Source organism: Oreochromis aureus, linkage group 11, assembly GCF_013358895.1.
Source record: "Oreochromis aureus strain Israel breed Guangdong linkage group 11, ZZ_aureus, whole genome shotgun sequence".
Lineage (NCBI taxonomy): Eukaryota > Metazoa > Chordata > Actinopteri > Cichliformes > Cichlidae > Oreochromis > Oreochromis aureus.
In genome coordinates this window covers 37,295,707-37,437,043 of record NC_052952.1, presented here as the reverse complement: position 1 = coordinate 37,437,043, position 141,337 = coordinate 37,295,707, and the positions used below count along the sequence as shown (strand labels likewise).

General features: G+C 44.3%; 7 protein-coding genes across 17 annotated transcripts; 5 read left to right on the top strand and 2 right to left on the bottom strand.

Annotated features, from left to right (window-relative positions):
• Positions 1-7,742: 7,742 nt before the first annotated feature.
• dcst2 (DC-STAMP domain containing 2) lies at positions 7,743-25,934 on the bottom strand. Its single transcript, XM_031726927.2, has 18 exons — positions 25,861-25,934; positions 25,566-25,705; positions 24,778-24,832; positions 24,576-24,699; positions 23,344-23,514; positions 23,031-23,132; positions 22,028-22,222; positions 21,650-21,715; positions 21,363-21,576; positions 18,229-18,386; positions 17,925-18,089; positions 17,679-17,846; positions 14,692-14,792; positions 11,851-12,005; positions 10,803-10,930; positions 9,728-9,821; positions 8,727-8,897; positions 7,743-8,583 (listed from the first exon to the last, which is right to left on the bottom strand). The coding sequence occupies exons 2-18, from the start codon at positions 25,664-25,666 to the stop codon at positions 8,397-8,399; spliced, it is 2,355 nt and encodes a 784-aa protein (XP_031582787.1). The 5' UTR covers positions 25,667-25,705; positions 25,861-25,934; the 3' UTR covers positions 7,743-8,396.
• Positions 25,704-35,077, top strand: dcst1 (DC-STAMP domain containing 1). Of its 3 annotated transcripts, XM_031726930.2 has the most exons (16): positions 25,705-25,834; positions 25,943-26,068; positions 26,524-26,598; positions 26,680-26,808; positions 27,975-28,114; positions 28,233-28,401; positions 28,587-28,730; positions 29,350-29,471; positions 29,558-29,712; positions 29,786-29,885; positions 29,966-30,061; positions 30,666-30,792; positions 31,340-31,456; positions 32,546-32,688; positions 34,485-34,583; positions 34,875-35,077. In XM_031726930.2, the coding sequence occupies exons 1-16, from the start codon at positions 25,804-25,806 to the stop codon at positions 34,971-34,973; spliced, it is 1,872 nt and encodes a 623-aa protein (XP_031582790.1). In that variant the 5' UTR covers positions 25,705-25,803; the 3' UTR covers positions 34,974-35,077. The 3 variants fall into 3 exon arrangements, with proteins under 3 accessions (XP_031582788.1, XP_031582790.1, XP_039474947.1); XM_031726928.2 differs by having other exon boundaries at positions 25,704-26,068; XM_039619013.1 differs by lacking the exons at positions 25,705-25,834; positions 25,943-26,068 and adding an exon at positions 26,087-26,189.
• A 3,533-nt stretch (positions 35,078-38,610) lies between these two features.
• Positions 38,611-70,259, top strand: adam15 (ADAM metallopeptidase domain 15). 3 transcript variants are annotated; one of them, XM_039619782.1, is made up of 25 exons: positions 38,613-39,215; positions 41,326-41,417; positions 50,174-50,250; positions 50,759-50,837; positions 50,930-51,006; positions 52,529-52,811; positions 53,768-53,833; positions 54,388-54,459; positions 54,545-54,714; positions 54,791-54,875; positions 55,054-55,202; positions 55,553-55,730; positions 55,918-56,010; positions 56,103-56,298; positions 56,708-56,816; positions 57,023-57,218; positions 57,584-57,661; positions 62,633-62,744; positions 62,831-62,984; positions 64,338-64,446; positions 65,250-65,318; positions 66,267-66,335; positions 67,219-67,284; positions 67,702-67,853; positions 68,483-70,259. In XM_039619782.1, exons 1-25 carry the CDS (start codon positions 39,053-39,055, stop codon positions 68,547-68,549), a joined length of 2,961 nt encoding a protein of 986 aa, XP_039475716.1. In that variant the 5' UTR covers positions 38,613-39,052; the 3' UTR covers positions 68,550-70,259. The 3 variants fall into 3 exon arrangements, with proteins under 3 accessions (XP_039475718.1, XP_039475716.1, XP_039475717.1); XM_039619783.1 differs by lacking the exons at positions 65,250-65,318; positions 66,267-66,335; positions 67,219-67,284 and having other exon boundaries at positions 38,614-39,215; positions 54,997-55,202; XM_039619784.1 differs by lacking the exons at positions 62,633-62,744; positions 62,831-62,984; positions 65,250-65,318; positions 66,267-66,335; positions 67,219-67,284 and having other exon boundaries at positions 38,611-39,215; positions 54,997-55,202.
• Positions 70,260-73,905: 3,646 nt separating this feature from the next.
• On the top strand, positions 73,906-95,076 carry LOC116310184 (semaphorin-4B). Its single transcript, XM_031726916.2, has 14 exons — positions 73,906-74,167; positions 85,339-85,499; positions 85,603-85,665; positions 86,032-86,130; positions 86,269-86,359; positions 87,461-87,583; positions 89,543-89,670; positions 89,758-89,939; positions 90,339-90,477; positions 90,762-90,951; positions 91,142-91,257; positions 91,526-91,689; positions 92,469-92,539; positions 92,667-95,076. Exons 1-14 carry the CDS (start codon positions 74,080-74,082, stop codon positions 93,377-93,379), a joined length of 2,328 nt encoding a protein of 775 aa, XP_031582776.1. The 5' UTR covers positions 73,906-74,079; the 3' UTR covers positions 93,380-95,076.
• A 5,532-nt stretch (positions 95,077-100,608) lies between these two features.
• On the top strand, positions 100,609-105,454 carry si:dkey-7j14.6 (uncharacterized protein LOC556585 homolog). Of its 5 annotated transcripts, none has more exons than XM_031726918.2 (7): positions 100,609-100,723; positions 101,875-102,117; positions 102,443-102,544; positions 102,635-102,691; positions 103,016-103,201; positions 103,335-103,457; positions 105,163-105,454. In XM_031726918.2, exons 2-7 carry the CDS (start codon positions 101,914-101,916, stop codon positions 105,208-105,210), a joined length of 720 nt encoding a protein of 239 aa, XP_031582778.1. In that variant the 5' UTR covers positions 100,609-100,723; positions 101,875-101,913; the 3' UTR covers positions 105,211-105,454. The 5 variants fall into 5 exon arrangements, with proteins under 5 accessions (XP_031582778.1, XP_031582779.1, XP_031582781.1 ...); XM_031726919.2 differs by having other exon boundaries at positions 100,637-100,756; XM_031726921.2 differs by having other exon boundaries at positions 100,656-100,689.
• Positions 105,455-106,573: 1,119 nt separating this feature from the next.
• On the top strand, positions 106,574-112,306 carry nudt17 (nudix (nucleoside diphosphate linked moiety X)-type motif 17). Of its 2 annotated transcripts, XR_005614723.1 has the most exons (10): positions 106,574-106,707; positions 109,441-109,545; positions 109,630-109,746; positions 109,876-110,059; positions 110,195-110,220; positions 110,349-110,441; positions 110,553-110,651; positions 110,965-111,098; positions 111,471-111,804; positions 111,842-112,306. XR_005614723.1 is itself a non-coding variant. In XM_031726922.2 (9 exons), the coding sequence occupies exons 2-9, from the start codon at positions 109,450-109,452 to the stop codon at positions 111,634-111,636; spliced, it is 915 nt and encodes a 304-aa protein (XP_031582782.1). In that variant the 5' UTR covers positions 106,574-106,707; positions 109,441-109,449; the 3' UTR covers positions 111,637-112,306. The 2 variants fall into 2 exon arrangements, 1 of the variants encoding a protein (XP_031582782.1); XM_031726922.2 differs by having other exon boundaries at positions 111,471-112,306.
• Positions 112,307-131,509: 19,203 nt separating this feature from the next.
• LOC120442777 (putative protein TPRXL) lies at positions 131,510-137,969 on the bottom strand. 2 transcript variants are annotated; one of them, XM_039620021.1, is made up of 4 exons: positions 137,704-137,969; positions 136,251-136,906; positions 134,430-134,558; positions 131,510-132,875 (listed from the first exon to the last, which is right to left on the bottom strand). In XM_039620021.1, the coding sequence occupies exons 1-4, from the start codon at positions 137,750-137,752 to the stop codon at positions 132,846-132,848; spliced, it is 864 nt and encodes a 287-aa protein (XP_039475955.1). In that variant the 5' UTR covers positions 137,753-137,969; the 3' UTR covers positions 131,510-132,845. The 2 variants fall into 2 exon arrangements, with proteins under 2 accessions (XP_039475955.1, XP_039475954.1); XM_039620020.1 differs by lacking the exon at positions 131,510-132,875 and adding an exon at positions 133,658-133,719.
• Between the last annotated feature and the right edge of the window lie 3,368 nt (positions 137,970-141,337).

Here is a 141,337-nt window from a genome sequence, read left to right as displayed (position 1 = left end):
CTGCAGGCTCTAACTCGTCTTTAATGCGAACAAAGTTTGAATATCACCGATGGAACTCTTCTTTTTTTGTGTCTTCATGTCCCACTGTTACCCTGCAGCGCCCCCCTGTGGTCTCCACAGAGAAACCCGGCAGGTGTGGTGTTTCCGGGCTCAGGTGTGGTGGCATTTTGGCTTCAGGGCTCACTGCAGCAGGCAGGTGCACTTGGTGCCTTTCTCTTTGTGCATGGTGCCGAACAGCTGAAGGGCCTGGTTGTTGATCAGCTTCCAGAAGTTCTCGAAGGAGATGCTCTGGCCACTCTGCACGCCCATCTGCTCCAGGACCTTACCCAGGCCTTCTTCATTCTCCACCGTCTGCAGGCAGGAAACAGCAAATCAGTCAGCACTGCTGGAAACACTTAGTGGAAACTCAGGGGAGCGTGATCTCAGGCACAAAGCACTCCAACAACTCTGGTCCAGAATATCAGAGAGGAGGATGTGACCTGCTTCATTACTGTTAGCGTGAAGGAGTTTTATTTTTTATTTTTTCGCTTTTCTTGTATGCTTAAGCACCCATCCATCCACCCACCCATCCATCCATCCATCCACCCATCCACCCATCCTCTTCCCCTTATCCTTTTTCAGGATCGTGGGGCGCTATCCCAGCTGTCTTAGGGTGAGAGGCCTGTGGGCAATTTAGAGTTTCCAATGAACCTATCCCCACTAACTGCATGACTTTGGACTGTGGAGGAAGCCGGAGTACCCACAGAGAACCCACGCAAACACGGGGAGAAGATGCAAACTCCACACAGATAGATGCTTAAGCATCACTGTACATCATGATATTTGTTTAAGCCATCGAACAACTCAAGCTGCTTTATCCATCAGTGACAAACACACAAGACAACGAATAATGAACAAAAAACTGTAAAATGTAAATGTAACACAAAAATGAGATATTAAAAAAATGCATTACAGATATTTAATTATAAATTACATTTTAATGTTAATTCAATATTTTTAATATAATACTGAATCTAATTTAATCGACGAGCCCATAATTAAATCACCTCTGCAGCGCCCTCTGCTGTGCAGATGACTGCATTTACAGCTTGTTTCCAGGTGATGCAACAAAAAGCAGAATTCTTTATTACAACTTTCAGAAATATCATCAGTTGCTTTGTCATTTCTAATAAAAGCATGTTGGAGGATCAGCATGAAATCTAGTTTGGTTGTAGACATGAAGGATTTTTTATTTTAGGAATGATTTGATTTGTACTATTAAAACAAAGTCTGTTGCTCAGTTGAAGCTCTCAGCGTGGACTCTGGTGGATAAATAAGTGACATAAAATCAGAGTTTTGCTGACTTTGCTCCAAATAAGGTTTTGAACCCAAAACAGAACAAAAGCAGTTAAATTTCTACCATCTGTGCAGATTTCCCTTCAGGACTTTCTGAGGACTGTCTCCGTCATAACGTCTGTGATCTGCAGTGAGCATTCCCGAACATGTCAGACGTCACCGAGAACGCAAGTTATTCCAGCCCCCACGTCTAATTAACAAGGAACAGACGAATGTTCTCCTGCAGTCTGCTTACCTGGTTAAACAGCCTTTGTTTGGAAACTAAGTTAAATGATTTGTGATTGGAAGATGAGCTGTGATGTCATCAGTACCTTGGTGATTGCCGGCATCTGATTGGAGATCATGGTCTGGAACTGGGTGGTGTTCATGGTCGGTCCGTTGTCTGCAGCTTTGTGAAACTCGGTGACCAATGTGTTGAGGGCCAACTCCAGCTCTGAGTACTGAAACAGGAGCAAAACAGCTGCTGGTATCAATACTGTTATTAATCATCAGTAATCAATAATCAGTGAGAGACTGACAAAAGCTCTGGACCACCAATTTTTAACTAAGTTCTCTGTTCTTAGGTATTAGAGGTGATTCTTAATAAAAGGCAAAGATTACGTCTGAACCAGAGTCACATTGTTTCACATTCATGGACACTTTGTTTCTAAATGTAAAAATCCATGTGTGTAAATACTCTCGCCTGTCTTGTTATTTTTGAGCTTCTTCCTTATTGGAAACGTCCGGCGTGTACACAACTTTTGACTGATCTGATGTCAAACATGAACACTTTTACACTTTATTGACTGTAACAACAACCAAACTGCAATCTGAAACCATCTTTGTAATAATAAAGAAGCCTCTGCGTGTCTGTCTGCTCTGTGTTGGTCCAGTGTTTCTGATCCTGATGATTTGAACTTTACTTATTCAGCAGCAGATGTGAACATTTCCACACACAGTTTGTCCTGCTGTGATTTTAAAGACGGGCTTCATCCCCGATGTTAGCGACAGCTTACAGATATAAAACAGATAAAAAACACTCGCTCTACCGCTCCACTCTGACGCCCTTCACCTGTCCTTTCTCCTCACCTGGATCTCATCCCTCAGTTGTCTGTGCATATATAACTGTGATGTTTCCCTAAACGTGTCGATTGGGACTTTGGGTCACTGGTCTGTTGAATAAACTCTGGTTTCCTGTTCCCTCCCATGACACATTCTCTGTTTCACCAACTCGTTATCCAGCGCACATCAAACATGGCAGGTATGTTTCTGGGCACTCAGGGGTTTTCCTGCTTTAGGTTGAAGTTTGCATCTGTTAGCGGTGTTTTCCCTGCAGTCACTGTGTCGGGAAGGGGCTCTTTGTGACGACCTTCACTGACTTCTTACACCCACAACCCCCACACTAACCCAAACTCTGACTTTAACACTAAAACTGAGTCTTAACAGCCAGAATCTGTCCTGATACTCACCCTCTGTGACTGCAGCATCTGATGCATTTAGGGAACATGTGTAAATTACAGCTACAAGTACACTAGTACTGTCAAATGAACTAAAACATGCAGAAGATTAGAAAGGTATTTCTTTTACTGGGTAACTACAGGGTGCAGCTAAATGACACACCGAGCTGGAATCTGAAGAATTTCTAGCATCACCGATCAGCGTCTCCAATCTGAGCTGGATGATGTTTTGTGTGATAAATGCAGCAGTGCTAACAGAACAGAGGCAGCAGGGAAAAGTGGCGAGGTCTCTCTCTGCACACGTTTAAAGAAACAGGATGACCCAGCCACAGCGTGTTTCCTCACAAGCACCGGGGTTTTATTCCACCTTCTCTTTACAGACTCATTGTGTCAACACTGGATCTCTGCAGTTACTCAGACGCGCCTCACCCCGTTACTAACAGGACAAAATCTGTCAGCCAATCACAATCTGGACTGATAAGGTGCTCGAGTTGATTTGAAATGTCCAATGTTCATATTGCAGTCGTTATGAAGCATTAATCATTTACTCCTGAGTGAGAGATCGGTCGTTACTCTGGAGTTCTAAGGAAGCTTTAATGGACAAAAATAAAACCATAAACTCACACACGCTTCGATTACTGCCCAAAATCATCAGTTACAATATTAAGTTTCACACTGTTGTGCGTCATTTCTTCCATCCTGGATTTTATTTGTTCATTACACAAAAATATTAACATCAGAATTTTCCTCCAAGCTGGAAACTGATTAACATTGGGTAGGATGACAAAAATGAGGGCAGTAATCTTTAAATTATGACGAAACATAACGAGGTCCCTGCAGTGTGAGGGGCTGGGCCTGAGCTGTTTGGCTTTGCTTTGCCTCGGGCCGAAGCAGACAGTGTAAAACAGCTGAATGAGATCAGACCGAGCGGCCCTCTGAGGGCTCGACTGCTGTTGTGAAAGAGGGCGGCGGCTGCAGAAGTCTGGCTGATCCCAAACCAGAAAAACAGTTTCTCCTGCTTTAACAGCCGAATTAAAGAGGAAAGATGACTGAACACGACCCGAGACTCAGAACGTGTCAACCAGCTTTTATGTGTTTTTTCTCAGAGGGTCCAAACTGCTTCAGCTCAGTCCAGAGATCCTCTGAAAACCCACTTCATGAGATTGTCCAGCCTCCTTCACCCAGTTCATGTGAGCTACTTGTACATGGTGGGTGTTTGGTGCCTGAAGCAGATGAGCACATAAAGGGTCTGCTGTCGACTCCACGTGTGTTTTTGCATTCTCGAGTTTAACCTGAGCTCAAATCTGCATCAGTGTTTGGTCCAAAGTAGAAGCTGCATGCAACACTGCCTCCCAGAGGCCAAATGCACCAACTACAGCTTTATTCAGGCAGATTTACAGCTTGTAATGGACTTCCTTACATCCATTTTATTTTGCAGAAACTGCTGTATACTGTGTGCGGAAAAACAATAGACAGAAAACTAACTGTACAATATGATATCAGCTTGAAAATGAATAACGTCAGCACAGTGTGGGAAAGCCCCACTCTTAGGGCATAAAGCCACTGCAGACGGGGCGTGGATGAACAAAGTCAAATCCAGGCCAAAGCCCGGTTGCAGCACCAGAGGTCAGTGCAAAAGTACCAAAACTCTGCTGGCTCCAAAAAAAAAGAGTCAGGCCAGGTTAAAACGTCCAACTTTAGAGCTGAAACAAAACAGTTTTAGTCTCTGTAGCTGATTTCCTCCTTCATCAGGCTCTAAATTAGGGGCGTGGCTTCTTTGGCTGACAGGAGTCACCACACAGCGGTCTGTTAGGCTTCACTGGACCTGTGGGCCGTGTTTTGGAGCATCTCTAATGCAGTTATCTGACCAATAATATGGCTGCTGTTTGGTTAGTTGTAATAACAGACTGAAGTCTGAGCTCCATTCTGATGAGAGAAATTCCAGCAGTTGGTTAGAACTTACCTGTGCTCATGTTTTGCACCTGTACAGTTTATGAAAGCAGCTGCTGACCCAAGCTAGCTACCTTTAGCTGATAACTCAGCGCTCCACCTAGTCGTCTACGGTCAGGTCTGTCCCCAGACCGCCAAAGGCAAACATCACGTACGCAACTCAAAGAGCCAAGAACCCAACGGGAGACCACTGCCATCTTTTACCTACAGTCTGCTTAAAACTAAACCGAATGGGGAAGGTTTGCTGATACCACCCAACTGACATTTATTTTATTCAAATTGAGCCAGGAAAGAAAAGTTTGACTAGACTTTCAGTGCGTCAGCTTCCAGTAACTGCCGTCCTTTATCTGCATGCAGCAGCTGGTTTCATTTTCAGGTCATCGGCCTCATTATTTCAGCCTTTAAGCTTATTTATAGAAAATAATCAGTCACACTGATGGAACATTAATTAGCCTTTAAGTTATTATAATTCTGACCTGGGCTATTCTCATAAATATTACTTTTACTGTTTTACTTTCAGAGAAATAAACTCCACAGAGATGTATCCAAACACGGGCAGAGGAGAGAGAACCTGCACCTCTCGCACCTTTTATGGAAAACTGGAAGTAAATCAGTGTTTCCGTTTGATTTGATCCGTTTCCTTCATCTCTGTCTCACACATCCTCATAAACTTTATCATTTCTCTCTCCAGCAGCTTCATCGCGCAGCTCTGGGCGCCCGATCACACCCAGCAGTCCTGCGCTCCACCCGCCGAGCCTGTCTCAGCCGGTCCCTCTGATCAACATGTGATCGACCAGCCGAGGAGTTCGATTATCTTACCTTGGTCGCCATCTCAGAAGTTCGGTCCGAAAAAAGGAGTTAAAAAAAACAAACCAACAACCAATAACTGAAAAACCACCGAAACCGAGGAGCACCGAGCGGAGAGTGACGGAGGATTTACACGTTTCCTGCTGAGAGTCACACAAAGTCCTCCCACTCACCACACACACACACACACACACACACACTGATACACACCGAACACACCCACTGAACACACACGGACAGTCGGAATGTGTGAGCCTTTCAGACCCTCTAAACTTTGTGTAACCTCTTTGTTTGTCAGCTCTGAGCTCTTATCAGCCCCACCTACACGCGCGCGCGCAAACGCACGCACGCACACACACAGAGGGACGTGACCAGTCCAAACTGACAACTAACAGCAGTGTAAGATGAGCTTTCTGGGACAATCTGCTTACGTTTATTCTCAAATTCTTATAATTGTTATTTAGTGCAGACACGTCATAAGTCCGGTTCGGTTCTGACCCTGCAGACCGGCCGGTGTGTGTCTGAGGGCCTGAATAAGTCGTTCTTATGTTTAGAGTAAAATCTGTTCTCTGACGCTGTTTCTGTTGGGACAGCGGTGACAAACAAGCGGCTCGGGGTCCAAATCCAGCCCGCCAAAGCTTCCGGTCCGCCCGGAACGTGTGGAAGCTGCAGTGACGTCAGTGACGTTGTTTGTGAAGATGACTGTGATTGCTTCACAGGAGACAAGATCCTGATTGGATCATTGAAGCTTTCATGCCTTAACACTGAGACATGTTTGTGAAATTCCACTCATCTTTCCGATTTCCTAGCTGCGTTTTTACAAAGATGACACATGAAAAATAGTTTCGGTTGTTGCCGTTACCTGTGCTCAGGTGAACACCTTCAGACTGTTTAGCTAAAGAAAAGAGATAATGAAGGTTGGCCCATGAACTCTCTGATCGAGGTGACAAATTAAAGGAAAAACTAACATAAAGTTTGTTAATGTCGTATATGGACCGCCTTAACATCGATTCTCCAAGTCTCTCAGTGTGGATAATCAGCCGTGAATTCTGCACGCGGTTGCTTTTCTGACTGCCAGGAGTCAGAACACCTTTCTTCCAAAAGTTAAGGTGGAGTGCACTGTTTTACAAAATCTCCCAGGTGGTTGTGAAGGGGATTGGCATCATACCTTCCTTGTGTCCTTTGACTGAAGGTGCTGACATCCTGGAAAAGACCCAGATTCCCAGAGCTTTATAAATAAACTTTATTCTGATCATTTTTGGATAAAACCAATGTTTAACTTTATTTATTGTCAGGAACAGGGCGAGCACAGTCCTGCTCTAAAAGATGATCTGAAGAAAAAAAAGTCTCTGCTGTGAAAAAAAGAGGAAGACACGTAATGAGCGCGGCAGCAAGAAGGAAGTAGTCAGTAAATGTGGTCAGGCCTCGACAGGTGAGGCTGGCAGTTACTTCCTCCTGCAGAGCAAAAGTTTCAATGAAACTAAGAACATTTCTTTCAGAAAATTCAAAGTGTAGATTTCACAGTAACTTATTACTCAGTGTGCTCAGCACGCCTCCAACACAAAAACACATTTTCACACCAATCATAATGTTATATTATCTGATGCTTCAGCAGTTTTCTACTCTCATACCAACAAAGGCCTTTTTAAAAATTAGAAACGTGTCTTTTAAAATCTGTCTGGGTCGTTTTGAGCCTGTGTAGTTTGTTCTCTCTTTTAGCTGTTTATTCTTTTTTCTGAGGTTTTCTATCTCCGCTGTCACTGAAACACTTTCATGTTCTGTGCTTTACTGTGGACGGATCTGAGGATCAGTGCAGCGTTGAGACATACATACATTCCTCTCATCACCTACAGCTGTCGGGTCGACAGGTGAGCTCGAAGGAAAAGGATCGCCGATACGAGCAGCAGATAAGATCTTCATCTGTAAGGTGAATGAGTTCAGAGTTGCTTGGTGGTGAAAGGTGTCAGCTGATGTCAGGTAATCTCACCTTGCAGGTATGTCTGTGAAGGTTCTCGGTCATCCAGGTCATCGTAGTCTCAGGAGCTTGGAAAGAAAAGCGTCTGGACTTCTTGAACCTTGGAGGTTTTCAGCGTTTATCCTACTGCAGGGACGTCAAACTCATTTTACACTGTGGGCCGGATCGGTGAAACTCTCAATTCTGTCAGTGTGAAGAAATTTAACTAAACATTCAAACCCTTAGATTTCTTATTATAAGAAAAACAAACTCCAACAGTGGGTCTCAGTTTAGTTTACATGATAAAGGAATCTGTTGGTGCAACTCTTTCGACTTAAAGTATAAGAAATAAACGTGTAAAATTACAGAAAAAGTTCTGGTAAATCTTTGCTCCGACTGTCTTGTAATAATATATTAATAATAGTATAATAATATTTTTCTAATCACATAATTTTTAAATGTGGCTCTACAGTAAAAACAAAAACACAAGAAAGTTGTAAAACTTCTGAAAATACAAAATTTATCGACTGCTCCACATTTTCCAAACCCAACAGGAGTCTTTGCCAGGCCCATTCTGGCCCTCGGGCCTTATGTTTGACACACCTGCCCTGCTGGGATGAGCGCTTTAGATCTCGGACGTTCTCCTGTGTCCCGCCTTTTTGGGGCGGTCTCAAAAACAGCAACCTGAGGCTTCAGGTGTGGGTTCACGATACAGTCTGTTGTCTACATGGTCCGTTAATGTGGAGCACATCTGGATTCTCAGTGAGACGAGACTCGGACTTCAGAATTTGGTCCATATTTTTGTCCCTCTGTGGAAAAAGTCGGTAAATGGAGCTAAAGTTTTGTCATCGGGTTTTTCACGTGTAAATTTGCTTTAATAACTTTAATGACAAAGTAGAACATCTGGCTGAGCTTCATGGTCCAGGGGACGGAGCCCGGAGAGAATCCGATGGTTCTGGAAGGTCCCGGAGGTTTTGAGCACGATCGGGTCCGTGAATGACGACTGAGACGAGGGTCTCATGTTCTGAGAGAGCAGAGTTGAAGGAGTCGCTGTCGGACTCGCCTGACCCGGGTTTGTCCTGGTACATCATGTCTGCTTCACTGACAGCACCCAGAGTGGGAAAACAGATGTTCAAGACTTTTAAACTTAGAGCAGGTCACATTTAAAACTATCTACATTCGGACACACGATCCTTTAAGTTTACCATCAGCTTCTATCAAGGCCTGTTTCTGATGTGTCCTACCTGAGTTCAGAGTCCAGGTAAACACTGTCATCACTGCTGGGGCTCTCTCCTGCTTCCCTACCCGAGCGGTCACTCGGACTTTCCTGCCTCGCTGTGGGGATCCTCCTCTTTATCTGCGTCTTTGCCTGGGGGGTCGACGACGAACTGGGCCGCTCATCATCAGTGGAGTCTCTGATGATGAACCAGACAGAGAGAGCATAGACCAGTGGTTTCAAACTGTGGGGCAGGCCCCTGTTAGGGGACACAGAGCTGCAAGAAGGGGGGCAACTTCTTCCCAGATTCTGAATCCGGGGCAGGGAAGAACATGTTTGACTGATTTAGAGGAAGCACTTCTGTGCTGGAACATCTGGATCACTCGTCTGCTTCTTCACTAAATTTATTTTGGAAAATATTTTTAGACGCAAATATTTGTTGAAGGCCCCCGGGCACAAGTCCAAAGAATTTTACATGTTTAATGCGACTTCGATCGAGGAGAACCGGTGCCGTTCTCAGCTGCTCCAACAGCTGGGAAACATTTATCTCTGAATTAAATTCAGAAACCTAGCTGCACGCTAGGTTTCAGTTAACAGTGATGAGTCTACAGGGAGGCGTGTGTAGAAACTAAACAACAAAAGCAGAGGCTGACAAATGTAGCTAATACAAAAACCGCAGTTCCTCTGATGGCCACTTGAGGCAGGCTGCAGCAGTGAGTTAGCCCGTGTGGGGGCGTGGCCTCAGCTGTCGCCACCAGCTGTTTGTTTTTAAACAGTGTCAGCAGGCATCTCCGTGGAAACCACTGTAATTCTGCCTCGTTACTGTTGTTTGAACCCGTCACCCTGAGTCTCTGTGACTTCCTGTCACTGGATAACGTCAGAACTCAAATCCACGTGGCTACAAGAAACTCCAAGTGCTGCTTCTCTGCTTTATAAATCACTTAAAGCAGATTCAAAGAGACACATGGTGTGGCTGTTACAGACACAGCTTCGGCTCGATTTTACAGCCCTTCTCTGGCGTTCACTCACAGCTCGTCCTCGCTGTCTTCCTGGAAGGTCAGAGGTCGTACGCAGGTGACACACGTGTTCCCCAAACTCTGGAAGCACGGCCGACAGTACACGCCTGCAAAAACAAGATGGCAGCTCATAAAAAGAGCTTTCATTTTCATTCATGACACAAACTCTGAAATGGAAAAAAAAGGAATTGGAAGGACAAAGAGTTACCCAGGCTATCACTGGGTGCAGTCTGATATAATGTTCTCCTGCTGGGTGGACTGATTCAATGTCACAGATAAAAGGTGTTTTTTTTATTAACCTGTTCAGGTAAAAAATGTAATTCTCTCTTCGGCCTTTTTAAAGGATTCAAACAGTCCAGATTTCCCGGCTCTGCAAAAGCTAAACAGAAGCTAAAGAGTTAAATCTGCTACAGTTACAGTTATCTCTCACTTCAGCTGAGTCAACAACAGTGAGTGCTGCAGGACACTCCCTCAGCGCACACGCACACACACAAACACACACACACACACACACACACACACACACACACACACACACACACACACACACACACACACACACACACACACACACACACACACACACACACTCTCTTGTATACACAACAAACCTCCAGTTTACGGCGTCACACTGCAGGAATTTGTCCTGGTGTGAGAAATGAATCAGTCTTTTGCTGTGTTTTAATGTAAAGTGTTGACTCACTGTTTAAATACAAGGACGCACCTCAGAGACTAAATCACATCACATTCATCATCAGGGAGTGAACATTTTATGCTTCGTCTGACAAACATTCAGACTTTTCCGATTCATGATTTCAGGGTTGATGCAGATATTCGGCACTTGGATCCCTGTGCTTAGTTTCTGTTACAAATGTGCAGAAAATCTGCACAGACTCTCGATGGGATCAGGTGCCACGTGGGGAGGTTAAAGGTTAATCCACCAAATAAAAACTAAAAACCTCAGGACAGTTTTATTCAGTGCAGCGGATCTCAGTGAGCGACACTGGGACAGCGAGTAACGCAGGACCGAAATGAAAGAGACGGATAGTGAAGCCACGATTACCAGGGGCGCGCCCTCGTGGGTTTACCTGAACAGTGCAGGGCATCACAGATGACTGCGCTCAGGTCATGCAGCCTCAGCACCTCTCCACAGACCACACAGGAGGCAGGTGTTGACAAGCCCAGCAGGTGAGACAGGTGACCTCCTCCAGGTAACCTGCCAGATTAATGAAAACACATCCTGACCTTCTGCAGGTTCTGGTCCCTTAGTTACCAACCCTGTGATTAACGTAACCACACAAAACGTTTTAACATTAAACAGATTAAAGGTGATCTACTCTGCTCATCACTGCCAGACCTGTTGGATCAAGAAACCCATTAATCAGAAGCTGTGAAAGTGAAGCAGGATAAAAGATCACCACATCACGCCGCGATCTAAAGACACAAAGTCAGTGACATCGATGAGTCTGAGAGGGTCACAGAGACTCCAGTGAACCACAGTGGGAGCCGTTATCCACACATGGACAAAACCTGGAACCTTCCCAGGAGCGACCGGCCAAACAAAATTCATCCAGGAGGTCACAGAAGAACCCAGACCTGCAGGCCTCAGTTAAGGTCAGAGGTCATGATTCAACAAAATGAGAGTGTGCAAAAATGGCCTCCGTGGGAGAGTCCGATGAAAACCACTGCAGACCAAAAAGATCGTCTCACATCTGCCAACAAACATCTGCATGATCCCAGAGACTTCTGGGAAATATTCTGTGGACTGACGAGGCAGAAGCTGAACGTTCTGGAAGGTTTGAGTCCCGATACACAAAGAACATCAACCTACCACCACTATAGACAGACACGGTGGTGGTGGTGTGATGTCTGGGCTGCTCTGAGGGAGCGATGAGTCCGCTCTCTACCCTGTGGGAGGATGTCGGCCCATCAGGACAGAAACACAGCAGCAAGTTTTTATTCATCATTTTATTCATCACTTAATAAAAACCTGAATCAGACTGAATTTGTGTTAAATTGTTTCTGCACTGAGAGAAATACAAACTGTTTTGGAAATGAGTAAAATATTTTTTCATTCCCACAGCACCTAAAGCGTGCATGTGTCTCTGGGAGATGACTTTAAGTCAGTCTTTGTACCGTATCAGCAGAGCATGGAGACGTCCTCGTCCTCCTCCTCCTCCTCTTCCTCCTCCTCTCTGGTCGGTTGTGCTCCTGCCCACAGACCTCCTCAGGGCTCTGCGCATCCCCCTCCTCTGATCCAGGATGTGCTGGCGGAGGAACCGGATCCTCCCCTGTCGAGCGCAACAAGAACAGCCCAGCTCATCACGTTCATGTCTCACTTTTCCCTCACACATCCAGAATGTCACGCTCTGTGATTAACATCCACCACAGCAGCCGCTGGCAGAGTTTCAGTGTTTGTCACGGAGAGCTAAAGCACGGCGCTCAGCGGCAGGGTGAGGGCAGGTTCGCTCTGTTAGCCGAGAAAAGCGATGCAGAGATAAACGGACATGTTGCAACGACGCACTGACGGCCGACAGACAAATGTGAACCTCAAACTGCGCTCTGCCTCGACAGCTTCTTACTCTTTGTGAGGAAACATTAACACATAAGCAGCACAATGAAACTGGAATCATTAAAAAATTCCACGTTAAAGAAATTAAGCATAGTTTCACATTCCAGTGACCCACTGGTGTCATGTTCCCGCTCAGATTCCCACTGTGAATTTGTCCATCTGCTTCTCCTGCAGCTCCTCGTGGGTTTGTTTTAACCTGCGGTGAACCACGGCTAACACACCGACAGCTGCAGAAGCCTCGAGGCCCAAACTGACAGTTTCCTATAAAAATGACTGAGAACGACATTAATGGCATCAGACATGTTTGGAATGTCGTTGATGAAGGAAACAGTGAGACGAACACAGAGTAACCAACTAACCATCCTTGTATAAAACATCACAGGGTCATAAATGAACCCACGCTGTCATGTTCCCGGCGGCCTGAAGGTTCAGAGGATTCAGATCTAATCTGTCGAGGCTCCGACTCCAAACTAGCAGAAACAAAACGAAGCCGCCCACGAGGCCAAACTCAGCCCAGCAGCATCTCTGCAGCTCTCCCAGTCATCTAACCGGAGCCCATGAGGCTGCGCTCAGCTCAGATTTTGCCGTGACACTATGTGGCGCCACGCAGGAGGACGCCGGGCCAGCCAATCGCACCTCGAGCAGGCACTCCTGCCAGTCAGAAAAGCAACCACGCGCATAACATGCAGCTGATTATATTTCACTACAAACAGAAGAAGAGGAGAAATCCACAAAGTAACATTGGTGTGATTTATTGTGTGAAAGCTGCATCCAGCCTGCAGAGCAAACAACATGTGCAGCGGACCGCAAACTAACGTGCAGACAGAGGAAAACCAAACACCAGCAAACTGAACTTTTTCTGAGTGGGTTATTTCCCAGAAATTTCACAACCACCACGACCAAAGCAAAGAAAACAGATGTGTTAACGGATACGCTTTCTCAACGTTTGCCACAGCAGTTTCTGATCAACATTAGAAACAGTCCCCGCCTCAGAGCCGTCGACCGGCCGGGCAGCACAGGATGCTCGGTTCCCCGCTCTGGTTCCTGTGACCCAAACAATGAGGGTCGCGCAGCAACGCGCTGCCAAAATACTTCAGCTTGAAGCGCCGAGCACCTCCACACCATTAAACCTGCGTCAGCTGTTGAGCAGCACGCCCGCCTTTAACGTTTTCAGCATGGATGCTGCACAGTCATGCGCAGTGTGTACGACCTCAGAGCTGCGTTCGCCACCAAACAAGAGCAGCAGCTATTTACATCGACGGCCTTTAGTGATGGTGTGAGTAAGTGCAGGCTGCAGCTGGGTCCTCACCCTGATTTCCAACATGTGGTGAACGTGGATCTATTTGAATCCCGACCATAATCCTTTCCTAAACCACAGGCTGGATTTACAAAAGATGGCACCGCCACCGTGACATCAGCCGCTACGTCTCATCCCCAGCGGCATGCTGGGAAATGTTTCTAATCTTCATTGTGCAAAGTGTTTTGGCAAAAGTCAAACGTTGGTGTGATTTGGTGGCTGTTTATTTATTTATTTCATTTTGTGGGGAATAATCTAAGACTGGGAAAGCTTTGGCCTTTAAATTGGAGCTGAGTGGATGTGATATGGTTGCCGGGCTGGTTTGTGGGAGCAGCGTGTTTTCCTGACTTTAGCTTCCGGAGGCCTCGCCCGGGTTCGGGTCGCTCTGGCTCAGGTCTCTGTGAGGAGTGCGGACCTGCCTCCTCCTTCCTCCTCTCATTCTTTCGTTCTGCAGATTCTTCAGATGCCTCTCTGCTCTGTGACCTTTCACCCACAGCAGCAGCTGTTCTTCCTCTTCACCCGTCTCACCAAAACAGCACACCTTCGCTTGCAGAGGAGTGGGCGGGGCATGCAGGTAAAATAAAAAATCCTGCCCTGGGGCACAGCTCTCCTGATCCTCGTGTTGTCAGAGGATCGGTTTACATCATCTCTGCGAGGCTGGCCGTCGTCCAAAATCCTCGAAGAAAATATGAGCCGAGGTTTGAAAAAATGCGAGCCACCCAGGAGCGGCTGCGTGCGCTGCCAGACAGTTTTGTTAGAGGGTTCAGAGCTGGTTTAATGTTCAAATCTGATTCTCCGTGTAAATCCACACCCCCGCAGTGGATTTGAAATCAAACAGTGACGATGGACGACTGAAGTGCAGACCGGTTTACACAAAAACGCTGCAATAACCTGCAACAAGACGCTTTTCTTTGCAAGCTCCTTTGACTACGATGACCTGGATGACTGAGAACCTTCATAGACAACCTGCAACAAGGTTTCCGCCCACCCACGAATTTTCTCCCATTTCTCCATTTCGGGGACGATGCCTCTCGCCCTGTGAAGCGGGGACAGGCTCCCGCTGTCACAGGGCGAGATCCAAATCATGTGACTCCGAGTGTGTGCGTACCTGCTCTCTCTCAGGATGATATGAAGCACAGATGAGGCGTCTGCAGCGCTGCATGAATCCGCTGGTCAGAGACAGAAGCAGAGCCAAACCCAACAGGAAGCCTGCAACACAGACCACAACCAGTACAACCAGTAAAACAGCTGATCTGATTGGTCAGTCAGATTAGTCCCTTTATGTCTGAATGTGGATAAAAATGAAAGGTAAATATATGTGTGGCTGAAACACTGACGTTATCTTCACAGTGTGATGACAATAACGCTACAACACAAAGATGTCAATTCAATTCAGTTTTATTTATTTAGCGCCAAATCGCAACAACAGTCGCCTCAAGGTGCTTTATATTGCACAGTAGATAAGCCTTATAATCAAATCAGCCGTCTGACAGGCTGATTTGATTAGAGGTTGTAATCAGACAAACATCACATTTCTTTCATGTATCTGCATGTAAATCTCTGTAACCTGTTATAAAGTGAACATATTTGTGTGGACAGACAGAATGAAGTGTCAGTGGGCTCTGACACTGGGCTCCGTGATGGCTGGGTTCAGGCCTTTGTATTTGTTTAGACTTCATGTTTTTCTGGGCGAGTTCTTATTGATATCAGTATTTTATGATTTCATTGTAAGGTTTGAAGAGCAGAGCTGATGCTGTGGTCTGAATAGTTGAGTGGAGCCTGTAAAGTGATGAAGGATGCTATGACTCCGTGTTGTCACATCATGTCTTCGTGTTAAAAATCCGACCGTCTGCTCTTTCAGTTTTAATGAAACTCAAATATTCCAAAAGCTTTGGAGGGATTAGTGACTGATGAGTCATCACTAAGTTCAAAACAACACGACCTCTTCCTCTGCTCGTCTTTGTGATGTTTGCCATCTGCAGGTCAAAGCTGGATTAAAGCTCCTGAGTTTAGGACGTGTTTGTCTCAGAGACGTCATCACAGCTTCTCTCAACAGTCACTCAAAGCATTGCTTCCAGTCATCTTCGTGTTCAGACTTGGTCTGCAAAACGACGCAGTCGCTCCGACACTCGGATTCCACATTCCTGGATAGTTTTTTTTTTAAAATCCTCTTCCTCTGCTACTACTGGCCCGTTTCCATTACAGGAAGTTTCTATGAACTCAGGAATTTGGCTTTTATTTTATTAAGACTTTGCTTCCAGCAACAAAATGAAACCACTGATGCCTGAGGTGAATAACGATTATCTCATTACAATCAACCTCTTGGTGTGGCTTTTTTAACACAACAGGTGAGCAGTCAGCTGTTCCAGGTGATGCCCTGTAGGCAGGTAAAAAGGCCAGTGAGGACCTGAGTGATTTGGGCAGGGGTCAAGCTGCACGCAGTGGTCCAAGGAAGGACAACAGGTGAAGCAGCCCGTGTGCTCAAATCCCACATAAAGGTTACTGCAGCACAAAGGAGCCAGATCACTCCACCTCCAAATGAGCACAGAGCCACACCAGTGGAAGGTGGTGTCCCGGTCTGATGAATTACATTTCCTTTTCCATTGTTTACCTGGAGAAGAGATGGCAGCAGGATGTACTACAGGAAGAAGGCGAGCCGGTGCAGGCAGTGTGTGTGTGTGTGTGTGTGTGGGGGGGGGGGAAATAGGGCCTCAGATTGAGACAACATTCGTCTTTCCCTTCATGGCGGCGTCCTCTTTTGTTCAGGGATCATTTGGGTGGATTGGGGACAGCTAACAGCTAAAGCTAGTAAGGTTATTCAAAAAGCTCCAGATGCATAAACTGGATCTTGTAATCAGTGCCGAGTAGCAGGCCCATCGATCTATTAGTACAAAATCATATTATTTGTTAGATGACTGCATTAAAACTGCTCAACAGCAAAAAGACGCTTCAGAGGTCCAGTTAAAGGAGCTGAAACCTAGCAGACGGCTAGCAGCTACAGCCACCTGTGTCAATGCAGCCACGCCCATAACTTTAAGCCTTCCCAGCATTCCCATAATGGGGTATAAAAACTATTAATCAGCCCCAGTACAGGGGAAAAGTTTGTTCTGTCAGCCGTTTGCTGTGAGGTATTTTCACGCAGGAGTCTGTGGGAGGAACTATGGGGTTTTTTTCAGTATTTCCTTCTTGTCTTCATTTTTCAGTCGGTTCAAACTGAATGTGGCAGCACTGATTTATTCGAAGCTTTACGTGGTTTATCCTTCTTTAAAGTTCAATTAGGCCAACATAGCAAAATTGGTATGGCCCGATCTGGCCCAATGTGTAAGCACAATGTGCTTACACATGGCCCACGTACCGCAAAGAATGACGGCCCTTTGGTGGCCCAGATCTGGTTTGCCAGAGGTGGCCCACACATGGGCCAGCACAAGGCCAGTTTCAGACACACTGGTGGTCCTGTGCTGGCCCAGAACAGTTTCAGCTCTGGCCCCAGATGTCAGCCTAATGTGTACCTTAATCAAGCCATGAAATAACAACATGTGCTGGAACATAATAGTAACATGACGAAACTCTGTTCAGACTGATTCTTATATAGTGCTTTTCTTCTCTCCCAGATTACTCAAAGTGCTCTACACAACATGTCACATTCACCCAATCACACACTTTCTCTTAACTGAGTGCTTCCTAACTACATTCATACACATTCACACTCTTGACATGCAGACTGGAGGAGCCAGAGATCGACCTTCGGATCAGTAGGTGACCTGCTCTACCTGCTGAGCTACAGCCACCCAGTGGTAAACATGAGTGAACCCTCACTAGGTTTTGGATAAAGTGTACACTCACAAACCTGTCAAACCTGCATTTGAAACATTGGCTACCATAGCAGTAGAGTATTGCAACATGGCATTTGGGTCTTCTAACTAAAATAGGAAAATAGGAACATAAATATTGCCGTCATTGCCAGACCTGGCCCGCATCTGGTTGACATACACCCTGCCATGACACCGGTCAGTCAGAAGTGCCAGCTTGATGCTGGATCCGGGCCAGACCGGCTTGCTATGTGGGTAGTGATTCACTTCCTGTGTGATGTCATACCGAGGATGAAGCACGTGTTGTAGTTTGGTTCTGACGGCTCCAGCAGGCACTTCTTGCTGATCACGGTGATGTTTCCCCGCTGCAGGATGTTGAACGAGGCCACCACGTCTCTGTAGATGTCGGAGGCGTAACCCGACCCGTTCACCTGGACCGCCACCGTGACAGGAACTACCGGGACAGAGCGTCACGCCGGTTACCGCTCACAGTGAAAACATAAGGCTGTTTTTGGCAGGTGTGCTGGCTCACCTCTGGCCACGATGTCCTCCGTCACCTGGTGGTGCACCTGATCCAGAATCCAGAACACCAGGAAGTCCAGCGTCACCAACAGGCTGCCTACGATCAGGTGTCTGAAGACCGAAACCAAGCCTGCCATCACCGCCCGCCGCTCTCTGTACGTCAGCTGAAACGACACTGCAGGACAGACGCCTCAGATCGCTTCAATGAACATCGCTGATGCACAAACCATGACATCATCCAGCACCTGCTATCACACACACACACACACACACACACACACACACACACACACACACACACACGATGTACTCACGTGGTGTGATGTAGGTCTTGGCCTCTCTGCGTGTGATTGGAAACACAGAGGCTCCGCCTACTGAGGTCACCCTTTGGTCAAGGTCTTTAAACTGAGCAGTGATGTAGATGTTATCAAATTTAATATCGTGGAGGTACCTGTGTCTGTACTGCACTGCCCTGCAGACACACAACCACACCAACACCCATCAGCAACAATCAGCATTGAGGTTGACGCAAAGCAACGCTCGTGGATGCAGAAGACAAAGTGAAGTTTGGAGTCTTCCTACACCCCCGTTCTCTGCGGCCTGCTGGAGCGGGGGGGCTGGGAGGAGGAGCTGGCCGTCCAATTGGGGTCTGGAATGTGGGGCCTCCCTGCTGCTGGCGAGTTGGGGCAGTCTCCTTCTCTCCACCCCAGGGAAAAGGGTAACACTACCTGGGTCTGGGTGCAGTTTCCCCCTCCAGGGGCAAGGGTACCTAGACTCGGGGCTTAGAGTACGCTTGAGGAGTGTGATTGTGTGTACAGCGTCTCTCTATGTCTGTCTCCACGTTGGTTGAGTGTGGAGTAATTGCATATGAGAGCATGAGGGTGGGAATGGATGTTTGTATCTGTGTGTGCCTGTATGTCTGTGTCTATATGTCAGGTTGGGTATCAGACGCCACCTCTCTGGGGACATCTCAGGCCCTCCAAGGTTTGGAGGCCTATCTCCCCCCACCACTTCCCCTGCCAGTGGCAGACGCCCTCAGACATCGGTGCGTTGGTGGTTCTTTGTGTCCGGGGGTGGGCGCCCAGGTACACACCAGCTCACTCCTGGTGGCTGCTTGTCGGGGCCTGGAGCTCACTCAGGCCACTTCGGAGGTGGGGTGCCCTCGGCCTCTCGGCCCGGGGCTCGGTCACTCAGGCACAGCTGGCTGCCGGCGGAGCTCACGGGCACGTCACTGCAACCCCCCCTGGCTTCTGCTCCGCGGCTGCTGAGTGACCCCTCATCTGGGACTCTCCTCAGCTCTTTCTGGGATAGTGGCGCGGCTGCCCCTCTGTTGGTCTTCCTTGGTCTCTTGTGTTCTGGGGGTCTCTGGATGTCTGGAGCCTGGATCTCCTCCATACCTGCTTCATGCCCTGGAGGACGGGGCTGTGGCCCCCCCACACCCTCTAGCAGATCATTACATGAAGGAACCTTTTAAATACAAGCACGTCCATGCTCACAGGTGTACACACGGGTGGTCACACACACAAACTACACCCTTTTTGGCTCCTATCTCAAAGCACACTGTGCGCTGTAAATCTTATGTGCTGCACAATAATGTTTAATATTTAGTATTTCCTGTTACATTCACAGAGATCATCGTGATGATGTTTATTATGTTGCTCTTTTTTTTCTTCTGCTTGTTTTCTCTTTTTTCTTTCTCAACAGGTGATTAATATATGTATTTTTTGTCTGCTTATTTTGTTGGTTTTTGTTTTTTGCCCTTTTCCCCGTCCCTCTTCCCGCTGTTTTTCTTTCCTCTTTCTTTCTCCCTTTCCTTCCCCAGTCAAGTCTGTCCCGTATTCAGCAAGTGAAAATAAAATAAACAATAAAAGGTGAATCAAATAGACCATTACGGCAAGGCTGGGATGGTCCATTTGGTAAAGTAAATCCATTGGGCATCTTTCTTCACCTTCAGACAATAATTCTGATGGCAAAAGAGCCAAACGGGACAGGTTAAAAAAACAAAAAGAAGACATAAAGTGAAGTGCAAAGTGTGAGACGAGGGGAAAAAGTCAAATAAGGAAGCTCAAGGAGTAAAAATCGAATTAAAAATGCCACAAAGAGCTGAATATAACAAGATAAAGTGGTTCAATGAAGCAAAATACCTCAATAAGCAACATGAAACAGAATAAAAACAGCGTGTTAACTGATTAAAAAAGGAAACAAACACAGTGATGTGAGAAGACGACGCAGGGCTGAAATAAAACTGCAGAGATGAGATTACAGATGATTCTCTGCTGCACAGATGTTCCTGCGTGAGCTATGAAAGACTTCCTGAATCCGTCCTTGTGTAGCTGAAGTAAACTGAAGCATGTGGTTTGCATTTGGCCAAAGTGACCTAAAGCATGCAGAGTGTGTGCAGATGTCATGAACAAACTGAACCGTGCAGCTCGTGAAGTGTGCAGAGAACTACGAATAAAACATTTTCCTGCTTATTTTATCCTTTGGCGCTCACACTTACAGATCATCAAACAGATTTTAACATTAGACAAAGACACAAACTGTAAACACTGTTTTTAAATGATGAGCTGGTTTACAGGGAGAAAGCTCTCCAAACACACCTGCTCTGTGTGAAGAAGTAACTGAACCCCAAACCTAACACCTGGCTGTGCGACCATAACTGATGCTGACCAATGAGTGCTTCACATCGCTGTGGAGGAAACTTGGCCTGAATTATTTAAATTCAGTCAAATTGGAGGGTTTTCCAGCAGCGTCTTCAAAGCCTCGCTCAGACCTTCATTTTGAAGGTCTGAGCGATTTTAGGTTCTGTGACCTCCTGGATGAGTCGTCGATGCGTTCCTGAAGCAATTTTGGTCGGCCAAAGTTTTACAGGCTTAGAGACGGCTCTGCAACTGTCTCCAGCCTGATGGATGTCAGTGACGTTGTGTCTCAGCTGCTTCTTTCGATCGAGGAATGATGTCCTGCTGTTTGGGATGTTTTGGCGTGCTTCGCTTTGTCAGACGAGCTTTGTTTAAGTCTGCAGCTTTTAGATGCATCCCTACTCCAACACAGCTGAATCAAATGGTTGGATCACGTCATCAGCATGCCATGAAGTTTGGCAAAGGCCGGATAGCAAGCCATTCATTTGATTGGAACAAGGATGCGTCTACAAGCTGCAGGACGGTAGCTCTCGAGGACCGGAGTTGGACGTCCCTGGCCTGATCAGGCCCGGGTGTGGCCCTTAAACTGAACTCGTGCTTTCCAAAAACTGTAGTTAATCACAGTTCATTCATGAGTTAAGGAGGGGACGGTTACTTGTGGTGTGATTGAATGATTTTAAAGTGTTGCATTGCATCCATCACTGTGTGTAGCAACTGAGGTGTATGATTCACAGAAACTGAAGTGTGCAGATGTTGTACAGTAGATAGATTCAGTGAACCAAGTGTGCAGATGTGAGAAGAGTCCTGACCTCAGGAAGGAGCAGGCGAGCAGGACGAGGCCGACGTATGCCAGCGGTCCACTCAGCTTCTGAAACACTTGAAGTTCTGATGAAATCTCCGCCATGATGCTTTGAGACATCTGGTGCAGAGACTGGCTGCTGTTAGCATCCAGGTCAAAGTTCAGTGAGGCGGAGATGTTGAACTCAAATTCACGCTTCATCTTCTGAAACACTGCGATGACAGCTGAAAGAGGCAGGAGTCAGACTGTGCGGAGGCCAACAGTAAACACTAAACAATAAAGACGACATGGACTCACGAGCCGCGAGGCGTTTCCTCAGGTGGTCGGCGATGTAGGAAGGGATGACGCAGAAGAACTCACCAGCTGAAAGACCAACAAGGAGACGATTAAAGACACGTAAAGATGAACATGAGAGCAAATACAGAGTTTGGAATCTTTGGATATTTCTGCTTTCAGTCAAATCCAAAAAGAGTTCGAATAAAATAACTGAAATAACTGAAACGTGCGTAACACTGTCCTGGATCTTGAACAGTAGATCTTGTCTGACACTCCTGTTCCAGGTTTTATTCTTTAAATCTCTGGAATTACATCCTGACCTTCTGTAACTTTGATATTTGTGTCCTGAATGCCTCTGAGGGTCAACGTCCACACAAGGACTGGGATACGTGGACGTACCGCGGGCCAGGTTGCAGAGCGGCAGGAAGCCGTCCACGATGTCGCACAGGAAGTTGAAGTCGCCCAGCAGCTCAGAGCAGTCGCTTCGAGCTTCCTCAAACAGTGACCGGCACTTCCTGTACGGAGTTCCCATCTTTTCGTTACAGATGTCCCCGATATCGGCCAGGAAGCGCAGGACGTTCCTCAGCGTGCGAGCTGCAGGGTCAGAGGTCAGAGGTGTAAGGTGAGTATCTGCAGTCATATGATAAACACGGTCGGTCAGACACATACGGTCTCCCATAAGGCCTCAGCCCGCCCACAGTGCCACACACCTCAGACCCAGCTCCTCCTTTCCTTTACCAAACACAGAAACTCAACTTAATATATGATGTCACCGACACCTGTTCTGTTGTGGGCGGGGCCTGCAGCTCTCTGAGAGTGTGGATTCCCAGGTAAGCTCATGGAAGGTGAGCAGTCAAATGTAAATTACTGTGGATGAAACCATCAGTCCTTTTTACTAAAGGGCTGTACTTGCTGCCCTCACAGTATGTTTAGGGTAAATTTCATTCATCTACACCAAATGTTGAGAATGTCTGAAGAGCCGATCTGAAATAAATACATGGATCAATAAATGTTTTTACAATCTTATGATCCTCTGAAGCATCTTTGATGTTTGTTAGCTCAGTAAAAAAGTTTCTAATTGGTCCATTTTGTTATGTCACAGTTGCAAAGCTTGCATTTATATCGCATCCACTCTTCATGCAGCACTTTACTCAGCACACTTCATCTGCTTCACAGTCACGACCACTTTAGAATCACTAACTAACAAACGTGCATGTCTTTGGGACAGAAATAAACATACAAACTGCACACAGAAATACCCCGGCTGGGATTTGAATCAGGAACCATCTCCCTGTGAGGTTCTGGTGCTGGCCACTGTAGCACCATGCACTGGCTACAGGTGGCTGTCTCTGCAGGAACTGCTGTCAGATATCAGCTGATAGTGTTAAAGAGGCTGACTTACCAACATGGCGGATGCTGTCTGTCATAGCGTAGATGAAGTTCTGGACTCTTCCCGCGACGGCGTACGCGTTTCTGCTGATCTCCCTGATGTGGTCCAACACGGCTGCAAACCAACAAACACACTGACGCTCACAGCTCGCCACATTCATCTGATTTGTGACTGGATCAGAAAGATTTATATTTCTATGAAACTGGAGAAAAATGGCAGCAACGGAAATAAATTCATATTTTGTTTAAAATTCTACTTAATTTCAATATAAAACATGAGTGGTATATTTTTAGGAGAGGCTGTAACAGCAGTGGGCGGGTCTTACAGAAAAGGGGCGTGGCTGCTTTCTGCATTAGTTCCTGCGTTTGATTGGCTGCCAGCTCAGCTCCACACAGCAGGCTGGAGGCGGCTCGCTCGGTGTTCTCCAACGTGTTGCTGAGCGGACCGGACACGAGCAGCGACACGAACATGAGGAGGAGGAAGTTCCTGCCATGACCTGAAACACGGGAGGACACAGCGTGGTCAGGGACCTGGTGTCTAAGTCGGAAGCTCTGATTATGACCCTACTGGGAACTCCATGTTTATTTGGGACCTCCACTTCAGAGCTCGAACTGTTTGGGAGGATGTCCAACTCTGAAGGTTCGGGAGTACGTAGTCTATGTGTTGCTTCAAATCTATCTGAGAACTCTATTTGTGCCATTGAAGGTTTCGTACCTGGAAAAGTGGAGAGTCACGTTTTTTCTGAATCAATTTGGAGCCTCTAGCTTGAATTGTGAGCTCCTGGCCTGGTTTATGAGCCCTAACTCATACTGAGACCTGAAACTGTAGCTCTAACTCCCTTTGAGAGCTAGGACTTCATTTAGAAACGATTCTCTGTTTTGGAAGCTCGTCTCACTCGAAGATATAAGAAGACGGTTTACTTTAAACTTGACTTCATGTCTAGATTTTGCACAAGAACAGCACGATGTATTTGTTCTTAATGTTGCTCCCTTTAACATAGCGAGTGACGTTGTGTGCAGTGGACAAAGATGTAGAGCTGCGTTATTCATGGGAGCGTGTAACGATGTCATTTTGATTGTTTCAAAGTAGAAGTTTTGAAACTGAATTGTGCACGAGCTCAGAAGTGTCTTATTTAGAGCTTTAAAGGAATGCCACAGCAGGAAGCTTGACCTCCCAGTTTTCACTGTGTTTGGGACCACTAGCTCAACTTTGGCCCTCAGTCTCTCAGAGCTCTGTATCTGACGGTGTCACCTGTGGGACGTAACTTTATTCAGGAGCGTTTTGAGAGCTCTGACTTCAGTTAGAAGCTCTGCCTGTGTTTCAGAGCATCTGGCTGGCTCGTCCTCTGTTTGGGGACTAAAAGAAGTTGTGCTGACGGGATCACTACCATCCTCATGTAGTAACACTAACGATGATGACTTATTAAAGTCTCTTCAGTACTGCCAGACACGATATTGTCAATTTTTGGATGTTTTTCTCTTCTACACCATGTCAGATTTATATCGATGAACAAAGAGAGGATCGGTATAAAACCTCGAAGGTGCGTCGCTGACAAACCTGAGCAGATGGAGGGCAGCATCACTATGATGCTGGCCCTGACTCTGACCGACAGCCCCATACCGAACGCTGCCAGACCGGCCAAACCCAGCGTGGTGTGGGCGCAGAACCACAGCGGCTGCTTCTGCAGGAGGAGAGTCATGAGTCCGTACAGAGACGCGATCAGCAGCCCCGATACAAACGCCACCATCCTCTGCCCCACCTCCACCACGTGAGCTCTGAGCTTCCTCCTGCTGAGGCGAGAGCGTCCCGCCGGTCTGTGGAAGGAAAAACTGTGAACAACATGTTCACTAACCTGCAGCATAAACCACATACACATGAAGCTACAGTGCTGCCACCTGCAGGCCGTGACATACACGAGGGTTCACAGTGGCTAGGATATTTATCAAAGATCAGTCTTTGTAGGACAAATTTAATAAAAATCTAATAAAAGTTTAAAACATCAGGACAAACAGAGACAACTATAACTGAGCTACAGACTTTAAAACTATCAAAATATCTGTGAGTCCTGAGTAAGAACAGCTACATGTCTCTGTTACACCATTTTAATATTGGATTCATAGAATAGAAACGATGAGTGTCAATGTCAGCTATGCAGTAAAGGTCGGCAGAGACACGGTGACGTCAGCGAGGTCTCATGCTGGGTGTGAAAGCAGAGCTGATAGGCCCGTCAGTTTATCCTCTCCTTTCACCCTGATGCAGGTTGTAACTTACAAAATAACATCCTGTTGTGTAAACTCGTCAGAGTTCACTCTGGGGCTATTTCCCCAAATAAAGTCAGTCTGAGGAGCCCCACCCCCACGGATTTGTCAGGTTCACTTTCAGACCCAGAACCTGCTTCCATCATTTATATACAGTAAAATAATTTGCAGGAAGTGAAAAGGTAAAATGTTCTGTGATGAGGCTGTAGAGTAGGTTAACATCCAGGTCACTGTATATGTGTTAGCTCAAAGCTAACAGTTAGCACTCAGGTGAATCTGGTTCCTCTACCTGCTCAGAGCTCCTCTGATGGTCTCTGTGACTCCGCCCCTCTTCACCTGGACTGAGATGTCACTTTTCATCAGGAGCTTTTTCCTTTCTTCACTCTTCATCTTCTCTCTTTTACACCAGGGGAAACGTTTCTGCGTTACCTGGAAACCAGAGACACATCACGTGACAGGCCGCAGCTAACAGAAGCGCCAACAGTCAAACGACAATACGTTTGTAAGCGGTGTGTGTAATGTAGTGAATGATGGCTGACACCGGGACACGTCACAGCCGTGAGTTCACCCACAACAACTCAAACCTCAGCGATGTGGAGCTGATCAGCCCTGAGGCTGCCGGCCGACGGTGGAAACCTGTTTCCAGGTGTTTGTGCTTCCTTACAGCTGCGCACAGGTGCGTTCAGACCATCCTGCCTCCAGGTGTCCACCGGTTCCTCTTCAGCCAATCAGAGGAGTTTCCGGTGGCTCGCCCGCTCTTCAGAGCGCTGTTTGGAGCAGCGACGGGTACAGGTAACATCTCCAGCGACACACCTGAGCGGTTAATCCCTGAGCTCAAGTCCCTCCATGATGGAAACCAGCACGGACATCAGAGCAAAAAGACGCTGCGGAGCTGCGCTCATTTTGGGGCTTTGTTCAGTCTGACACTTATTTGATTTTAACAATGATTCTTTTAGATTTCAGATGTTTTTGTCTTAAATCTACTGTTTTGTTATTATAACTGTTTCTCTGCATTATTGAAATTATTCTTTGAGTTCTAAAATTAAACAGTTAAATTTTAATTTATTATTATAAGCTCTAATATCGTTAGTACTCTACTCAAGTGTAACAATTTAAAAGTATTATGAAATACTATGAATGTTAAGCTCTTCTTTTACTTTCCAGCTCTTTTTATTATTATTCTAAAAGGTTATTAGAAAAAAGCTGAAGTGATGTTTGACCCCTGTTGTTGTTCATCTGACCATCAGTCCTGTTCCTGGGCATCGCCCACAACCTCCCGCTGACCTTTGACCTGAAGGTGGCAGTAGGATGTTTGTTTGTTGGTGAGGCGAGGTCGCACACTCGCATCTGTTCTTTGAAACATGTTTGAAACACGTGGAGATCTGACCGAGTGTGTGTTTCAGCCATGTGTGTCGCAGGCGGACTCCTGTCCTCGTCCTTCAGGTGTTCGGTCCTCCTCATGTTTCCCAGCATGCTCGGCTCCCGTGGCCGCTCCTACCTGATGTTGCTGACCCTGTCTGTGCTGTACGCAGGTAAACACACACACAAAGACCTTCGCGTGTGTGCACACGGTTCACAGTGTGGCTGTCACTGTCAGTGCCGTGATCTTTTTCATGGAGTCATATCAGAAACATTCTTGTGTCCAGTGAGTCCAAAGTTTCATGAATCTGCAGGAATCAGCACATATTTGACTTTTTAAATGAAATAACAAAAATAATGAGCTCAGAAGGAGATGGAGGGAGGATCCACTCCTCTCGTCTGTACCTTTGAAAGTACAGATGTCCATAGTGTCTTCAGTCTGCTCCCCTCGCTCGTGTGTTTGGTGAGACCAAATCATTGGTTCATCATTTAGGAAACAAACAGAAAACCCAGAAATAACATTTCTACAACCTCCACTGTTTCTTGTCAGCAAAATATTGATCAGCAGGACAGATTTAATAACACTCAGCTCAGCAAACATTAAACTAACACTGTTAAAAATAAAGTGCAGCAATCAAACCAGCAGAGGTCACTGCTGTCTAACCTGTTCCCGTGTGACTTTGGGATACACTGATGCACTGATCAGTGTGAAAGAGTTCAAACAACACCAACAATCAACATGTGCGTCGTCCCGAGGGCTCAGACTGAGGCCGGCTGCACTTCTTTTTGGTTTGTGAAGATGTTTCACTTAAGACGTCTTCAGTTCTGAAAATGAGAAGCTCCTTTGTTGACAGCTGAAATGTCTCGTCCTTATGAACCAAAAAGCTTCATTCAACCACTTAGGATGAACCAATAGTAAATACGTATGAATGAATGAAAGTAATTTGACAACAGTTAGAATGTCAAAGACTTCAAAGGACTTCTCATGTGATGGAGTGACATAAAAGTGAGTGTTTGAAAATGTTTCAAGAAGTGGTTTAAAGGACGTCACTGATCCTGTCAGCCTGCTCAGTAACATTTATGAGTCTGAGTGATGCAACATGCACTGAGACAGTCAGACAGCAGTCAGACATACTGGGTCCACAGGCCTCACTGGACCCAGTATGTCTGTGACTGATTGAACACTAAAGAACAAAGACAGGACCTGAAATCGAACCTTGTGGTACACCAGTGTTAATACAACATGCAGGTACGAGTGGTTATCTCTGCGGCTGAATGGGTCTGATTAACATGTCTTCAGGTGTGTTTTGTGTCATGTGATGCTGCGTTCCGTCTGCAGGTCCACTTTCAAACATCCAGCGTAATGTGGAGGCCGCCGCTGTGTCTGTGAGCTGCAACCTGGACCTGCAGGTCCGTCACAGCAAGCTACTGTGGAGAGAAGCCATCAAGCCATTTTTAATCATCACACAGGAGCTCATGGTGAGAGGACTATGTTTCAAAGCTCCTCTAATTTAACATAATAATAATTATCAACCTAACTACAGCCATGAACATGAAGCTGGAGGAGCCTCAGATCCATCTTTTGCTTCTCTTCCAGGATGATAAAGCAGGTTTTGAGTTGGAGGCTTTAAATGTCAGCAAGAAGTTTCAAGACATCAGAGACGAGATGGTCCTTCAGTACGGATACGACCGATTCGAAACTAAACAAGGCAGCGGTAACAGCACCCAGGAGGAGTTCACCGCCAAGACCCTAAAGCAGTGTGACAGTAAGTCAGAAACACCAGACATAAAGTTCAAAGGTTTCAGGCAGGAAACACGAAGGATAAATCCACAAATACGAGAAAACAATCGCTTTAAATGTCGTCACTAATGTGATTCACATGATTTCACACCTCTTCACAAACTTAGATTTCATTTAAAGATGAGAACCCGTGCGTGGTTTAATCCCCAGGTGTGGTGGCTCAGGGCGTGCAGCGGTGCGTCGATTGGTTCACCAACAGGTGGACGGCGTGTTTGGAGGCGATCCCCGTCCCCGTTATCAACTACATCCTCTGTGTTTCCATGAAGTTTCACTTCCTGTGTGACATCATGAAAGGTAAAACGTAGTAGGTACCATGGTGTTTTGAAATATCCACATCCAGCTGACCCGATGGCGTGCACTCATCAGAATTTAAACTATCACCAGAAAGTCTTTGCGTTAACAAATAAAACTGAAATTGAGCTCAGGGGTACTTTGGTGTAATACCACTTTGAGCCACAAGGTGACACTGAGTCAGTGCAGCATCCAATCAGAACGCAGCATGACATAATCCAACATTATTGTTGTTAGCTTGGTGTTAGTCTGACATTTGTACAGAATTCACATGGATGTAACATTTAGCGACTTGTTCTGAGAGCTCGAAGAGTTAAAAACTGAGCAGTTATATTTTTAAATATTTAAAAAACGACTACACTAAACCTTTCTGGTAAAACGCTGCCATCTTGTGGTGGAAGTTTTTATTAAATTTAGCTAAAGGTTTTACAAAAAGCACCTTTAAATTTGAAGGTGTGCAAACATTAGCTTCAGTGTTCTGAATGGTATAATCATGTTCAGAGGCAAAACTAGCAGGTCCCAGGTAACAAGTGTCCTCAAACGTAAACGGCAGATTATTCTTGATTTCATATTTCAGGGTTTATAATCTTGTGATCTTTAGTTCTTCTCCTCCTCCCGTCAGTCATGACTCCGTGGTGCAGGGAGAACATTCCCGTGGAGGGAAACTTTGGTCAGCTCTTCGACCGGCTGAATGTTTCCGTTGACCTGCTGTCCAGAGAGTTCAGCACCGAGCTCGCCGTAGAGGTTAGACCTGCACCACCCATCCTCCAACACCACCCACGGGAGGAACCCAGAGTCGGGTGAAATGTAACCTGCATGTCGTCTCACAGGAGGAGGAGCAGCCGGTGCTGAGCGAAGCTCTGCTGGACCAACAGTTCACCGACGCTGTCAAAACATCCTTCCAGAAACTGACGTCAACGACAGGACGGGTGCTGAACATCCTGCAGATACTCCTCTCCCTTACCTTCATCACCATCTTCACCCAGTAAGAGTCTCACCTTCACCTTCATCTCGTTAAGATTCACACCTTCATCTCCATCTTCTTTTCTCCTCTGCAGGGCGTTTGGGTACCTCGGGCAGTACAAGAGGGACATTTGTTTCGACAACGTCTACATCACCACCTACTTCAGACAGATCGATGCCCGCAGACGGAAAGCGGTATCATTCGCATCCTCATCATCCACACTTCAGTACAGTCCAAGGTCTGACCCTCCTGTCCTCTCCTGTGCTGCGTTTAGGGGAAGCGCTGCCTGCTGCCTCTGAGGAAATCAGAGAAAAACAAGCTGATCAACCCCTGCAGTCTGAAAATTTACCCCGAAGAGGTCAAACAAGTGGTGCGTTCAAGAGCAGTGCGAAGACTCTGGCAGTATTTATTTATGTAGGCTAGAGCGCTTCACAAAGTGCTTTACAGGAAATAATCCACTATAATAGCAGCAGTAACGCCGACTCCTCAGTTCTTCTCACTCACCTAAAGTTCAGCATATTTGTTAAAGGATCCTTAACCTAAACATTACTTTTCCAACTTTTTAGGTTTAAGTTATTTTTAAAAATAACATGTTTTGACGTGGTCCAATGAGAGTGCTGCACTCTCACAAACAGGCCTGCAGCAAAAGCACATTTCTGTCCCTACAGGTGCGCCTGTGCACCCATTATTGGACCTTTAGGTAACTATATGTAGATTTCTGTACAGTTCCTTCTAGATTCAAGGTGCAATTTCAGGACACCAAATACACCCAAAGGTGAAATATAACCTGCCCGGCAGGTTTTTGATTTACTTGCAGAATTTCCTGTCTTATTGCTGCTCTCACCACTTCCTGTTTCAACCCCTCAGTGATCCCACCCTTCACTCCTCACCTGTCTGTCTGTAGCAGAGCTCAGAGCCAAGACAGCAGACTAATTATAGTGTGTGTGTGTGTGTGTGTGTGTGTGTGTGTGCAGATGACTGGTGTGTTTCAGGTGCTGATGGTCTTTCTGCTCTCCGTCATCCTGCTGACTGTCGACTTCTCGCTGTCCCACGTGCTGGACATCATCAGCAGACACACCCTCACCCATTTCAACATCACCAGTAAACACACACACACACACACACACACACACACACACACACACACACACACACACACACAGACACTACTCTCCAGTCTTAAATCCCATGCATGGGTCACCTGTGTGCAGGGCAGGTGATTTGAACATCAGCTGTGAGTGACTTATATCAAGTTTGGAGTTGCTGTGGGTCAGTTCGATGTCGTGCTGAAGAACCAGCAGGATGATTGAAGTGAAAGAGGTTTACAACCTGTATTAAATAAAACTTATTCTAAGTGGAGCTGATAACAACACTCGTGTTTCAAACTCTGTGAAACACATAAACTGGACAGGATATATTCTGTTTTCGCCCTGCGTCAGGTTGGCGATCTGTCCTCTCGTCCTGTGGTAGCTCCAGCTCTCCAGCGACCCATAAATAATAAATGTTTTATTTTATCTTCATTAAACAGGTAGTCCCATAATAAATGTTACTCTGCTCCAATCTCATGTGTTTAGGTTTATTTAGCAGAAATGCTGCAGATTGAACCTGCTGACTGCAGGGAGTTTGTGACTCCGCCCCTTGTCTGCAGGTAGTCACCAGGTGGACATCAGAGTGGGAGGGGACACCATGATGGCCCGCCTCCTGAGGACATCAATTTCAGCCTTCAACAGCTCATCCACCCTCAATATCCAAAGTGACAACCAGGGTGGGTTGTAGGTTAAAGGTCACACAGGATTTGTTTAACACAGTGGTTCCCAAACTTTTTTTGCTGGGCCCCCCTTGTTTAACAAGAAAAATGTTCGCGCCCCCCCACCCCCGCGCGTGCACGCGCGCACGCACACGCACACGCACAAACACATCCTTCAACCACACACACCCATATTTTGCTCCATTGCGGTTTATTTCACACCTCAAACATTACTGTCCCTGCATTTAGAAAGGCAGAGGCATCACGGTGTAATTATTTTACATGTAGTTGGTTTTTTTTCCTGTGTAATAATGTTCAACATTGCTATCAATACATTTTTCAAAAAAACCCTCTACAAAATGGGTTCAAAAACATAAACAACTGTGGGATACTGTTTGTCCGTGATTTGAACAGCCCAGCGCTGCTCCCGATGCAAGGAAAACTAATTCTGCAGGGAGACCTACCTCAGCACTTGTGCAGGTGAAACCAAAGGGAAGATATGCTTCACCATATTTTCTAGTCTTTGGCTTAGAATGAAGTTGGTTTGGAAACATATTCAGCTATGCTTCATCTCCTGCTTTGCGTTTGTGTGGGCGCCTCGTGCTAGCAGTGTCCAAGCATTGTTTTTGTTTTTTTTCCCTTTTCATGCCGCGCCCCCCCTGCAATAGCTCTGCGCCCCCCCTAGGGGGCGGGCCCCACACTTTGGGAACCACTGGTTTAACATGAATTTGTTGAACATTCAAATTCACCAGATCCTTAAACAACCAGAGAATCAGGCCTAAAAGATGACCACCAGAGGGCAGTATATAACAATACTGTTACATATGCATCATCCTGACGGCACAATTTAATGATTCACATTTTCATGTTAATGTTTCAATGATGAACAAAATCACTAATTCAGTCAGACTGATTTTACTATCTGTCCATGTGTGTGTCAGTTACATCTCTGACAGGGGAGTAAATGTTCCTGTTTGCTTTGTTGGACGCTGAAAGTTTCAATTCTTGACTGACGAACCTTTGATGACGGCGCAGTTTGTCTCACAGTTTGTATTTGTCTCAAAGCACACACACCAGTGTCCCACACCTCTTCCTCTCCCCCTTCAGAGTGCATGTCCCCCGCCTCCACCCTCTCTGCTGAGGTCTATGTGAGATGTGTGTGTTGTGTCCTGCTGGTGGCGCTGTTCAGCTGCCTTCAGGTTTACACCAACCGGCTCCGACGGGTCATTGCTGCCTTCTACAACCCCAAGGTGAGCACACACACACACACACACACACACACACACACACACACACACACAAATACATACAGACCTTTGCCTGTGGAATAAAATAAAATAAAACATCGTCTGCAAACATATAAAATGATGAATATTTTCAGTGTTGGGGTTAAATATCCGGATTGTATGATGCTAACATGCTAATTTTTCATAATACATATTAATGTTACTGTGCTAATGTTTTTGCACATATAGCATATCATATACTTAAACAGAGAGTAACCAAGGTGGCTCATGACCAACGTCTAACATGAAAAATCACAGGTTCGAGACCAGAAGCAGCTGTAAAATCTCCTGGGGTTGCATCATAAAGGATATCCAGCATCGAAATCTGTGAATCAAATATTTGGAGCCAAAAGAAGGGAGAACAAAACAACCCATAGTTATGTATTAAAATTGTACTTTGAGACATCATCATGCAGGGTTTCTGGGTAATTCCTCTCTGGCCTGTCCACATACATTTGGCTCTAAAGTGCTGTGTGCCCTCCTACCCCCCTCCTTTCCTGCCACATAAGTATATAAAGAAACTCCTTCATGTGTGAAATCAAATCAAATGTATCATGTAAATTTAGCAAATTTTCATCTGCATACAGAGACAAAACTGATGTCACATTTCTGGTGTGTGTAAAATCAGACGTTTGTATGGCGTTAATATTCTGAGTTCTCTGTGCTCCGGTGATCGTTCAGCTCAGTCTTCAGTGACTATCAAAGCGTTTCCCTCGTGTGTGTGTGTGTGTGTGTGTGTGTGTGTGTGTGTGTGTGTGTGTGTGTCTATTTCCTCTTTATTATTTCCTTCTATTGCCACGGCGGTGTTTGTTGTGTTTGGTAACGACTGATCACAAACAGACAAACAGAGATTCGGATGGAGTGCGTGCAGCGGCCGGTTTGCTGTACTGTCTATAGTGACAATAACAGCATTTGTTGTGTTTATTAGTAAACAAAGAAACATGAAACGAGTCATTGTTTTGGTTTGAGCGCACTCCGTGATGTCACTTCCTCTCCTGAACTGATAAAGAAGCAAACTGCTCAAACTCATTAGCACGCACACTCTGTTTAAACGCTGAGAGCTGCTGTAAATCTGATCTGAGAGCAGATTAGTGTAAGAGCATTACAGCTGAGCTGACTGTGGCCGAGAGACATTCAGATAGAGAGAGAGAGAGCGAGGCTGTGAATGAATGAATGAAGGCGGAGCTTCAGGTGCACACGTGTTCTGCACATTCACATTCAGCACTTTGCAGTCCAGCATCAGCTGCTGCTGATGACACGTTCACACTGAGGGTCAGAGAGTACTCGCATACAGCCGTGAGTGAGACGTTCCTGCCAGAGTCCTGCAGGTCTGGTTCTGACCTCAAACCTGTGCCGACAGCACCTCTAACAGGAGAACAGCTTTGTACAAACGTGTTATATTTCTGCACATTTTTACATAAACATGTGAACATAATATACAGATGAGATCAGGTGACAGTCATTTTAATGTAACACTGGCAAGAAAAAATTCCCTTTAAACTAAATCAGTGACATAATAATAACGTGCATTGTTGCACATGCAGAGAAAATATCATGTTTCTGCTGCAGAGCATCACTCACCTGGGCACACAGTCAGCACCAGGTGATGAAGAGTAGGCCGGTCCTGAGTTAAACTTCTCTCAGCTTTGATTAGAGCGACTGAATCGCTTTTTAGATTTCAGGTCTTAAGGCAGAAATATGAAGCATAAAAAGAGTTTCTATGCATGTAAAACAAAACGTCGTCTCTGTCTGTCTGTCAGAGGGAGAAGACGAGGATCTTGTTCCTTTACAACCTGCACATTCACGGACGGATTTCCAGCAGCGACAGGAAACGCATCATCAGCCGAGGACAGAGCACAGTGAGTGGCTTTCTGATTAACATCCCGCTTCCTGCCTGTAAAACCACGTTTCACTGAAGTCCGCTCTCAGAGGTGTTTTTCACTGGGACATAAAAACAGCACGAACATCAGTCAAATCTGATTGGACACAGTGCTTAAACTTTACAGATTTTTGACTCAACATAAACTTTTAAAAATGTTTTCTTGTCCTGGAGGTTTCACGTCTGCAGCTGCAAAGTTCTCACACAGACTGCAGTTCTGGATTGTTTGTGCTACGTCTCCGTATGTTCACGTCTCCTCTGATGCCTTCAGGTGTTCCAGCGCCTGCTCAGGTGGGGGCACTGCCTTTGCTGGCATCATCACGGACAGGAAGCGTCCAGCTCTGACAAGACGCACTACGCCAGCGGTTAGAGGAGAGAGAGGAAGCTCCACCTGGATGAAGAAGAAGACGTTTTTTGTGGCAGACTCGAGGTTCAGGCAATAAAAACAGATTCAGTTCAAACTGGACTGAAGCTCGTTTTATGTTTTAGTATCAGAGTGAGAGTGGATTTGACTCTGTGAGAGAGGTTTCTCTGAGCTGCTTACTGTTTGTATTTATTGCAAACTTTATCTTTCTGCATCAGCTTGAATAGCTGCATCCTGCTACCATGGTAACCTACTGCTGAACGTATCTATCTCCCATTAAACCCAGTTAAACCATCAATGTGGTCAAACTGAGCTGACAGAATAGCTTAGCTTAGCTTTTTTTTTTTTTTTTTTGTCACTGTTACAAGAACAGTGAAAGGCAGTTTGGCAAGAAAGATATGTACAAGTTATACATACACCTGCAAACATACATGCATATATGTATACATACATATATGTATATATACATATATGCATCCGTACATACACACACACACATATATTTGCACATACACGCTTACATCTATATACATACACATACACACCATCTAACTAGCAGGTGCATTGAGAGGTGCAGTGTGATCAGTGATATTGCACATTGAGTGGGGGGGTGCTGTTGGAACTATACTAAACAATGTTATAATAAATACAGTTTAAAGAGGTAGGGGTGTTGTTTGCATTGAAGTATAAACAGAAATACGATTTATAAATGAGGTGTAATGTCCATGAGTGTTGGCAGTGCAGTTATCCTCCAATCAGGGTGGAGGTAGGGCATGTTTGACAGCCTGTGGGTAAAAACTTCTGTTGAGTCTGTTTGTCTTCGACTTGATGGACCTGCAGCGTTTACCAGAGGGAAGGGGGGGAAAAAGTGAGTGTCCAGGGTGTGAGGGGTCTTTGATGATGATGCTGGCTTTCTGCTGAAGTCTGCCAGTACAGATGTCTCTGAGGGGGGTTAGTGAAGTGCCGATTGCCCGCTCTGCTGCCCTCACCACCCGCTGCAGTTTCCTCTTGTCCTCCGCGGTGCAGCAGTTGAACCAGAGTGTGCAGCAGTAAGTCAGAAGGCTCTCAATGGTGGAGCGGTAGAAGTTTACTAGCAGTCTTTGGGGTAATTTCCTGACGCAGTTTCCTGAGGAAGTACAGCCTTTGTTGTGCTTTCCCTACCTGGTGGGAGATGTTTGTGGACCAGGTAAGGTCGGCCGAGATGTGGACTCCGAGGAACTTAAAGCTTTCTACCCTTTCTACCTCCTCCCCATCAATGTAGAGGGTAGAGTGCTCAGATCGCTTTGTTCTTCTGAAGCCGATTACCATCTCCTTGGTCTTGGCTGTGTTCAGATGCAGGTTGTTGTCGTCACACCATTGCTTCAGATGCTGAACCTCCTCTCTGTAGGCTGAATCATCGTTGTTGTCCATCAGTCCTATGACAGTGGTGTCATCAGCAAATTTTATAATGGTGTTACTGGTGTGGATTGGTGAACAGTCATGGGTGAAAAGTGAGTATAAGAGGGGACTGAGGACACACCCCTGTGGGACACCCACATTCAGAATGAGGGTGGAGGAGGTGTGCTCTCCCATTCTGACGTTCTGGGGTCTGTTGCTCAGGAAGTCCAGTATCCAGCTGCACAGTGAGCTGCTGAGTCCTAAGTTGCTTAGTTTATTAACCAGTTTGTGGGGTTGAACTGTATTGAAGGCAGAGCTGAAGTCCACAAACAGCATTCTCACATAGGTGTTACTACAGTCCAGGTGTGTGAGGGCTGTGTGAAGAGCTGTTATTATGGCATCCTCTGTCGACCTGTTTGCCCTGTATGCAAACTGGTGTGGATCGAGGTTTGCAGGGATGGCAGCTTTAATGTGTGACATGATGAGCTGTTCGAAACATTTGGTAATTATGGGTGTTAAAGCAACTGGACGATAGTTATTCAAGCAGCTCACTGTGTTCTTCTTGGAACAATCAGTCATTAACTAAACTGTACAGTCAGTACATTTGATATACAGCACTGCGTGTGATCACATGATCTGATTACTCGCCGTATGCACAGAGGAGTTATGTAAGCAGCTGATCCTCTGCAGCAGCAGCGGCACGTACCGCGTTCGCTCACAGTTTCAATCTGACTCTGGATCAGTTTACAGCGGTGCTCCTCTGAGGCGCTCCCTGAACTGTTTCTGACCCCAGTGACCCATAATCCTTCTGAACCCGCTAATTATTCAGCTGTCAGCCTCCATGTGGACCACAGGAACACCAGTAACGCTGGTTTCAAACTCACATTAGTCCTTCTAACAAACATGTCTGTCATGTTTTCTTATTCATGAAGCAGATTAGAAAATAAAATGACAAATTCCATACGCTCCTCTTTCCTCTCTCCTCTGGCTGCAGCAAGTAAAACTAAAAAAAAAAAAAAAAGTCAGTTAACTGAAAGAGTAAACTAGACAAACGGAAACATCTTTGGTCTTTGGTTTTCTTCTGGTGTCTGTACGTGGCATCAACCTGCCAACAGCTGCAGATGGTCACATCAAACAGGCGACAGGAGGGGTTCAAATCCACTGAAGAATTATCATCTGTGTGTGTGTGTAGTTTTTTTAAAAACCTTTTTTTATGCATGTTTTGGGGGTTTATTTTTTCACCGTCTTACTTTGCTGCCTGCTGACGTTCCCACACAGGAAATCATAAATGTCAGGATGAGGTTTGGGTTAAAAGTTGTGGGAAGTCTTTAAAAAATTAGTGTAAGACAATTTATTGGTCTGTAAAGTGTAAAGGCTTTTCAGAAGGGCAAATACCGCTTTCAGTCAGAATTTTCAAAGTAAAAGCCTAATTGAGAGCAAGCGATTTTTCTGTAATTTCCTTTCTATCTGTTATTTTAGCCATTTTATGATACACTAATATCAGGTAGATTTATACAACAATACTGCTTGTTATAACAACAAATAAAGGCAACTCTCTTGTTTGTTTGTTTTTATCAAAGTTAAATTTTCACAGAACTCTAATGAATGTGATGAGTAAACATAATGACAGAATAGATCTTTTCACAATACTGCCACAGGCAAAATACAGAAAAATGTTTTTATTTATTTGATTTGATTTTTAAATTAAATAATTAATTAATTTTCCTTCCATCATTTTTCTTTATTTCTTTCGGGGGATTTTTGACATAAAAACATAAAAACGTCTTTTTACATTTAACAAGATAATCATCTTCCATTACTTACTACCGCGAGAAATATTTTCAATGAAATTTTATCTTGGTCATTAAAACAAAAGGTAAGTTTTCATAACCATGAAACTTTCCTCTGAGCAATTCTTTAAAAATAATTTTCATTATTTCGATTATTTAATCTGAATCTTTTTATTTTTATTTGTATTAAAAAAGGCAATACTTACAAATTTTCCAGTTAATCTTTTTTTCTCCCATCGCACAAAAATGCAGAAATAATGAATATTGTGACTTTTATGAATTTGAATATTAAGCATTTGATAAGAAATACTACAATTTCCTCGTCAAAGAGCTAAATCGTTTCATAAAATATCCAGCATTTTCTAGTAATTGTACTATAATAATTATTATATAATAGCTACAACACGGAGATTAAGGTTTACGTTGTTTTATTTTGAAGGGTCTTTCGCTGTATTTCCGGTCTCCTCGGCCAGCCTGCTGACGTCACCGTCGGTCCCAGTATAAACACGGGCGGCCCGGAGCGCCGTGTTAATGAGCAGCTTCAGGCCTCTAAACGAGTCGAGTTGTCCGGAAACAAACGGCCCGAGCCGGAGGAGCCTGCGGGGTCCCCCTCGGGGCTGGCGCTCAGTCCGGGACTGTAGGACACGTTTGGCTGGAGCTGCGCAGATAACGGTCCGAACCAGAGTAGTGATTTCCCGCTACATTACCGACAGTAACGGACACTCCCCCGCCCGGGGTTCGGGACAGCACACGCCGCTTTGTGTAGGTGTTACATAGAAAAGAAGCGCCATGGAGTTTCAGCGGAGCCTCTCCCAGTGCTCGGACACGGTGAGGTAACGGGAGCGGGACGGGGTTGCCTCACACACACACACATCAGACAGCGGCAACCTGTTGCTGGTTGCCGGTGACGCAGAGAGGATGAGCGGGACTGCCGGGCTGCTGCCGCCGCTGCTGCTGCTACTGCTCAGCGGCCGTGCTGCGTTCATCGTCTGCCGGTCCCTGAACGCACCGCAGGATGTGGGGAGTCTGCCTCTGGACGGACAGACGGACGGTACCGACAGTCTGACAGCCACGGTGACAGGTAACGATAACCGACTGATGGGGCCGACCATCATTCAGGAATACACCGGGAGCTTAAAAAGTAAAGATGTAATTCATCCAAAAATCGCTTAGTCTGGTCTTCTCATCTTATTTTTTTTTTTTTTTTTAAATAAAACAAAAATAAATGAACCCCATTAGAAATATGTACACAATGATGAGAAAAATAATCATAATAAAGCTCTACTTAAATTAACTTGTAGTATGAAATTTTAAAATTAAAATTTGAACATTTTAATGTCCAAAACCCAAGAGTCTGCGTGACAAAAGGAAAATCACTGGGATTGGAAAAAAAAAAATTAATATTAATTTAATATTTTAAAATATTTTTTAGTTTTATTTATTTATGTATTAAGTAGATTTTTTTTTTAAGTTGATCAAAAAACAGGAAACAATGTATTTAGCTATGCAAAGTAATATAATATAAAGGCTTTGTCGTCCCCCAAAATGTCAGTTTTTACATCAGGAAAAACCCAAAATAGAGGTTTAAAAAAAATAATTCATTAAAAGAGAAAAAATGTGCCCTACAGCCAGAAAATGTTGCACAAAATATTTCATTAAAACATTTAGTAAGGGATTGTTTCAGTTTTCAGCCTGTTCATGTGTATAATTGTGTTTATAAATATGTCTCTGTGGGGACCGGTGTGAGTTTTTAACCTGTGGAGTGAGGACCTCGTGGGGAGTGAGGACCTCGTGGGGAGCGAGGTGATGGTGGTGGTCCCAGTTCTCCGCAGGTGGTTTAACCCTTCGTCTGGATTAAACTGTTGACCATTTGGATCAATCTGGGAATTCTTGGTGTTGTTGCCATCGTTGTCATAACAACACATCTTGAAGGCGGACCTACTTGGAAGCATTTTTGTTGAGTTTTGGAAGATTGTGTGACAGACTCAAACCTGTGACCTGCCACCGTAGGAGCTGAGAAAAGGCTACTTTGTGCCTTCTAAAGTTGAATTATTCTGTCTGACTTTGATGCTGTCACATAGTTTTATTATAATTTACAGATTTATAAAAGAAATTCATTTTTATTTCTTTGTCAGTAGCACTTTGGTTTCACACCATAAAGAAAATAGGAAGATTATTTACACATTAAACTCCAGATGTTCCAGAGTCGCGTCCATCACGATGATGTACACTCCACACGCCACAGTGTCCCTGCTCGTATAAGATGGAGACATTTGTGCTGGAATATGGCAAAAACTTACAATCACTCTTATCTTTGATCACTGTTGATCCACTAGTTTTCACAAGTCTGGGCTAACTTAAAAAAAAGAGAGTAGCTGATTAATTAATTACATAAATATCAAAGTTAAAAATAAATGTGAACTAAACATGAAACAGGTTGGCTTGTTGTAAATTTGGACTTTTTACAGACGGCAAAATTAAAGAAAAACAAGAACATTCACATAAACATGATCTTTTTATCTCCGTTACCTTAATAATCACTGGAAGCCTAAAATTTCCATTAAAACCTGAGTAACTGCACAGCGCTAGTGTCAGCTTTGTTTGTGAAATGATCGCCGTGTCTGTGTGTGCGCCCTGTCCTCTGTCCATGCAGCGGTCTGCCAAATGTCTTTAGCTGCTCTGAGTGACCAGGAGCCGCACGTTATTAACAAACATCAGCAAACGTAACAGCGTCTCTGCTTTAACAGTCATTTCTAAAAATAGTTGCAGCCTTGGTCCTCATGACATCACATGTCTAAGCAGAGACTAGAGGACAGTGTATGCTAATGAGGGTGCTTACAAAGACAGTAGTACAAACGGGTGTAACCTTTGACCTCTTTCTAATTTAATACCTGGCGTGTTGCCGTGGTAGCTGATCGGACTGCCTCTCTGTAACCTGCTGCAGCGTGATCACGACTTTCCCTCCAGCCTGCGTGAGCAACACGACAGCTCCAAACGGAGCGTCCAGACGGGGTGACGGCCTCTGATTGGCTGTCAGACAGCACGCACTTGGTTCTCAGATGAATTGTTAATAATTAGCAAGTATAAAACTAGCTATAGAAACAACATGATAGTGTAGCCTCTGTCTGGAACCCCGTGTTCCCAGTTCTCCCAGTAGCTCGCTGGAGTTCACTGTCTGTCTGTGTTCTCAGGTGTGGACAGACGCCAACGCCCGCTGCTGGCAAAAACTCGCCCCTTCGTTCTGGTGGACGGGCGGAGACGGAGCCTCGCGGAAGCTTTCCGGGTAGGATGAAAATGTCTTTTCGAGGCGGTGCTGCTGTTTGGGTGGTGTATCTGTGTTGGTGCAGTGGTCCTGAGCTCAGTCTGGTTTCCAGCTGGAACTGGATATTTGGGATGGGTGGGAAACACATTCAAACACACACTTCCCTTCCTTATTTGAGAAAACAAAGCGGATTTAACCCTCCCATCTGTTATCGCGGTTACCTGATGCGAGTATTTTGGGCACGACATGAAGGGCGTAGCAGCTCATGGGAAACGGGCCTGAAGCTCCGCCTCCACAAACTGCATGTACAGCAGTGTTATGAGTACAGAGACAGCTGAAAACATAAGATGATGAGATTTTAAATCATAGTTTTCACTTTTTCTGTATTCACCAGTCCTCATTTGTAATATTTCTGTTATCAAACATCAAACATGAAGTCTTTGTGTTGGACGGCACTAGATTATCTCCAGCCGGTGCAGACGTGGCCGGGCTGTGGGGGTGGAAGTGTCAGCACAGTTTGAAAGAAAGAGAAAGTGTTTCCACACTGACGTTACTTGGACAGGTTACAGGGCCCTTCCTGCACACAGAAATCAGCTGCACACATGCAACATGTTGTTCTTCAGGTGATAAGATCTTTCAGCTGAGCTAATGCTGCCTGATTGCCTTTTTCTCTGCGTGGACTTACATGTGCAGTCCTCCCACAGAGATCCACTCAGAGCCAGAAAAATGATATGTGGACATTTTTGAATATTACTGTCCTGAGAGGCCGATGCTGTCCACAGTCAGTTCCCACAGAGACGATCTCGTCCTCAGGTGAGCATTGTCCACCATCGTGGACTTCAGCCAGCGACCATAGAGCTTCCTGCTAATTGTAGGCTCGGACCAGAATCTCCACTAAACTCACTGAGACTGAAGTCCACTGTGGAGGGCGTGGAGTGCATCTGCAGGCCACGAGACTCCTCTGAGAAACAGCTGATTACAGTAATCATTGAAGACTCTGGAAAAGTCTTTATTTATGGAGGACACGCTACATGTTAGCCAGGCTTTGTTTAACTGTGCGTCTGTAAACTTCATCCAGCGAGTGGGAGCAGTGAGCAAAGTCGTGACTCGCTGGGTTTGCTTGCATGCTTGGACTGGGACTGTGTTCGATGGGTACACTGACGCGCTGCACACTCGTCTGAGCCGATGTTGGATGATTCATGTTAGCTAACAGGTAACGGTTTTTCTTGACCTTTGTGTGTTAGTCACACGTGTTTGTGAGGAGGCTGGTGAAGTGTGTTGTTTTGTGTTGCAGACAGAACCATCAGCTATCAGAATAGATCACCTTGATCATTTACAGTGACAGTGATTGATTGAGAAAAGCGTTTGTAGCTTTATTGATAATGCTGGATAAAGTTTGTTTGACCTGATCGGAAACCCTCAAACTTGAGCGTTCCACACAGAGTGACGGCAGAGCTGCTGAGTTTATTCTGCAGACGAGCAGCAGGAATTCGTGGCTTTACCTTCTCCATCTCAGTTTCAGTCCAACTTCTGAGACGTTATGACTGTTTCAGAGAGGAAGGAAGGCGCAGCGTGGATCGTTTTCACCAGAAGCTTCCTGTAGGGCACGCTGAGACCTGACTGCAGGAGGGAAGAAGGGGAAGTTGGGGAAAGAGCGTTGTTAGAGGACGGACACTTCCTGCGCTGCTGAGAGAAGCTCTGAAATCATTTCCTGTTGGAACCCCCACCCACCCCAACCCCACCCAGCCAGGAGCAAATGTAGAGTTTAGGACCCCAGACCATCAGCTCTGACCAGTAAAACCATCATCAGTGGTGCTCTGCCCATAGCTCCAGCTGTGGGTTTGTCTCTGTCCTAGCTCGGCACAGATTCACAGCAACAATCATCTTAAGTTGCTTCGTGCTGCGAGGTGAAGACCTTACAGCTGTGATCTCCAGTGATCACATGGTCCCATATAAACTGCATATGGTGATGGTGGGGAGGAAGAACTTCCATTTAACATGGTTCACAAAGTAGCCCCAGACCGTTTCCACCCGGCTCCCCCACAGTCAGCCTTTTACTTCCTTTTACTCGGGGTGATCGCTCCCTCTGAGGGAGGATCTTTTCAGCAGATGTTGCAACATTGTGGATGTTGTGTAACGCGGTGGCGGCTGTGGCTCAGAGAACATCAAACACCTGTAGCATCAGTCCTGCTTTCCTTCACGTGAGCCATTCTTCGGGTTTCACAGAACTGGAACAAAGTTCAACTCTGGCCTTCTTGTTTCTGTTTGGCTGTTGTTGGCGGCGCCTGACGTCGTGCTTCTCCTGTGTCTTCCTGACATCTCGACACTCGACTTAAACCAGGCCTCAGCTTTCTCCTCGCCGTTTCACTCCTCCTCCTTGTTTTTCTGCCTTTCTTCCTGCTCTGTTGTGGTCGGCAGCTCTCGGCCTCGCCCAGAGTTTCTGCAGCTCTGACATCATCTGGAGGCCGGGCGAGAGACATGACCTCACTGCATGGAGAGCGAGTTTTAGGGGCGAAGAGGGAGAAATCTGTCAAGGAGGGAGGGTGGTAACAGATGGTGAGAGAGGGCGAGAGAGGCTGAAAAACACAGCGAGGGGAGGATGAGGTTATAATTAGGTTTGTGGAACAGAAATGTACTTTGAATAAAAACTGTTCAAACAATCACAGCAGTGAAAGTATTAAAACACATGTATGTGTTCAGACACACGGACACAGGAGGGCTGATTATCAGCAGGCTGAGAGGGCGGGCACAGCTGTACGTGTCACCGGTCCGCGGCTGCGTCGTCTCGAGTTTGCTGAGATTGTTTTGGTTTCGTTTCAGGAGTTTGCAGGCCTCCTCTTAAATGCCCTGTAAGTTAGTCAGTAGGAACATCATCATCACTGTGTGGACATGAGGTTACATATGGAGTCATAATCAGGTGACTGCCTCTCCTTTGTGTCTGCAGATAGCAAGACATCATGTTTCTCAAGCAGTGGCCAGAGGAACAGAGCTGTCCCACCGGAGTGTCCGATGGGGTCATTAATGCTGCTGTTATGTAAAGAGCTCCATGATATGTTCCTTTGTTTAACTCGCACTTGTTTCTGGCTGAAAGCTCGGAGTGAGTCGAGCGGGCAGACAGAGGAGTGATGGTGAAGGCAGACTGAGCATGGCTCAAAGTGCTGAAGGTGAGCGGCTGAGCCGACAGGCGACGGTGAGTCTAAGCACGGGAGAATCCAATTAGCATCGAGGGGCAAAAAAAACACAAGGAGCAAATTTAGCAAAACCAATCGCAGAGGTCTTAGCGTCTCTGGGGCGCCCAAACGACCTGCCAGAGGAGAGCGAGCCGAGGTCGATGACCTGCAGGGACGACCTCGTGAACCTCAGCTGTGCAGGCTGATGGGTTAAACTCACAAATGCAGAGAGACTGCAGGACACAGAGGGAGACGAGGAGACCCATGCAGGACCAAAATCACAGAAATTCAATTCAATTCTGTTTTATTTATACAGCATCAAATCACAACAACAGTCGCCTCAAGGTGCTTTATATTGTACAGTAGACCCTACAATAATACAGAGAAAAACCCAACAATCATATGACCCCTATGAGCAAGCACTTTGGCGACAGTGGGAAGGAAAAACTCCCTTTTAACAGGAAGAAACCTCCGGCAGAACCAGGCTCAGGGAGGGGCGGGGCCATCTGCTGTGACCGGTTGGGGTGAGAGAAGGAAAACAGGATAAAGACATGCTGTGGAAGAGAGACAGAGATTAATAACAGATAGAGCTGGGCGATAAAACGATAACGATATGTATTGCGAAATAACTTTTTCTCAATAGAAAAATTAAACTATTGCGATAGGCCTCATCTCTCTTGTCCTCTTAAAAAAAAAGAAAAAGAAAAAAAAGAACAGCCAATCCAAATTAAGTAGCGCAGAGCCGAACCAATCACAGCCGCAGCGTCACGTCACGTGACTTGTTACGTGATAGCACAAGCGCCAAGGCGCACATGTGTATTTGTTTTGCAGCCGTGCAGCCCGGTAACGAAGGAAATGAGTTTGCCGACTAGAGAAAAATCAACCGAGAGCGTGAGCGAAGGTTACCAAGAAAAACCGATGATGGTTCCAATGCCGGAGAGCTTGTCGAACGGAAGGGCCACAGAAGTTCCGTAGTGTGAAGGTATTTCGGCTATTTCAAGTCTGACAAAAAACAGAGTAGCGCGCACTGTAAATTGTGCCGAAAGCAAGTCTGGAAATACAATAAAGCGGTGCATGCTCAATCTCTGACTGAAAGCGCTGATTCGTCATTCGGCTTTTGTCAGACTAAAGTAACTGTTAAAACTGTTTGAAAAGCTAAGCTATACAACAAGGAGAGATTGAGAATTTCCTTTTAGTTCTCAGTTTATTTGATATTGACAAAAGTTAGTCAATTTTGTCTGTTCTTCTGTAAAACGACCTAAGATTTATTTTTAGAATTAATATTTTGTTTCTAAGTGGAATTGACAATTTAGTCTGTTTTGTTTGTTCTATTTTGAAACTTAAACACTTTAGCGGCTGCCTTTTGTGTAGTTTGCAATATTTGCCTTTATTTATCTGAAACTGAAGTCTCATGTTCCTTAAGTACATCTACCCTGTTGAACTTATTATGGGAAATAAATATTTTAATTAAAACAAGCTGCTGATTATTTCACATTTTACTTGTGAGCAACGGCACATTTAAATCTTACAAATATAGTTATTTGGCTTATATCGTGATATATATCGTTATCGCCTGAAATGAAAAAAACATATCGTGATATGAAAAAATCTTATATCGCCCAGCTCTAATAACAGATATGATTCGATGCAGAGAGGTCTATTAACACATAGTGAGTGAGAAAGGTGACTGGAAAGGAAAAACTCAATGCATCATGGGAATCCCCGGCAGCCTACGTCTATTGCAGCATAACTAAGGGAGGATTCAGGGTCACCTGGTCCAGCCCTAACTATATGCTTTAGCAAAAAGGAAAGTTTGAAGCCTAATCTTGAAAGTAGAGATAGTGTCTGTCTCCTGAATCCAAACTGGAAGCTGGTTCCACAGAAGAGGGGCCTGAAAACTGAAGGCTCTGCCTCCCATTCTACTTTTAAATACTCTAGGAACAACAAGTAGGCCTGCAGAGCGAGAGCGAAGTGCTCTAATAGGGTGATATGGTACTACAAGGTCATTAAGATAAGATGGGGCCTGATTATTTAAGACCTTGTATGTGAGGAGCAGGATTTTGAATTCAATTCTGGATTTAACAGGAAGCCAATGAAGGGAAGCCAAAACAGGAGAAATCTGCTCTCTCTTTCTAGTCCCTGTCAGGACTCTTGCTGCAGCATTTTGGATCAGCTGAAGGCTTTTCAGCGAGTTTTTAGGACATCCTGATAATAATCAAGTGTCCAGTTTTACTGTTTGCATTCCTTAATCATAGTTCCTAAAACTATGATTATTCAACGATTCACCAATAAAAACGTATTTTATTTCAGATCAAAATCAGGACTTTCCAGCCGGGTGGAGCTCCTGAACCACAGCACTGTGGAGTTTCTGATTTGGCTAAGTTCCTGTGGCTAAGAGTTCCTGCAGTTTTTAGATGCAGTGGAGCTAATCGAGTTTTGTGTTTCACTCGGATTTGATTAGCGATAAGTTAAGCCGACTCACGCGATAAAAACGACTCGGCAGCGACGCCGCCAACGGCGTTCTCCTCCCAGAGTTTGTCTTTGAAGCTCTAAATACTGACGTCAGTCTATGAACCATCTTACATTTATAATATATTTGTTTCTGTAATAACCTTTAACATTCTTGTACTTAAGATTAAGAGCTGCAATAATACGTTCTCCATTTTTAGTAACATGAACAGTAACATCTGTTCCAGCTGCTTCGTCTGCTTTCAGGGAATTATTTGGAGCATTTGAACCAAAAATGCACACGAGAGCAACTCGAGTCACGCCTGTTTCTTTTAGCGGTGAAAGAAAATCTTTGTACATCAGCTGCGTGCTCTAGAAGTGACCCTAAAGGGGGCGCTGTCATGCTCGTCTGGAGGAACCAATCAGAGGTCTGAACAGCTGCATGTTTCCAGCTCGCAGAGTTTAGTGTGTCTGTGATTCAGTTTCCTCTGCGCTGCCTCTCAGAGTCAGACCCTCCCAGCTGGAACGATCATGACTCAGCCAACACACACACACACACACACACACACACACCCTGCTGCACAATAATCTGACCCCACCACAGTACAACGTGCAGAGAGGGTGGGGAAAACAAGCACGCCTCAGAGGGGAATTCTGCTCGCTTTTAAAGGAGAACTTCACCCAAAATCTCACCTTCAAACCCTGCAGGACTGCAGTCCACAAATGATTCCCCGCGATGTGAGGAATAAGTGTTGTTGTTTGGCATCGCCACTAAAATGAAAGATCTGAACGGAGCGAGAGCGGTGCAGGTCACATGTTAGTCCAGCTTTCCAGAACTTGTGTCCCATCTTTGCAGTGCAAAAACAAAACTGAAGGTTATTAATCATCGAGTGGGAGGAGAGCAGAGATGCTCACGCTGACTATTCATGAGTCAGCTGTGAGTTGTAAAAACAGATATATTGTCTGTAAACTGTAAATGTAACAGAATTAAAGATGTTCAAAGTTTGACTGTGTGCTCTGAGACCAGAGCTGTGTGAACGTCCCACAGTTCTTACCAGTGTGACGTGATATCATCCAGAAATCAATATAAGCCCAGATTTAATGTTCTGACTCTAAGAACTGCACATTTCCACGATCGCAGCGTGGCAGCAGCCTGGAGCGGCTCCATGCTGCGTTCAGGAACCGTAAATGCACCTGGGACACAAAAGAGAGCAGAGCTGTGTCTGCAGCTTTAAACAAACAGTCCTGCTGCCGCCTCTGCGCTGGACTCGCTGTGGGTGTGGCTACAGGCAGCTCCACCCACACACAGTGATGGGGAACCAGGTGAATCAATGATCATGTGTTACTCTGGAATTTTGGTTACAGTGCTGCAGTATAAACATGTCTTGTTAATGTTTGCCCTGGAGCACTGTAACCAAAATAATTTCCCCTAGGGATCAATAAAGTATTCTGATTACTCTGGGCTAGCGGGTGTTTCTACCTGGAGAGAGAACTGAGGAGTCCAGGTGGAGATTCAAAGGAGAGCTTCAGAGTTGTGCTGAGGAAACGCGAACACGACCATCCAGATGTTCATTTAGTTTAAAGACAGCAAAAAGTGGCGTTGCCTCGAAGTTCTGTGGTTTACTGATTTGTTTGATTTCTTTTCAAACATGACATGTTCTACACTGAGTGTGATATAGAGCAGCAGTCACAACCTTTGTTGCCCCACGGACGGTTTAATGTCAGACAGTATTTTCACGGACCGGCCTTTAAGGTGTCGCGAATAAATATAACAAAATAAAACGATCCGACGGAAACACAAACTGTGGTGTTTTGTAAATATAATAATAAACATGAACTCACTGTGTAACTTTATTAGCAGCGTCCTCCTGAAATGCACCAACAACACTGAGAGTAACATCCTCCTCTCCGCCCCTTAATGCTCTCTGGTCGCTATGGTAACGTGTAAATATTTCTTTCAAAATAAGACCCCCAACTACAACACAGGAAAAGACCCAGGGAAACCGAGTTCACCATAAAAACCCTGAAAACCATAAATTTCACACCCGAGTCTCAACTCTCGCAGCCCGGTCCCAAACGACCTACGGCCCGGTCCGGTAAACTTGGGCTACACCGTGAACATCGTCCCGGCCAGCGCTGCCTGTTCTTTAACAAAGGAAATTTAAATCCCATTTTGCATTGCAGTGGGGAAAGTGTAGAAGTCCAGTGAACAGGTGGCGATCAGGGACAACATCTGGCTGATGTCAGAAACATGTGGATGGAGGGGATTTCAAAGCCATGTGTCAGGTGGTTCTAACAGGACGTGAGTCAAGCTTTAGCTTCCACCCTGACGCAGCGGGGCCCGATTCAGTTGCTGAGCTTCGGTGCGCAGCGAGGGTTTATGAGGAAACGCAGGGCGTCATCAGCCACAAGAGCGATGGACAGAGACTGGCCACGTGCTGCTCCCCATGAGAGGGGTTTAACAGGAAAACTGCTGCTACGCCCAGTAACACACACTCCTACACTTCCTCCAGAGCTGAGAGGAGAAAGCCGCTGGACAGGAAGTGCCTGCACTTCAGAGAGAAGCTCCATTAAGGCAGGAAGGTGTATTGATTAGACGGCGGATGTACTCTGCACCGCCACATCCTAAAGGAGCTCAAGGAAGGAAGTCACCGGAATGTAGTAAAAATGGAGGAAGCGGAACAATGAGAGTGGGAGTGGGCTTCGCTGAATTATAAGAGTCTGTGCTTTTAATTCATGGTATGAAATGATGATGATGAAGCTGAGCAGTAGGTGTGTTTAATAATAAAAATCCACATGATGATTGGTTCAGGCACACATCAGCCCTCTGTGGCACCTGGAGAAGCTCAGACTGGTGTGAAAATGATCATTTTAATCTGCAGCAGTCAGAGCTGTTAGAGCTGCAGGTGGCTGGATACAGAGCAGTGAGGAAGCTCCGCCCCTCCACAGCTCTGTTAGTTTCTGTAATCTTAGCCAATCATTTATGCCCTCATTGTTTACCTCCACAGGTGCCCCAGCAGCATTTTGAATGTGCAAATCCGTCTCGTTAGCCTCGGGTATTTGTGTCATTTGGAAGCGCTCCATCCTGTTCTTTTCTTTCCTGCCTCCTCAGTTTAATCGGCTCAGTAAATGAAGGAACTGTTCTTCCTGTGTTCCCAGGATGGCCACCCTGACCGGCTGCAGTGTGGGCTGGAGGTGGGAGGAAGACTCTTCCTGCTGGAGCTGGAGAAGAACCAGTGAGTCTGAGCAGCGTGACACTAAACACCACATGTACAGAACCTCCTGTGACGTTTATCTGAGACGCTGTGAGCTGGTAAAAATAAAAATGTTGCAGCCGTCACTGCGGATCGTGTCGGATTGAGGGGACATTTTTCATTTTATCGCTGCTGTTTGATCCTGAATACTTCCTCAGTCGTCATCTTCATCGTTGCTTACGCTCGCTGTTTCTGACTCGATCACTTCCTGTTGACATTAGTTTACAGCTGATACAGGTGGGGGTTTTTTTTTTAAAGGTAGCATTGTCTGAGACTTTATCCTGACCCAACTATCAGCTGTCCTTTGGTGTTATAATATTTAACCTTTACACTGCGGCTGCCAGCTCTGACCCCAGCCTGGTAGCGAACATCGCAGGTTGTTTGAAAGGCCGTAACGTGAGGACCCGTCGCCTCCCATGTGATAATGTTAATACTGCTGTTTGATTCTCGTCGTCTCTCACACACTTTGACCTTTGTCGTGTCTCTTCAGCGACCTGCTGCCCAAACCACCAAATGTCTTCTACTACCTCCCCAACGGTACCGGAGTGTCTGTAACGGCCAACCCTGTGGTGAGTCAGCGAACACACCGCAGCCCGTCAGACCGTCCCGTGGAGTCGTCCAGCTGTGACAGATGTTGTTGTTGTGTTTATGTCGTCTGCAGACTCACTGTTATTACCACGGCAGCGTCAGAGGATTCCCCCAGTCCAGAGTGGCTGTGAGCACCTGCTCGGGACTCCGGTCAGTACCCCCCCACCCCCCCCAAACAGGAAGGACAACCTTTCAGGCCCATCACAGTGTCCCTATCCCAACAGAGCCCCTCGCTCTCAGCTGGAGGCTTATTCGTAGTTCAGAGTTTCTAAAAGTGGAGTGTTCAACCCTTCTTCTGTGGAACCTCAGCTTGGTTTCAGGTCACAGACATCCTCTGCTTTCAACTTTAGGCTTGAAACTGTCCTCTTTGGGCTGGATCAGGTGACCCTGAATCCTCCTTTCCTCTGAAAAACTAAGAACAAGACACAACAAACTCAAGCTGAGAGGAGATAAACCTTTACATGTCACTGCTGCGAGCCACAGAGAGAGGAGGAGAAAGCCCCACTGCATCCTGGGACGTCTTCAGGAGAGTTCAGGGTCACCTGCTCCAGCCCTCACTGCAAACTCTGTCAATAGTGTTTAAGGTGCCTTGAGACAGCTGTTAGAGGTTTGTGTGTGTATTAAATACAGACACAATAAAAATACAATAATTTCAGTCTGAGAGAGGAAGGAAGAAGAAAAGTGAGTTTCTGTGCTTAAACGCTCAAACGGACGTGAAGTTGGACAAACGGAGACGCACGGCTCAGGAGGAAGTCGTCGTGTTTAGACAGCGCTGGTTTCCAAACGCTCATCCTGTTCCGCAAAAACAGAAGCTGCAGATTTCTGCTGACGGGTCAAAGCTGGGCGTCAGGCAGGCAACTGCTCTCTGGAGGCTCTTCTGGCCTCATTTAAATACAGAAATATGAATATTTATCACTGACAGCTGTCTGTGTTTAGACTGTGTAAAAAACAAAACAAAACAAAAGCATGTCAGAAAGCTCTTAAACCTAAAAACCTCCAATCCGCTCAGTCCTCAGTCCAGGACTCGCTGTTTCAGGTCTTTGTGTTCAATTCAGTGTTCTTGGCAGAAACCCCGAGTGAAGCGTCAGCGTTCCAGAGCCGGCCAAACTGATCCGGATCAACGGCCGCGACCTCTGACCTGACACAGAAAATGTTCAAGCTGCAGGACGATTATCGGGTTTATTTATCAGCACGTGAAGCGAGAGGGTCCAGCCTGGAAGCCCTGAGAGTAATCTCTGAGCTCAGATTATACACGAGCTGTATTAACCTTTATTCATCAGGCTGGATTACTGAGAACGTAAAAACATTTCAAACCAGGAAAAACAAAAACTAAGGGAAAGATTTTCTCCGTCTCTGCAGCTCAGCGAGCTCTGTGGTGGTTTCCTCCAGCCTGTAAGGTCACCGTGAAAAAAAAAATGGTTTGTGAAATAAATCACTCGGTTTATTTTCTAACTGCACAAAAAGAAAGTCTGAGTCATCATTTCCCTCGATATGATCTCATAACCGCAAGCCCATCCTACTTCCTGTGATGTCACCATCATAATAACAAACCAATAAAAACCAGTTCTATTCTGGTTTTTATTGTTATGTCATAGAAATATTTACTGTGTGCGTGTGTGTGTGCTTAGAAATATGAATAGGACCCCTGTTAATCAGCTGTTTCCTCCTCCAGTGGCATCATCGCCCTGAACTCCACCCTGAGCTTTGAGCTGCAGCCACAGGAGGAGCACCACCATCACCACCACCAGACGAGTGAGGAAGAGGAGGAGGAGGGTGCAGGAGGAGAGAGCGGAGGAGGAGGCAGAAATGGAGGAAGTGGAGGAGGAGGTGATGATGATGATGGAGAAGTCCACCTGCTGTTCTCCACCACCCCCCTGGAGGGTGACGCTGCAGGAGGCTGCGGAGTGTCTCACACCTCCGTCCCCCCCATCCACAGCTCCACACACACACACAGGGTGAGACAGGCCGCCATGTTTTCATAAAGAGCTGAGTTACTGTTATAGTCTGCACAGTTAGGATGTGCTGACAAGGACAAAACACAAGAAATGTGTTACAGGTGTTTGCAAAGGTAAGGCTTGGGGCACCCAGGAGGTCAGATCTGGAGAGGCTCTGGTCCACAGTCAGGGACAGGAGCCACGCCCCCACAGACATGGAGGGTGAAGTGATGCCATGCACACAGATCTCACACACCTGAAACAATCGGCGTGTTTAAGTGTTCCAGCATTTCACCTGCAGTCAAACAGGAAGTGAAGCCTCTCCCCCAGAATTCCTGCTCAATAAAGCAGGAATTTTAAAGAGTTTTAAGATGTTAGATGACATCTTAACAGTCAGTCCAGGTGGATCAGCAGTTCCTGTTTAATGTCAGTAAAAATCACCTCACAGAGAAGGTGATTGTCTGTGAGGTGAGTCGCGTCTGGAGGCTTTAAAGATGAACAAACGTTATCGTCTCTGTCACCGCACAAGCAGGTCAAACTGTAGGTCAGCCTTCGTGATGCATCTGTCGATCGGGTCGTTAAAGTGAAGTTTAACTGCAGAATGGTAAATGGCCTGTATTTGTATAACGCTTTACTAGTCCCTAAGGACCCCAAAGCGCTTTACACATCCAGTCACACACTGGTGATGGCAGCTACATTGTAGCCACAGCTGCCCTGGGGCGCACTGACAGAGGCGAGGCTGCCGGACACTGTCGCCACCACTGACCACCACCAGTAGGCAACGGGTGAAGTGTCTTGCCCAAGGACACAACGACCGAGACTGTCCAAGCCGGGGCTCGAACCGGCAACCTTCCGATTACAAGGCGAACTCCCAACTCTTGAGCCACGATCGCCCCAAGTTTGATAAACTACAAATACGTCAAGCTTTTACTCCCGTTTGACCTCTGACCTGACCTCTGTGTGTGTTCTGTCTGCAGACAAAGAGAGACATCCTGTCTGAGACCAAATACATCGAACTGGTGCTGGTGGCTGATCACCAGGAGGTCAGTGTGTGTGTGTGTGTGTGTGTGTGTGTGTGTGTGTGTGTGTGTGTGTGTGTGTGTGTGTGTGTGTGTGTGTGTGTGTGTGTGTGTGTGTGTGTGTGTGTGTGTGTGTGTGTGTGTGTGTGTGTGTGTGTGTGTGTGTGTGTGTGTGTGTGTGTGTGTGTCTCTTCGTTACCTCTTCAAAGCAGGATATCTCACATTTGTCGTCACAGATCTTTAACAGTTATTTCTGATGCGATTTGGCTCGATGCAGCAGAGCGGTGACCTCTGACCGGCAAAGGTCATGTGATTTGGGGGCTAACATGGCCTTGAGTTTGGAGCAGAAATGAGGGGCGTGCTGCAGCGAGCCAAACAAATGTCTTTTATAGAGTTTCAGCTTTTTGTGTTTGGTTTTTTTTACCTGCAGTACTGCGTTCTCGACACAAGATTGCAGCAGTTTGTTTCATCCTAAAATGTGCCGAGTGATTCTTTGTCGTTCTTGCTGTGTTTGATTTGCGGTTTAACATGTTGGTTGTTACATCCTGATGTGACTAAAGCTGCAGTCTGCTCCACAGTTTCTGAACTACCAGAAGAACAATAACACCATCATCTACCGCATGCTGGACGTGGCCAACCAGGTGGACTGGGTGAGATCTCTGACTTCCTGTCACAGCCGGCCTCTGTAATGCTGCAGCAGCGGCGCACCTGAACTGCCTCTTCTTCCTGTTTCAGTTCTACCGTCCCCTGAACGTCCGCGTGGCGCTCACGGGTCTGGAGATCTGGAGCGACCGCGACAAGATCCGGGTGGAGAAGAGCCCGACCGACACCCTAAACAACTTCCTGGAGTGGCGGACCAGAGACCTGCTGCCACGCCTTCGCCATGACAACGCCCAGCTCGTCATGTAGGAGCACTTACCAAAATAAAAGTCTCTGATTGCTCCTGGTCCAGGTCGTCACGGGTTCGTTTCTTCTTCACAGGGGCGGGTCCTTTGACGGCACCACAGTGGGGATGGCGTCTCAGTCATCCATGTGCTCCAGAGACAGGTCGGGCGGAGTCAACGTGGTGAGTCGGCCTTCGTGTCGAGCTTCGTTTACTTCCGGTGTCACTGTGATTTATTGATTAAAATCTTGTTTTGTTAAAAATGTAAATTAGTGTAAAACATTTTGATCTTTTTTTTTTACAGTTTACTGACAAAATACTTGGCTCCATAAAAATGAAGCGATTTCTCTCCTCCTGTCAGGATCACCTGGTCAGTGTTCTGGGCGTGGCTTCAACTGTTGCTCACGAGCTAGGTCACAACCTCGGGATGAGCCACGACACCGCGGAGCGCCACTGCTCCTGCCAGAACGAGCCGCGGCTCGGGGGCTGCATCATGGAGCCCTCAACCGGGTCAGTGCCAGACTGTTTAACCCGGGTCAGCATCAGACCAGAAGCCCCAACACATCCGCCTGCTGAGACTCATAGCTCGAGTCCTGTTTCTCTCATTTACTCTGTGCTTTAACTGCTTTACATCTCTGAAGTCTTAAAGGTATCGTCTCAGCAGGATTTAAGCACAGCTGCTTTTAGTCTTTTCCCAAAGAATCTTAATGTGTCTGTTTGTTTACTGGCTCTCTGCTGGAGCCTCAAGTGGCCATTAGAGGAACTGCAGGTTCAGTGTTGGCTTCATTTCTCAGACCTGCAGACTTTCCTCATTAGTTTCCAGCTGTGTAATACCAATGTCCTGTGACCTCTGACCTCAGGTTCATGCCGGGTCAGCAGTTCAGCAGCTGCAGTGCTGCAGATCTGTCCGTCAGCCTGCTGCACGGCGGCGGTATGTGTCTGTTCAACGTGCCGCAGCCGGAGCATCTGCTGGGAGGACCTCGCTGTGGAAACCTCTACGTGGAGAAAGGAGAGGCGTGTGACTGCGGCCTGCTGGAGGTACTCACCTGTTCACCTGCTTCTGCTGTTCCAGGTGGAATTTACTAGAGTTTATCTCGCGGCACGTTTGCTTCAGCTTCAGTCACAGTTACTCTTCGTCTCCTGTCCTAGCAGCGATGAAGGTCACACACGTTACTTTTGTTTGTTCTCCTTCTTGATGATGTGCTGCTGTGCTCTGATTGGTCAGGAGTGTGAGGACCCGTGCTGTAACGCCTCCACCTGTCAGCTGGTTCCTGGAGCTCAGTGCTCATCTGATGGTATCTGCTGCCAGGACTGTAAGGTCAGGCTGACGTCGATGCCCACAAATACAAAAATAGTGTTTCCCGCAGTATTTTCATCTAAACCCTCCTCCTCCTCTTCCTCCTCCATCAGCTGCGAGCGGCGGGTTCGGTGTGTCGTGAGCCTCTTGGGGAATGTGACCTCCCTGAGTATTGCACAGGCTCCTCCCCCTACTGCCCCCCCAATGTATTTCTGCAGAATGGGGAACCCTGTGAGGAGGGCGCCTCCTACTGCTATGGAGGAGTCTGCGCCAGCATGCACAGCCAGTGCCAGACGCTGTGGGGACCCAGTAAGACTCCAGTCTGTAGCTGTCCTCTGAATCTGCTCCGCTTTCCCTCATTTCCTGTCCTGTGCTGGATGTTCATGGAGGAAATGATCACTGTGAGCCACAAATCGAAGCTGTGTGAGGACGATTACACAGCTGAGAATGAGCAGGATAGATTTAAGCCGAGTCTAAATCACATATTAATCACAATTTATCACAGCTTATTTTAGCCTAAATCTGTTTACACCTCACGTACCAGTGACCTGGAGTGAGTTTGACCCACACAGTGAACCAACAAAGCTAAAACCAGTTTGCACTGAGCCAGCACCTGCTTGAATCCTGGTTTCTGTTGTACTCTGACTTAACTTTGGCTCTTTTGGTTTAAACCAGTTTAAAACATGCATTTGTGACTGGTTTCTATTTCTGTCTTCAGATGCCACCAGCGCTCCCGCCGTCTGTTTCTCGTCTGTGAACAAAAAGGGAAACAAATATGGAAACTGTGGTCAGCTGACCAACGGCTCCTACATCCCCTGCAGGAACTCGTGAGTCCACAGGGTCACTGTCATGGTCACTGCTGTGTTACTGTACTGCAGGCCTACAAATCCCATCATGCCCGTGTGTGTGCGTGTCTGTGTGTGTATTCATATCTTTGTGGGGACCAAAAATTGGAAGTTTGCTATACTTATGGGAACCAAAATTCCGGCTGTTCCCGCACTTCACTTCCTGTCACGTTTGCTTGTCGTTGCAGGGACGTTCACTGCGGCCGGATCCAGTGTCAGGGTGGGAGGGACCGCCCCCTGCTGGGCACCAACGCAGAGATCCTCACCACCAGGGTCCACTTCAACAACAGCGACCTGGTCTGCAGAGGCACCTTCTTCCACCTGGGTGACGACGTGTCCGACCCCGCCACCGTGGCCCACGGCACCGCATGCAGCCACGGCAAGGTCAGACAGCGCCTCCTACAGGCTGCAGGACAGTTTTTATTTGAATTAATTCTCTTTAGCTGCAGTAATTTTAATTATAAGAGATACAACAACAAAAAATTATTCAAACCAAAGTGTCTGTGTAGGTCTGCAGTCTTCCAGGTCATAGTTATCGCAGCAGCTGGGAAAGAAAAACAAGTTTCAAAGAAACTTAAAGAAGTCCAGTGGCTTTTCTCTCCAAGCTCCTTAGATAGAAAAAACCAAAGTTTCCACTGAAGTTTGATTAGATGCTGCAAATATTCAGAGTTTTGTAAGATTTTTGTGAGAATTTCTTGAAACAAACTTCTATGGAAGTGTCATTTTAAAGTGTTTTGTTGCCGTTTCAGGCCTGTTTGAACCAGAAGTGTCAGGATGTGTCAGTGTTCGGTGTGGACGAGTGTCGCAGGAAATGCAACGGCCACGGGGTGAGTCACATTTAAAAGTGTGTGAGGTATGCGTTGGCACAAAGACGGAGGTTTTACACCATAATTTCAGATGAGACCAAATAAACTCATCATGGTTTATCTGCTGAGGAGTCGCCCCCTGCTGGTCATGAGAAAGACATACTGCCTTGCACTTTGCGAGGATCCTTCACATTAAAGCAAAAGAACGACGACCTCAAACTCCGTAATTCTAAACACAATCTTATAATTCTGAGTCGGTGCGGCGGCCGTACAGACAAGAACAGGAAGACGCCACAGCCAGAGATGGTCAGGAGCAGCGATGGGCAGTAACGCGTAATCTAATTATTTTTTTCAACTAATGAGTAAAGTAATGAGTTACTATTGCAAAAAGTAATTAGATTACTGTTACTTTCCTGTAAGCACGCTGCGTTACTAAACCGTGATTTTGTTAGTGAGAGTGTCTCGTGACAGTGATGTAAGCGTGCGTCGTCCGTGGTAACAGACGTGTGCAGATCAACGATGGATAACATGGAGTGATGGAGAGAGTACGACCATGCAGCATTTAAAGCGTGGAAGTAATCACATTACTTTAAGTTTCATTCTGTAAAAAGTGACACAAACATTAGCGTCCGCTGTTCACTCTGCGTGGGAAAAATTAACCTTCAAATCTGAGCGAGCAGCGAGCACGCTGCCACGGGAATGTGACGTTCACAGAGGAACGCCCACTGACATGACCGCTGTGGGCAAACCTCCACCCGCCCCACTCCTGCTAAACAGCTGACAATAGATTTAAGCGCGACAGGACTCAGAGCTGCTGAGGCTGTGATTTTATTTATTTTCTGCCGTTTTTTAAATTGCATTTGAAAGAGTGTAAACACAAAACATGATTTTATTTAATATGCTGGAATATGCAGAACAGGTTTAAACACATTTCTTCCAGTCAGAGACTGCTGCATATAATTTAATTTTTGCTCAATGCATAAAGTTAAAGATTAAAAATTGTTTTATGAGTTTTAAAAAGAGACTTTTTCATTTGATTCAGTTTTATATGCAGAAAAAATAGAATTGAGCTGAAAGGTCTGTTGCTCTATGTTTTCAGGTTGTGTATCATATTTGTGAAAAGTAACTAATTACTTTTTAAAATAAGTAATCAGTAAACTAACAGGATTACTTAGGAGAAGAAATCAGTAATTAGTTACTGATTACTTAACTTGACCAGCACTGATCAGGAGAGAGGTGAGAGAGTGAAGAACAGACAGGAACCTGAAAAGAAGGACTCAGTTTGGCCACTTGGATCCACAGTGGACCTCATCACAGCCATAATACAGGTGTCAGCCACGCTCTCCAGGGTAAAGGTTCCTCCGTCTAAACCAGGGGTGTCCAAACTTTTTTCACTGAGGGCCACATACATACAAATATAGGAGGGGCTGGGCCACTTACTAGAAATGAGGTATATAACCTTAACTGCAGTGTATTAAAGTTAGAAAAATCATTTAAAAGTGGTCAAATGTGTTATATTGTTGAATATAATTAAAGACAAAACTGCCTTCATCACAGCTTTCCATAAATGGATCTTTATTGATTTATTCAGAAAAAGCTTTGGTAGCTCATTCTCAGAACAGCAGCAGATTTCTTCTTAGACAGAAGATTTACAGCACAGAGAAAAAACAATAAAGGGGAAAATGGGACGGGTACATTTCAAGCTTGTTATTTAAGTTCTTAGGCTTAGCAACACACCTGTTAACGTTCGTTTGAAACTGTTATCAACATTAACAGACTGAACTGGACTTAATAACATGAGTCCATATAATTTTAGTAAATTATTCTGGTGAGTATCAGCTGCGCTGGGTATGTAAATCGGGCCATCCAGCCGCGGTGCTGATCCGACGCCACTCGTGCCAAAAATCCGGACAAATGTCACCTGATCAAGGAGCAGATCTGCATCAGAGGAGATCAGCTGACTTTGCGTGTGCGTGCGCTGTGCACAGCGGTGTGTACTCTGTGTGTTAACCTCCTAGGACCTGGGGTCCACATATGTGGACATCACATTTTGGGTTATTTAGACCAAAATACTCAATTTTGCTCTACAAGGGCCTGATATCCACTTACGAGGACATTATACTGCTACTGTTCTATCAAAAAGTTAAACGAATATCCTCATATGTGGCTCTTACTTTTCTTGCAAACAAAAATAAGGTAAAAAAAAAATCTGGTAATTCTTTGTTTTTACATTCATCAGGTCCCAATCAGCCCAAATATCAAAGAGAAATTAAAAATGCATGCTGTGGAAGAGTTCAGGTCTTAGGAGGTTAACAAGAAAAACGCATATAAGAAAGTGGAGCACAAAAGCAGGGTAGTGACAGAATTGATGCGCATTATTGATATTTGAAGCATGTGTACCTGCACATGCATGCTTATTAACACACGGGTATTGTGGAATATATTTTTTACTCACCTAAAGCGCTCGTGCTCTCGCACGCCCCGCAAAAAAATTAGCAGCTGTGCGGCGTCTGTAGCATCGGTGCTCTCATCGCATGCGATGGAGTAAAAATTAAAAGCACAGCTTTATCAGACAGCTGCAGTTTAATGTTGGCTGACAGTCTTCAGTGCGTGGCACAACTGGATTTCTGGACATGCTGACGTTGTTGAAGTCCTGCACTTTTTCCGGGCACATTATTTCGGTGACTTTAACGAGGCAGCGTTTTATGAGGTCTCCATCTGAAAAAGGCTCGCCATGTCTTGCGATGAGTTGGGCGACCTCATAGCTGCTATTGGAGCCTTTTCCTGGACTATTTGAGCACGAAAAAAAATACTGTTGCTGACCCCGCAGGAGAGCTAGCCTTTGCTTTAATTTCTGCTCTCGCTCAGCACCAGTGTAGGATGCATAGGCCTGATGTTTGGTTTCATAATGACGTCGTACATTATACTCTTTCATAACTGCCACAGTTTCAGTGCAGATCAAACAGATACACTTCCCCATGAATTCTTTGAAGAAATATTTACTCTCCCACCGTGTCTGAAATTTTCTGCACTCACTTTCGACCTTTTGCTTCTTTGGTTCTGCCATGTTTGGTAACTTGGGGTAAATTTCTTCTGTGATTGTCCTTTTTGGTGGAGCAACTGCCTTGATCAACAGCAGCTCCCCCTGGTGTTAAAACTAAGAAGTGCAATACACTCAAGCAAAAGTTGAAGTGCGGGCCATTTTCTATTCTATTTATAAAATTACTTGAGGGCTAATTAAAAATGGACCCCCTGGTCTAAACTCACAATAAAAGAAAAGCAGGACCATCCCCAAGCAAAGACCACAACATCACCATGGGAGTATGGTGATAAGGGATTACCACACAAAGATCACTACACTCCTCAGTGACAACAGCACCTGTGAAGCCTTACATGGTAAATGGCCTGTATTTGTATAGCGCTTTACTTAGTCCCTAAGGACCCCAAAGCGCTTTACACATTCACTCATTCACACACTGGTGATGGCAGCTACATTGTAGCCACAGCCACCCTGGGGCGCACTGACAGAGGCAAGGCTGCCGGACACTGGCGCCACCGGGCCCTCTGACCAGCCTTAAGACGAGACTCTACAAGCAGCTACAGAAAGAAATGATCTGCTGCCTTCAAGAACTTGGAAAGGAAAAAGCCACTGACTGCCCCACGTACCCCCGTCTGCACCTAGGGGAAGCTACACCCTGTATTTACCTCCAAAGACCCATAAAAGACCCATTGTTAGCAGCATAAACTCAGCCACCTACAACACTTCCAAACACCTCGCCACCATCATAGCACCCCTTGTGGTGAACACCCCCCATCACATGAAAAACTCCACCGACTTCACCAACAAGGTCCAGAAACTTGGATCCAGATGAGACCAGAGATGGGCAGTAATCTGATTACTTTTTTCAAGTAACGAGTAATGTAAGGGATTACTATTGCAAAAACGGTAATTAGATTACCGTTACTTTCACGTAGGAACTCTGCGTTACTAAAACCGTGATTTTTTGCAAGAGTGTCTCATGACAGTGACGTAAGCGAGTGCGACGTTCGTGACAACAGCTGTGTGCAGATCAACAATGGATAATATATCGAGTGCGGAGAGAGTATGAGCATGCAGCGTTTAAAGCGTGGAAGTACTGACCTTACTTTGAGTTTGATTCCATAAAAAGTGACAAAAACATTAGTGTCCACTGTTCACTGCGTGGGAAGAAAACTTTTTACAGCGAAAAACCCCTAAACTTCCGAGCAAGCGCCGAGTGCGCTACGACGTAATGTGAAATTCACAGAGAAACTCGCGGATTCTTCCACTGACCGCTGCAGCACACCTGCACCAGGGTAAACCTCCGCCTACCCCAGTCCTGCTTTACAGGTGAAAATAGAGCAACAGGACCGCTAGTCTTTGATTTTATTTATTTTCTGCTGTGTTTTACTTGCATCTATTTGAAAGACTGAGTGTAAACACAAAAACATATTTTATTTTATGTGCTGGAATGTGCAGAAAATAGGTTTAAATGTTAAACAAATTTCTTCCAGTCAGAGAATGTTGCATATAATTTAATTTTTTGCTTGATGCATAAAGTTAAAAGATTTAAAGTTTTAAAAAGAGACGTTTCCATTTGATTACATTTTGCATGATGGATTATGCAGAAAAAGTAGAATTGGGCTGAAAGATCTATCGCTTTATCACCTATTCAGGTTGTAAATCGTGTTTTTAAAAAGTAACTAAGTAACATTACTTTTGAAAATAAGTAATCAGTAAAGTAACTGGATTACTTTTTGGGAAGTAATCAGTAATTAGTTACTGATTACTTTTTTCAAGTGACTTGACCAACACTGGATGAGACCATAGTGTCCTTCGATGTGGTCTCTGTTTCCTTGCACACCTCCACCTGCAGAGTTACACCTCCGCCTGCCACCACAGACTGTAACTACAACCCGGTCCCTGCTGTTCTTGGTGCCAGTGTGAGTCTGTATTGTGTGTTTGTGTTGCAGGTGTGTAACAGCAACAGGAACTGTCACTGCGAGGTGGGCTGGGCTCCGCCCGACTGCAGGTACTCGGGTCATGGCGGTAGCGTGGACAGCGGTCCGGCCCGAGCGGCTCGAGGTGCTTCGCTCTGAAAACCATCCAAAAATGAGACGATCCTCGTCTTCTCTGCAGCGCCCGTTAATCCTTCGTCTTTTTGCGTTCAGAATCGGATCCCGTCCGAGTCGCCCTGCTTGTCATCTTCCTCTTCATCCTGCCGGTGGTCCTCCTCTTCCTCGCTCTCCGGTTCCCTGGCTTCCGTCGGCGTCTCTTCTGCCTGGGACCGAACAGCCCATTTCATAAAGCTCGACAGCACAACCGGTAAACGTGTGTGTGTGTGTGTGTGTGTGTGTGTGTGTGTGTGTGTGTGTGTGTGAGACTGATGAAGGTCAGTTAAACCAGTGGAGTCTTCCTCATGCGAAACAGGAGTCTGCTTCATCTCAGTTACACCGCCTCTCTTTATTCACCTCCAGCCTGGTTCTGATGTGCTTTTTCTTACCCACAATGCAGTGTGGCTGACTCTGAGATGTGGGATTTGGAGGTAACGCCCACCCACGTCTCCAGGTACTGCTGGACCTGCAGGGTCCTGCTCTGTGCTCTGTCCCGTTAGAGTCAGAGAGGTGATGAAGCGCTGGACTGATGGATGCTGATAAAGTGTCTCTGCTGTCATTTACATCCTCGCCCGCTTCCTTCACCTCTCTGACTGTCTGCTCTCACCTGCTCACACCTGTGGAGCAGAACCACGTCAGGACTTAAAGCTGTGCTGGTCTACATCTCCTCCTGCAGAAACTAAACAAAGTCAGAGTTTGAGGCTCTTTTAAGCTGCTGCAGCACGTCTCAGGACGTGGTTTCCTGGCGCAGCTTTAAGTCTTACCTGGATCCTTCCCATCTGACTCCTCACAATCAGCTGTTTCGTTTCCTCAGCACTGACTTTAGAATATTTCATAAGGCCATGAAAAATGTTCCCTTCACACTCATGCAAACTGAGCAGCAGGGCCTCGTGATGTTTGTGCCATGGTACTTTTTTTTTTTTTTAGTAACGTGGAGATTTATAGATTTAAAAAACCAAAAACCAAAGTTGTGCTGTTAAATTTAGCCAAAAATCAGATTCATTAAAACGCAAACCCAATCAAACCGTTTGGTTGTCCATGATGTTGTACAGGAGGAGCTGTGCTGCTCAGTAAACAGACGGCTCTGTATGAGTGCTGATTTTATGTCTCTTTTTTAAATGAAACATCTCATATATATATATAAACGAACACTGTGATGGGAAAGCCTGCGTAAACACAGCACAGTTGTGATTTTCACAGCCAATAATCAAATATAAAGCAGAGTGATGGTGTAGAGTCCAGCAGTTTTCTAATTATAGATCATTACTCTGGGTTTTAGAGCGGCTCAGATAATTAAAGATATGTAAAAAACACACCAGCGACTGTATTCAAACATCAGCACAAACTGATGTTTCCTGCTGATTAAAGACACTGAGCTCCTCGTGTCCACCCTCCACAAACCTGCAGCAGCTTTAACTGGTGCGGTTGGTAGTGACGTGTGGTGACTTTAATTCAGCTGTTCTAAAACATATAAATGTAATAAAATAAGAGCATCAGAGATTCTGAGGACGAGTTCACACCTGAGCTGCCCGTGTCTCTTTGATTTACTCACCTTCCTGTCCAGGACTCCGGCGATGGAGCGAGTGGACGGCAGGAACGGAGAGCAGGTCCGACCTCTCAGATACCACCTGAACCCTCAGACGGACATCCCGCTGACCCCGCCCCAAAAAGAGGTAACCAGAGTAACCGCACAGACACGCCGACACTGACTGTTTGCAAATGCTTGCAGCTGGAGAGGTGCAGCACGCCATGGCAAACCGCCTGAGCGAGCATTAAGGGAAACTACACAGATATGTGTGTGTATGTGTGGAGAGCCAATTTTGTATTTTTAAAATTGGTCTTTTTAGTTGTAAAGATTTGAAGCAAACTGTGGAGGTTTTGTTGATTTTCTGTGGATTCGTCTGTGAGTGAGGTCAACCAGTCATGGTTTGGGGTTTTTGCTTTATTTTAATCCACTAACACCTCCTACGTTTCCTTTAAAACAGACCCAGTTAAGTTCTTCTAAACCACATCCTGCCAAATATTAGACTCTTTCAAAGGCCCTGCATGCTCCCCTTAATCTCTTGAAAAGGTTTCTTGTAAGCTCCCAAAATATATTTCCATATCTCTCTTCTCGTATCAAATGACATCACAGACGGTGTCTCGTGTTACTTTGACCAAATATGACTGTGTGCGCTGTAGCGCTGCTTCCTTCTCCCCGCTGATGTCTGTTCTGAGTAAACTTCCTGACAGCAGCATGACGTGTCTGCAGGGAGTAAAATTAATACTGAGACTCGAGCAGAAGCGGGCGAGGCTTCGCAGAAACATGAAGTGAAACGTCACCAATGGCTCAGAGGAAGTGGCACGCTCAGACACCTGCACCCTATCTCTATTCTTCTTCTTAAGTCAGACATTAACACACCTGCCCATTTGGCCTCTGACCTCTGAGTCTGTCAGCTGTCACTCTGCTTCTGCTTCCTGTTTTCTCTCCAATCAGGTTCATGACAGACCTGCTCCTCCCACTAAGCCACTCCCCCCAGACCCCGCTCTAAAACCTCCACCGCAGGTAACCGCTCCCCTCTAGGTGTGGGCGTGTGTGTTCAGGTGTCCCGAGTGTGTCTGTGCGCGTCGTCATGATGCATGTGTGTGAGTCGTGTCGTCGTAACGAATCATTCGTGCAGATTTATGTGATCAGTGGAAAAGCAGGAAAAGTTCAGCATTTTAAAAGATCCTCAGATTCTCTCCGTCACCGAGTCAGAGCTCAGAAATAAAATCAGCTGAGGTCGTCTAACGTGTCACTCTGGGCGGGACTCTGTAAGAGACGGTCAGCAGGGAAAATAAACCAAAGACGGCATCAGCGACAGGAAGCACCGGCTACCTGAGGAGAGTGAGGCGTGCCGGTGCGTGTGGACTCGTCTACTTTTCCTTAAACACGACACTAATTGAGCAGACGGAGGATGGCGGTCAGCTGCATTTCCAAACAGCAAAGACTTGAGAAGGCGCTCTTCATGCCCGGCTTCAGGCCCTCACACACCTGCACAGGTAGATCTGTTGGCTCTATGAGGTGTTCAGCTGAAGTGGATCCTGGACAAACCAAACACGCTGCAATCTTCTGCTGCTTCTCTCTCCTTTCCTGCAGCAGCAAAAGCTTCCCAGCAGACGTGCAGCCGAACACGGCGTGCGTGTTTTTCTGAGGAGACGAACAACAACTCTCCAGGACTGCGAACGACTTCAGCGATCCCCCTGAGTGTTTGTTTGCTAGCAGGAAAGTGTTTTGGGTGCGAGCCGCCACAAATGCCACATAATTAGGAACATGTTATTAATTTTCATAGCTGAAGTACAAAAGCTGACTTCACCAGCCTCAGGTGGATGCTCACCTGCAGAGCAGCATTAACAATGAAGTTTGAGGATTTCCTAAAATGCTGAACTGTTCCTTGCTGACTCAGCTCGGCCTCGTCTCGACCTCCAAACACTGACTCGATGTTCTTCTGACTTTTTATTTCTGCTGCTTCAGTTGGTTAAACAGCGACCGGCCCCCCCCACCAAGCCTCTGCCCCCTGACCCCCCCACCCCCTCCAACCAGGTACGCTACCTGTAGTGTGTAGTGTTACTGTCTGTCCCGTTTGTCTGCAGTACGTGTGTGTGTGTGTGTGTGTGTGTGTGTGTGTGTGTGTGTGTGTGTGTGTGTGGTCTGTTGGAACGTGTTGTCACTGCTGATGTAGCGCTGAAGTTAAAACAGAATCCATGACTCAGCAAAACTGGAGCTCCGCCTTCTTGGTCTGTTAGTACAGTGACCACACAGCAGCCATGTTATTGGTTGGATGATGTCAATAAAAAGGCGCCAGCAGCACAAACATGGTCCAGAGGTCCAGTTCAGGTGAAGCTAGCAGATACCTGTCAGTCAAAGAGGCCACGCCCCTAAAAGTGCAAACTTCAATCCTTCAATACAAATTAACAGAATTCACCCCTGACTGACTCACTGCTGCCTCTGCTGGATGTTAGAGGAACTGCAGCTGCTGGTGCTTCATTTTCAGGTCCCGCTGCTCCAGTCGAGTCATAAAACTCTAAAATATTTAAATCCAAAAATATAAATAAAAATCCCCCCACCTCCCCTAATGCAGCAGGTGGTAAATTTAATCTGAAGTTCCAGGAAACTGGTGGTACTAATCAGCAGGTGAAACGTCTGCCTGACAGCCTAGTTTGTCTGACCCATTTCTTTGGTTCCCCTGTTTGTGCTATTAATTCTGTTCCTGCCTCATGCTGCACTATCAGTCTGATATGAAATAACATCTCATTAGTGAGTCAGACCTCTCGGTTTCACGTCAGTCAACAGAGAATTTCAAAATAAAGCTCAACGACCTCGAGTCCTTGCCACCTTCTGTGCCCCTGTTTCCTCCTCACATGTCCTCGTCTTTGTTGCTGAAGCTTCACTCTTCTTCCTCTCTTCTTCCTCACTAACCCTCCAGCAGCTGGTGAGTCGACCAGCTCCGCCCAACAAGCCTCTCCCCCCTGACCCCATCACACCTGGACAGGTATGCCCTACCTGCATGCTGCTAGCTGCTAGTACATAGAGAGCATACAGTAGTGCTAAGAGCTGAAATGGTGATGGGATGGATCAATCACTGTGATTACTGAGAGCTGATGGTCAGACTGGCTGTGTGAGGGTGTGATGCGATTGGTTGACTGGAATCAGACTGAGTAATGCCCGACATTAATGAGGCGTTCAGGAACGCAGATGAGCGTTGGGCATGCAGGCTCCTGATTGGATAGAATCACCTGTTTTATCATTTCAGACTCGGTAAGTTTCAAAGCTGCAGCTGATTCATTCGTAAAGAGGAAACCAATCAAACATTTTGATTTAAAAAATCCTCGAAGCTTCTCCGTGATGTCACATTTCCTTTGACCCACCCGAGCAGTTACAGGTGACACTCATTTGTTTCTTTCTGCAGGTTTCTGTTCCACTCAAACCTCTAGTCCCAAAAAAGCCCCGCCCTCCAGCCATCCCGTCCAACCCCTATCTTCCGCCACACCCCGTCTACAACTCCAACACTAAACCGCCGCCGCACGGGGCAGTCGCACCTGCTGCTGCCGGACCCAACAGGTACATGCGACAGCTTTTTGTCTCTTTCTTAAAGCTTTCTGATCTAAGACGATGACGTAAGTGTACTTCCTCCCTCCATGGAGGCCCAAGGTTTCCTGTAATCTGACAGGAAGAGAGACACAAGGACATGTTTGCATCATGAGTGAAATTACAGCTGTGTTTGAGCCAATCAGCTCGTCCAACAGACGAAGAGTGGGGCTAATCGTTCAACATGTACAGTTGTGACTTTTTAACAGGAAGCTGCTCTTTTTGTAAAGTGTTGCACAAATGCCAGGGCGTGAAAATGCGCGAGTGAGGGTGGCGGCTTCCTGTGGCGGGTATGCAGCAGGGCGGAGGCGCTGAACTTTCAGGAATCTCTGCAAATTTGATTCAGCATCACACCTCTCAGCACTTCAAACAGCAAATGAAACTAAAAAAGCGTTAAACAATAAAACCTGAAGAAACCAGATTCACAGACGTTAGTTTTGGTCGGGAGATTTTTAAGCCTGAAACGGTTTAAAGATGTAAACGTGTTGAAACTGAATTTGAAACGTGTGCAGGAGCTGTTTGCTCACCTGAAGGCCGTCTCTGATGTTAGCGTTAATGTAAAAGTGAACCGTGAGCAGTAACGTCTTCTCTCCTCTGTGCAGACGGCCTCCTCTTCCTCCGCTGCGACCCGCCGTCCCTCTGAAGGTGGAGTCCTCTCCTCCACTCTGACCCGCCGGGTCACCTTTGACTGATCACAGAGCAGCTGAAGGTGGAGACGATGGAGATGATGGAGACTCACTGTCACCGGATTTCATCCTCACGAGTATTAATAAGCGCTGCTGTATCTCTGGAGTTCAGTGCCTTGCTCAGCAGCACCTCGGCAGCGGTTAATGTGGATGTTTGGGTGATGTCACGTTCATTCAGTGCCTTGCTTAAAGACCCTCGCACCGACCTATGATTAGTGGTTTCCAAACTGTGGTCCGCGGCCCATCTGCAGACGTTTTGGTTCTTTTCTTTTTTTTTTTTTAAGACGTTTTTAGTGAAACTTTGTTTTTTTCCGCTGGAATAAACGCGTATCCGACCGGACTGACTTCCTGACTGCTCCAGGATCGTCTGATCAACAAAGACTTGGATGAATGTTCGAGTGGGCAGCAGGAGATGAGATTTGTTACATTTTATTTTCTGTTACAGAGAAAACTGACTTTTCCACTATGCTCGGAATATTTTTATGAAGATTCCCACACACAGGCTCGAGTTACTATTGGACAACATCCTCGCTCTAATTTTGAAAGCTGCACTGCTGCTGACCCGAGCCCAGCTTGTGTTTCCCTACAGACGCCGTCTCTGGTGATGACTCTGTGCTCCTCCCTCTCCTGGGATGCACAGTAAGCTGGACGAGCGACCAATCACGCCCTGCGGCAGGTGTACAGGAAGCGCAATCACCAGCTGAGCTCCGCCACAGTCAAAGGAGAGGCGGCTGCTGACAGCTCCTCCTGGCACAGAGTGGGCACAGAACAGCGGTCCGGTTCGTTATGATCCGTGCGTGACTTCCTGCCTCACGGATGCCGCATATGCAGCCTCACTGTGCAGGAAACGCCGCTGTCAGGAAGAGCGACTGCGAATAAAGCTGTAACGCTGCTAACTGTTCTGTCTTTATTCTGAAAATATCTCCCTCCTAACTTTCACGTATTCACAGGAATAAAGTAAGACGAGGTTTTTGGCCGTCATCACTTTGATCTCAGAGCTTCAGCCTTTATTTTCCAAATGTCACAATAAAAGATCACGACTTTATTACCATGCTGTTACGTAATGTCAGTGTGCTTTTGGTTTGTTAAGGTTTCTACTGTAAAAACGCTCCTCTGATGACGTCAGTCTTTTCAGCTTTGCAGGTTTTATTTTTGTGCTTTTTATGTACGTGTGTACTTTGACTTTATTGTGAAAATCTCGGACGGTTTTTGTCCTTTGTTCTTTTCTTAAATGTTCGCCACACCCCTCTCGCCTTCGCCCACGTGTTTCTACACCTGCTGACTGTTTAATTTTGCTGGATGGTGTTTGTTTTGTTTGTATGTTTTTCTGAACCCGCCTTGAGATCAGAGACGGCAGGAATGTGCGCCGATAGTTTGTAACGTGACACCAAAGAAACGCCGGGAGACTAAAGCGATGAAGATTCAGAGGAAGGTTGACGTGAGCTGCTAAAGGAGCAGTTCGCAGTTTAACCATCGCCTCGTTGCCTTCTCGCTCGCAGCTGTGTGACGTGCTTTAATTTAAAGACATCTGAGAAAACGTGACTGTTGCCTTTTTATAGTTTCTGTCTTCGGAGGTGGACCGAGCGGTCCCCAGTCACCCCGAGAGGGCTGGGGGTTGATTCCTGGCCAGCCTGTGTGCCTGGTGTTAGATTAAACTGCAGTGATGTGAATAAAAGAAAGTCTGACGCCTCAACTTCAGTTATTTTGTCCCAACAGTGGAAAAAATGTTTCTTGTTGGTGTTCAATAGAACAGACAGCTGCTGTATTCAGAGCAGATTCACATAAACCTGCAGTAAAATAAACATATCAATAAAAATATATATATTTGAAAAAGCCTGGCCTTTCTTCTAGAATAAGAGCGGATGTGCACTTTTTTTTTTCATTTATTATGAAAAACAAACGCAAGAAGCTTGGAGGGTTAAACCTCCGAGTCTGAAGCCTCCAGCTGTCGTCGGGGTTTGAGTGACTCCGTCTGCACCAAGTGACTGAAAAATGTGGTTATTCCTCCTGCTGCACTAGAATGAGCAGAACCTACAAAATGCACTTTGCTTTTCTCAGTTTGAGCTGCGACCCTGAACTCCTCAGGAAGTGTCGCTGAGGTCAGATCATCTCTTACCCTCCTGTGCAACCCACCAACCACGGACTGTCGACATAGACTGTATATGAAAGAGGATGTAGCTCATGTGACGTCACCCACTGGTTTTTGCACTTTGAAGCTTTACTGTGAGTGTTTTGGACTTGAGTGACCACATTTGGACAAACAGTGCAGACACTGATTCCTGCTCAGTGCAGAGATCCCTGAATGTCACTGCTTGTTAGTACGATTACAATAATAATTACATTAAAATGCTTCGACAGCACAAACAGTCTCTCCGAGAGGCCGCGCCCTTTGCAATGCAAACTTTAAGCCTTAAATAAATCTCAGCCCTGCAGGTCGCTGAAGCCTCGATAATATTTCTGAAGCCAAACGTTAAAACTGTAGGAATAAAACCAAGAAAAAGAACAAGCACACATTCAAAGGCAGAAAGGTGAAGTCCAGTCACTGACGAGCTTCTCCTTTCTCAGTTTCTGGCTCGTTTGTTTCTTCTTCGTCTGTACTTTCTCTTGTTTCCAGGGGGATTTTTTCTGTCTCCCCTGAATTTCACAGCAGCGTCTGTTTGTCTGGCTTCTTTGTAGAAGTGAATCTGAATAACGTGGGGAACAAAAGCTCTCGCTTTTCCTGACGCGGGCGACTTTCTGCAGAATTATGAACTCCACTGTAAACAAACAGTCTCATGGAGGATGTGAAAACAAGACGAAAAAGTCAGATTCACTCTTCTGTCTCTCAAATAAATAAATAAAAACAGCTGTAATGCTCGGACATCAGAAGACTTCCTCCAGATGTTAGATTAGATGTTGGCTGCAGACTGAAAACTGGCTGATATTAAGAGTATTTACAGAGTGTGGAATCACTCCATGATGTCTTGCGAGGGTCACACAAAACACTGATCATGTTCCAGATGCCGTGAGCTGCTGTAATTATGATGGGTTAAAGAGATTATGGGGAAAACAGCCTAAGATTTGTTCGTATTGCACATGTTTGTCTCCACGGCAACCTGTAACCTTGTAAACCCCCACATCCACCTCCGTCCATCACCGCCTCCTCTTCAGGTTTCTCGCACCACATCCACTCTAATGGAACTCCTCGGTTCCTCAGAGCGAGACAACATCTCCCGGTCTGACTGAAAGCATCTTTCAGTCTGACCGGGAGATGATCGTCACATCGATCCCCCGCCACGTGACCATCAGCTCAGTGTTCACGTCCATTAAAGAGTCCAACAGACTGTGAAAGTCTCTCTCTCTCCTCTGCCGCAGGAAAACCAAGCAAAGAGCACTTACAGCGGGCTCGGATCCCACCGGAGACTTCCCTGCCTGAGCCGCCACGCATCACTGCCGTCCAAAACAAATGTACGGTGGCTGGGAAGTGCAAATCGCAACAAATTACAAAACACCCGCAACATATTAAAAAAAAACACAACAAATTAAAAATCGTTGACGGAAAGGGATTGTCTGAAATACCGGAAGTGACACAACGATTAGCCTAATAGGGCTTTTGGAGCCCTAAGTGATAGCAGAGCTGTACGTTTGAATTTGTTTCCAAAATCCCTCATTTAGATGGAAGCTAGCGAGCTAACTTCCTGCTAATTTCTAACTCTGTTAAAAGTCATAAATTCCGTTTCGTTTTCATGGATGCCTGGATGTTAAACTCAATTGTTACACATGGCAGAGCAGAACGCTCATCATTTTATTACAGATGAAAGACTTTAGATAGTTTTTCAACTCTCAGTGATGCCACAGTGATCGTGTGATTTATGGACCTGCAGCGGAGTTTGAGCCCAGACACGGCTAGTGACGTCAGACTTAAAGACCGGATAAAGAGTTTTATGAACATATCTATAACTTACCGGAATGAAAATGTCTGGAGCACCAACAGTTATTTGGAGATGGAAGAAAACTGGATATCAGCTCGTCTCACAGCTGCTATCCAGACTAGACGCCTTCTTTTGGTACCATCCGATACATGAGCTGCCTCATGTTGCTTCCAGGTGGGGAAAGAATGAAAAGATAAACCATTTTCAACCTTATTCCCTTGCCGGTCGTGCGATCTAACTTTACAACCGACCACACAGCAAGTACGAACCATAGCTGATGTTATCTGTGTACTTTCGCTCCTCTCTCGCGAGCGCTTTGTTTGGCCCAGAAACATGGCGCCTCAACCAAAAATCCTGGCCACGCCCCCTCTCGTACCATCACGCTCCAAAAGCCTAAGGCTAATCGTTGTGTCACTTCCGGTATTTCAGACAATCCCTTTCCGTCAACGATTTTTAATTTGTTGTGGGTTTTTGTAATTTGTTGCGATTTGCACTTCCCAGCCACCATAATCTCAACATCAGATGGTGAACGCAAAGCTTCAGGCATGACCTCACAGTCACCCGCCACTTTGTTAGGTACACCTGTTCACTGCTCATTAAAGAAAACATCTAATGGCAGCCACTCCATCCATGTGGAAATGGTTAAGTTCAAACTGAGCAGCAGAAGGTGAGTGTGGCATGTTAACTCGTGTCAGAAACTTCTGATCTGCTGGGATTTCCCCTCGTAAACATTTGTAGAGTTTCCACAGAAAGATCCAAAAAAGACAAAAGATCCAGTGAGCAGCGGTTCTCTGGGAGAAAATGAGCAAAGTTACAGCTCGGGTCTGCAGAAGAGCATCTCTGAATGCACAGCATGATGGGCCATAGCAGCAGACCACACAGTGTGCACATCTTCTGATGACCGCTTCCAGCACACACCATCTCAAACAGACGCCTGCCTAGCAGAGCACTGCAGCAGCTGCGTGGTGCTCTGAGGGATGTTTCCAGCGTTTTGATGAATCTCTGTCATGAAGAATTAATGCAGGTCTGAAGGTGGAAGGACTCAAACCCGGTGTAACTAACAAATTGGCATGTGAGTGTTGTAAGTGGCATTTTAAAGGTCATCACTCGTGCTCGGTGGTTTCTTCACGTTGGAGCAGAAACTAGTTGAAGTGGTCTTGAGCCCTGGTTTGTAGGTCAGATGCTTTTTCTTCCTGTACATGTGTGCCCCGTGGGGAGAAACGGAAAAGCAGTGGGTTGATGAGGGAGGATGTGAAACAAGGTGAAGCACCGCAGAGGAACACGAGAAGGAAAGAAAAAAAACAAAGTCCCCTGATCTAATCAGCGTTCAGAGGAACAAACGGGACTCTCATTTTAGCGTCTTTAGTGAAAATAAGTGTTATCTGCACATCATGACACGAGTCAGCTCAGCCCAGCACTGAGGCTGTGCAGAAAAGCTTTCACCCTCCTCCCTCTGACCTCCGACCGCTGTAAGGAGGAAGCTGCGGTCGTGTTGCTCAGCGATCAGAGCCGCATTGACTCAGAGCTCGGCAGAGGCGACAGACGAGCTGCACGTTTAACAAAGCTCTGCTCCATCACCCTGCCTTCATCAGCTCATCCATCATGGCTCTCCCAGCCGTCCTCCTCCTCCTCCACCTCCTGTTGAGCTCCGAGGGTTCCCTCTCTCCTCCGCGGATCTCCTTCCCTCTCAGTAAGTCCAACACTTTGGTTTAATCATGTGTTTGAGTCTTGCAAGAAGAGTCTCCGTCCCTCCTTTTTTATTGGACGGATCTTTTTTTTTCTTTAAAGGGAAAAAAGTTTATGAAATCTTTGGATGTTTTTTTAGTTTTGCTCCCAAAAGCAGATTTTTTTGTACTTTAAAAAATATTTCATGCTCATATCATTTATGTTCCATGTATCTGTGGTTATAGTGGGGGGAGTCAGAGTTTCTCGGGGTTAATGATCACTGTGATGTGAGAGGTGATGTTTTCACATCTGTTTGTCTTGAAAAAAAAGGTAAAAGCTTTTTTTGTTGCTTAAAAGTCAGCTGATTTTCTGTCCGCCTGCACGGCAGAGACGCCTCTGTACGGTCTGATGACGCTTTACATGAATCGTCTAACACAGGCCCGTAAAAATGTCTTAACTTTGTAATATCTGCTGTCCTCATTCCGAGCTTGTGAAACACAGTTCGGTCACATGTTCAGCTGAGACTCGAGGCGGTGAATATGACGAGTTTGTCTGGAAAACAGGAAAATGATCTAACAGGAAAGATTGTGTTGAGCTCATTTCACACATAGCTGCATGTTGCAAATATTAACGCGTGACACCAGCGCGCACTGCAGAATAATCCTTCGTTGTCTCACACCAGCGCCGCAGTTCATCCACGCTGCGTGCAGACTGATGTATTTCACGTTTCTGACACCAAATCGGTCCACACAGTGTTTACTAATCAGTCACATGCAGCCGGGTCAAAGCTGTGCTGTGCTCGGGCGTGGACGCACAGAGGAGTCGTGCCAGATGTTTTGTCAGCTGGACGGACTTTCAGAGCTATCGCTTTCTGTAGGCTGCAGCTGTGGCCACGAGTTTTCCAGGAGAGTTTGTGCAATCGTTTGGCTTCGCACGCTGGAAATGTGTGTCCCGTGTTTACAGCAGTGGGATCGAAGCAGCTGAGATTCATCATCAACTCTCGCGGGGACCTCCGCAGTTCCAGATCTTCCCACCCAAACCCGTAATCCGAGCGAACTTCATCATTCTCCATTCTTTGCTTCTGATTCATATATAAATGATGCAAACCCCATCGGGAGCAGCCTCTGGTCGGTCGGAGCCGCTGTCACCTTCAGTGTAAAAATACAGCTGCTGGAGGACAGAAACTCGCACCTCCAGCAGCTCCAGCTCACTGGAACCAGTCACATAAGGGTTAACACTGCTGCTGACAGGCAGGATGACAGACGTGACAGCATCCTGTCAGGCTCCAGAAGTTGGAGACAGGCCAAGTTTGGGTACCAGAGAAGCGTCGGGCTGAACGGCACACGACAGCTTCCGAGTCTCAGTAACAGAGCAGTGTGGATGCAAAACGACCCCCGGCCATTCAGCAGGAGGCCTGCATTCAGAGCTTGGTGCAACAGTTACTTCTCCATTTCAGAAAAGAAGTTGGTCCTTTATCGAGTTGAGCAATGTCATCAGCCTCAGTAAACCACTAGCTTTGGTTAATCACTTTATTGGTAAATTTATTATATCACAGAGCGGCCAATTAAAACCTGTGTGTAAGAGAAGAAAGAGCTCCAACATTAGCTTAAACAGTCACAAGCACGTGAAAGCTTCACTATATTATCTCACTAGTTTACAACTCCACATAAACTCTGTTAAACAACAGTTTGATATAACTTATTAAAGGAAAAATGAACCTTGTGCCACTGTCAGCCTGCTACTTGTTAACACAGGTAACATGCATTTCTTTCTGCTTTTCCTTTTTCCTACTTTAAAATAAAAGCACAAACTTTAAACCAAAGCAGAAATATTTTAAAACAAATATATGTGAAAATATATCTCAAATATTTCTGACCATTTAAAGGTAATTTACACAAAAAAGAGAAATGTAACACTAATGATTTCTAAACTCAGAATGACCTTAAAGCGTGAGGCTTTTTACAAAATGGAAACAGAATAATCTGTGCATGAAGCCTTTATTCAGTAAAGGACGTAGTCGTTGTCTTAAACAGCCTCTGAGAGCAACAGTACACTTCCTGTCACATCGTCCTCCCTCCTTTCTCATTTTCTGGTCCCCGAGTCAAATCGTTCATCTTTATTATTTGATTGTTTCTGCAACTCTGGCTGATCTCCACTTGTTCTGCGGCAGATTATCTGCCTGTTCGATGACTGTCACCAAACATTCAGATTCCTTCTAGAAACATCCCACAGTGAGTTGGCAACTGTTCACAGCAGACATTGCCTCGTAAAAGAACGTCCTCAAAGAGGCGAGAGTGAAAGAGTAGAGCCATTACATCTCTCATTACACCCTCGCTTTCTGAAAAATGGTCCAAAAGAGTCCAAAGCACAAGAAGTAAAAGGTGGAGATTGATCCACCCGCTCAGATGGCAGGTCTGCCACTGGCCTTCTGTGTTTCCTGCATTTAACACACTGATGCAACAGTTCTGTTTATTCCTGGGATCCAATATCCATTTGATCTCGTTGATGGTTAGACCCTTTCCTTGGTGTTTAACCTGCTCGTGATAATGAGCTATTATCATGCTTGTTATGTGGTGGTCCTTTGGAATGAGAGGAGAGATGCACTTTTCAGTCTTCTTAGTGCTTGAACCCTTTTAACTTTTAACTTTTTCGGGGATTATCTTTACAGCTGGAGATGCCTCCATCTCCCACAGGAACTTGGGTCCGGTAAACCAGTTTAATGTGAGAAGCCTGCTGCAGTGCAAACATATCGCCACTGCTGAGGGGATGTACTGAGGTGTATTTTGCAAATCCTATTTGATAGAATAGTTTAGAATAGAATAGCTTTTTATTGTCACTGTTACAAGAACAGTGAAAGGCAGTTTGGCATCTCTCCGTGTGTGGAGTACACAATAGCGTAAGTATTTACACAATAACAGACAAATTTACATTTACACAAGAAAGATATGTACAAGTTATACATACACCTGCAAACATACATGCGCATACATGTATATATGTATATATACATGTATGCATCCGTACACACACACATATATTTCCACATACACGCTTACATCTATATACATACACACCATCTAACTAGCAGGTGCATTGAGAGGTGCAGTGTGATCAGTGATATTGCACATTGAGTGGGTGGTGCTGTTGGAACTATACTAAATAAAGTTATAATAAATACAGTTTAAAGAGGTAGGATGTTGGTTTCATTGACGTATAAATAGAAATACAATTTATAAATAAGGTGTGATGTCCATGAGTGCTGGACATTAGTACAAATGTGTGCAAACCACGGGCCTCGTTGTTGATGTACCCCAGTGAACCGTGGAGTCTGTCCAGAACTTCTTCCTTTCGAGTGTTGCTTGCAGCAGCAGTCAGCTCTAACTTGGGGATGGTCACAGCCTTGATTGGAGCTCCTCTGGCTTTGCCATGATCAGAGCACAATAAACAGTTCCTTGTTTCAAATATGAACATTGCTCACATCAGAGAGGTGATGTAGCTCTCTCCTTGTGACATTTCCAAAGACAGTTGGTACGCAGCAGCAAGGTATGGTGACTTTCTCCAAATTTGCAAGATCACTCTTCCAGCCTCTCCAGACTGGCTGCAGTTCACTGATGGCTGGCTCGTCCAGCCTGTATCAGTCTTTTCTGTCTCACGCTCGTCCAGTTTTCACATGGTTATGGTTCTGGTTACGGTGGCTAGCGCCGTGTTTCACACAGCCTCACACAGCCACAATGACGACGTGATGAAACTCTCTGACATCTCCCCCCAGAGCTTGAAACAACAACAACAAACAGCTAATTAAAGCAAGCTGAGAAAAGGTTGGTGATCTACATCTGTTAAGCTCCTGAATCCATATTCAAAACACTGGATCAATGCTGCACTTCAAGAAACTTTTGAATGTGCAACAAATTTGTTATAAAGGTCAAACAAGAGGTCCGAGAAAAACAAAGGAAAGAGGAAGAGCAGAAACCAACCGCACAGCAGGCCGCTGGACTCAGCACTGAGGACGAATCAGAGGAGAGCAGGTCAACGAGGACGATAACACAGCAATCAGTGGATGAGCAAATTAAACATCTTTACTCTCTCTGCCAACACACACCTGTGACCATGTGCGCGTGCATCACTGCAGCCACGCCATTGGCGCATGAGTTTCCCGGTCAGGCTGCTGATTGGCTCTTTGCTGCTGCAGAATTCTCTAGTTTTCCACTCAGGACTCCTTCAGTGGTTCTTTAACGTCTCTGATTAGATTAGGTGTGGTTAAACAGTCTGCTGTGAATGCTGGAGAGGACAGCGGAGGACACTATGATGTGAGGACATCATAAATCTGCCAGAGCACGCTGGCTCCTAAAACTGCAGCACACCTCACATCAAGCTGTTCATGTTAGTGTTTTCGGGACTTTTGTGGCCATCAGATCGTTATTCATGCGGGCATTTAGTGACACATAAAAAAGCCATAAAAACCAGTCTGAGTCAGCGTAACCATGGTAACAGACGTTCATTCATGCCTGCGGTGAGATTGGAAAGCAGAAGTAAGTTGTGATGAAACCAGAACTGCGTATAAGACACAAGATTTAAGGAAGATTTCACTGCCAAGCATTATTGTTTCAAACTGTGAAACTCTGTACAACCACTTTACTAAATTTAATGAAGTCACCTGTCTCCAAGTTGCAACATGCTGCAGGTTTTAGATCTCACCCTGGGTCAACACACCTGAATCGCATGATTAGTTCATTACCAGGCCTCTGAAGAACTTCAAGGCATGTTGAGGAGGTGATTTAGCCATTTGAATCAGCTGAAACATCTAAAACCTGCAGGACACCGCCCCCTGACACCTGGAGTTCCCCACCCCTCCTCCAGGTGATCAAGGTAATGCAGTTTTGCCACCATGCTGTATCTTAAGTGTAAGTGACAGGAGCTCTCGAGCTGCACAGATTCCACCACCTCTACTTATTTTCTCCCAGCGCTGTTTGAACTGATCCTGCCAGGCCTCTCTGCTACTGCATCAACAATCGGATCAACTCAGAACTCGGATCTGGTTTATTCAGTTCTTCTATATCACAACAAAATTAGGTTTGCTGAGCCTGAGGCTGAGATGACTGCATGTTCTCGCGGTCGCTGTCATGAGAAAACATATATATATATTAGAAACCATAATCAACCACTCTGTGGGCATGAATGTTAATGAGAGGTTTTATATTTTCACTGGGTTGTGAGCTACAGTGAGGCTTCAAACAAAAAGCAGATTTAGTTGCACAAAGAAGAGAGAAGTCGAGGGAAAACACAGGTAACATGTGAAGAAACTCTGAAGGGAACAGCGAACAAAAGCCAAAAGCAGAAGACAGTGAAAGCCGTTTTGTTGCTGTCACTGATCTTCAGCAAGGATTCGTTTCACTTTTTTGTCCTTCACTGTGAATTGCGACACATCTGACCCGCCCTGAGCGGCACTTCTTGTTTCTGCTCTTGGAAAGTTGTTCACCGGCGCTCCTTGTCTTCTGAGACCAGACAAACTTCCTCTGACAGGACTTCTGCTGATGGGAGTCTCATGTGTATGATTAGAAGACACTTTTCTGTCTCTCAGTGACCGAGTTTGATCTGTTGGTGTTCAGATGATGAGCATTCCTTTGGTCCTGACGTGGATCCTCCACAAACTGCCATGACTGACCAGAGAGCCGTCCCTCTTTGGTCAGAATAAAATCTGATCCTTCTGATTATTTTCAAGCATTCAGATTCTAACAACAAAAAACAAATAGACAAACAAAAACAATTAAAAAGCACGCATGCTGAACTATTAAAAACAAGTTCAGTGGGTGCAGAGTCCTTAAAAACCTGTAAACGGTTGCAAGAATTCATCATCGCTCACAAATCACCCAGTACTGTGCAAAAGTCTTTGAGCTGCTCCTCATTTCCTTATATTTTACTTGAAAGACATAATGGACACACATCTGTGGTTTTGTGTTGATGTTTTAGTGAATATGCTCTGAAGGTGACGTCATCGATCAGGCATGTTTGAGGTGACCAAGCCTCCGGTGGGTCGATCAGATCCACCTGAGTGTCCGACGGCTGTTTCAGTACAAAGTTAACTGGTGTTACGAGTTCAAAGTATTGGAGATGGATACAAGAGGAAAACCTAAATAACAACACTGGTCCGGCCGGGTTGAGTCAAACGATGATTTTAATGAACACACGTGTGGGAGATGAACACTGTATGCAGACAGCATAAGATCTCAAAATGGTGGAGCATTGCTCAAACTCTTATAGCCGCTAGTGGCCCCCACCTAGTCATAAAAGCTTAAACATTCACATTCTTTCTCTCACACAGCGCCTAAGCTATGACCTCGGCTCCCTGTTTATCTGCTCCTGCTGAGATGGGGCAGAAAATCCCTCCGGTATATTCTGTTCTCTTCTAATCAGACAAATAAGATCATGACTTTCTGAAAACAGTATTTCTTATAACTCAGCCGTATAATGCATCATAAAACAATATCATTCATTCACAATAAATCAGCAGTCTAATGTGATGCAAATCAGTTTAACAAATGTAATAGTTATCACCTTCTTCTAATTCAGGAGAATAATGCAAACTAAAACTACATCATATTTCACAATCTTTAATTAGGGGTAAAACGTGGCATAAGGTAATATTATAATCCCACATTCGCCCTTTGATCTCTTTTTTGTTTTTTAAAAAGAGATCACTCACACCCTGCAATCCAGTGTTGCAGGGTTCATTTCTTCTTACCCCTGAGGCCCTCTGTCCCCCTTTAACGGGTGAACTATATGTGAGATGATCTCTGTGTTTGCGCAGTTCAGATGCAAGAAAAACTATGATTACAACAACAACAGTAGTTACAGATGATTCCCCTCAATCCCCAGTTCTCCCACAGCTTTATTTTGGTGCTACCTTATACCCTTCAAACGTACTCAGATTAGAACCTCTGTCCGAGGAGCTTTTAGCCATTATTTTATTGCTGCAGCTATCAGTGTCTTCCAGTCGGGTGATTCTCTGCTCTTCTTTCTTCAACCTCAGGGGTTAGACCACCCTTCAGTCGTTGCACAGATCAGGGGATTATTCTGCCCCGATTTCAAACGATGATCTGTGTATTCTGGGGTCACAGCTGTGTCCCCCAGAGAAAGGAACAGGAACGTGTCCCCCTATTTAACAAGAGCCTCTCGAACCTCATTGGTCTGGTGTTCCTGGATTTCCACCAACCCCTTCATGGTTATTGCTGTGTTTATGGGATCCTTCCTCTCCAGGTCACTAGTCGGAGCCCAAACGCCATGACACTTGAACCCAGTTGGTGTCTTGGCAGTCTCTGTGTGTGTCTCTGCTGCTAAGGATCCTCATATCTCTGTGACCTCGTCTGGTGTCTCTTCCTTTCTCTGTAAGAGACAGAAAACCAAAACACCTCACTTCCTACCCTTGATAATCTAATGTTATTGTCCATTGTTCTTCCAATGATTCAAAATCGGTTTAGCACATCATGTTCAGGACTTCCTGACCCAGCGACTTATTCTACTCATAATCTATGTGTGTGTAAGCGTGTTTGCATCAAGGCATTTCCTACACTTTATCAGTCCGGACATCACGCCGAACGAAGCTTATGACCTTCAAAAGACTGAGTGCCAACTAGGGCTGGGTATCGTCACTGATTTCTAGAATCGATTCGTTTCCGATTCACAAGGTCCCGAATCGATTCGATCCACGATTTGATTCAATTAAATTCAATTTGAATCTGGGAAATTTTGACAGTCAGAAATATTATAATTCAGATCAGTACATTTACATATTTTTGTATCTATAAAAAGGAAGCTGACACACGCAAGACTTTATCAAAGGTGTGAGCGTCACAGCAGATGCCTTTGTGTCAAAGTAGCTGAAGATAAAACACAGAAAAACATGAAGGTGGTTTTCCTGGCCTGGGATTTTATAAAAATATTCTGCAGTACATCAAAAACGAAAGAAAACCATTAATCAACATATGAACGTTACCTCTGACGTTACAGCGGTTTTATTAGAGACACTAAGCGTTTTGTATTTTGCATAATTTTAAAAAGTTAAAATTTGTTCAGTATTGAACGGCAGAAATTAGGTTTTCTTTTCGGAAGTATGTAAAAGGAAAGAAAAAGCGGTCGACAGCGCTGTAAACAACGGTAGACCTGTGCGTAACAAGCAAGCGAATAATGCAGAAAACAGATTTTTAGACGGGAAACTGTTCTTGAAGTACAGAGAGAGAGAGAGAGAGAGAGAGCTGTGCATCCTGGTGGAAGCAAAACAGTAAAAGTCAGAGTGAATTCGTGACGATGTTTATGTGAAGCGTAGTTTGGATCTTCTTTTGCTGCTGGTTTGGTCAGTATTGTTTGGAGAGAGATCAAACTAACAGCTTTAGAATCAGCGCAAAAAGGGCGTGAACACAAAGCGCGGACCCGCCGAAACATCAGAATCAGCGAGCTGTCGCTTTCAGCCCCGACCGTGTCCGTGCAGTTGTTGTTCCAAAAAGTGATTGTCTGCCAGAAAGTGATTGCCGTCCGCGGCAGCGCGCGCAGACGCTTAAAGCTGCAGCGCCCGTCGGGTGAGAAAGGCGACATCTCACTGATTCTGATCCGCGGGTCCGCGCTGTGTGTTTACGTCCTTGTGCAGAATCCGTGTTCCTGCTCTCATTTACTGTTTTAGCTGTTTGGTGGTTGTTGAAATTTTGTGAGGTTTCACCTGAGATTCTGGCGTTTCGGGCAAAATAAATTTATATTAAAAAATCGATTCAGGATTTTAATGAATCGATTTCACGTTATCCAAGCCAGAATCGATTTTAATCGATGAATCGATTATTAAAACCCACCCCTAGTGCCAACTCATTATGAGCACATTTGCAATGTGTGTATGAAAATTATTAAAACCACTCATTTTAATAAAAGACATCAAAAACAAATTAACTATTTTTACTTCTAACATTTGCCCCCCTTTCCACAAGAATCATGTGTTTCCTTCAGCCTACCGTCCCACGGTTCCCTCTCCAGTGTGGCACTCAGCTTCTCGTGAACACAGGCATGTTATCTTCTAAACGCTATTCAGCTCATTTCAATCATTAATGCTTAAATCGCTGCTTCAGTTTCACTGTTGACAAAAACATTTCCTTATTTTGTATGTCACAGATTCTTAGTTCTCAAATCCTCCAATTTTCAGGTTTTATGACCTTCAGTGGTTCCCGGCAGTTTGCTGTTCAGTTATTTTATTTGAGTTGTTGGTATCAAACTAATCCCTATTAAAAGACTGAAATATCTCAATCTTGTAAGATTTCTGGTTTCTCGTTAAATTGCGAGTGTGAGTCATACTTGTGTAGCCTTTGGTTGCATGCAAGCTAAAAGTACGTCACCAACCGTCCTCTTTTCTTGCACTTGTTGACCTAAAAGCCTACATGACAGTTTTTATTTCACCATTCAATAACCGCACAGAGAAGGCATCGTTTAAATATGTTAAAGTCTTCTTTAAGCAAACAGTATTATTAAAGTTCTTTGTGACTTTGAAAATCAAAATATGGTCACCCTGTTAGGCTAAAAGTCTGCGAAGCAAACGAGGGGTCACGTTAGCTGACGATGACTTCACTTTTTATTGTCTTCGGCTACGTCCACACGTACCCGGGTACTTTTGAAAAAGCTGATTTTTCGATGCGTTTGCAGCTTTCGTCCACACGTAAACACCGTTTTCAGTCACTGAAAACTGAGATTTTTAAAAACTCCTGCAAAGTGGAGATTTTCCAAAACTCAGTTTTTGCGTTTACGTGTGGACGAGGAAAACGGAGAAAACGCAGCGTCAAAGGTGTGCGCCTTTTTTGACGTCACGCTGTGCGCCACGTTATTGTTTCGGTGAAATGGATTTCTACAGTGACGGAGTTAGACAAAATATTGTTACTGTTAATTTTACTCTCTGCAGTGTTTAAATGCACACACAGTTTCTGTCCCTCCACACAGAGCACTCGGTTCTGCTTCTCTGCGCCATCTTTGTTTACTCTTTCCCACCGAGGCTTCTAGACTTCTGATTGGCCAACATTTGTATAGGTTAGGAATATATCGCCACCTGTTGCTTTGGCATGTTCCTTGGCAGCGTTTTCTTTCATTTTTGGCATTTACATGTGGACGGGATTTTAAAAAAAACAAAAATGGAAAATCTCTGTTTTCAAAAATCCCCGTGGATGCGTGGACGTAGCCTTCGTACAAATATATCTACATTCATAAATAATAGCCACGCACAGCGCAGGAAGTACTGAGCCAGCTTCCTGTTAAGTTTTTAAAATCGTTCAGATGTAACAGTCAAAACTCTAATTAGCAGAAAGCAGTAAAAGTGAATCGAGTCAGTAAGAAGGGGCCGTCTTTACTCAAGCTTAAAGGAGTAAATCAATAAAATGTCACGTGATCAGAAATATTACAGAGATAGCAGCAGTGTGACTTCACACTGCTGAGCTGAGACACTGTAAACAACTACTGAGAAATCTGCTGCTGAGATGTTTCTGCGTTCTTATTTTTAAATCTTATCGTTCATATGTGGAGAGTTTCTCTGCAGCTCTGAACCACATCCTCTCCAAACCTGCAGCCTCACAAACAGGCAGTGCTGCTGTCTCTGTGCCGGTCAGCTCACAAGTGTAGCGCACAACATGTTGCGGGTGCTCTTATTCACTGAGCTGCGTCCTCTCACCTCCTGTTATAGTCTCCATCTGGTCTCGCAGAGCTTCATTTATTCCTGTCTGAAGATAAGTTCACAACAGAAACCACAGCGCTGAGCAAAGCTGCGCGGTAAAACTTCAAAAGAAATCTTGCATCGGAGGAACTTTGTTTTGATGTTTTCATTTTTGATAAACTTGTCTGATATGCTTTCTTTGCTCTGTTTGCACTTCTGACTAACACTTATCTAAACTTATCTTTTTAAATGTTAGCTACATTGACCTGCCCCGTATAATGAGCTCCCACACACGGCTCAGACACGCTGCGCCTGAATCACCCTGCGTGTGATCTTTTAGAGCGAGGCCCTTATGTTTACTTAATATTAGCTTCCTCCAAGTGTTTACTGAGATCCTCTATTTAGATTTCTCTTTGAATCTGCTGTGCATCCAGCCCCGAGTATCGGCTGAGGCCATCGGTAGCTCCTGTGCCACCTGGAGTTTCCTCAGACTGTAACAGCTGTTGTGGTTTCTGTGTGTTTGTGTCCAGACTCCACAGACAGACCTCTGCTCCACTTTGGCCACGGTGACCTCCACAACACCACCGCTCTGCTGCTGAGCAGGGACAGCTCCACTCTTTATGTTGGGGCACAAAACGCCATCCTGTCACTGGACGTCAATCAGAGTGATGTCATCAGACTGAACAAGAAGGTGCTCAGAAGAAACTGTTTGAATTTTACTGAAATATTATTATTTTTACTGCTGAGGTCCTGTGATGCCGGAGTACCCAACAGTTCGTCTGTGTTTTCTTCAGGTGCAGTGGAGTCCATCTGATAAAGAGACAAAGGAATGCAGGGGGAAAGGAAAGGATTTAATGGTAAATATAAAATCCAGCCACAGCAGGAATTGTGTATGAATATGAATACTTTTTTCTTTTCACTGTATGGTGAGTTTTCACCAGTAAGGAAAAATCCAAATTTATTTAACGCTGCAGAGAATTTAAAACCTGATTCCTGGACCACATCACTTCACTCCACGTTGGTCCCGCTGCTCCCTTTTCTAGCTGGCCATAATGTAGCTGTATGTAAAAAAAGCAAAAACGCCCACCAAAGATAAAACTTTGATATTTTAACCAGAAGAGCTTCATACTGTTTAAAGCTATGGAGGAGTCGATAGGAGTACGTATGGGAAAGGAAGTAAAGGAAAAATGTACAGATTTTATTCAGTTTCTGTTGTTTTGCAGAATGAATGTCCAAACTTTATCCACGTGTTGCAACCTCTAAACTCCACCCATCTCTACACCTGTGGCAGCTACGCTTACAGCCCCCAAGAAGCGTACATCGTAAGTTCATACATGCTGTCAGCTTCAATCAAGTCAGTCTATTAACCAGACGAGAAAAATCTTATGTCTTATATAAATGATTTTTAACAGTTCAGACACAGTTGGATGTTCAGCTGAGCTTTTGTTTGTCTTCATCAGGACACCCAAAGCTTCTCCATTGTCAAAACAGACAGTGCTAAAGGTCGCTGTCCGTTCAGCCCCTTCGAGAGGAGCGCTGTCGTCATCGCAGGTCAGTGTGCTGAGTTGCAACTTCCCGCTGGGCTCGCATGCAGCCATAAAGTGGTCAAACCTCGAGCTCTTTGCACGTAACGCAGCAAGAATCTTTGCAGAGTTGATATTTTGGGCATGAGGAGTGCTGCAAAATTTGAATCTGAATTTAAAAACTACTTTTCATTAGTTTTTGTTTTTTATCTTCCTTTTGTTTCGCAGAAGTTTAGTTTGAGTTCTTTCCAGAGTTTTTTTTTACACATTTCAGTTTAGTTTCAGACTGAGAATGAATGTTTAGCTTTTATTAAGTTTCAGTCACAGTTTTACTTCAGTTCTTTATTTTTTTAAATAAAAATGGAGTAATAGAGGATTCAGTATGACAATTTATTCTCAGTTTCTCCAAAAGTTTAGCTTTAATTACATTATAAATGAAACATTATTACACACTTCATTTCCATCTTTTGTTGTGTTTTAGTTGCCATATAAGTTTAGCTTTTAGTGGAAAAATCTAAAATTGGAAAAAATTGAAATTGGAAAAGTCTGTAGCCTTAACTTTGTGACCTTTAATGTGTAGGATGCAATGCTTTCAAAAACAAGCGGAAAACTGTCTGATTCACTTTGGATGTCAGCTGCAATAAAAAAGTTATTTTTTTTCACCTTTTGCACAAACCGCAGTTGCATGAGAGAATTTCATATGAAGCACAGCATCTGTGGGTGGCATGGTGTCACTGGCTGTGACCCACAAACCAAACAGCAGCAGAGCGTACTCTCTGACACGGAGCATGCCTGTCATTTCCTTCCCTGTGCACAGCAGAGCGTACTGTGTTTATGTCCTGCAGACACATGCACTGCATCTATCTAACAAAAAAGCTGAAAAAGGCCAAAAATATATTTAAAAAATGTGTCAGATGTATAGCTGTTTTCATGACACACTGGTTACTATGATCGCTAATGCAAGGAATAATAACACTGATGTGCGAGTCGGCACACATAAATAGTACATATTCTGTACTGTGTTGTTATTTTACCAAAGCGGAGGCAACATTTGTCGGTGTCGTATGTTCTCACGTTAATATGTGCTTTAAAACAAACACCCGGAGCTCTCATGTTTATTTATGTGCAGACGGCGAGCTGTTCACAGCCACAAAAACCGACTTCAGAGGAATCAAACCACAGATTTTGCGATACTTCAGCAAAGACAGCCGTCCAGACGTCAGCCTGGAGACGTCGATCCGCCTACTGGAAGGTGAGCAAACATGATTAGGATAAATCAAGCTGTAAAAGCCCAGCTTCTCCAAGATGTGAATCTTTCTGTTTTTGTTCTGCGGGTTTGATTAAACATGCACAGACACAGCTAATGAGAACAGTGTCGCAGTCAGATAAAGACAGAGAAAAGGGGAAGGAAAAATAACGGTGTCACAAAGAAACAAATGGATGCAGAAACTAAAAGAACAAACTGGACTTTTCTGCTTCACACCTGAATTTCACTGCAATTTCAGGCAAATGAAAAACCCCATAATATGGCATCACAAATTAAAGACGATGAGTAAGTAAATTAATTCTTTACCCTGTAAATGAAATCATATATTTAAAGAAAGACTAATCTAAGTGTAGTGTTCTGTGTAAGCTTCTGCTGTTACCCTGATGTTTGGTAGATATCACCACGTGTGGCTGTAACTGCATCACGGTGGCGAAGAGCGTTCAGCCACTTTAGTCCATATCACACTCATGGATCTGCATCAGCGTCATCAAATGTGGGCTGTTGGCCACAATTAGTAAACATAATTACTGACATCTGTCTCACATACCTAAATGCATATCTGTGATAATGTGATATATGTCTCACCACTGAAACCACCACTAATATAGGAGCATGCGTAGGAGTCCTGTGACACCTCCACCCCCAAACCCAAGGTGGTGAAAGAGAATTATTTAAAAAAATCACGTGTGTGGGATTACTTTAGTTTTTGAGCAGGTGAAACTCAGGCCTTGGTTTCCAGCCTCAAATTGGAGTGGAGTGGAGTTGACATATGCTATGTAATGATTGGGGTGTCCGATCTTTAATATGTTAAAAAAAGTAGCTTTATAATCTATCCTGGACTCAGAACTGTGCCAAAGATGGGAATGGAGACATCCAGCCTGGTGTTCAGGTCTCATCTTCTCATCTGTCATATCTGAGTCTTCGTCAGTATCTCAGTACAACTGTCCACTCCAGCTCGACACACAAACCAAAGCACCTGTCCAGTTACCTGAGCCCAGGTGTCTCTTCATTGTTCCTGTTTAAACAGGTTCCACATATAACATTTGGTGCCACTAAAGACCAGAATGAAGGACGTCACTCTTCTACACGTCCAACTGACAAATGTCAGCCAGGGCGCAGTGTTTATGCTGCGTACAGTTGCTGCAGCATCCTGCATGGGCATGGTAGGGCAGGGAGGCCAAAGCCACAGTGGCAAATATGAATCGTTGCACATTCAGTGCCAGGTTTTGTACAGGAAACTGCAAATGGCCAATTAAACTCTTCTTGGACCTTGGAGGTTGGGTCTATGGGGTCCAAGTCCGGTTCAAGGCTACTCTGCGTCTTTGTTGGAGCTGCTGCTCCTTCTGAGCATCAACAAGCAAAATCCTCAATTTATTAGGTCCGTCTACTAAAGCTCGAATATTCCTGTGATGAGGTTGTTGTGAAGTAAGAGAAGTGTTCCTGATATTTAAACTACATTCTCATTAATGAAGAAGTAAAAGCAGAAAAAGCCTTCCATAACCTGCTGCAATACCCTCGATGTGAATCGCTGTCTTGCACATCGAGGCAGTGACTCTGCTAACACTTAGATGTTGGTCATAACTACTGTTCTTTAAAACACTGACATGGAAAAACCATAAAACCCTCATAAACATGTATCAGACATGTTTGTGTCAGCTCAAATACTTTCAACCAAACCACAGCTGTGAGGTCTGCAGAATTCCCTGCGTTCTGTCTCCAACTGCTCATTTCCTCTTTGTCTTACAAGTCGTAGTGTCTTTATATGTGTCATTTAAAAAAGTTATGTCTGCTGCAGATAAACACATTATATTATGTTTTGAATCTTTCTCCACCCGTCGGTCTGTCAGCTGAGTACTTCGTACGCTCCAGATCACTTTCCCCTACATTCAGACCACATGGCACGGACCCTGTTCTGTACTCACTTCCTGCACTTCTGTATTTCAGAGCCCACATTTGTCAGCTCATCACTGGACCCAGCAGAGGGGAAACTCTACTTCTTCTTTAGTGAAGTTGGGAAAGAGTTCAGTTACGTAGATGATCTGAAAACCGCTCGGGTGGCTCAAGTCTGCAAGGTGACAGCAAACAGCCAGAGCGCATGATGTGAATGTGCTTATTAACATTAATATAACATGAAGGATTGTTCTGTGCTGGTTTTACAGGATGATGTTGGTGGAGTGAGGACTCTGCAGAAGAAATGGACATCCTTTACCAAAGCCACTCTGCTCTGTCAGTTTGAGAAACAGCTTCCCTTCAATATTCTCCAGGATGTGTTCACCCTCCCACCACCAGAGGGCGACGACACTGCTGACACTCTGTTCTATGGTGTCTTCACGACTCAGTGGTAGGTAAACAATAAACAGGAAATAAGAGGGATGGTGTTTGGATTGTTCTGGCCTTAAATATTTAACTGTCACATCTGCTTGTTTTTTATTAAAGCCATGTTTACACCTAGTTACTGCCAAATAAACAGCTGAGAATCAACCCCCACATTTCCCAGCTTGGATGTTGAGATGAGTGATTGGTGACTGCTCTTAGAAAGGATTTTTCCATGCTGTGGATGTGTTCTGTCAATTACTTATTTGGCCATGAGCGATGAAAACAACACGAGCCAGGGTGGCATGGCTCCATGGTCGACAAACACAAACTAGTAAAAAACTGGTTCAAAAACCTGTTCAAGTCAGGACGTCTCAAATCTTTCTTAAAGACGTCGACTTTACCGTTGCAATCTGGTTTATTTCAGGTCCAGAGGTCCAGAGTCTGCAGTTTGTGTCTTTAGACTTGAGGACATCAAAGCTGTGTTCAAGGGGAGCTACAGGACCTTCGTAACGCTGACCCACCAGTGGAGTACGCAACAGGAAACCCACAGCTACCTGGGAACGGTAGGGGGGGGGGTTCGTGTTTTTTCTAGACTTCCTGAATCCTCAAAGCAATCGTAAAATCTAAAATAGATTTACTAATTTATGTCAGACATACTGTATGCACCTTTCACGTTTCCATCTGCACTTTACTAAAAACATTTCTTCATTAACCCGCTCGAGGAGAATAAAATGGAGCAGAACATGCCGTAAAAACAAATTATTTAATGCCGTCTGTTAGAGTCATTAAAAATGAGCAGTGTTTTCAGATCTTACTGTTTGACCCTCCCTCCGTGTTCTCTTGACAGTGTGGACTTGGCAATTCTACTGACGCCGTTTTGGGGGAAGTGAAGAAGAGTTTCCTGACCACAAACGCTGTGACGCCTGTCGGGAAAGGTCCGGTCGTCGTCTCATCGGAGCAGCAGTACAGTCGTGTGGCTGTGATGAGAGCACGCGCAGCCAGTGATACACAGTATACCATCCTGTTCCTTATCACAGGTGAGACTGTGAACATAGACGAGCCCAACCAGTCCGTGCATGGACATGTGATCGAAATGATAGTTGTTACTGAATACAAAAGTTCAGTGATCTAAACAGTCAAGTCCTGCTTGTAGTAATGAGCTTTGAAAGGGTTTTTGTGGTTCTTGGATGACTTAAAACGACTTATCCCTTCTCTCTACTGTCCAAGAGTCTGGATTTCTCCACAAAGTGGTTTTGCTTGATCAGGGTCCTTGGGTCATTGAGGAGATTCAGGTCTTCGCCCAGCCTCAGAGGGTCCAAAGCATGGTCCTCTCCACCTCCAAGGTAAACTGCACAAATCATTCACTGATCAACAAACAAAGTATCCTGTTCACATTTAAATGTTTTTGACTCCCACTCAAAAAATAAAAAGATCAAAAGTTAATCATAGAGAAGCACTGGGAAGCACAAGCCTTCACACTGGTGCAGGTAGAGATGTGTACAGGATGACTGTGCGTCTCACAGATTTGTACACCTTCGCTCTGAAACCTAACAACCTGAGAGATCTGCTGGATTTGCATTCATCTGGCTGACTGTTTCTCTGCTCCTGCAGGGAGTCCTCTATGTGGGGACCTCTGAAGGTGTGACTGCCGTACCCGTGGCCAACTGCTCGACCTACACAACCTGCAGTCAGTGTCTCCTGGCCAGAGATCCTCTGTGTGGATGGAGCCGCACTAGCAGGGCCTGTACCCGTGTGCATGGCAGTCATGAGGACATGTAAGTAAAACTTACTCTGACAAGGTCCAGAACAGATGTGACCTGTATACAAAATAAACCATCAGCTTTCTTTAAGATTCCCGATTGATATTTGTCTTTTTATCTAATATACTTTAAGAAATGAGTCTTGAAACGATTAGATACCATCGTGGGCTTTTCAATCCTGGATAAATGACACTAACATTTCTGAAACCCTGATTTTAGTTTAAGTTCTTTCAGAAACAACTCAGCCGCAGGACTCTTGTAACCGTTCTTGTAATAATTATAATTGTCGTTATTCATTCATTGTAGTTGTCTTTGCAGCGTTTCCTTGAAGTGCTGAGAGTGATGCCACATATAGCAGATACTCTCTGGTGTTTATGACACGTGGACCATCAAAATTTACACGTAGCTGCAGCTTGAAAACTATCACATGTGTGTATTTTAAGAACAGAGTAAAATAGAAAAGCCCTTTATTGTCATTGTACGCATTTACAGAAATTGCACAAAAGCAATACATTCTCTAATTTTACAAAAGGTGCAACCACCTGAGAAAAGGGGCTTTATTTAATGTGGGGAAATTAAGATTAAGATGATGAATGGGTGAGACGAAGCTTTGACCATGCTTAAAGCTGCAGCAGATCTTAACAGGAGAATGTCCTGTGGAAGGATAAATACAAAGGGCCAACAGCTCTACAACCAACAGATAATCTGCAAACCATGAAGATGTAAAAAATGTTTGAGGAGTTTTTTCTCATGAGAAACTAAAGGTTCACACACAATGTTGTTTTCCTTTTCAGGGTTCAGAACCTGGAGGACAGTAATGCGGAAGACAAATGTGAGGGGCAAACCAAGGCCGAGGCCATCACAGGTGATGTCGTCTTTACTACATGTAAAAATCTGTTGGCAGATATGAAGACTGTGAGAAATTATGTTGAACATATTCTGGAAACAAGTTCAGAGTTTTAACCTTGATGCTGTAACATTGCTGCCTGCAGTGGTCCATGCTCATGTGAATGAAGTGGTGACGCTTTCGTGTCTGACACCTTCCAACTTGGCCACTCTGACCTGGGCCTTCTCTCAGTCAGAGAAGCTCTTCATCCAATCAGACGACGGCAGTCTCAGGTTCATCGCCACTGGCAACACTTCAGGGGTTTACCGCTGTGAGGCAGAGGAAGCCGGGTACAAACAAGTAGTTAAAAGCTATGACGTACAATTGATACGCTCTAGAAACTTGACCCCAAGAACCTATGAAAGTGCGGGGCCAGACGAGACCTACGAGAGCATTGTTACCGAAGATCCAACAATGTTTCTGACACAACCCGTACACACCAACGACTACACCACCGACGACAGAAAGAATGGATTTACAACCAGTCCTACGGACAAGGTGACCTCCAAAGAACATCGCGGAACAAACGGGAACCTTCAGAGCAGGAGTTCTGACACCCAGTACAGGGTGAAGCCCGACGACGTGACCCCGAAGGAGAAGAGTTACTACAGTGAGCTCGTAGGTGTTTCACTCATGCTGGCCTTGTGCATCTGCATCATGATTCTTGGATCGCTCCACATGTGGCAAAAAAGGAAAGTTAGTCTCGGGAAGGATCCACTGGTCACTCCGGAGGAGGGCAGCAGCATAAACAGGCCTGTGGAGATTTGCTCTCTGAGCAGCCGGGCGGAGCTCGAGCCTGAGCTGAGGGTGGTGGAGTAACTAAAGACGCCTTAACTTACAACTTGCAGCTGGTTTAGCCGGACAGTTATCACCAAAGACATCGTGAAAGTAGGAGAGTGTAAGAATCCTTGGAAAGCAGTTTGAGATTTTTAATGTTTACCTCATTATTTGAGTCCTGTTTTTACCGCAGCCTAAAACCAAACGTCATGAGCGTGTCGCAGATGTGACGGAGACACAGGGGGATACCTCATGGTCTTACGGTAGCAACTTAACAGTTCCAAGATGGCTCCAAGCTAAAGCATAATGATGGGACCTTTATTTCCAAAGTGAACATCGTGTTTTATTCAAAAAGACCATAAACTCATCAGGAAAGAGTTGACTGAGCTCACATATCAACGGAACAGAGCATTGTTTTCAGCTGATTTAGACGTCTACATAATTGAACTCATTTTGTCCCCCTGCTGGCGAATTGAAAGAATGCAGGCATAAAGCACCTTTCAGCCCCATGAGCTACAGTTCTATAATAATTATAGAGGAAATGGAATAAGTCTGAAGTCTGAGGTGTCAGACTTCAGACTTAGGCTAATGCTGTGAAGCTAGCACGATTTGAAAGGTGCTCTTCTTATTTACTTTAATATTAAATACGCTCATTTTGGCAAAGGTTTGCATGCTGAGCAAGACAAAAAGGGACCCGGCTTTTCTTTAAAGTGGTGTAAAGTGTAAAGCTTTGAGTGCAGATTGTAAATGGCTGATATACAAACACGTTCCCCCTGTGCGGACAGAAGCAAGCAGCTACCACAGAAACTGCAGAGTTTGGTACTTGCATGTTTTCTGAGGTTGTCTCTTGGTTTTGAGGAGGTCCACAGGAACCTTTATTGGATCTGCTGCTTGATATGAAATTTAAGAAAACATTTAAATTGTTTCTGTTGATGCTTGAGTTTCAGGGTCCTTTTATTTCCTGATGTTTTTAGGAGTTTTGTGTTTTGTATCTGTTAATATTCTTTGATTTTAAATGTCATTTGTGGAACTTATCACTTTTCTGTTTTAACTCAGGGCTTTGAAGACAGTGATAAAGGCAGCGGGTGTGTTTTATTAGTTAACATTAACGATGTCTTTAAGAATGGATTGAACAAATCATCCTGCATACACGCACTCATTTTAATCTTTTACATTTTTTATTTAATAAGATCTCTTTTGAATTTACAAGGCAGGTCAACTTAACCAGGACAATGAATTTTTTCTTTTTTTGTGAAACTGTTCAGTTTTTATAAAAATCTTGCCTCATACCAAGAAAAAGCTCACTGTTTTCTATTTAACATTTCCTGTTCCTGTTCTTGAGAGGACGTTTTAATTGTTTGTTTTAAATTTTATTTTTTAAAACTTTTTTTTGGTTATTTTACTCAGTGACATGATTTCCGTGTGGATTTTGTGCACGCTACAGAATTTCTCTGTAACTTTGTTTCTCAGGCAAAATTGAATCTAGTGTTAGTGAATCTATATGATGTATACATTTTCAGATGCATGTTGAATGACTGATGTTTTTATGTGTGAATACTCAGATAAATCATCTATATGCATTGCAAAAATTTAGGCTACTAGAAGAATATATTTGTGTTAAATGAATGTGCACAGTTGTCGGTCACTGTATGCGAATAAATGTATGTAAACTGTTAAATGTGAAACCTGCTTTGAATGTAACACGAGCTAAGATTCAATAAAACAGTCAGTAAATCCATGCTTTATGATTGTAGGAATGAATGAATGTCGCCCCCTTGTGGTGTAAGTGAACTACACACGTGAACTTGTCGAGGTTGAGTTAAGAAATGAGGCGACTGGTCATTTCGTTCCTGGTATGTTGATGTAAGATAATGTGGTGTTGCTCAGGCCTAATGTTGAATGTCCTTTATGAGTTGAAATCACCTCCATCATTATTTGATCTGCAAAATGTGAACAGTCATCGATAAATCACGAGCAGAAGAATCTGTACCCCCCCTTCTTAATTTGATCACCTCATTTGCCAAAATTTAAGGATATACAGTCAATTGGGTCAAAAGTGAACTTATGCCTTTATCTAAAACCTGTTAATGACCATTTCACATATCTTGGATTGACTGTCCCTAAAGATCCCAAATTATTTTTTAGCTTGAACTTTGCTGAATTTGTATCAACATTAAAGCATAATATGGAGTCATGGAAACTAGGGTTTGTTCCAAAACGATCTGTGCATATTTTAAACCAAATTAGAGGCTTCCTTGAATTGCCAAACTCCTCTGTGCAGGCACCAATATGCTCTTTTGCCTCCCTGGGATGATAAATCCTACCATGTTTGGAGAGAGAAGGGCTTAATCAAATTCAAAGATCTTTATATAGATGGAAAATTTGCATCATTTTATCAACTTAGGCAAAATTTCAATTTAACGCCTTCACATTTTTACCGTTACCTACAAATGAGGCATTTTGTGCAATCCAATATCAAGAATTATTGAGATATTCCAAATGAACACAACTTTTTTGAATGTGCTCCTGAGCCCTCCTTACTCCAAACATCTGATCTCTACAGTTGTACATTTGTTTGATGAAAGTGTTGAGGCGCAGACTATGAGGATAAGAGACGCTCAGAGGGAGGAACTGGGTATAGAAATATCGGAATAAATGTGGGACAAATGCTCATCAAAAATTCATTCCTGCTCTGTTAACAGCTGACATCAATTAATACGATTTAAAGTTGTCCATCGGCTGCATTACTCCAAGGTTGGACTACACAAAATTTGTTCTTCAACTTCTCCCATATGTGACAGATGTAAACTATCAGATAGCACACTGGCTCATGCTTTTTGGCATTGTCCCTCATTGACTAATTTCTGGTCCAGAATATTTGATTTGACTCTAAAGCTTATAGGATCTTCATCACACCCAATCCAGAAATTGCAGTTTTTGGCTGGTTCCAGAACTATTCCTGCAACTATGCAGGTGCCAGTCGATCATGATGGTTGCAAAAAGACGTATCCTAAAGGACTGAAAGTGTGCTGTTCCTCCCTCCTTCAATGTCTGGCTCAATGACATCCTATCAGTCATAAAATGGAAAATATTCTATACCTACAAACTTCTGCAGCAAATGTTTTCTCAAAGTCCTGGACTCCATTTTTTTTAATTAACTTGGGAAAGCTCCCATTATATGAACATGTACCATGGCGCTGAGGTTTCTTTGTTTGTTACGTATTCATGATATTTGATGTACTCTGGATACTGGTAGTTCTTATCATTACTGTGATATGTCTTGTCTTCTTGCCTTGGCACCTGAGCTGTATTTGTTTGTTGATGGGGTTTTCTATATTGAAAAATTAAAATAAAATATTGCAAACAATCATAAAAAAAGAACACCAGTTCAATAAAACAGTCAATAAATCCATGCTTTATGATTGTAGGTATGAATGAATGTCGCCCCCTTGTGGTGTAAGTGAACTACACACGTGAACTTGTCGAGACTGAGTTAAGATGTTGATGTAAAATAATCTGGTGTTGCTCAGCCTTAATGTTGAGTGTCCTTTATGAGTTGAAATCACCTTCATCAATATTTGATCTCCAAAATGTGAACAGTCATCAATAAATCACGAGCAGGACTTTGTTCTGTTTTTTTTAAATACCTTCATTGAATTAAAAGTCTAAAGGCAATGTTTGGCTCTTGTAGAGTGTAAAACCTTTGCGTCTTGATCCTCAGACACGTATCTGAATCCTGGAGGAGAAAAAGTACATAAGAGCTCCGATGCTGTCATCTGCTCGTCAAATAAGTAATAAAAGTCTGTTAAACCTGTGCAAACATGCCGTCTTGTTTTTCCCCAGAAGCATGTGAGTGTTGACTTCTGTGTTTGTCACAGACAAACAGACTGTGAAAGGGGGAGCTCTTCTGCTCAGTTCCTGCTCTGTGTTTTTATTTAATTTAAAAGCGTATCTGGGCCCTGTCTTTAGCTTCTGTCTCAAGTTCAAGCTCTCACCTTTTGCAGCATATTTACCTTCATAATTTGCTCCTTTAAAAGTCTGGGTTCCTGTGATTGGCCAACTTGTGGAAGCCTGCCAACGGGGAGTTGTTATGAGCAGCACTACTTGTACACAGAGGTTGCCCCCAAACTAAAGGGTAATATCAGCTGTTTGTTGCTAATGTCTGAAACAGCCTGTGGAGGTTTGTCCGCTGGGATCCTGAACCTTTCATTGTCTGGGACCAAAAATTTGGGTTAAAACTTTCACAGTGTGAGGCACATCTTTGGGAATGAAAATCTCCCAGGAGTGTTTGCAGCACCCTGTTGAATCCGAGCTAAGAACTGTGGGGGCTGTTTAAAGAGTGTAACTAATAAAGAGGTATGTGAATGTATCATAAAAACGATAGGTCCCCTTAAAAGTAGTGATGGGCAGATGAAGCTTCATGAAGCACTGAAGCTTTTCATCCAATTGGTTCACCCCAGCACAAAGCGTCCTGAAGCTTCATTTGCTCTAGTAGGACATCTACTGGACGTAAAAATATTAGTTGGCATGAATTTGAAGAGTGTGGCATTTTGCACACAGCCTGTAAATGTCAACAACAAAAGGAGTGTGTAAAACATGTATATTGATGGGAGTATGCTGTGTATATTTATACTGGCAGTATGGAAAATGATTATTTGGAAATGCTTAAAATGGAAATGATCATTTACTGTGAGGTGAGGTGTGGTTGGGGTATGGACAGCTACACACTGAGGCTTTGAGCCTCAGTCCTGCCTGTTCACATTTTATTCTGTAAAAACTAAATTTTCACTGCTTTTATGACCTTTTTAGTGTGGAGAACATAGGTAGGATTTAATGATTTAACAAATCTTTTAAATCCTTTGTCCTCCACAATGCTAAATGGCTGGGAGTCCTCAATCACCATGCTAACCAGGTCTTCATCTATTGGAGATTGTTCTCCTGAGGAAAGACAATAAAAACAAAGCACAAATATAAATATCACACACGTAACTTATTACAGTTGTATAATATTGTTATATCATTTAGTAACATTACGGCATGCTATATTATCATGGCATTTGATGGCTCACCTGGTCTTGCTCCACAATCGGTGTTCGCCTTATTCTCATGCAAAGCTCTGTAGTGCCTGAGCACGGATGAGGTGTTGCTGTTATATCCCAGCTCCCTGGCACATAGCAAACACTTCACCTTGTACAAAGGTAAAGACAGCTTAACAGAAATTGTATTGCACCATCAGTATTATGAAAATACATCTTCTGTAGAAATTTACATACCTTGTTGGGAGGAATAAAATCAAAATGTTCCCACCCAGGGGAGGACATCCTCCTCTTCTTAGCTGGCTCCATTCTCTCCTGACTTTCTCTCCTCACTCTCCTAAACCTCCAAACTGTCTCCAAACTCTCACTAACCGCAACTCTCCATCAAACACCCACATTTTGAATGAAGTCTGACGGGTTTATATCACTGTCATAGCTCGCGGCAAAGTTCGAACCACTTCCTCAACCAGTCACGTGGTACAGCCGGGCAGCGAGGCTTCGGACGTCATCATTTTCAGTAGGGGTGGGCGATATAAACGATATACAATAGAAACGATATAAATTTGGCCAACGATAGAGATTTTGACTATACCGCTCTATCGCGATAGCGCATGTTGCTGATGTCATCAAGCTGCGCCTGTTTTGGTCGAAAGCATCGCAGCTGCTACAACCATTATCATCTGCAAATTAGACCGGGCGACAGTCATAGCAAAGAGATGAAGCACTTTTGAAATATGGGGAAAGCCAAAAACTGAGCTTCCTCCACTTCCGTAATATTGATTCATTAATGTTGAATTCTGTCGCAGCTGTTCTATTCCCATGTTGTTGCAGTATAACTAACTAACCTGGTATTGTGGATGAATAATCTCAGTTGTTCTCCTGACTGAAGTTTGGCCCGTGTGTAGCATCCTGCCATGCGATTGCATTTGTCTCTACAGAATCCCTCACGTTAACTTTTATTGAGTGGAAAAAAAGTTGGTGTTCATCTTCCAGCTTCACTGTGCTAATGTTATGCTAACATAGCTGTGTCGCTAGCAATCACGTAGCACAACATTATATACCAGGTAGTCCAACTTCAGTTACCCTGCAAACGTCACTGCTGTTTAGTTTTCTGTCTTCATTTATGTTGGAAGTGATAGCAGAGCTGTACGTTTTAATTAGTGTCCAAAATCTCTCAGTCAGAACATGCTATGTCATGTTTAGGTGGAAACTAGCGAGTTAACTTCCTGTTAACTTGTAACTCCGTTAAATTTAATAAATTCTGTTTTCATGGATGCCTGGATGTCAAACTTAATTGGTACACCTGGTAAAGCAGCATCGCTGATGATTTTATTAATACTGAGATGATTTTCTCAGTATTCGTTGGGACCTGAAGCGGACGGAGTTTGGGACCCAGATTACTCTGCGAAGCTCCTCACTACGGCAGCCGTAATGCTCTGACAATCCATCAAGCCGTGCGGCTTACCAAAGTTGTACTAAAACATTTTTAACAGATTTCTGCACGCCCAAATCGGTTCGAGGTCAGTAAGCACAACCAGAATTCATACATAAGGCACACTCTCGATTTTTGAGAAAAATTAAAGGATTTTAAGTGTGCTTTATAGTGTGGAAAATATGTTATACAGAAGAAAAGAATATATCGCGATATATATCGTTACCGCATGTGCTTCAAATTATATGGCGATATGGATTTTAGGCCATATCGCCCAGCCCTAATTTTCAGCTCCTCCCATAAATGAAGCAAGCCTCGATACGCGCATCGCGGAAACGCCCCCTCCATTACTCGACACAAGCTTCGAAGCCTTGATACAGAACATCACATCACTACTTAAAAGGAGGCAGGGAAGGTTGTTGCAAAGCTGGTTTTTCACGTTGATTCTGTTGTGGTTTCCTTGTGCTGCCTTCAGGTGTCGTTGGAATTATGCCGAAATTTCCCTTCACATCCACTCTCTCCACAGGAAAACATGTTCGTGATTTAAAAGTTATGATGTTATAATTTAATTTTTTTTAAAAAAAAACAACACCTGAAAGTGTCTTTAAAAGTTACACACAGGGATTAAAGACTGAATCTTCTGAAATCATTCCTTCTTATGTTTTTCAAAAAGGTCAGAAAAGAAAATCCAAAGAAACAGCTCAGTTTATTTATGTCATTGTATTTGAAGCAATATTTCATCGTTTAATTAAATTGGACTGGAACTTTATCACATCATGGTCTTCCCGACAAGTGTTTGGTAAATCAGAATTCCGAGTTTACAGTTTGCTCCTGAAGGCAGCCTAACTTGATCCTGAACAGAATCAACAGCAGCTGTTGTTCAGGTCAGAGAACTTCCGTGTGTCCACCTGATAGCAGGTAATCTTCAGGAGTAATCCTCAGCGTGGTCAGGTAATCCGTGCGTGTCTGCAGATGTTTCAGAGAGCAGCTCGGCCTCGAGATGATTGTTAGTCGATGTTTTTGATCTAATGCGCAGATATATTTCCGGTTAGTTTATCAAGATTTGTTCGCACAATTCTTATCTTTAAAAAAACAAAACAAAACAAAACAAAGAAAAACGTTGAAAATCTCTCGTGTGGAGATACCTGCGATTTCAAAAGTCTGATATTTAACATCGAGCTAAAAAAGAAGCAGCCGTTTTATTTTCCGGGTAACCGCACTTCCTTATCACGCAGTAGGAAACTCCAAACCAGATCCATGTTAAATTCGGGGACTTTTGTTTAACAAAAGATTTTATAGCAACGTTTGGAAGTTTGATGAGTGACGAGTGGATACATGTAAACAACTTAAAATGTCAAACAAAAAGGAAGAAGCGCGGTGAACAGTGCGGCCCACAGCAGTCATAAGCTCATATTTCATTTGATTATTAGTTTGCTATTATTCCCGTGTTGACTGTAAAACTGGTGATAATGTAAGACTGTGCTATGTTGGTAATGATGTCATAAAAAGCAGGTGCCGATCCCGGACAGAGCCTGGAGCGTCTCGGGGCCAACAGCGCACATGTTGTCTTTGCTGCTCCGTTCCGGGGAAGTCCCCCTTCAGCTGCTTCTGCTGAATCATTAAAGCGGGACTTCCAGTCAGTCAGTCAATTAAAACAGATCATTAATGATTTCAAAATCTTATTAGGTTTTCATAAGTACCTCTTTTCACCGACATCAACTTTAATAGCAGGAAGTTAACTTTCTCTGTTTTTGTTATCTATATTTGATAACAGCACCATAAACCTGAAAACTGTGTTTTTGGTGGCCCTCATTTGGCCACCCCTGAATGTGGAGGCGCTCCTGAATGTCGAGCTCTTTTAGATTCTTAAAATGTCATAAAGGCAAAAATCAGAGAATTATTGCTAAACCAGAATAATTTTCTCCTGTAAGTTTGTCTGAAGAACATCTGGAAGCTAAAGTCGATCCGTTTTCGCGGCACCAGCTGGCGCTGCAGCTGCTGCAAATGCCCTTCTCGTCCCTAAACATTGTTGACCCCTCCCTCATTGTTTGCACTTGTGATTTTTCCAGAATTTTCCCTCTGAGCTTCTGTGACCTCTGACCTTTATTATGGCATCCACATCTATCACCACCATCGGTGGAGTGATGGTCGTGACTCAGGTCATTCCCAAGGATGACGGCTCCATCCAGCTCCAGAACGCCGGCATCTCCACCACACCGGCCCCTCCCCCTGTCAAAAAGACCACACCCATCCCAGTCAAGATGGACGACATGACCGTCGCCTTCATGCGGGGACAGCCGCACGCTCTCGGGGTGAGCGTCTGTACTCTGACCATCAGATTCATCACAACAAAGCACAGACGCAAACACGTTGTCACAGTCAGTGCGATGATGATGATGATGATGATGATGTCATCACCTCTGACCAACCAGATTTTATTGTAATAATAAAGGTTTAATAAAGCTGCCAGGAGTTTGTGACCTGTGTGCAGGCTGGTCTCAGCCTGCACACAGGTCTCATCTTTGATGCTGTTTCTCAGTTTGGTGGTGTTTCAACAAGAACTTCACCTGCTAAAACTTTTAAAATCTGCATTATTTTTCATCTTTGCTCATGTTGTGTCTCCGTCTGTGTCCTCAGGTCGTTCAGATCATGATTGGGCTGCTGTGCATCCTGTTCGGTCTGACCGCCGTCTACTCGTGGGCCATGATCGCTTACTCTCCATTCGCCCTCGGCGCCGCTGTACGTACACACAAACATGATTAATAACCTTCAGGTAGAGCCTCACAGGTGTCATGTGTTGTCTAACCACGCCTCTCTGCTGTCGTGCAGTTTGTCGTCTCCGGCTCGGTGGCCCTGGCGGCAGGGAGACGCACTTCCATCTCACTGGTGAGTTTTAGAGAATCCAAAAAGAGGATGTGTGATTGACAGGTCAGCAAACTCAGACCTGGTGATTACAGCTGAATGACAAACGAATGAAATACCAAAGCTGCAGCTCCGCCTCCTTGGACAGTCTGTTAGTACAGTGACCTCACAGCAGCCCTGTTGTTGGTCAGATGATGTCATTAAAAGTGGTCCATTTCAGGGACGGTTAGCTGCAGGTGTGGTACCTCTGGATCTTCAGTTAAAGTCACAGACTGTATATCAAAGATGGATGAAGCCATTGTACTTCATTAGCCGCTGTTAGTTTAGCCATATCTGGTGTTTGTGCAGGTTTGGGGGTCCCTGGTATCCAACGTGATAAGCGTCCTGATTGGCCTGGCCGGTGTGGCCTACACCTGCTGGCTGCTGGCCGAATGCCCCCCCTCCTATCGCTTCTGTGACCGACAGAGCTTCATCGAGTTCGAGGACGTAGAAGACCTGAGGAGGAGATGCAGCCAAAATTTTTATACACTGGATGTAAGTTTATCGCTCAGTCTGGTCCTCAGGGCCGGACTCTCGGTGCACCTCAGATCTGGTCTCGGGGTCTTCCCTGAGGACAGGAGCAGGTTGTTCCTTGTGTGTATTTCCTGTTTCATATTTCCTGTTTCAGGTGGTTCTTTACGGGCTCCTCGGCCTCTTCCTGGTTCTCCTCGTCCTGCAGACCTGCGTCACCATCGTCGTCTGTGTTTTCTCTGGGAAAGCCATCCGGCTCCGCACACCATTTTCTCTCAGCGTAAGACTCCTCCTACCAATAATATTAACTCCGCCTCTCAGGAAATGCTGATGTGTTCAGTCGCAAGAGAAAAAAAGAAAATTAGCAAAATAATAATAAGACCTGCTGAAATACATTTTTAATATCAGCTTTTCTTGCATAAAAAGATTTGACGAATCAGAAAAATATTTTCAGTTTTTGTAAACTGGGATTTATTATTTATTATCATAATAATAAATATTTCCTCCTGCTTTAAATATATTTTTTCTTATCAAATAGCCAGAGATAAAACTGAAGTGCAGAGCGCTTTTACCACCCAGAAAACTTTATACAGATTACTGACACGCTGACGTGCTGGACTGTCAGGAAATGATTTATATATAGAATAAGTTTCACTTTGGTCCTTTCAGCTCCCGTCTCAAACCGACCCGACTTTTATGTCGTGTGTCCGAGCCTGAAGGCATCGCCGCAGGTTCATTTCCTAAAATGAAATTCAAGTTGAAAGATTGCTATTTTGGCGCAGTAGAAGAAATCGCGTGCACATCACAGATGGTGATGTGCACGCGGTCAGAACGCAAAATTCAGCGTTCAGTGATTAAAAAATATCAAGAGCATCAAAATTGATCTCATGGTGCACAAGAAGACGAGCCTGAAGGGGCGATGTTAGTGGTGCAACGGATCACGGTTGATTTAAGCGGCCCTTTGCTGCCCAATCTGTCCAGGCTAAAGCTATTACAAAAGCTATTGGGGTCTTTAGCTGCAGAACAAGGGGTTTAAACTAGTTAACGCATTGACACCGTGCAGCCCCACGCACGGGGCGATCCGCGGTAACTAGTTAACGGAGATTTGCCGCATTAATGCAGATATGGCATTAACATCATTTTAACAAGATTTACGCTGACAGCACTAGTTTAAACTATGATGAACGTGCTTGAGCCACGCTATGATATCCTGTCGCGCGTCCACTTCATTGACAAGATCGTACCCAGGCATGTATGAGCAGGAGAAGTTTAAAGTTATGGCTGAGCTGTCCCAGGCATCTTCTGTTGCCCTAACTACAAATGGGTGGACCTCCAGGGCAACGGAAAGCTACGTGACCATGACCGCTCATTATATCACAGTGGAGTGGTAGATAGAAAGCCCTGTACTGCCCTATACTGCACCTTAATTTGTTTTTATATAATTGCGTGGAATGAGTCTTGAGTTGAATGTTTTTTAATAGGCAAAAAATACTTAAATAAGTAAAGTAAAGCTGATCCGAAAATTGATCCGATCCGTGACGAAAAAAAACATGATCCGATCCGAACCGAACCGTAAGACTTTTGATCCGATGCACCACTAGCCAACAAATTTAAATGTTTCGATTTGATGTCTGATCGCCAAAAATGTGTAACTACGCCTCCTGCAGTGACGGAGGAATGGAACGGTCTGTTATTCACACCTAAAGAATTCAAAACCTGAAATATTCAGCTTCAGTAACATTAACTCATTGAATCCCTTTAACTGAAAATGATCTGTGATTGTTTAATGAGGCTTTTGCAGGTTTAAGCGAGAGAAACAAAATCATGAAAACATAAAATATCAAAAATTATAGTCAAACATTTACAAGGAAAAAAACAGGATTAGTTCCAAACTTTATTCTCAGGTATGAAGCATTTTAAATGTTTGTTTTTGAGAACTTTTCCAGAACAGCCGATTTTGATGTCGTCTGACCTTTGACCCACAGGTGGAGTCTGATGATCGCAGAGGTCTGCTGCCGGCCTACTCACCCTGAGAGGAGAAATCATCTGAGAGCACTTCAGATACTGCAGGAGTCTGACTCCGTCTGTCTTTTCTTGCTTTTTTTTTATTTTTATTGAGGTGTCACTGGCAACAGTTGCACAGCATTCTGGGTAATTTAGGGGGAAATCTGCCATGTTAGTATAATCAAACAGTAATCATCATTATTACTGACAGTCATTTCAAATCACACTCTTGTATTGTAACGTTAACACTACAATAAATTGTTTTCCAACAGAGCTGCGTTATAATTGCACTTTTTAAAGGGAGGCTGGAAACCCAGCCAAAGTTATGTTTGCGGATGCATCTGACGTTTTTGTCTGACCTTCGATATGAATGTGAGGCAGCTGAGCCTCCACAGCCCCCGAGTCTCTGTTTTCTCTGCATCATCTGAGAATTAAACACCTGTCACTTACAGTATTTGTACTGAATACATTTTCTGTCTTTTAAACTGCAAAAAACCTTCAGAATGTCAGTAAAAGGATTAATTGTCTCCAGCTGTTTTAGAGCCAAATAACAAGAAGAGAAATGGACTGATTCTTATATAGCGCTTTTCTACTCTGCCGGAGTACTCAAAGCGCTCTATACAACATGCCACATTCACCCAGTCACACCCATCCTCACGAGCACTGACTCTAAACTGAGTGCTGTCTAACCACATTCACACACACAGTCAAACTTCGATGGATGCATCGGAGAGCAACTTGGGGTTAGTATCTTGCCCAAGGATACTTGGCCAAGGATACCTGGGGGAGCCAGGTATTGAACTCCCAACCTTCCGATCAGTAGGTGACCAGCTCTACCTCCTGAGTTAAAGCCACCCCGAAAAAAATGCTCTCAATAAAAACGTTTTCCATTTTCTAACAAAAGTTTCATTGACGGGATTTCATAAACAACAAAGGTATACTCATAGTGTGTTAAAAGCCAGGGCATAAAAATGTGTCTTTAGTAGTGATTTAAAGTGATCAAGTGTTTGTGCAGATCTAATATTTAGGGGGAGACTATTCCAAAGTCTGGGATGTCACAGAAGGCTCTATCGCATTTGAGACTAGTCCGTGGGATGGACAGCATTAATTTTGAGCTAGACCTCAGGGTTTTTCCTGGAGCAGAAACAGAAAGGAGCTCAGACAGGTAGGAAGGGGCTCGGCCATTAAGCGACTTAAAAACAAAAAGTCAACGTGTAAATTGGATCCTGTAGGAGACGAGAAGCCAGTGTAGAGAAGCTAAAACTGCGATTATATACTCTGTTTGGTACCAGTTAGCAGGCGAGCAGCTGCTAACTATTATAAATTATTTAATCCGTTTCTGTATAATACCATGATGGGGGAAGTTAATGGTTCAGGATTATTCCATAAACAATAAAAAATACGAAGATTGAATCAGTTCGACCCAAAACGAAGAAGAAAAGCTTTTATTTTGAAGTATGGAAGCGGAAGTTGGATCCGGCTGAAATGACCTGGGGGAGTTAGCGAGCGCCTTCTTCTCTTTTTCAGTAGGTTTCTGCTTCTTCTGTTGTGTTTCTGAGCGAGCCTGTGTATTGGGGTTAACCCGTAATCCCTTCACTAACACATGTAGAGGTTAATGTGTAGGAAGTTGTTTTTTCCAGAGCATTTTACTTCCGCTAAATGAGGGTGTTAGCTAAAGTTAGTTAGCTTTGTGGACAGTTAACGTTGGAGCCCAAAGTCCCAGCTGTTGACAGCTGTTCTGCTAACAGGCGGTCTGTATTTGTCTGGTTTAAACAGCTGGACTCGGCACTAAAGTTATGAAAATGAGCTGCTTAATGAACACTTGGTTGTTTGAATGAATATAATCAATAATATAATGTGTTTTGCTCTGAAATGGCTCGTCTGCTTTTTCCCAGCGCTGTTTTTATTCGCAAAGTACTTTTATACGTCCTTTAATAACGAATGTAAAACTGACTGAAGTTAAACATGTCTTATTCAAGAGAGACCAGGCCAAGAGGGCCGCACATATGACAACAAATATAACATTAACCGTTTTAATAAAGGTGTTTGAGTGGCTAAAAAAGACCGGATCCACAGTAAATCAGAATCATGAAGACACCTACAAAACAAGTAATATCTTTATTTTATATCAAACACTCAGAAGTTATCAATATCAGATATTAGACATTTAAAATACACTAAAAACACACAGAACCATCACAAATCACTTCTTAGCACAACACCAGGATCTCACTGCCCCTTTAAATATTTCTCTTTCTCCTTTTTCACACTTGTGCTGAGTGTGAGTCATTCCAGCATTTCTAGGCCATGAAATAGAGAAGCAATGTTGCTGTGCTGTGTAATAGTTTGGAAACATGACGCTGGTCCAACATCTCGAGGTCCTGTAGAAAGTTCCTGCAGGATCACCGAGGCTTTCAGGATCTGTAGATCTTTACAGTCTGATGCTTTCGTGTTTTGATGATTTACTTTTGCCACTACATTAAAAAAGTAAAAGGAGTCCTGAATATGTTCTGACCAGCCACGTCTCCCACATAGTGATATGATCCTTCCAATTTAATTAAAATGCACTTTTTCCAGTGAAAGATCAGTAGATCAAATATCCTGGGGATCGGTGCAGGTTAGTTATTGATGCGTCCATCAGGATACCGATGCTTAACTGAGTCACAGAAAAAATAATGAACCAAAAACAGTTTTTAGCAGAGCTGTAATGTGTTTTTGTGTGGATACATTCTGCACTGATGATATTATGAGAGATCAAAAATGCTGAAAAGTTAATCAATTTAAAAAACTCAAAATTTCATCCCATTTTATGCACTTCATATTCTAGTATTTGTAGTATAGAGGTGAAATTGAGCAAAAATCAGCTGATTGTGATCATGTTAATGTTTTTGGATTTATTACATGTTTACGGTCATTTTAGCTTAAACTCTGTAAACTCTTAAACTGTGTGTTATGTATTAAAATCAGTGATGGGATTAACAGCGTTTCAAGTAACGCAGTTTTTTCAGTAACGAGTAATCTAACTAATTACTATTCCTATCGTTACAACGCCGTTACAGTTACTAACAAGGAAACGCGGTCCGTTACTATTTTTCAACAAACAGACGGTTGAAGCTGTGTTCAGTTCACCGCATCTTATATCAGCTGCAGGAAGTAGCTGTAAGTAATCTGGACGCTACAGCTTTAAGCAGCTGCGCGCTCCCGCGGACGGTAATCACGGTCACTGTCTAGCACAACACCTGGAGCTCAGGGGGCAAAACAATCGCATGAGTGCTGCTGTTTGACTGAGGAAGAATAAAGTAGTCGTGGTAAGTCAATCACATGACCACTTCAAGACAAAGCAACAAGGTGCCAGTTTTTAAATTGTGTCGATAGGCCACGTAAAACCAGAGTCATGATAAACAAGATATACGCGGCGTTTTTTCCTCAATAGTTTCGTCACGTTTACTGTCTAAGGACAGCGCAGCGAGACCTCTCTGCTTATGAGCAAACAAAACCAAAAACAGCCCGTTCGTGTTGGTGGAAAAACGCACCATGTTGACCAATTAAAAAATGATATGGCAACATGACATTTGGTTGTTTAAGGAAGAGGGGGAAGTTTTAGGAGTGACGTGTTGTCTTGTGTAGTTAGTGTGTAGTGTTGTGGATAGTTTTGTGTTGTGTGTCAGAACAATGAGGCGACTGCTGTCTCCAGGTAGAAACAGCAGTGATACACCTGCTGCTGTCAGACCTGCAGGTATCAGGCTGTGATGTTGTTTGCAAAACTTGTGCAAAGGATTTTAAAATTGACAATTTATATTTGCATTTAAAGTTATGAAATATGATTCATTAAACATGTTTGTGGTTGTTACAGTAAAAATATAACTTTTTCTACTCTGATTTTATGTTTTTTGTCTGATTTTAGATCAATTGTGTTAATACAGTATGTCAAAATGAAAACATGACTGTAAATTCAGACACGTGAGGTTGTGCTGAAAAGAATGATGCCAAACAAGGCAAAGCAAATAGTTTTTAAAGGTAAAATGTGGAGGGAAAATCAAGAGTAGTAAAAAATGGCCAATTATACCCTGGACCCCAGGGGGTTAAACTTTTTTTTAAAGTAACGCAGTAGTTACTTTTCAAGTAATGAATTAACTCAGTTACTTTTTTGAAGAAGTAACTTGTAACTATAATTTATGACTTTTTCAATGTAACTTGCCCAACACTGATTAAAATGGAGTGGACTGCCCTTTCAAGCCGTGTTGTGGTCACGTGTTCAGCTCCCGCAGATGGACGTGGTCGGGGTCGCCATGGATAAAGTGAGGAGGATCCTGGTGTATGTGTGCAAAGAGCGAGCGGCTCCACGGAGAGCTCAGTTTGTTCAGGTTGGTGCGGATGTCGTCTCACACCACCTTTAGAGCAACAGAGGGGGCGCTGTTGTCATCTTTCGTCTTCTTGATGTGTCTCAGAGTGTAACGGGTCACTTCACTGACAGCGGCGAGGATGAGGTGGAGGTGAGCTGCACGCTGGAGAAAAACCAGTTCATTCTTTACAAAGGAGACAGAGGACGAGGGGTCCCGCTGAAGGTCAGACACGCTGAGCATTCGCCCCTCTACATCCGTACTCAGTTCAATTTAATTCAGTTGTATTTATACAGCAGAGTTTCACAACAACAGCTGTCCCGAGCTCAGGGTTTCCTGCTGTTTCTCTCTCAGAGACCGGCTTTCTGTCCCATCAAACACCTGTCAGCCACGGACGCAGCTGCAATCCCATTGGACATCCAACAGCGTGGAGTGGATGTGGGTGTGGCTATCCTCCTGCAGACAGCCAATCAGAGAGTGTTGCTGACACGGCGGGCAAAGGAGCTTCGCATATTTCCCAACGTCTGGGTTCCTCCAGGTTCAGCACACACAGATCTGTGTTTGCACACATTATTAAACACACACACACACACACACACACACACACACACACACTCGTTGTTATGGGTTTTCTTGTTTTCTAATGCTTTTCATGTATTGTGTTAATATTTAGGAGGTCATGTGGAGCTAGATGAGACGGTAAATGTTTCCTTTGCTTCCCAGCATCATTTTACGTGTCGTTTAGTCAGTGTGACGACTTCTACAACAAGGCAAACGAGGTTAACACAAAGTAACTGTGTGAACTTTATTCCTGTAACGGTGTGAAGCTGCTGGGTGCAGGTCTGAGAGAGCTGCACGAGGAAACTGGACTCAAACTGGAGCCGGAGCAGGTTTCTCCAACAGTCCTGGGCCTGTGGGAGGTGAGAGAGTCACCCGAGTATCTTTTAATCACTGCCTGCTGCTCTTATTTACATCGTACACTGTGAGGTTATATATGTCACAGCCCTCTGTGTGTTCTGTCCGACCGTCAGTCGGTGTTTCCTCCCATGCTGTCCAGAGGACTTCCTCAGAGACACCACGTAGTCGTCTACATGCTGCTGCATTCGTCTCTCACTCACCTGCAGTTACAGGTAACAGCTGAGGGCGGCTCAGGCTGCCTCCTCTCTCATGGTGGGTGTGATTTTGGATAATTTTGGCACATAATGAATGATTTGACATGATCTTCTGTCTACGTGATGTTGGATGATGATAAAATGGACGCAGCAGGCACAACTCGGCTGTTACTTTAATGTAATTTTGAGTGCATGTGGTTTAATTTGCTTCTGTTTTTGTGACGTTACCTCTCTGTCTTTAACATTGGTCTCTTTGTGAATGATCCCCTCTGCTGTTATTTTAAAGTGAGCCAGCCTCTTGTGTGATTCCTCTCGTTGTCTCCACCCGCAGCCATCTCTCAGGCCTTCACCTGCTGAGGTCAGCGCGTGTCTGTGGGCGGAAAGCCGGCTGGTCAGAGCCATCGTGTCCGCTGTGGACGGAGAGGACGCCAGTGTTCAGCTGGACGACCTGCCGAGTAGCATCAGGTATCACGGGTTTAGAGGCAGAGCTGGACGCCACGAAGCTTCCAGCTCACAGAGTTTGTGCTGATGTTAATACCTGAGATGTGCTTGTGAGTACATTAGAGCTCAGCTGCTTGTGTTATGAAGCACAGCTTGTTTTGTAGTTGGATGTTTTCTACAGGAACAGAGAGGATATTGTGCATCCTGTAAATTGTGTTCTTTCCTGTTATGTATGTGAGGCTTTGTGTCGTCCCCTGGCCTGACAGGTCAGAGACAAAAAAAGCATGGTGCCCTCACAAAAACTGCAGACACTGACATTAATGCAGCACAAACTGTGAGCTGGATGTTTCATGGCATGGGTCTGTGCTTCTTTTCTGAGCCCTTCTGTGTCTCCAGCGTGTCGCAGGTCTCTGCAGACGGAGCTCTGACTGAGTCTTCGATGCCTCTGGTGGTCTTCACCAGTCGCGCTCCAGCCGGCGGTCCCGACGTGGAGCGGGTCAGCACCGGGACCAAGTTCGCCCTGGAGCTGTGGCTGAGAAGCCTCGACGTCCCTGACCTCTGACCCCGACCCCCTTTAAAAGCCCACCCTGTGGACATCAGGAAGGACGCACTGGGATGAGAAAAATGATGCTGCTGTGGATCCCACTGCTGTTCTTCACTGAAACACTGAACACTGCAAGTCATGTGTTTTACTTTGGGCCAGCAGGGGGCAGTGCAGGCCAGTGCACAGGTGGCTGTTTAACACAGGAGAGGAGGGGGTCACACAGGTGGCTGTTTAACACAGGAGAGGAGGGGGTCACACAGGTGGCTGTTTAATGAGCTCATCTTTCAGTCTCATGTAAAAACAGTAAAACAAATAAATGTACAAACTTTTATCAGGGGGCACTCTGAAGGCGCTCATGTTTGCAGCGTCACATTTATGTATAAATAATATGATAAACCCATATTTTTGGTTTTGGTGTCTCCTCAGAGACGTCCGAGAAGACGTGTTTTCCAAAATCCTGTTTCTGAGTACGGCCGTCCTGGACTTATTATCTGAAATGATCATGTCATTCAAATAAAAATCTGTTTCCTTTTCACAGAAATTAGATTTTTATTATTTAAATACAAGTTTCCACTGCACAGCATACCTCATCACGGTCCTCAGAGGAAGCTCGTGTACTGTGGAAACTTAAAAACTGGACGTTTGGTTAGTTTGTTTTTTGACACTGCAATAAATATTCTGTCCTGAACTCTTCTTGTTATATTTTTTTCTTGTTTTAATATTTTGCTTTTCAGAGCTGGCCTTTCTGCTCTTTCACTCACTGTCAGTCTCCGTGCCTGAGCATTTACAGACGAGTGTTTTGTCTTTGTTAAACCACTTCACACTGACCTATGAATCATTCAAGGATAAAACTTGGAAACCAGTGTTGTGACAACTAAGCAAAGAACCAAGTTTAAATTGTGTCTTTAGGCTCTTTGTCACACAAACACATCTGTTTGTGAAACATACAGTGAAGATAACAGTTTGACATTTTTGAGCAAACAAGGTGATTCTCAAAGCTGAAAGCCGGAATATCTCAGCGTGCTCTGTGTCTGCAGCCTGTCTATGTGAGCCGGACAACTGGAGGAGAAAACAAGAGTCAGACCTTCAGCCTCCAACTTCTGATTATGTTTGATACTCCAGAGACATAAAACAACAGCTGGAAGCTAATCTTTGCTTTAACTTTACAGTTGAGCTAAAAATAATATAAGCAAAGAACAGAGTCAGAGAATATCTGATATGAAATTATCCAAACGTAAAATTCTGTATTTCATTCAGATTGAACGTAGAAGAAATTTTGGCTTAACTGAATGATTTACATTTATATACTATTTTAATTTGTGACTGTCAGTAAAGTTTGGGGGAAATTGAAGAGTTAAAACTGTGTCCCTCCAACCATCTTCTGCAGTGACGGTTATTTACTGTTTCTAAGGTAGACGTGCAGAGTTTCAGCTCTTTTTCATGAATCATATCTTCTTCCTGTCGCACAGGATGGAAACCTACCAGCCTTTCTGTTTGGGATTTCTGCTTTTCCCATCAGCTTCAAAGCAAAACAATGCATTTGTATACAGGGAGACAATATGAAGGAGGAACCCGAATAAGACTGAGGGAGTAAAACACAGACTAAAGAGACTACAGAGCAGGGGCGGATCTAGAGAAATTTTCTTAGGGTGGCAAAGAAATCAAATGGGGTGGCAAAATCAAGGCTTTTTTTTCAAACACATATGCAGGTGGTTACATATGGTTAAAATGATTCAAATGCAGTAAGTATACACGTTTTTCATATAAATATAGTCTATAACTTAATTATTGTCTGTAGCCCACATAATTACACACTTTAGTTACATAAAACATGTGAGTTTTGATCTTATGTACTGTATAGCCTGTATAATAAATAAATATGGAGCCCAATAAGTATAAAATCCAGAAAGCTACACAACATGGGGCGGTTCATTTACAAACACACGTCTAACTTAAGTTTCACACTGTTATTTGTTAGAAAACAATCACATTGTTACAGCTTAAATTACACAAAATGTCAGAAATCTGCACTGTCATGAACAAAAATTTAAACCTAATTTTTCATGATTTGTTGGATTAACCCTCTGAGGTCTGAAATACAACCGGACATTTTTGACTCCTTTTGAGTTTATGTTTGTATTTCACCCTCAAATTGTTTCATATTAGTTTTCCCCCTTGCCTTGTTTGGTATCATTATTTTCAGCTCAACTGAATTTAGTTGTTTTTTCACTGACATACTGCATTAGTATTACTGATCTGAAATCACACAAAGAACTTAAAATCCTAGTAGTATTTTTTACTGTAAAAAAAACAGACATGTTGAGTAAATTTTTATAACTTGAAATGCAAATATAAATTGCACATTTTGTAAACATATACAACTATTTATCTAAAAATGCAGCCAATACACCTGCTGTTTTTTTTTCATTTTGTACAACCATTTAAAAATATTACTAAAACTAAAATGAGAGAACAATCAGGTTTCGCAATAAGATGCCCCACAAATGATGTGTGCCAGTAAAAAAAAAGTTTGTCCACCAAAAGACAGAACAGCACAGGGACTAACCTGCAGGCCTGACAACAGCAGGTGTATCACTCCGCTGGTTTTCTACTTAGTGACAGTGTTTACATTGCAAATGTGCCTTTGTGACATTCATTAGTGCCCTCACTGACACACACAACAAAACAACTACACAACAGAACAGCTACACAAGACAACACAACACACTAAGTATACACTCCACACTAAACGTCACAAATCTCCCACATCTAACAACTCTCTCTCTCTCTCTCTCTCTCTCTCTCTCACTCGCTCGCTCTGTCTCGCTGCCGTTACCGTCACTCTAAAAACTCTCCCCTCTTCCTAAACAACCAAATCCTACGTGTTGACTTTTTTTTAAATTGGTCGACATGGTGCATTTCCCCACCGACAGGAAAGAGGTGGCTTTTTTTCCTGTCTTTAGAAAACGCTTAAAACACACACACACAAAAACGTGACGACAGTATTTAGTAAAAAGCGTGACTGATATATATATTATCATAACTCTGGATTTACTGGCCTGTAATTAAAATGTAAAAACTTTGAAGTCCGAACTTTCAACGTGGGCTGAAATAGAGACTCAGCGTGGCTGCAGCTTGTTGCTATGTCAGCTTAAATCAGTCATGTGATTTGGAGGTGCAGCGTGTCCGTGGACCACAGAGGGTTAATAACACTCACCTTCCTTCCATTTCCAGAGTGTAACATCCAACCACCTGTGTAAAATCCGAAATTCCCATGGTGTTGTTCAAAATGTGCTCTGGCACAATCATAAACATCGCTTGCTACTGAAAACAAGAAAAAAGCCCGTCAGCTATGGGCTGAACCATTTGTTAACGGTGGAGGGGGGGACACTATCCAATATATTCAGTTTTAGCATTTATATTCACTGTTGACTGTAACTACGCTCAAACTGTTAATGCTATCTTATTTTAATAAACAACACTGTCATATGCAAAACTGGGGTAGCACTTGGGGTGGCAAGGGATCATTTTAGGGTGGCACTTGCCACCCCATGTCACCCTTCTAGATCCGCCCCTGCTACAGAGAGAATGAGGCACAGGTGAGCACGATCAAGACAGTGACAAGAGCTGACTTCCTGTTTCAAAAAGAAGCCCCACCTGCTCTCCAAACCTTCTGTTTGTGAGGGGCAGCCAATCAGAAGAAAGTTGGTTTATAAGGAGAGAAGCCAAATTCAAACAGAAGGTGAACTGAGGTCAACCCAAGTCCTGCTCAGTGTTGGGTAAGTTACTTTTAAAAAGTAATTAATTACTAATTACTTAGTCAATATTGTATTTAAAATACTTATCTAATTACTGTGTCAGAAAAGTAACTTAATTACTAAATAAGTAATTTTACTAAATACTTCTTAAAAATCCCTATAAACCTTGAGTGGGCAAACAATAGAAACTAAACTCTTTAAATAATAAACAATTTTTTTAAAAGATGGAGACTCTACAGTATGCAGCGGTAGCATCTCTTCCACAATGTAGCCTGCAATCATTTTTTAAGCTCACCTTCAGACGCTTTCTGTGCTGCTGAAGTAAAATCAAGGTTTGCCTGCTTAGCAGGAGTTGCCGCGGTGTTATCCATGGATGATGAACAAGGATCACTCAGAAGTGTTCTTCTATGCCGGGGTCGGCAACCCTGAGCACGCAGCGTGCCAACGGTGGCACGCGTGCCTGGGGTTGCCGACCCCTGGCATAGAAGAACACTTCTGAGTGATCCTCGTTAACTGATCCCAGTTAACCCTGGCAAGGGTTAACTGATGGCACGCACGACCATAGCTGGACTGGACATCGGGCATACCGGACATTTGCTCGGTGGCCCGATGATTTTTTTTAATTTTTTTATTTATTTATTTTTTTGGTGGTGGATTGGCCAGATGCTGGTCGGTCTGTAAAAATAACTCAGTTGTTTGGTGGTGGCCATGGCAGAGCTTCCACAGATTCAGTAAAATTAACAAGTGGTGGAGGCCAGCAGGTGGATGAGGGAAGGGGAGGCAGAAGGAGGAGAGACCCGAGGCAGCCGCCGGTCGGAGCGTCAGGTGAACTGAACTTCAAGTAAGAAGTTATGACCTGCAGTCTATCTGGGTCAGATATAAACCAAGTTTAGGTGGAGTTTATTTTCATTGTGCTGACTTTTTACAGTCAGTTACAATAACTCGTACTGCGTGCTAGCTAGCATGACGAATTTATATACTGCTGGGCGGGTGCTATGATTTTATTGATAGTGAACTTTATTTTATTCATAAGGTTAGTTAGTAGAGTTGCCAACTGTCCCATACAAACGGAATCGTCCGCATTCGGAGAAATTATTACGCGTTTAGTGTTGAGCTGAGAAGGAACACAGTTTGTCCCGTACTTCAGCCAGGATGGAAAAAGACACAAAGCTGGAGTTATTCTGTGTCTTTGCTGCACAGCTGCCTCTTCTCTCATTCTCTCCCCCTCCCTCTCCTTTTTCTACTTCAATCACGAAACTGATCAATGATCAGCTGATCGGCTTTTCTCTCTTGTTTATTTATCGCCCACTTTGCGCCAGAAAGAGGAAACCGCCGGATGTCGCGCTAAACAACAGCAGCACGTTTAAGCTTGGTCAGCTGTTGTTAGAATTTATTAATATTAATTTCTAGTATCAGCTGATGTTTGCTGGAGCCACAGCCCTAAAGCTGCTGGTCATGATATGGGTTTGTATATCTGGTGAGAGGGAAAAATGAAGATGAAACCAGGAGATGTCCTTACTGAATCATCAGAGCTGAACAGGTGATGGAGAAACAGGTTTACCTTTTAGGTGACATGAATGAGTTGAAGGGAAGTTATGAACTTTCTCAGAGACAAATAACACCAGGATCCTTTTCTACGTAGCTGACAGCTGGTAACTGTGCAGGGGCGGGTCTAGCAAAGTTTTGCCAGGGGCCAGGTAGAGCATTAACAGGGAAAAAGGGGCACAAAGAAATACTTTCTTATTCTCATTTAAAATGTCTGGCTGTTATTAAATAATTATCTGAAGCTTACAACCAAAGTTTTTATCTGACGTAAAATGAATAGAAATCATACATTTACCAACAAGACAGTGTACATCACTTTCACAACAGTGTTTGTTTTCATTCAAAGGCTTTATGGCTTTAATATCTGGGGGGGGCGGTCTTTAGTCAAAATGCATCCATAGACTCGAGACACAATGCATTTTTGGGACTTTCAGGTGTATGGACCAATGTTTTATTTTCTGATCAAACCAGAAATCTTTAATGAGCAGCTAGATTTGTCTCACATTAACTGGCTGAGTTAATGCCAGTTAATCGACATCAAGCAGCTGGAATCCATAGCTCTGCGTGTTCATGGCGCTTGCATTTTCACCTGCTGGACATCACTACCTGACAAGTTTGACTGTCTTCAGAACATTGCTGAGGCCTTATTGACAGTATTTGGCTCTACATATCTGTGTGAGCAGATTTTCTCTCACGAGTGTCCTCAGGTAGCCGTCTGAATGCTGGACACTCGGAGACCTGTGTGTCTGAGTGGGAGACCAGAGATCACATTAACATGTGTATCTCTGTATTAACAAACATGCCATATTGGCCCAGTTTATTTTACTTATCATTGTTGTGAGGAGACCATAAATAGCATTTGTATTTTCTGTTGTACAGTTCATTTGCTGTTATGGAGTTCTTGTTATGAATAAAAAGTGTCTTCTTTTGTTTCAAAAAAGCTGATAACTATTCGCCGATAGCTGCCAACATCTGCGAACAAATATAATTCTAGAAAGTGGTTCTATATAGTGTGTAACTGTTAATATAGAGCGTTATTAAATTTATTGCTAATGCAATCATATGGCACACTGACTTCTGAGGAAATTTTAAATGGCACTCGCCATCAGAAAGGTTGCCTACCCCTGTTCTATGCTCTGTATCAGGTGTCATGATACGAGTGAACAGTTGTTGTTTAAGGTGCAGTTCATGTGGAAGCCACCGGAGGGTGGTGTGGAGACATAATAAAAAGTGATGGCAAAAACCATTGACTGTAGAAAACATGGACGACGCGACTCCGCCTCCTCCTGCAAAAATGAAGCCAAAATACCCCGCTTGTGGAGGCTGCCATCTTGCAAATTTGGAGCCAGAGTCTGCGCAGTAGTGACTTGAGGTGGAGCGACTGTGTAACGCACCCGCCCACACACCCGCTGGACGTGACCGCAAACACGCCCCCCTACACTTTTTACGTAGCCCGGCTGCTCGAGTTCTTTTGCTGGTTTACCTTGACTGATGACTCTTTAATTAAGGTAAATACAACCATGTCACTGTTATAAAAAAGACGCACAGCTTATCATCTTATAGTTCTAAAATCACTCTGTTGTTAATTCGTTTGCTAGATTAGCCACTAGCATACGCACTGTGTTGGAGGCTTGTTGCTAGCTAGTTAGCGATGCTACACACCTGCTACTCTAATAGTCTGTGTTATTGAAGGATTCAGCACTTCTTATGTTTGTTATCCATTTTTAGACAGTGATGAGATCATCTGCACACTCTACAGAAGCCCAGAGTTACTGTTAATATCAAAAATATAATGCTGTCCTTTGAGATTTTAACATAAGACTGTGAGTGTAATGGATCTAAAACTGTTTAAATCTTCAGAGCCCTCTACAGCCTGGTAACATGGAGACTTTAAAAACATCAGCAGAACGTTTCAGTAGTGTAGTCTAATTTGTTCTTTTCATTTAATAATAGAGTCCATATTATATCAACAGCTACATTCACCCTGGGGAGAAACTAGTGAGGGAGACCATCAGGACCAAGCTGGGTTTCCTGGGTCCAGAGGTTTGGAGAAACGTCTTCCTTTTCTTTCATCACAGCTGTCCTGTGCCAGAGGTGCTGTTGACCTACTGAAAGAGGCTTCATTTAAGAAACACCAGGAAGACTGAAGCTCCTCGCATAGATCAAGCAGGACTCATGATCTTCACCAGCAGCTCCCTCACAGGGAAATCTTCAGCACTCCTCCGTAGGCCCGATCCAGGAGATGGATAAACCCAGCATTTCATGAACACTGTGATGGAGACCTTTGGTTTGTGTAATGTTATAAATACTGGATACTCCCAGAGGCTCCGGACTTTTACATAAAGATATTATATTCAGTCCTGTAGAAAGTTATATATTTAAAAATATATGATCCTCTCTGGTTACTCTGGTATGAATAACTCTGCATCACTTTATGGCAAATAACACACTATCTGCAAAAAACTGTGAAAAAATTCCAGATGACAAGTTTGTAGTTCAACATACAAGTGACGACCTTTGCCCTTCATCAGGTTTTATTTAACTGTGTCAGAGAAAATCTCATATGCTCTTCATGCAGCTGAGTACATCAAGTGTTTAAAACGGAAGCTGTGCAGGTCTGACATCAGCAGCTTTGTGAAACACCAAACTGAGGTCCTGTTAATGCTGATATATAGTGACACAGTTACATGAGTGATTAATCCTTTTGTTTTTTGTCTTTAACTTTATCAATAAAGCTGCAGCTTTCACTACAGCACGTGTGGTACTTTAACCTTTGTACTGTTTTCATCAGTTCATTTTGCAGTTAACATGTTGGATGATCTGTCTGCTGTCACTGGGTGGTGCTGAGGTCTGAATCTGAGGGCAGCCCCTGTAATCACAAAGAGAACAGAACCATTAAACTCAGATAGAAATTTTATCCCTCAAAATTGAAATAAAGCTGATCTGAAGTTCTTCTCTTACATTTTTTCAGTATTACAGTACACTACAGTACTTTAATCCATAGTTCCTGATTAATGAGGAGTTACTGAAGTACAAGCTTTTAAAAAAAAATGTTACTGTCTTTACAGATGTGGCAAGAGCCTGAAAACATGCTGTTTGCACATATTTAATACTCAGCTCTGCACAGGAGCTGCAGCAGCGTGCAGCCTGTTGCTTTTACAGTAGAATACTTGTAATAAAAGTATAGTAACAGTAATTAGTGACTGATTAGCCCGGAACGTTTCTCTTGATTTCTTTAGTAAATTCATTCACCTGCACAGATTAGCTAAACGAATCCCGACAGCCGAGTGCTCATTTTAGCTAGCTAGGTCTCAGGACATAGCTAAGGACGGTAGTTACGGATTAGCTTACAAACACGATTAACTTACCGAAAAAGTGCAGCGGGGCCTCGGGTCCTTCAGTCGGGTTGTCCAGTTTACTGAAGAACACCTCAGGCTGTCAGGTTAAAACACTCGTTCGTGTTTTCGTAGCGTAAACGCTGGCCCTCCTCTCAGAGTCTACGCTCTATCTGCTATTCCCGAACAGAGATACGCAAGTTTCTCCGTGACTGCAGCTGCCAGTCAAAGCTGCTATGATGACGTTTCACCCCAATTTAACATCACCGCGGTAGGAATTAGAATCAAACTTATGGGAAAGGAGACCCCTTGGACATCAATCAGAATGATGAGAACTATTGATAACAAAAGAAAGAATCTTTGGAAAAAAATTATCTAAGGAGAATAAATTTATTTTAGTCTGACCCCAGTCCCATCCGCTAACATGGAGGAGGCGGGGTTTATGACCTATACTGCAGCCAGACACCAGGGGGCGATAGAGACGTTTTGGCTTCATTTTTGGGGAGCTGTGGCGTCGTCCATGTTTTCTACAGTCAATGGCAAAAACCTAAAAGACGGTGTCATGTCTACTCCCTGAAGTAATATCGTAACATGGTGTCAGAAGTGAACTGATAAGGCTATACAAGAGTGTCGCACACATGGAAGGGCTTAAGCCGCCGGCTGGACTTGATTTGCTGCAGGGGAACCTCTCGGAAAACTGGAGATGGTTTCGGCAAAGGTTCGAGCTGTATCTCGTGGCTACCGGAGGTGCTAGCAAGCCACCCAAGGTACAGTCTTCACCATTTCTTCACATTGCTGGAGAGGAGGCGGTTGAAGTGTACAATACCTTCCCGTTTGCGGAAAATGGTGATGAGCATAAGCTGACGAAAATAATGGAGAAATTTGAGGAATACTGTAACCCAAAGATGAACATAACCTATGAAAGGTACAAGTTTTTCACGTGTGTGCAAGGGGATATGCCAATTAGCCAGTACATCACGGAGCTAAAGCTAAGGGCCAAGTCATGTGAATTTGGACAACTGCAAGAATCCCTCATCAGAGATCGCGTAGTGTGTGGAATTACATCGGATCCAATGAGAGAAAGGCTGTTAAGAGAAGATGATGTTACTGTCGAAAAAGTAATTCAGCTTTGCATTGCAACCACTAAAGCTCAAATCAAGCAAATGCATGAGGAGGATCACAATGCTCAAGTCTCTGCACATGAACGTAAAGACGTAGATGCAGTGAGACATAAGCAGACATGCAAAAAGACAGACAAAGTAAGAAGAAACCGAACGACAAAGACCAAGCAAGCACATTTAATTGCAAACGATGTGGAACTAAGCATGCATTACGCCAATGCCCTGCTTATGGCAAACAGTGCAAGAACTGTGGGAAAATGAATCACTTTGCCAGAATGTGTAGATCGAGAAAAGTGCACACTGTCGCCGATGAAGCCACAGATCAGCAGGCAAGTCTGTTCATTGGGGCTGTAAATGCAAAAACACAGACACGAACAGATGAATGGACTGTAGAAATAAAAGTTGGCCACAAACCTGTGAAATTCAAACTTGATACTGGTGCACAAGCCAATGTGGTTCCATACAGTCTACTACGAAGGATAGGAAATAAGCAAATGCTTAAACCCACAAATGTCAGGTTGTACACATACACCAGAGACAAAATAGCAGTTAAAGGAAAGTGCACTTGGGCAGTGAAATACAAAAAGAAAAGTTTTGTTTTGGAGTTCATTGTTGTAAAATCAGAAACCAAGCCAATTCTGGGAATTCAAACGTGAAGAAATGGGACTCATCAAGAGAGTGATGGCACTGAATAGAAGTGATGAAATGGACATCTTCAAAGAATTTGCTGATGTGTTTGAGGGCATAGGTTGCCTGGAGGGAGAACACACCATTCAAATTAATGAGAGTGTGGCACCAAAAGTTCATCCACCGAGAAAAATCCCTGTCACTTTGAGAGAAAAACTCAAAGTAGAACTGGACAGAATGGAAAAAAATGGAGGTGATTACAAAAATTGAAGAGCCTACCCAGTGGGTGGATCCAATCGTGATTGTGGAAAAGGCTACTGGACGACTGAGAGTTTACCTAGATCCACGTGATCTCAATGCAGAAATGGTAAATAGCCTGTATTTGTATAGCGCTTTACTAGTCCCTAAGGACCCCAAAGCGCTTTACACATTCAGTCATCCACCCATTCACAGACTGGTGATGGCAAGCTACGTTGTAACCACAGGCGCCCTGGGGCGCACTGACAGAGGTGCGGCTGCCGGACACTGGCGCCACCGGGCCCTCTGACCACCACCAGTAGGCAACGGGTGAAGTGTCTTGCCCAAGGACACAACGACCGAGACTGTCCGAGCTGGGGCTCGAACCAGCAACCTTCCAATTACAAGGCGAACTCCCAACTCTTGAACCACGATCGCCCCATGTCATGAGAGAGCACTACCAGTTGCCAACAGCTGAAGAGATAACGAGCCGACTGTCAAAGGCCAAATACTTCACTGTGCTGGACACAAGCTCAGGATTTTGGCAACTTAAATTGGATGAAGCCAGCTCTCGTCTCTGTACATTCAACACACCTTTTGGTCGTTACAGATTCCTTCGCCTGCCTTTTGGAATTAATTCAGCTCCAGAAGTATTCCACAGGACGGTGAGGCAGCTGTTTGAGGGGACTGACGGTGTAGAGATGTACATAGACGACATTTTAATCTGGGGAGAGACTAAAGTACAGCATGACGACAGACTGAGACAAGTGCTTGAGAGAGCAAGAGCAAAAAATTTCAAGCTGAACAAGAACAAATGCAAGGTAGGCCTGGAGGAAATTAAATACCTTGGCCACATCTTCTCAGCAGATGGTTTGAAACCAGATCAGAGCGAGATAGAGGCAGTAAAGAAAATGCCTACACCAGAGTGCAAAAAAGATGTGGAGCGATTTCTGGGTATGGTGACATACCTAGCAAAGTTCATTCCAAACATGTCACAACACACAGAGCCATTACGTGGCCTTACCAGAGATGATGTTGCATGGCAGTGGGAAGGTGAGCATCAGCACGCCTTCAAGAAATTGTAAACAATTCTTACTGAAGCTCCTGTGCTCAGATACTATGATGTACAGCTTCCAGTAACACTATCTGTTGATGCTTCTAAAAGTGGACTCGGTGCTGTCTTACTACAAGAGGGCAAGCCAGTTGCTTATGCATCACGCTCATTAACAGAGACTGAACAGCGTTATGCACAAATAGAAAAAGAGATGTTGGCGATTGTGTTTGGTGCAGAGTGTTTCCATCAGTATGTGTATGGAAGAGAAGTGAATGTGGAGTCAGATCACAAACCACTAGAAGTGATAATGAAAAAGCCGTTGAGCAGTGCTCCAGCAAGAATACAGAGACTCCTAATGAGACTGCAGAAATATCAGGTACAAGTACAGTACAAGCCAGGAAGTGAAATCGCGGACACATTATCCAGAGCATATTTGACAGTGACCAGCTCATCTGATAATGACATAGAAGACCAGGTGCACATGGTGATTTCCAACTTACCTGTGACAAGTGCAAAACTAGAAGAATTCAGAAAGGAAACAAGGAATGATATGACACTGACTAAACTTACAGAGACAGTTCTGGTTGGATGGCCAGAAGCAAGAAACCAAGCTGCAACAGAAATCCAAGCGTATTGGAATTACAGGGAACAAATTTCAGTAGTGGATGGAGTTCTGTTCAAAGGAGAGCAGCTTATTGTTCCTGCAGCACTGAGAGCAGAAATGCTAAAGCGCATTCACGAGGGTCACTTGGGTATTGAAAGCTGCAGACGCAGAGCGAGAGAAGTACTGGAATGTCACAGAGAATCACTGAGATGGTGAGCTGCTGTGATGTGTGCAGTACTCACCAGAAACGACAGACCAAAGAGCCACTACATCCACATAGTGTTCCAGAAAGACCCTGGCAGAAGATAGCTGTGGACCTATTCACCTCTGACCAGCAGGAATACCTCCTCTTAGTGGATTACTATTCCAAGTTCACTGAGGTTGAGTGGCTGAAGTCAGACACAAGAACTGCAACAGTCATCTTAAGTCACAATTTGCCAGACACAGAATTCCTGAAACAGTGATTTCAGACAACGGACCACAGTTCAGTTCCCATGAATTCCAAGACTTTGCAAAAGAGTGGGAGTTTTGTCACAACACTACGAGCCCCCACCATGCACAGTCAAACGGAATGGCAGAGAGAGGAGTACAAACAGTGAAACTCTTGTTCAAAAAGGCAAAAGCCGAGGGGAATGACCTGTATCTGTCATTAATGAATCTGAGGAGTACACCGTTGGAGGACATTGGAGCGTCACCAGCCCACCTGCTAATGGGTCGACGCACAAGGACAAGACTTCCAGCAACATCGCAAAGATTGAAACCCCACATGGTCACTAAGACAGTGCAGCAGTTGTTGGAATCAAGACAACAGAAACAGAGAGAATACTTTAACCAAGGAACCAGAGCACTTCAGCAACTGCAGGTTGGTGACACTGTCAGAATGTGGCAACAGGGTGTATGGAATCCAGCCCAGGTGACAGGTTTATCTGAACATCCAAGATCTTATGTTGTTCAGATGCCTGATGGACAGACATATAGAAGGAACAGGAAGTTTCTAAGGCAGTCAAGGGACAATCAAAACGTGACACAGCAAAATGAGTGTGATAAAACACAGGGACAATGTGAGATGGACATGCAAAGTAAAAATGTCACTCCCACAGAGTTTCCAAGTTCCCCACCCAAAACAGCGAGTGGACATATTGTTTCCAAGCCCAGAAGGCTTATTGAGGAATAAAATGAACATTATGTTTTGAGTATATGCTTTGACCTAAAAAAAAAAAAAAAAAAAAACCATGGGAAGAAAAACAAATATGTTCACTAGAGAGAAATGTGAGTATGCCAAGAAGCATTTTTTTTTCTCCCTTTCTTTTTTTTCTACTGGTCATGGGCCTTGGGTCGTGTTGTGAGTTACTTTGCTGTTTGCCCCTGTTGTTGAAAAGAAAAAAGAAAAAAGGGGGGTGTCATGATACGAGTGAACAGTTGTTGTTTAAGGTGCAGTTCATGTGGAAGCCACCGGAGGGTGGTGTGGAGACATAATAAAAAGTGATGGCAAAAACCTAAAAGACGGTGTCATGTCTGCTCCCTGAAGTAATATCGTAACTAGGGATGCACGGATCCCGATACTGGTATCGGGTATCGGTGCCGATACTGTAAAATGTGTGCGTACTCGTACTCGTAAAAGTCAACCGATACCATGAACCGATACTAATGTAGCCCGGATGGGAATTTGGTAGTAGATACTCATAATTCCCATGGACTTGAACGCCACATAAGGTGTTCACAGTTCACAGAAGAGAACGGCATGGAGAGATGCACGAGGTTAGCTGAACCAAAGTGAGAGACTCGGCTAGTTTTACTGAGGTTAACTTGCACAAAAGAGTGTGTGACTAGAAAGCTAACTGTGTGAGAGCTTCGCAACAGAGTGTGGGTGAAGTGACTTTTTGTTTCAACGGTCGCACCACCGTCCGTGGAAAACTGTGTTTCCAGCCATGACCGCCGAGGCTAAAGGCTAGCCCGGACTGCTTGGCTGCGCCACGGAGGCAGCTGCTATGGACTGTCGGAGAGCTGGACAGAGACTCGCTAACGCGCTGTAGCAGAGACAGCATCGGGTCCGCAGGGAGTGGATTTAGTGTGGGACTGGTGAACGGCGACCTACCGAGCAACGGAACTGTAAGTCAGACTTTTGTGCTCTTACTGGGGAGAAGAGGATTAAGCTCCATCGTCCGGCGTGAGCAGCAAACAGGCCTGCAACAAGTGTGAATGTGAGTGTGTGTGGGGCCCATGTGTGAATATTGTATGTTTAGTGGATTTATATAACGTGTTTTGTAGTGTATATTAGTGAGTCACTTACCAAAAGGTGATAACATAAGTTGGGTTGTTTAATATAATTTGAAAGGGAATTATTTCATTTATACAGTGTATTTCATTTGGTTAAGGAATTGGAATATCATTTGAGTTTAAAAAAGGGATGTGTTGTACAGTATTTGTCTCTGCCCTTACGTTCAGTAAACGTTTCGTTTGGGTTAAAGAGTTGTCTGGGGTCGTTTCTTTACTACTGGTTAAGTTTAACTTGTGTGTGGCAGAAGTATCGGTTTTTGTACTCGGTATCGGCAAGTACTCAGATCCAAGTATCGGTATCGGATCGGTTTGAAAAAATTGGTATCGTTGCATCCCTAATCGTAACATCAGGCGCTTCAGTAGATTACTCGCGCTATTAACAGCAGCCGATAGTTTTTTCTCCCCAGCACATAGCTTACATATTACTGTAATATTCTTGTCTGCTTGTTTAAGAAAAGTGAAGAGACGGGAATATGTCCACTTCATAAAACAGCCACATGCTGCAGCCAAGTCCGACATCTTCCGCTGTAGGATACGACTATGCAGCAAACTGGCGCGAAATGACGTGCAGCTGCACTACAGCGATGTTAAAGCGGCAGAGTTTACTTCTACGTTTAGAAGATAAATTATTGAAATTAAATAATGATATTCAGCGAGTTTAATTATTTTACAATGTAACGCAAGTACATTGTAAGTAACTGTAATTAAAATACCTAAAAATGAACAGTAATTAGTTACTCTACTTTTTCAGTGGAAAAGTATTTTAATTACAGTAACGCGTTACTTAGTAACGCATTACACCCAACACTGGTCCTGCTGTTGGATAATAATCATTTTATTAAAACTGTGAATCTTGCAGATTTATTCTAGTAGAGCCCAAGACGTTAAGTAAAGAGGTGAGATTCAAGTAAAACTGCTTTAAAATGCAATCTTGAGAATAAATAACTTCCTGTGCGCGGTGTGAACACGCCGCACTGTACAGGTGTACTAATCACGATGTTTGTGACCTGGCTCAGTTTCAGATAAGCAGCTGTGGTTGCAGTGGTTGGCCACACCTTTAACCAACGAAACCAGGAATGACGTCAGTTTGGATCAGAAGTGTTATCGCTTCCCTCCCAGGGTGGAGCCTTTCCATCCACAGTGCCTGAGGTGTACCACCCTCCCACTCTGTGTTTCACTACTTTCATACGTTTTGCAGGAGACGCTGCTGTCACACATGACTCTGTAATGGCCCGCAGTCCTGTCTAATACACTCACCTGGACCAGTCTCACTGGGATTCAATAGTCCTGACATACATTTTGTTTTTACAAAAAGAGTAAAATTTCACACTGCTGCCAAGGCAGAGCTGCGCCTGAGCCAGATCTGGGGACACCCATGTGTGATTTTGAGCCGGGCTGCAGACCAACTTCTGTTTATATCTTTTCCTTAAAGTGTTCCAGTGCACAGGATAGGAGCATCATTTGTGCAGTAATAAGAGGAACCACTGGCCTCTGTGTGGTGTTGTAATGAAGACAATGGCATGACAGCATGATCTCTTGGTGTGTCTGACAGTTATAAATGAAGGCAAACAAATGCCAGCTCCTGTCCCACAGGGGAACAGCAGGGATGGTGGGTGTGGAAAGTCATGGAGAAGGTTCAATTCTTTTATAATCAGACACAGAAGCAGAGCCGAGAGGTGGCCGGAGGGCAGGCGCCGCACACACACCGTGTCGCTCAACACATATCAAATCCCATTAGTCTGCTTAAATAATAACCTTGAATCCGACAGGAAAGTCTGAAAAACTGTTACAACGCCCAGCTTCATAGAAGGAATAAATCCAAACTGTTCCGGGTTCATTCCATGTAAAATCAATCAAATGTGGGTAAACTTTGAGGAGACATATTCAATTCAATTCAATTTTATTTATACAGCGCCAAATCACAACAACAGTCGCCTCAAGGCGCTTTGTATTGTAAGGCAGACCCTACAATAATATATACAGAGAAAAACCTACCAATCATATGACCCCCTATGAGCAAGCACTTTGGCGACAGTGGGAAGGAAAAACTCCCTTTTAACAGGAAGAAACCTCCGGCAGAACCAGGCTCAGGGATATCATCGTGTGGGCTCGGTGGCTGCTCAAATCAAATTATGTCATATTTGATGCCTTCTAGTCATAAATCCTTCTGCTTTCCTCTTTTAACGTAGCTCATGGCTGTGAAACAGCAACATTGATGGTCACGTGTTTTTATAAGAGTCTTTCTGCTAGATGCTAGATGACAAAGTTTGGTTTTAAATAATAAGCTGAACAAAACCATCCCAGTCTGTACCTGGATGACCTGTAACTCTGTAACTGTTCAAAGTGTGAAGGTAACATTTTGCATGGCTTCGGTAAATATACTAAAGTTACTGTAGAAAAAACATCAGCTGATTCTGACGGTCAGGTGGGACCACAAACACGACTGGCAGAATATTTTGTGTGTATTTTATAAGATAAATATTTTTAACACTTAAATCCACTGAAATCATTTAGATTCATAGTTTTTTTTTATTGTTTTCCACGTTGAATAAAGCATCATTGTTCCATACATGAGGCCTTTGACGTCATCTGAGACAGCATCAAGTTCAACAGTGCGAGGCGTTCAGGTGCATCACTGCAGAAGGGGAAATCATTGAAATGATAAAGAAGAAAAATAAAACAGGAAGCTGGAAATACTGATGAGAACAATCATATGTAGCTGTATGTGTGTTCATGCTCCCTCTTACATACGTGGTATGTAAAAGCTCTTAAGTGGTGGATTTTTAAACTCACACCACTTATAGATATCTGCATAATATTATTCCATGTTAACCTAACGTCACTGTTTACATCTTCTCGTCCACTGAAATCCTTTTTGTTTTTATTTCTTACAATTTCATAAGAATTCATAAGAAAGAGCAGCTGTTTTTAAAATTTAGATGAAAAGGATTTGTCCTACGTACTCGTCCATAGGTTGGTACTTGAAAGGAAAAGGACGACTTTTGGCTGCTCAATAAACTGAATGTGACTTTTTGAAAAGAGAAATTAATTAGATTGTGTAACAATGTTCCTGCCCTGACGTCAGCATCCATAGGGAGGTTTGTGGAAAGGCAGACACTCCCTTAGCGATGTCCAAGCTCGGGCCGTTGTGTTCCTCAGGTGAATAAAAAGTAAAAGTCAACAGAACGGCCGAGCCCTGTCGCCGTCATACGAGTTTCCTTTCAAAGCATTCGCTCAGGTGAGTCAGGCAGATGAATACTTATCAGCCTGTCGGTCATCATGAAACCTGAGCCCTTAAGTACATTACACATGTGTTATATCTAAGGGTGTTTAAAGCACTGAGGGCCTGACTTGTTTCCTGTTATAAGCTGTTAAAGCCAGATTTGTCCAAACGACCCACCCAGCAAACATTTCCACCCTGGCCAACCGTCAGCTGACGTCTTCTCTCAGCATCGTCTTGGTTTAAAAATAGCTCAGAAATAAAAGTTGAGCTGATGTCAAAGAACCATTTGTGCCATTGGCAGGATGAGCTGTTTGTTCAAATATTGTTTCGTATTTTTTATTGATGGCTGATGTTTATGACACTTACATATGTCAGAAATATGAGGTATGTCTTTTTCTATAACTTGCTGTTCCAAGAGTATTTAAAAGTAGAATGGGAGGCAGAGCCTTCAGTTTTCAGGCCCCTCTTCTGTGGAACCAGCTTCCAGTTTGGATTCAGGAGACAGACACCAAGGTTATTATCGTTAACGAAAACTAACGAAATAACGAAAACTAGAAGTGAAAAAACATTTTCGTTAACGGAAATAAAAATAAAAACAAAAAAAGGAAAACTAACTAAAACTGTAATGAGTGTTCACAAAACTAACTAAAATTAACTGAATTTATAGCAAAAATGTGTTTAGTTTTCGTTGATGTGTGCGTGTCATACAATAGTCAAGGGTGAAAATGAAGTTTAGTTTCCAGGTCTTTTTCTTGCTGTGTCTCATTATGCCAGCAGGTGGCAGTACGTTAGTCGAGTCGTTTGTGTCGCTGCTCCGTCCACGCGCAGAATCATGTCAGGAAAAGTCTGGAGAAAGCGCCAGAGTCCAATTTGGGATTACTTTGAATATGACTGTGTTTTGGATAAAGCAAGTGTCTTGTAGTGGAAAGAGACAAATTATGAGGGCCATTTCTAAAAGGAAAAAAATCCCACAAACCTTAAAGTGCACTTGAAAAGCTCACACAAGAAGGCTAACCTAGCTTACCTGGAGAAGGTAAGGGAGCACACTCAACCCTCATCCCCAGAAACAGAAGCTAACACCAGGCAAGGCAGCGTGATGCATCCCGAGACAACAGGACTGGGATATCTACATAACTGTGTGAGTCAATTGCCTTAACACCCGGTGCTGCAAGAGTTAATAGTCTCATTGGGGCCAAGATATACATTTTATAGTTGCCTGGTATCAACGGTTGTTCATCTGCCTTTATTTATTTATTTAAAGAACCCATAGGTGGGAATGTGAGTTGTCTAATCAAAACTAAACTGAAACTAAGGATTTTCAAAAAAAATAAAAACTAAACTAGCAAACAATTGGTAAAAACTAATTAAAACTAATATAAAATTTAAAATCTGAAGTCAAAACGAAATAAAAATAAAAACTAATGAAAATTGCAAAACTATTAAAACCCTGACAGACACTATCTCTACTTTCAAGATTAGGCTTCAAACTTTCCTTTTTGCTAAAGCATATAGTTAGGGCTGGACCAGGTGACCCTGAATCCTCCCTTAGTTATGCCGCAACAGGTGTAGGCTGCCGGGGGATTCCCATGATGCACTGGGTGTTTCTTCTTCACTCACTATGTGTTAATAGACCTCTCTGCATCGAATCATATCTGTTATTAACCTCTGTCTCTCTTCCACAGCATGTCTTTATCCTGTCTTCCTTCTCTTACCCCAACCAATCACAGCAGATGGCCCCGCCCCTCCCTGAGCCTGGTTCTGCCGGAGGTTTCTTCCTGTTAAAAGGGAGTTTTTCCTTCCCACTGTCGCCAAAGTGCTTGCTCATAGGGGGTCATATGATTGTTGGGTTTTTCTCTGTATGTATTACTGTAGGGTCTACCTTACAATAGAAAACACCTTGAGGTGACTGTTGTGATTTGGCGCTGTGTAAATAAGATTGAACTGAATTGAAGGCTTCATCTTTAACGTGGTATCTTCTACCTTCTACATTTAGATGAATATACAATATTGATGCTGTGGAAACGATGTGTTAAAGTTAAACAAAGACAAACTTGTAACAAGATAAATAGACATGATGGAAAACAACTATAAAAGAAACTTTTGCAGATTTGTTTATTCAGATAAAATATAAAAGATTTAAAAAAGCCCAGAGAAATGGAAACCTAAAACGAGTGAGCGTGTTTCTCTTCGCTGGTAACAGTTGCTGTGATGCTGACTCAGTTCAGAGCCCATCCCAGTCTCTTTATGTTGATATCTGCTTTATCACTCCTGCTAAACGCTCCCAAGTTCATACATTCCTCCGCCCGCTCCACGCCCGCCTTCTCTTTCTGTCTTTGTGACCGAGCTGCTTTGTTGGAAAGAATAAACTTAGACTTTCGTTTGAAAAGATGAATCAAACCTCAAACAATGAGGATTTGCTTTCAGGCCACGATTGTCCCGCTGCAAACATAACAAACAAAAAAGTGGGACATGGGAGCCGCTGCCAAACCAACACACGCAACAGAAGCACAAATAACAGCAGAAGTTATTACCAGGAAATAAAAACATGGGGAAAAGATGCATTAGCGTTTGTTTTTTTTGTTTTTTTAAAAACCCTCAATGGGTTTTGAGTTGGTGAGTGTTTGTGAGCTGTAGCTTCAGTTTGCTGTTCTTAGCTGACAGAAGTGGCACCCGGTGTGGTCGCCTGCTGCTGAAGCCCATCGGCTTCGGGCTTCGACGTGTAACGACGCTGGAGTGACCGTTGCCTTTATCAGCTCAAAGCAGTCCATTCTCCTTGGACCTCTGGCGGTGTCTCCCAGCTGCTCACTGGGTGTTTTCTCGTTTTGGGACCGTTCTCTGTGAACTTAGAGATGCTGCTGTGAGAAAGTCCCAGCACATCTCCCCTTTTTGAAATGCTCAGACCAAGAACTCGACCAAGGCCACTTAAATCACTTCAGCCTGGCTTGAGCATGTCCAGATGTGTGAACACACTGAGTTGGAGCCATGTGATTGGCTGATTAGATATTTGGATGAGCCTAACTGGTGTACCTAATGCAATGGCAAGTGTACATCCTGTCGCAAAAACTGACAAAAGATAATCTAAAGTAATCTAACCTAACGATAGTCACAACATCAACGTAGGAATTCAAAATAATGTGAAATGATTTTGATTTTTCAGAGAAAACAAAGTAATACTGGTCAAACAGACAGAAGGAATGAAAATCAGAGACAAACATGTAAAGTTTGTGTTGTAATTATGATGACATGATAAACATATGATAACAAAAGTAAAATATAAATGACACCCTAAATCCACCGATCAGTGTAACTCCGTGTTTCTGATTTTCCCTTCAGACAATAAATTAATGTCCATGACATTAAAACAGTAATTATGACAGATGTTCGTAAAAAAGACTGAGAGATACAAAGTAAACGTGTTGAGTTGGTCGATGAGCGGGCGTCTGTGTTTAGCTCCTCATCGGCCGCTCGGTCTGCTCCTGAAAAAGATCGACGACCGGATGAGTATCGAGATTATTCAAGCAGCACTCGTTCCTCATTTATTCACCAATAACACAACAACTGTGGGCGGATGCAGTCAATATTATCTTAATTATTGATTTTGGAAAGTGGCAGTAAGTGTCATAAATCCTACGCCTGTTATCGGCGTTTGCAGATAAAATAACTGTTAGTGTCACAAAGGGGAAAAGGTGGTGAATGTAAACTGTGACCGGCAGTAATGATTTACAGACGTATGAAAAGGCGGCGTTACTTTACCCAGCGCGTGCTGATAACAAGAGCTAACGTATTTTAGTGCCTGGGTTTTTAAAAATATTTAGTAAAGTCAATATCCACTCAACCCTTGTTTGTCCAATTCCTTTCAGTCATAGTCACTTTATTAAATTACGGGAAGGTTCGACCTGGATTTCTTTACATTTCCTGTTTAAACTTCAGTTAACTGTGACTATCCCAGTCCACGAGCTGTCACTCTGCGTCCACGGGACCTTCTGGGACATTTCAGTGCAGGACTCACTGTAAACTTTTATTCCATTATTTTATTCCAGATAACATGAGCGGTGCTGAGGCTGGAGTTTTTATTTACCAGCAGAGTCTAAGAGAAGATCAGAGTGAGACGAGACTAATGTAAATCTCGTCTCCTGCAGGGAATGAGCAGAGAACGGGCTCGAATGAGACGTTTTCCCAGGCGTCACGTTAGCGCACACAAGGACGCAGCCGGCGCGCTCTCTGCTGTGTGTCTGCGCCTTCAGCTTCAAATACACACCTCTATGTTTGTCAGGACATTGTTGTAATCTTCCCTTCGAGAACATTTGGGTTGTTCACCTCCTGAAAGACAATAGCTTTTAGAAGGGTCCTCACAAGCAAGGGTCAAAAGCTGCAGTTTCTCTAACGTCCACTAGAGGTGCCAGCAGTCATGTTTAGAGCCTGATACAAAATGTGTCATGCCACTATGATGAGACTGAGATATGATGAGACTGAGATATGATGAGATTCTGCATTTTTACAGGCTAACATAGCTAGCGTAGCATGAGCTGATAACGCAGCGCTCCACCTTCTCGTCCACATGTGGTCACGCTGACGGATGGTCAGAGTTCAAAGCCAATCGATGATGTCACAACATCTGTGTCCGCTGTCTCAGGTCAGTCATCGCGTGTTAAATTAGGTCTGTAGTTAACACGTTAGAGACTTTTAGATATTGTCACCTAATGTTGATGCAGTTTGTTAATGGTTTACTTTAACAATTATGAAATGTGTGTTCATTCATGAGGATAATCCCACTGAACTTGTATGCAGATTATTTTCTCCATGAGCTTTTTGCTGAGGGAACCAGGATGATGCTAACTTCTGAGCTGGCCTATGAAAAACCAGTGACAAATATCCAATATGGACACTGGCAGTGTGAGGTGTCCTCACGAGCACCAGGGGCAGACTGGCGGGTGCCCTCTGAGGACTTCCAAGTGGTTACTGAGGCCCTCTTTGTGAGGACTTGAGTAATTTTACGTGAACGTTTCAAATATCTGTAAGTTTGAACTTACGTATGATCTCCCATTGGTGGCTTCAAAGCGCCCGTGAGTGGTGTAGAGAGGGATGTCGTCTCTGCTGTTCAGGTGGTCGTAGGGACTGAAGCCTTGGGAGCGCCCCCTGTAGCAGCAGCACCACACCAGCTGGAGAGACAAAACAGTTAGCCTGACTCAGTCTGAATGTTTAAAATCCACAGTGATGATGAAAGGAGGAAGCTTATTAAACACGAGTTATGTTTGCTGTGTGCAAATACACATGGCCATCAGGCAGAAACTTAGACTGTCTGCCGAGGGCGCTCGAGCCAATCAGTCTTTATTATTATTGTTGCCACATAAATGCACAGAATCAGTCTCAGATTTTGTGTGAATTCAGTGAACCCTGAGTCAGTAGTTTATCTCCAAATGGAGCCACAAAACGCTCTGACTTTGGTCCAGCTCCGGGGCAAATGCTAAATGCTGGTGTCGTGTTTCGCTCACGATGGTTGCTCTCGCAGCGAAGAATAAAAGTCCTGTAGTCCTCGTCCATGAGTCAGAAGTGTGGTGTTTCTTATAATCGCTCAAACCTCGGGGGAATTTGCCTTTTGCTTTTCTTTCTTTCTTTTTTCTGCTGCCTCAGATTTCTCAGTGAGCAAAAAAAGTTTAGGAGTAGTTAAAATGTAAAATTGGTGCTGATAAAAATCTACAGGGTGACCGATGATTGAATAAACAGCAAGTCGTAAAGAACATGCAGGACTCAAATAACGACCACAGCACTCTGGAGGAAGGACGTGCTGAGACGTCCTTCACCAGCATGTTTCAGACGTCGCACTTTGATTACTGGGATGGAAAGCTCAGCAAACTTGTGTTGATTTCTTTGTGGTTAAAAAAAGGAACTGACTGCAGTAACTTTGAAGACAAAGAGGATATTTAAAACTAGACGGAAAGAAAGCGGAGAAGCCTAAAGACCTGCGAAACGCTTTGTAAGGTAATAACTGGTTTGGTCTCAGGCCCGAGGATCTGATACACTGCACAGATTGTTCAATTTGTGCTCTAATTACAGCAATGTCATCATGTTGCCCAGCAACCACCGACCAACAGGATAACATTACATTTATTTAGCAATTCTTTAGATAGAAAACAGAGAAACATTTTATTATTTTAATTTCATAACATTTACATCTAATTTAACTTTAATGTTATGATATATGACATTTGATGCTGGCATGCTGCCTGGTAACCACCTAACAATGAACTATAATGGCATTTATGATGCTAAATGTGACAGTAGATCAAAATGACCTTAAAGGATGGAAATAATAAGTCAGGTGTCATGGATGCAGGAAACGTCCAGATTCTGTCTGTACAAAAGAGGCTTTACCAAACTTTACCAAACAAACTGCTGATTGATTCCCGTTAGAATGTAAAAAATATTCTTTTAACAATACTGAATTTTGTACAGGCTGAGTCTCTTAGAGGACCCACTGTGAGGCAGCAGTGCTGTGACTGTGGGGTACCCTTTAAAAACCAAAGGGCCAAAGTGCACCTGTGTAAAGGAAACACTTGATTCGCAGTTTAAGAAAATAAACTTGAGTGAATTTAAAATGTGACCATGCCTCGACCTAATGAGGCCAGAACGTGATGCCAAAGGATGCTTTGGGCGTGTCTGTGAGATGCAGCTTTGATAAAATGCTGGTATTTGAAACCCTGGCAGTTACCAAGTGTGGCGCAGTCCCTGAACGCACCGCGGAGCAGAACGGATGCCGTGTGTTGGTCTCCATGTTTGCTGTGATGGATTGTGGGGTGTCTATAAAGATGTGATTTGACTTCCTGGGGTGAAGGTGAACTGTGTGCACTCACCAGTCCGATCAGCAGCAGGAGCAGCAGCAGCAAAACCACAGCCGCCAGGACCAGCAGAGCTATGCCCCACCCAGGAACCCCCGCACTACTGCTGGCCGCAGACGCCGCCGTGCTCTGGGTCGTACTCGTGGCCGTGCTCGGAGTTGTGATCGACTGGTTTGTGGCCGTTCCGTTGCTTGCTGTGGTAGGGGAGGATGTCGCGGAGGAATTGGTGTTGGTGCCGTTACCGGGCGGAGGGGTTGTAGAGGTTGCGTTGTTTGTTGTTGTGTTTGCAGATGAGCTGTTCTGCGGGGTCGTGAGCGTTCCGGTGACATCCGGAGAGGCGGTCGTCAAGTTCGTCCCCACTGCGGTGGTGTTGGCGGTACTGGAAGCAGATGCGCTGTTGGCGGTACTGGGAGCAGATACGCTGTTGGCGGTACTGGAAGCAGATGCGCTGTTGGCGGTACTGGGAGCAGATGCGCTGTTGGCGGTACTGGAAGCAGATGCGCTGTTGGCGGTACTGGGAGCAGATGCGCTGTTGGCAGTACTGGGAGCAGATGCACTGTTGGCGGTACTGGAAGCAGATGCGCTGTTGGCGGTACTGGGAGCAGATGCGCTGTTGGCGGTACTGGAAGCAGATGCGCTGTTGGCGGTACTGGGAGCAGATGTGTTGTTGTCTGTCAAGTTTGTTTCAGAGGCCACAAATGGAACAAGAACAGTTTTTAAATGGGTGTGAAACAAGCTGATGAATTTCACACTGCAGAGCTCAGTAAACACTGATGAGTCTGTCTGTCTATTCAGAACGTGAGTATTGAACATTTAAAAAGCTGAACACAGTGGATCTTTGAAGCATCAACATCCAAACCGACCCAGTTATTAACAGTTATAACCATCAGATCACTTCTTTCACACTAACAGCTGTTAAACACCAAATAAAACAGAGATTGAGTCTGTAACATCTTTCCCCCCCAATGAGGCTTCACCACCACACGTGAAGCCGCACAAATATCTGATGGTTCTCTCACATGCTGAGATTTGCTGTTTTTTGAGCTTAAAATAATAATAATGAAGTAAATGATGAAGACAACAGACTGTAGAAAGGCAAACTGTGCTGCACTGAAACATGACACAGACGTCACAGTAAGGTGAATCTCAGGGTTCGAGGCCGATGCTCACACACAAAAGAAGTTTGAAGACTGAATTAAACTATTTCTGGACAGTTTATCAATCAGCAGGTTAATAAATGATGGAAACACTCAGACCGAGTCCGCTCAGCTCCAGACCGTCACTAAACTAAAGGACTATTCTTTCTCTTTTATATCTATGACAGCTTTTGTTTCCATTGTTTAACATGTTTGTGTTCCTCTGATGCTCGATTTCTATTTTGTTTCGAGTCTGAGACAGAACATTTGGAAAAGAGTAAAACAGAAGATGTAAAAACTGCAAAGGTGTAGTTTAGGTGTAGTTTTCCAACCTGAGGCGGTGAGGCTGAGAGCGAGGCAGAGCACGAGCAGTTTCTCCATCTTTCTGCAGGAAATCCGAAAGTTTGTGACAAAGATCTCAGTGTGAGCAGCTGCCGGAGTCTGTTTCCATCCAGAGAAAGACTCCTTTATACACCCGCCTCACCTGCACACAGGTGGGGGAGAGGGGGGGGAGGGGCTGCGTTCCTCCGCCTTCCAACATGCCATTGGGTTTCAGCAACAGCAGAGCTCCACTCTGTGGTCACAGCTCAGTTTCCTGTTTCTCCCACTGTTTCATTCTTGTTTGTCTGTTTGTGCAGCTGTTTAAACCTGAGAGATAAAAAACAACCCAAACGAGGAATCTCTGATCTGAGTGTGCTGACACGGAACGCTGCAGCTTTAGGGATGGATCCATAACATCATAGATCAATAACATTTCCCAGCGTCAGCCTGTTAAGTGTAGATTGTACAGAGGTGTGTTTGTGACACACAGTTTTTCAGATATGTGTCAAAGCATGTGGAAAAAACAGTCTAAGATCTTACTCTTCAATTTATCTTTCAACTCATCTTTGTTTATTTTCTATAAACTTTTACCTTCATAAATTATTACATGTGGGATTAAAACAGTAGGTTTAGGAGGAACTGTCGCTCGACACTGAAGGTGGAAGCGTTGCCAGGTTTCGCCGGCTGGCTTCGGGAGACGTCAGGTTTGCCGGATGAGGACGGGTGGAGCTGTTTGTTTGTACTTTATACGTCAGGTTCAATAAATGAGATTTTCTGGTTTCACAGAAGTTGACATAAACTTTGGGCTGTTGTTGCTGTTTTGTGCGTAGCTGTGATTGATGCATCACAAAATTGGTAAATTTATGAGGAACAAATGCTTGTTTTCTGTACTGGCCTTGTAGAACCACTTTCTACTATCCAGGAGTTAAACACCTCCACACAAAAGTCACTGACGCCAGAGTGGGTTTAGACTTTGCTTTATATGGCAGGTGTGAAACTGTAACAACAAATACAGTGAATATGAGTGTCAAATTAAAATAATTACTTGAGGAGCTGCGTGACCAAGTGCTAATGCTAACACCAAACAACTGTCTACAACCATAAATTAGCACACGTAATACAGCATCTAAGTAACTGCTATTAATCAACATAAAGTGCCAAACAATAATGCATACTCACAGGGAATGCCTTTTTATCAGCCTTTCACAGCATAGATCACATTAATCAGTCGATTGTCTGAGTCTTTTACACTTCCCCTGTCCGCACACAGACCATGCCTTTCTCTTAAAGGGCCAGTGCACTAACCAAACAAAACATGTACAAATTTGACAATAATCAGAACACTCCCCGCCTGGTATCTTAAGGATACCACAACAAATATCTAAACATCACTAGATAACAGAAAAATCATTTCAGAAATGGGTCTATAATAAGTCTTAACATTTCCCTTGGAAGCAACTCTAACTTCGGCCTTTCTGATGATTCCATCTTCACTCGCAACTGTCTTTACGATTACGCCCATTGGCCACTCATTTCTTCTTGTTTGTTTGTCCTTGAGGAGAACGACATCTCCCTGTTTAATGTCAATGTTCTTGTGGTGCCACTTTTGACGAATTTGGAGGCTGTGCAGATACTCCTTGCGCCATCTGCTCCAGAAAGTGTCTGCAAGGAACTGAACCCGCTTCCAATGGCTTCTGAGCATTTCTTTGGGTCCTACATCATCACAGATGGTGGGTACAACTCCAGTCTTTTGTGTCAGCAGCATCGCCGGTGAGAGAATGCGAGGATGTTCTGGGTCTGATGATACTGGCAACAACGGTCGTGCATTTAATATAGCTGTGACTTCTGCAAGAAATGTGGTCAAAATCTCATGAGTGAGTTGAACATGACCAGTTTGCAGCAGCATGTTATCAAGTATTCGCCGTGCTAAACCAATCATCTGTTCCCATACTCCCCCCATGTGGGAAGAATGGGGAGGATTGAAAACCCAGGAACACTTCTGGTCCTGCAGAAAGTGTTGCACTTTGTCTTTCTCTGGTGCATTTGTGGCCATCTCTTTGTGAGCACCAATGAAATTAGTGCCACAGTCCGAGCGCAGTTGTTTTGCGGGTCCTCGGAGGGCGAAGAAACACCTCAGTGCGTTAATGAAACTTGAAGAGCTCATCTCCTCCACTACTTCAATGTGGACAGCCCTTGTACACAGGCACGTGAATAATATTGCCCACCGCTTTCTGTTTGCTTGTCCCCTCTTGTTCGCCTTTGTAGTTACTTCCCATGGGCCAAACATGTCCATGCCCACGTAAGAAAAGGGGGGCTCAACTTGGAGGCGATCTACGGGCAAATCACTCATTAATTGCTCCTCAAACTTCCCTCTCAGCTTCTTGCATGTCACACATTTACTTATGACTCTGCTAATGCATCCTTTCCCTCCTACAATCCACAAGCCACTTTCTCGGACAGCGCCCTCTGTAAAATGCCTGCCTTGATGGCTTACTTTCTCATGGTGGTGGCGCACAAGGAGGGTAGTGATGTAGTGACTGCCTGGCAAGATTACAGGGTTGGTGTCTTTTACTCCCAGCCCCGCACGATTAATGTGACCACCAATTCTCAGCAGATTGTCACTTCCAATCACAGGGTTTAGTTTTACCAGTGGGCTGTTTTTAGGGAGGTTCTGTTTTTCAGAGATCCGCTTTATCTCGTCTGCATATGTTTCGAACTGCACATTTTTAATGATCATTGTCTCTGCTTGATCTAACAGTTCTGGGGTGATGGCCGTTTTACAGATGTGCCATCCTTTACAGTTTGGCTCAACGTTTGATTGTGAAAAGCATTGTGCGATGTGAATCAAGTTTGACATGGTTTTCCGAAGTGAGCACCATGTGGAGAAACGCTCCCAACGTCCTGAGCCCAAAACTTCCTTTGTTATGTTAGTGCAAAGTGTCTTTACCTCTGGGCGCACCTCTGCGTCGTTGTCTGGGTCCAGCAATTTGTAATCAGTCTGCTCTAGATGGATGTATGAAGGGCACTGGAGAAACGCTGGACCTGTGAACCATGTCGTGTGTTCTAACTCAGCAGCTGGAACTGATCGTGAGCCGTGGTCAGCAGGATTCTGGTCGGTCGTAACGAAATGCCATTGCTCTGGAGTAGTTGACTCTCTGTCTGACACACACGATTGTTTACATAGACATAAAACGTCTGGATTGGTTATGAATATAACCAAGAACCACCTGCTGTCTGTATAGAAACTAGTTTTGTCTATAGGGTGATCAATCTCTTCACATATGACCTCTGCCATTTCAATCGCCATTACTGCGGCGCAGAGTTCGAGCCTAGGTACAGTGAGTTCTGGCTGTGGAGCGAGTCGTGCCTTACCTAGGGCAAACCCAACCTCTGTCTTGCCATCCCCAGTGGTGACCTTGAGGTATGAAACTGCACATATTGCCTTCATGGACGCATCTGAAAAGACACAAAGTTCTACACATTTAGCCTGTGACAGTGACATTTTAGTGTAAGTGCGTGAACGTTGACTTTGCTGAGGCATTGGAGGGACTGTTGCCATTCTATCCATCTGCTTTTCAGATCCTCTGGGAGAGGTGAGTCCCACTCTGTTGTCTGTAGCGACAACTCTCTTAGAAGCAGACGTCC

Bases quoted from the DNA above. Each gene is read 5' to 3' on its own strand.
- dcst2 (XM_031726927.2), bottom strand. From the start codon at position 25,666: ATGAAGAGTGAAGAAAGGAAAAAGCTCCTGATGAAAAGTGACATCTCA. The intron at 24,700-24,777 runs GTGGGGCAGAGG...CTCCTCCTGCAG, and splicing joins TCAGAGCTCACGTGGTGGAG to AAGCAGCCGCTGTGGTTCTG. The intron at 8,898-9,727 runs GTGAGTGAACGC...GTTCATCATCAG, and splicing joins GAAGACAGCGAGGACGAGCT to AGACTCCACTGATGATGAGC.
- dcst1 (XM_031726928.2), top strand. From the start codon at position 25,804: ATGATGGCTGACACCGGGACACGTCACAGCCGTGAGTTCACCCACAAC. The intron at 26,809-27,974 runs GTAAACACACAC...TTCCGTCTGCAG, and splicing joins CCTGTCTGTGCTGTACGCAG to GTCCACTTTCAAACATCCAG. The intron at 34,584-34,874 runs GTGAGTGGCTTT...TGATGCCTTCAG, and splicing joins TCAGCCGAGGACAGAGCACA to GTGTTCCAGCGCCTGCTCAG.
- adam15 (XM_039619782.1), top strand. From the start codon at position 39,053: ATGAGCGGGACTGCCGGGCTGCTGCCGCCGCTGCTGCTGCTACTGCTC. The intron at 51,007-52,528 runs GTCAGTACCCCC...TTCCTCCTCCAG, and splicing joins AGCACCTGCTCGGGACTCCG to TGGCATCATCGCCCTGAACT. The intron at 62,745-62,830 runs GTGCTTCGCTCT...TTTTGCGTTCAG, and splicing joins TCCGGCCCGAGCGGCTCGAG to AATCGGATCCCGTCCGAGTC.
- LOC116310184 (XM_031726916.2), top strand. From the start codon at position 74,080: ATGGCTCTCCCAGCCGTCCTCCTCCTCCTCCACCTCCTGTTGAGCTCC. The intron at 85,666-86,031 runs GTAAATATAAAA...GTTGTTTTGCAG, and splicing joins GGAAAGGAAAGGATTTAATG to AATGAATGTCCAAACTTTAT. The intron at 91,258-91,525 runs GTAAACTGCACA...CTGCTCCTGCAG, and splicing joins TGGTCCTCTCCACCTCCAAG to GGAGTCCTCTATGTGGGGAC.
- si:dkey-7j14.6 (XM_031726918.2), top strand. From the start codon at position 101,914: ATGGCATCCACATCTATCACCACCATCGGTGGAGTGATGGTCGTGACT. The intron at 102,118-102,442 runs GTGAGCGTCTGT...CTGTGTCCTCAG, and splicing joins GACAGCCGCACGCTCTCGGG to GTCGTTCAGATCATGATTGG. The intron at 103,458-105,162 runs GTAAGACTCCTC...TTTGACCCACAG, and splicing joins GCACACCATTTTCTCTCAGC to GTGGAGTCTGATGATCGCAG.
- nudt17 (XM_031726922.2), top strand. From the start codon at position 109,450: ATGGACGTGGTCGGGGTCGCCATGGATAAAGTGAGGAGGATCCTGGTG. The intron at 110,442-110,552 runs GTGAGAGAGTCA...TCCGACCGTCAG, and splicing joins CAGTCCTGGGCCTGTGGGAG to TCGGTGTTTCCTCCCATGCT. The intron at 110,652-110,964 runs GTAACAGCTGAG...CTCCACCCGCAG, and splicing joins TCACTCACCTGCAGTTACAG to CCATCTCTCAGGCCTTCACC.
- LOC120442777 (XM_039620020.1), bottom strand. From the start codon at position 137,752: ATGGAGAAACTGCTCGTGCTCTGCCTCGCTCTCAGCCTCACCGCCTCA. The intron at 134,559-136,250 runs GTGAGTGCACAC...TTGTCTCTCCAG, and splicing joins TCCTGCTGCTGATCGGACTG to CTGGTGTGGTGCTGCTGCTA. The intron at 133,720-134,429 runs GTAAGTTCAAAC...ATTGTCTTTCAG, and splicing joins CCACCAATGGGAGATCATAC to GAGGTGAACAACCCAAATGT.